The 116,236-nt window shown below is 42.3% G+C and overlaps 5 protein-coding genes across 15 annotated transcripts; 2 read left to right on the top strand and 3 right to left on the bottom strand.

Annotated features, from left to right (window-relative positions):
• Positions 1-604: 604 nt before the first annotated feature.
• On the bottom strand, positions 605-64,235 carry fryl (furry homolog, like). 8 transcript variants are annotated; one of them, XM_069150709.1, is made up of 63 exons: positions 63,772-64,235; positions 60,983-61,048; positions 46,913-47,121; positions 46,284-46,337; positions 44,902-45,041; positions 44,714-44,810; positions 43,484-43,563; positions 43,028-43,108; positions 42,739-42,907; positions 40,908-41,000; positions 40,700-40,798; positions 40,062-40,163; positions 37,508-37,552; positions 32,901-33,004; positions 32,627-32,735; positions 32,433-32,519; positions 32,184-32,355; positions 31,934-32,066; positions 31,720-31,827; positions 31,365-31,602; positions 30,586-30,762; positions 30,398-30,484; positions 30,041-30,309; positions 29,542-29,749; positions 29,159-29,283; positions 28,901-28,958; positions 28,707-28,798; positions 28,449-28,621; positions 28,179-28,339; positions 27,985-28,095; positions 26,736-26,890; positions 26,540-26,639; positions 26,264-26,432; positions 25,595-25,863; positions 25,361-25,501; positions 25,101-25,269; positions 24,908-24,992; positions 24,043-24,155; positions 23,804-23,954; positions 23,612-23,715; positions 23,296-23,478; positions 22,781-22,982; positions 22,290-22,411; positions 22,003-22,190; positions 21,048-21,142; positions 20,345-20,940; positions 19,786-20,054; positions 19,560-19,700; positions 18,254-18,454; positions 17,999-18,160; positions 17,276-17,386; positions 16,963-17,139; positions 16,021-16,221; positions 14,372-14,608; positions 11,727-12,130; positions 9,557-9,764; positions 9,251-9,400; positions 8,922-9,020; positions 8,107-8,175; positions 5,473-5,490; positions 4,549-4,659; positions 3,263-3,456; positions 605-2,637 (listed from the first exon to the last, which is right to left on the bottom strand). In XM_069150709.1, the coding sequence occupies exons 1-63, from the start codon at positions 63,998-64,000 to the stop codon at positions 2,397-2,399; spliced, it is 9,711 nt and encodes a 3,236-aa protein (XP_069006810.1). In that variant the 5' UTR covers positions 64,001-64,235; the 3' UTR covers positions 605-2,396. The 8 variants fall into 8 exon arrangements, with proteins under 8 accessions (XP_069006810.1, XP_069006812.1, XP_069006814.1 ...); XM_069150711.1 differs by having other exon boundaries at positions 17,312-17,386; positions 63,772-64,234; XM_069150713.1 differs by lacking the exon at positions 5,473-5,490 and having other exon boundaries at positions 17,312-17,386.
• A 13,585-nt stretch (positions 64,236-77,820) lies between these two features.
• ociad2 (OCIA domain containing 2) lies at positions 77,821-80,561 on the bottom strand. Its single transcript, XM_069149952.1, has 7 exons — positions 80,382-80,561; positions 80,207-80,291; positions 79,000-79,053; positions 78,830-78,877; positions 78,604-78,742; positions 78,151-78,225; positions 77,821-77,913 (listed from the first exon to the last, which is right to left on the bottom strand). Exons 1-6 carry the CDS (start codon positions 80,472-80,474, stop codon positions 78,159-78,161), a joined length of 486 nt encoding a protein of 161 aa, XP_069006053.1. The 5' UTR covers positions 80,475-80,561; the 3' UTR covers positions 77,821-77,913; positions 78,151-78,158.
• Positions 80,562-83,959: 3,398 nt separating this feature from the next.
• dcun1d4 (DCN1, defective in cullin neddylation 1, domain containing 4 (S. cerevisiae)) lies at positions 83,960-89,996 on the top strand. 4 transcript variants are annotated; one of them, XM_069150708.1, is made up of 11 exons: positions 83,960-83,993; positions 85,301-85,371; positions 85,464-85,503; positions 85,721-85,808; positions 86,028-86,116; positions 86,221-86,291; positions 86,690-86,781; positions 86,949-87,057; positions 87,485-87,589; positions 87,680-87,782; positions 87,871-89,996. In XM_069150708.1, exons 1-11 carry the CDS (start codon positions 83,975-83,977, stop codon positions 87,924-87,926), a joined length of 843 nt encoding a protein of 280 aa, XP_069006809.1. In that variant the 5' UTR covers positions 83,960-83,974; the 3' UTR covers positions 87,927-89,996. The 4 variants fall into 4 exon arrangements, 3 of the variants coding, with proteins under 3 accessions (XP_069006809.1, XP_069006807.1, XP_069006808.1); XM_069150706.1 differs by lacking the exon at positions 83,960-83,993 and adding an exon at positions 84,082-84,359; XM_069150707.1 differs by lacking the exon at positions 83,960-83,993 and adding an exon at positions 84,764-84,988.
• A 9,857-nt stretch (positions 89,997-99,853) lies between these two features.
• Positions 99,854-104,693, bottom strand: sgcb (sarcoglycan, beta (dystrophin-associated glycoprotein)). Its single transcript, XM_069150705.1, has 6 exons — positions 104,644-104,693; positions 103,709-103,918; positions 103,433-103,618; positions 103,149-103,340; positions 102,100-102,231; positions 99,854-102,018 (listed from the first exon to the last, which is right to left on the bottom strand). Exons 1-6 carry the CDS (start codon positions 104,656-104,658, stop codon positions 101,818-101,820), a joined length of 936 nt encoding a protein of 311 aa, XP_069006806.1. The 5' UTR covers positions 104,659-104,693; the 3' UTR covers positions 99,854-101,817.
• Positions 104,694-105,663: 970 nt separating this feature from the next.
• spata18 (spermatogenesis associated 18) lies at positions 105,664-111,398 on the top strand. Its single transcript, XM_069150704.1, has 12 exons — positions 105,664-105,804; positions 106,569-106,674; positions 106,784-106,899; positions 107,042-107,160; positions 107,268-107,363; positions 107,457-107,591; positions 108,733-108,994; positions 109,109-109,267; positions 109,382-109,557; positions 109,807-109,930; positions 110,057-110,131; positions 110,433-111,398. Exons 1-12 carry the CDS (start codon positions 105,718-105,720, stop codon positions 110,487-110,489), a joined length of 1,512 nt encoding a protein of 503 aa, XP_069006805.1. The 5' UTR covers positions 105,664-105,717; the 3' UTR covers positions 110,490-111,398.
• The last annotated feature ends 4,838 nt before the right edge of the window (positions 111,399-116,236 follow it).

The raw sequence follows: 116,236 nt of genomic DNA, 5'->3' as shown, positions 1-116,236 counted from the left end.
CTCTCTGTACAGTTCGGTCTAACATGAGCCGGCTCCAGGACACTGGAAGTCTAGCAGCATATATCAACCCAAACACTGTGGTTCCACAAGTTAAAGAACTATGCTGCGTTTCAGACGGCTGTAAAGTGGGAAAGTTCTTATTTGGGAACATTAAAATGATGGATTTAATGAATTACCAGCTTGTTTTTGGTTTGAATGTCCATTGCAACAAGGTAACATCCAGTTTAATGCTCTCGAATCTACTGGTATGGTTTGTCAGTAACGGTAAGTGAGCCAGAAGGCCAACATCACTTTAGACTAATTACATGAAGACAAATTTATTAAAGTAATTGCAAAGTATTGTTTAATGTTAAAATATCCTGTTCTAATTAAATTTGTAACGAATGAACTAAATTAACCATAAAGTGGCTGATTTTTGCAGAGCAAGTATCTCTTCCTTTCACCACAAAACGCTTCCGTGTTGAATGACGACAAACCTACTTCGTCTTCTGAAAACCTGACTTTCCGAGTTGGATATTCCCAGTTCGACATGCATTCGGGTGTATTTCCCCACTCTGAGGTTAAAACCTTCCCAACTGCCCATGAACGCACCACGAGACCAAGCTGATTCTGATTAGGTCTTTATTTATCCAGAGAGAAGGCTGGTATGCGAGTGAACAAGGAAAAATGTATAATGCAGCTCTACATTAAAACATCTTCCAGGTAAATAATATATTCATTAAATAAGAACAGCATTCAAATGTACCAGACAAGCAGGTGGGAGAAAAAAACAACAAAAAAAAAGCTCTCTGAGGAATGAGTACAGTGACTATTACAATGTGCCATGACAAGCTTTCCAAAAAAAAGCATTCAGGTAACAGTTCATGTCCCGCAGTCACAGCAGCAAGTAGGGCCATCCTGAAAGTATGTAGCGCAGCTTCGACGACGGCCGTTTCCCCCCTCGGAATAAAAAAAAAAAAAAAAAAGGCAGCGGAGGATGAGCGCTGCTTGGCAACGTGATCAACCAACATGGACAAACACAAACCTCAGTCTCCCCCTCGTAAGGCCGTAAGCAGAGCCTGTGCCGGGGCGCCGTGCTGACGGAAGATCACAGTGGAGAGAGGGAATGCATATGGACATGGATCGGTGGGGTCCAGCAGGAGATGGAGGCTACTTTGAATCTCCCATGCCGTCGCCATCACAAAGGCAAGACAGGTGGCGAGTCCCAAATGACCCCTCCGCTTTTTTTTCCTTTTTTTTAATGCAAGACCACGACCAACAACCAAGGCAGCCTCTGGGCAAATTAGAAGTTTGTGTGAATGGATGACAAAAAGGTGGAGGGGATCATTAATGACTCAGATCTGGTCTTGGCTTTCTCTCATCACATTAGCTTTATACAGACATCCTATTCGGATGAATAGTGCATTACACAAAAGTACAAGGGAAAAATACTGGTTTTACACTATACATTTTCTAAAATATATACAGAGTAAAATAAGTTATGTTTCCATAATGAGCTGTAGCCAGTCTGCACTCATGTGCAATTATATGCATTTGTGTGTGAGTGTATACCAGAATATCCAATATATATCACACAGTCAAAGAGTCTCTAAAGGCATCTACTTATTTGGTTAAAGAGTGAGTTTTGCGTGAAGACCTGTTGAAGGGGACTCTCCTCTCAGAGCAGATCAATAAACAGATATATTTCTCTTTTTACACTCCCTGAAGGCAAACGTTTCCCACAGGGTTACAATTACATGTTAAATATCCTAACATTTACAACCTAGGATGTTAGCTCTAATAAAAAATACATTTCTCAAAAAAATATTCTTGCAGTGCTTTTTCTCTTTCAAGCATGCGTTTGAAAACTCTTCTTTTTTTCTTTAAACAAGATTTTTCTGAGTTTGCTCATGAATCCTGACGGTGTGTCCTCACACGTACGACACCTCCTCTGGAGTGTATGACATGCTTCAACACCAAACTCCCAGCCCAGGTTCCCCCCATGAGGACCCCCATGAGGACCCCGAGGAGGACCCAGAGGAGGACCCCGCTCAGTGTGATGGGCCCTTCAGGTCAGATCCAGCAAAAAATGAAAACAAAAAAACAAAAACTAAAAAGTTGTCATCCCACAGCGCCGTCTCTGATTCTCCCCCAGGCACACCACCACATGACTTATTGCAACAGAATTTTGCAAGTTGGCTTAGTCTGGGAAAAGGTATTAGCTTTAAGCATTCATACATGTAATAATATATATTAAGAGTCACAGTTATTCCCACACATCCTTTAGCCCTTTATAGGTGGAGTCTCTCTTGTCCTCCGCCCCTCGCCGTCTACCCTCTCTCTGCAGCCGAGGCGAGGTTGGTGTAGAGCAGCGGGGTGTTTTAGTCCAGTCGAGTCCGGCCTGCAGCAGCGCAGCCTCACAGCCCGGTGCTGACCATGGTGGTGAGGGGCTGGCAGGCCTGCGCCTGACTCAGAGCCTCGCGGATCTGCAGGTTGAGCTCCATGAGGCGGGTGCTGGCCTGGGACAGGTCCCTGCTGGGGCCCACCACCGCCAGGCAGCCCGTCTGGCCCAGCGTCTGGTGACGGAAGAAGATGTGCAGCAGCGTCTGGACTGCGTTATCCGTCTCGTTGCCAAAGATGTCATTGGGCCACAGAGACCTGGAGGTGAGGAGGGTCAGAGGAGAGGAGAGAGAAGAATTTGAGGAAAAAAAAACGTGATCGTACAAAAACATATTTCAGTCCCTCTGAGGTTGTTTGGGATTGTTGCGATCAAACACACTTGATTTTGCAGCAGGTGCTCTCAAAAATTGTGATGCAAGTCTGCCAAGGCTTCAGGAACTTTTGACAGTAAAATGAATGAAATTGGCAAAAATGGCATGTAATCACTTTTTATGATAATAAGGATACTGCACATCACAAAAAGAGCTGGAAACAATCTTTCTACTTTCTGAACTGAAAGAAAAGTTGGAAAAAAAAAATGTCTGCTTCATAAAAGTAACATAGCTTTAAAAAAAAAAAACATTCAGTGACTGTAACATTGAACACAGGCTACTTTAAAAATGAGTTCAAATGCTTTTTGAATATTTAAAAAGTATTAATTCAACACGCACTGTCTGTGAAAAACCGACAAAAATTACAAAGAGAACAATAACATTTAAAAAGTTAAAAAAAAATAACATTAAATTGTCTCGATTTTTTTTTTTAAGGCGACTTAATCAATTTATTGACTCGTTCCGTCATCACAAACAGTGCTTGCTTTGTGTTTGTGCTTCGTTCATCTCACCTGAAGATTTTGACCTGCGTGAGGGCCGAGCTGAAGTCTCTGCCTCGAAGAGTTTCTATCAGTGACTGGATGGCCGTCTCCGTGTTGGTCTGGGCGTTGTCCGGCATGCACACGTCCTCCTGAGCATCGTTTCCTGTTTCTGCCTCCTTCAGGCAGCTCTCCAGGATCGTCAGCTCTTCAGACATGTTGGTCACCTTGGAAACAGACAGATAAACATTATTTTCACAGCTCTGGATAATACATGTGCAAAATCTACCCGAGAGGTCGGCAAAATAAACCTCGACTAAAAATTAAGTGGACATGCTGATCCCATCATTCTATATAGGAAATTATTTAATTCAATTAAGTACCATAATCTAATTAAAGCTCCATCGAGATGCAGCCCAGAGAGACATCGACTGCCACTCAGATTTAGACTGTTTATGTAATCAAAACCTGAACTGTATTTTACACCAACAGGCAACGGATATGTTGTTTTAATGTCAAACATTTTTTTTTAATGAAATACAACAATAGAAAGTGAAGAGACAGTGAGGCAACACTCGGTGAAACACGGTGCTGCATTTTGTCTGCTTCCGTTTCTCTAAAAGACAGACTGCAGGTGTGAGCGGACAACGTGAATGAATCCAGAAAACTTTAACTAAATGTTTTGTGATGTCAGTGTATGAAAGAAACCTAAACAACAATCTGTTACTAACTGCATGTATCTCTGCATTGCGCTCCACTATGAGCTTCAATGGGACTTTATGAACTGACTTCAAAAGCTCTAAAACACCAAAAAACATGTCATCTTTGAAGAAATTACTTTTCAATGTCAACAAGAAAACACTCCAAATGTTCTAGTGTGCTTTTATTGAAAGTGTTTTAGCCTTCTGCATCATCGGCTGGTTTGGAAAACCACTGAGACACGGAAAGAGTCAGAGGAAATGGTAACCACAGCCAGTGAGCTGCGAAGAACCCCGTTAACAGGTATGGATTGTACTGATCAACAAGGCAAACAACATTGTGGGTTACAAGAGGCACCCGCTTGTCTCTTCATTTAAACTAGACGGCGATATTGTCCCCCTTTATTGACCAAAAACAGATCAACATCTTCACTTGTCCCACAAGCCATTCAATTTCTCAACATAAAGGGCTCATAAATCAAACAGGAAGTCCAGCTGGTCTGGCCCTCCGTCCATCCTCGGTGCGAGTACGTCTACTCGTGTACATAGATTGCTGAAACTATGCGTGTAAGAGAACTATGAGTATAATGTTGATTGTGCTGCAATTCAATTTGGTCTCACCTCAGCCTCCCTCTTGATGGTGTCCACCCGGGTGATGAGCTTGCAGTAGGCCTGGAAGAGCAGCAGCAGCTGGAAGTGCAGCTTGTAGAGCCTCCGACACAACTCCAGCTCCTGCAGAGACGGAAACAGAAACGCGGGGTCACATGTCGGCGTAATGGGCTCGGCCTGCACTGCAATTACTCTGATGATCGTATGATTAGACGGATGGGTATCCTGGGTTAGAGACGGGGGGGAGGGGTGGGGGGGTGAAAAGGGTTAACGTGGGCGAGTGCAAAGTGCCGTCTGGTTTGGCTCCACGGAGCAGGAGGTGAGTCTACTGCCACTAGAATTAGTCATGAGATCTCAATTAGAAAACTATCCATCACCACCGCAGGTGACGCTCGCTGCGGAGCCACTGGGACCAGGCATGGCTGACTACATGAATGATGGGTAATAACTACTGAAAGTAAAGACCCGTATCCAGGAAAACATGGAAGGAAAAAAATGATTTGAACAGATGTGGGAAAACATGCAAAATGAGAATAAACTAGATTGAAGAACAATATGAACTCTCCGCCGTCCTTTGCTATTGATAACGCAGCCGCTCCTCTGCACTGAGGAGCTCATTTCATCTCTCTGCAGACAGAATCAGTGTGCAGTACGGACAGGCTGAGGTGCTGATTATCCAGCCGACAGGAACAAAAAGCAACAACAACAACAAAAAAAGGAGAACACATTCTGATTGGGTGGATGAGGGAGTTGAGATGGGTTACATGACCAATCAAAGCAGAGACAGAGATACAGAGGAGGGTGGGGGTGGTGGTGGTGGCGGCGGAGCGGTCTGTGGCTGTCAGCAGCGTAGGTATGTACAGAGAGATATGAGATGGTCAGTGTTTTTGTCCGGATGTCGTCATTATTAAAGTCTATAATAGGAGAACCACTTACTGCTAGATTTTCCATTTGCTAAGCAAGAAGGTGAGCAGGTCACACGCGCGCACACACACACAAACACACACAAACACACACAAAACAACAACAAACAAAACAGAAGGAGAGAAAGACCAAGAATTAGTGAGCTTTAACATGACAGCTAAGACACAGTGACCTGACGGAGCGAGGAGCGGCGCTTCACCGGCGTCCCGTCTCACAGGTCAGGAAGGCTCAAACACAAAGCAGCTCAGGTTCAGCAGTAACAGAAACTTTTATTCTGAAAAGCTGAATAACAGCGTGTGTGATGAGGCAGAGGAAAGATGTGGTAAAGTAGAGGCTACACAGAAAGAGGAGAGGTGCTTTTTTTGTTGTTGTGTGATGACAAATAGCAGCTTTAACCTGAGACAACGGTTTGTGTGGGAGGGAAACGCTGAGGGAAGCTGCAAGCGTCGAGTCCACAGATCAGCGAGAGGAAACAGAAACCTACAGTCCACCGTGTGGACAGAGACACCATGCAAAGACTGAAAAGACTGCACAACCTGCGTGTCTGTCATGAAGTCATGTAACACAAATCTTAAGAGTTAGAGTTGCATATTGTTTCCTGTACACAGCTACTCCTACTGTCCTTTTAGAGTTAGATATCCAACTGTTCTTCAGGTTTATTATTCATGTTTTATTTGATTATTAAAAGGAAGTGAAATGGTTGGAATTCTCCTTTTCTCAGACAACATGTCACATCACCGGCAGACAGTGTTGTTAGTGGTATTGAGGTCTGAGGCTGCATTCACACCAAATCAGCTGCTTTTTCTCAAAATTTGTTTTACGGGACACAGAGTGCCAAATTAATGTAGAATAACACTGGAAGGGGTTTTCTGCTATAAAATATCAGGGATTTGCAATAATTCCAAGTTGAGAAAAAAATATTGTGATGCTATTAATAAAGAAAGAGTCATGTGATCACTTTCTACAAAAATATGTATCGTGGATATCTCATCTTTTATTTCCTTAACTGAAAGGACCACGTGTTACAAAAGGGTCCCTGCATCATTAAAAGTCCTGCAGTTTAGAATATGAAGTCCGATCAAAAAGTTCTGAGACCGTTCCTGTTGTGCACAAACAGAGAGCAGCACAGCGATGTGAGCGGAGCAGGAAGTGACATCGCTTGATCAACATCTGCTCCTGTGCTACCGGTGTTTTTGTGGCCACTGGTATGTGTGCATTTGCGATGTCGCCATGGACCTGAAACTTGAGCTGAGGGCGCACATCAGATTTTTGAGTCAAACTCGTGAAATCTGCAACGGCGGAAAAGTTTAAAGTGGCATTCATGTTTCAAGAGGAGCAGAACGTCACTGTTCAAGTCCAAAGAAGGCGCGTCAGGTCACCAGCGCCACGCTGTTTGCATGCTGATGGTTTTCTTTGACATTTGTGGGGTTGCGCACCGTGAATTCATCCCTCGGGGTCAGAGAGTCAACAGTCCACCGTGACGTTCTGAGGCGTAAGAGGGGAAACATTCAGCGGAAATGATCGGCTCTGTGGCGCGATTAGAATCGGGTTCTCCAACATGACATCACGGCCAAACCCAGCACGGTTAAAACACACACGTTTCTCGCCCGCAACGACACAATCGTCGCTTCCCATCAGATTTGGCGCCCTGTGACTTCTTTCTGTTCTCCAAAATATAGTTAAAGCTTGAGTGTTGGCGTGTCGATGCTGTACTAACAGTACTCCGATCCAGCACCAATCACAGATGCTTCTTGACTTGCTTACAGAACAGGACTTCCTGGAAGTATTGGGAGCTTTGCAAGCCGTGAACAACAATAGAGACTTCTCCGCATGTTCTATTTTAGATTTACGTACAGGATGCACGTAAACAACAGTTTAAAACACATCTTACTTAAATGCAAATTGCCAAGGATCCCTATAATATAAAAAAATATAAAAGATTCTTCTCTTTTGATGTTTGATGGAGTTTGGCAAAGTGAATGGCATTTAGGTAGCGGGGTTAAAGTTCCCAACATGACATTAAACCAAGGGGCTTCGTAGTGAAACACCCACACCTCCACACCACCCTGCAGGATGCTGCAGTGATGCCTGATTTGGTGTGAATGCAGATTGAGAGGCGCAGCAGCATCTAAACAGGCCAGAGTCCCATTTGCAGGCACATCTACATGTTGTTTAATATGATGCAGCTAATTAGCTATGCGACCTGGAAACTGATGTTGGCAGTGCACTGCATCTGCTGTGCAGAACAAGATGAGTCTTCATGTCTGTAAATTTAATGAGAAGGAGACTTTAGCAGGAAAGACTGTGGCTCATAAACCAAATATGGTTAGCAGCATGGGAAGTAATTTGATTGGCTGAATGGAAACAACTTCTGTGTAAACTGAGAACTAACAGTACTCCGAAGAATAATACAAAGATAGGGGCCGCCAAAATTGGATTTTCCCCATATGGTTTCTGGTTTTTCTTCTCCAACACAGATGATGTGATGTCCACAGTATAAGTAAACTGTCGCACGAAAAACACTTACTGTATAAATCAGTTGGACTTTATCCATTCAGCTGCATCATGACAATCTTCATTCCTCAAAAGTCAGACTGATCAAAACAAACATTCCCAGCTAACAAACAAGTGAGTGTTCCCTCCTACCTCTGCGTGAGTATTGGGTCGTTGGCTGCTGTCTTTGTCTCCAAACGTTTTCCTGCAATTCTCCAGCCACTGGAGGACGAAAACGGGTGAGAGACAAGACGGGAAGAAAAAAAAAACTATAAACAAGGCTTCAGGAAAGGAGAGGAAGCATTGCAACAAAAAAACAAGAGCTTTTTTTTCTCCCATGGACGTTTGCATCTATATCTGGGTGTGTATATCATAAAGGTTGGTCAGGGAGGAGATTTAATAAGAGTGTTGTACTTAGCGAATTAAAGCAGGCCTGTTCCAGAGCACGGGATAGCATCTATCCCTCCAGGAACATTGCCGTCTCATTCAATTAGCGCCCCTGCATCCCAGAACCCTCTGCAATCTCATCTCGCTCTTCCCCTCCCCCATCCTCCCTTCTTCCACCCCTCAAAGCCTCTCCTGCCCGGCCCTCTGTAACTGATTTAGGAGCACTGAGGGTTATTTTTATCCTTTCAGCAGACTGGTGATGCAGACACTAACAGCAGCGAAGTCTACTCATACCAAACACTGATTTGATGTCTGTCCGCTCATGAGACAGACCGGCTTAATCTTGCACAGCATCAGCTGTTTGTCTTTATGTTCTCCTGGAGATAAAAGGCACTTCACATATATTTCCTAAACTCAAGAAGAGAAGCTATTGTGAGACAGTTCCTCAGAGTCTCTCTCATATCCTGACGCAGCAACTAAAAATGAAGCACAGAGGATGTGAGGTGACGTGTCCTGAGGAAAAAAAAAGCTCAAAGAGAACGTGTAAGCAGACTTGGTGGATGGTGAATGTGGTGACTTACAAGCTCTGCTGCTTCTCTCTTGGCGTTGTAGGTGTCCAAGTGTTCCTGCAACTCCAGCACACTAAACTTCAGAGTCTCCAACAGTCCACAAGAGACCAGCTACAACAGCAAGACAGGACACCACATACATTAAGCCACAACACCACCCAATACGTACACAGTACATGACACAAAAATATGTCGACAGCAGGACACACATACACATTATGGAATATGCATAACATGCAGCACTGTTTTTTATTTTTAACAAAACTGCAGCAGCATTATTGCAGTCTAGCTTTGCCGGTTTAATTAAAATGATTTTAGGGGACCAAGCAGAGGAGCCTCACCGTCTCAGCGTCCAGCAGCACAGTGGGACACTGCGAGCGAGACGTCATGACTTCCAGGGAGCTCAGGAACTGATTGCCCATTCGCTGGAGCCTTTCCCCGAGAAAGCGAACAGATGAATGTGTAATGGAGCCAAATTTCCTCTGAATACTCTGTTAAACGAGGAAAAGGAAGGGGGGGAAAAAATGAAAAAAAGGTCCCGCTAAGAAATCTCACTGGTAAACAACTCAGTTCAGGCGACGGATACGGTGCAGCCTAGTCAGGCAAAAACACAACAACACCCAAGGAAGCATGTGGCCGGTATTTACCTGAAAAAGTCGGGAAAACACGTGAAAAGTGTAAACAGCAGAGGACCCATCTGTGTCTGACAACATCTGGTTGACATGGCAACGCCAAGCGTCTTCCTCATTGTCGTAGGCAACAGGCTGGAAGGCTGCCAGGATGGCTGAGAGGAAGGGCGAAGGGGGCGGAGAGGCCTGGATCTCTGGGAAGCCGTCTGCGTCACCTTCATCTTGACTGAAACACACATGAGGGCCAATAAGCTACAATCCAACATGTTCTCCACTCCCCTCAGTCTTCACTGAAGGACAAATGTAAACACACTCGCATGCTCTTCAGCACTCGCTGCAAGTAAACAACCTCACACTGCTGTAACTCTGTCTGCCTCCCTCACTGAAAATTCTGCTGCAGTATATTGAGAGCTCTAATCTACTGCAGTGCTCCCACAATAACATGAGCTATTAGCATCATGCAAACATCTCGTGCGCGCACGCGCACACACACGCACACACACACGCGCGCACACACACACACACACACACACACACACACACACACGTACGTGCAGATACTCACAGGCCTGTAGGACCAAACAGCCTGAAGAAGCAGACAGAATACAAGTATCTAAAGCCTGCGCTGCCGAGCGCCGCAGCGGACACAGTCTCTGTCCTCATCCTCACCCCAACTACCGCTCGTCTTCCCCTTTCTCTCTCCCCTCGTCTGCAGCACGACTGTGCTGCAACTGCTAACAGCACTAGCGCACTGCACTCTCATCCCACACAGGACTGCAGAGAGCTCTGTACAAGCTATATCTACACACACACACACACACACACACACACACACACACACACACACACACACACACACATTTCTGCAAACAGAGCCAGCTCCCAGCATCACAGTGGTAGAACGCTGCTGACTTGTTTTTATCCTGCTCGCGTCCACTCACATAAATCCTCACACACTCTAAACTGGTTAGTTAGCGTCCTGCTGTTTTCAGACACTCAAGAGTCCCAGGCACGCACGCGCACACACACACACACACACACACACACACACACACACACTTGCTTGTCATCCATGTGTGGCTCAGCTAATTCAAATACCTTGCGTACAGTGATATATGCAACCAGGAGGCGAACTGAGTGATTGTGTCTGCAGGTTTTTTCAGCGCTGCTTCTTCATATTCCTTCATTGGAGTTTAAATCACTGACTTTACTAACTGTCCTCCAGCCAGATTTTGGCCCACCTTGAAAGAGGGAATATGTGAAAGTGGAGAGGAGCCAGCCAACACTGGCCCACCTTCACAGCTCCAGGAAGCCATGCCAAGAAAGAAATTACCCACAATGCATCTCAAAAGTCTTCGTCTCAGAGAAGCTAGACTAAACACATACTGTAATCCATTAACGAGTGTTTGTATCGTTACAAAAATGAAAAGGATAATGTAGGAAATGTAGACTGCTGTTTTTGAAGCACTCACTTGTAAAACCATTTAAAAAAAAATCTCACGATTCAATGTGCTGCTGTCATTAATAAAAAAAGAAAAAGAAATGTACCATGTGGTCAGTCAGTCAATCAATCAATCAATCAATCAATTATTTGTTATGCTGTATGGACAGATATTTATGTATTTCATCTTGTTATCACGTCACTGGTCAACAGTTAAAATTACCGATTCACTCAGTAAATAGCTGGGATACGCGTGAAGTAGCATTTTTTTCTGATGCTTAAAAAGCCTAATGTTTCATTAAAACTTAAGGAACTCTTCTGATGATTAATAAAACCCAATAGGAAACCTAGTTGTCCAACCTGATAAGACACATGTCCTTTCTCCTTCTCATCACAGTAAATGATGCTTCAGTACCTCTGGTAAGTTATGACATCTTTACCATTTTTCCCAACATGCAAGCTAGTTTTACAAAGTGAATCCTCAGAAATAGCTAACGATTCATAATTCACTTTGGTTAGTGTGGCTCAAAGCACTTGCATCTCGGTGGGTCACAATTTTACGTGTCCAAATGAGTCTTAAAAACACCTATTGACCAGTATCTATTTCTCTTTCGGGGGATAAAAGAAGATTTACACAAAACATTGATTGGGTAGGAAAGCATGTCATGCATCTAGCATTTTCTCTGGTCTGTAAATTTAAATGTTTGAGTTGTTGTGATCCCAAATAAAATTCTTGGACACGCTCACCTGGACATGCCAGAGAAGTCGGCCTCCTCCTCCTCACAGCGCTCATCCAGTTCCTTCAAGGCCTGCGTCACATCCTCTTCCCACATGGAGCCACAGGTGCTGTCTGGATCCGGATCTGGATCCGGCTTCGTCTCCGGTGCCGCGGGCAGACAGAGAGGCAGCACTGTTCGTGATTCTTCCTCACAGAGGGACCCCGGTGGAGTGTCTATGGCCGGCGGGGGAGGGGGGGCCGGATCCAGGTCCTCCTGAGGGTCCTGGCTCTCCTGCGGGTCATGAGGGTCCTGCGAGTACGGGAGGTCGCACAGCTCCGATGGGTCCGAGGGCAGAGGGGGGGCGCTGCAGAACCCCGTGTCCTCGCTCACGCTGCTGCTCAGCTCGTCGCCTGCCGTCATGCTAACGGCATCCTGTGAAACAAAGCCAGAGGGGGGCGCTCAGGAGCAGTGGGGCAGGTGACTTCACACAAAAAAACATACATTAACCCCCGCCTCCCCCTCCATCCTCCCACAAGTTAGAGTGGTTGTCATGACAACAATGGCTCTTAGTATCAATTCAGGAGCGCAAACTTCCTGCTGAACCTCTATTATAGCTTGAATTAAGGCTGGCATAGCCTGCAATTAAAAGCACAAATTAGCTTCTATTATACAAGTCAGCACTTTTCACAATGTTCAGCTCTGGGGAGATCGCTCTGAATGTCCCTCTGTAAGCTAACGTCTCTCTGTCTGTCTCTATCTCTGTCTCTCTCTAAAAAGAAAAAGAATCAACAAACAGGACCCAATATCAATCTATCACTGAAGTGCCATTTCAAAACTTCATGTGAGTGCTAATAAAACAGCAGCATGGCGGCGGAGCGACGGGGACGGAGAGCCGAGCGGACAGCAGATGAATGAGACGCGTCCGCTGTGACGCATGACGACTGATTTATGACTGCCTCTGCATAACTGCACAGAAATAACGGACCGTATTAGTGACATAACAAATTCAGCAGTAAAGTATTGTAGGTGCACTTCGAGTGAGGTAACCGAACAACTGGATGTATTTATAGTACTAATTTGCATAAAAAAAACAGCTACAGTGTCAGACGAGAGCAACCCCGGATTTATTTGTCGACATAAAACGCAAAGAAGGGATGCGTTACAGATGGCACAGCGGGTTCTCATTAACAAGACTTGTTTTTTTACCCGTCTTGTGTTTTTTAAATTTGTATTTAAATGTCTAATGAATTAAGAAAGCTAAGTGTGGCAGACAGCCAGTACATCACAGAGACAGCAGCTATATTACAGAAAGCTTTTAGAAGTGGTCGCGGCCATCCTGGAGCGAATGAGTAAGAGTATTGATGGTTTTATCTGGGGCTCATTACACTAAGAGCTGGGGCTGTGATGGGGGAGATGTCCTTGGGATGATATTGAGACCACTGGCTAGATCGAGTTCCTCGTAAGTTGCATTGGGCTCAGTGTGTATCGAGCACCGTCACTGGAGGGTTGGAGCGCCTGCTTGAAAACTGATTTGCACACATCCATCCATCCATCATCTATACCCGCTTTATCGTGAACAGGGTCACGGGGGGGCTGCAGCCTATCCCAGCTCACTTTTGGGCGAAGGCAGGGTACACCCTGGACAGATCGCCAGTCCATCACAGGGCCCACACTTATAGACAGACGGAAACAAAGACCATTCACGCTCTCATTCACACTTAAGGACAATTTGTAGAACTACCGGTGGGAGGAAGCCGGAGTACCTGGAGAGAACCCAAGCAGCCACTAGGAGAACATACAAACTACACACAGAAAGGGCCGGAATCGAACCCGAAACCTTTTTGCTGTGAGGCGACAATGCTAACCACTGCATGCATATGTATATTTATATATATATATATATATATATATATACACACATACACTTCATATGGATGAGCTCAGGTTGTTCATATATATATTTAAAGGTAAAAGACTGGCCCGTTAAAATTCCCACACTGTACATGTGAATACAAAACAGAACAACATGCTGCATCATTGTTAGTATAAGTGATAAATGTCAGTAGAAGTAGACAGCATAAGAAAGGCTACTGCATGTTAATGTTAGTAAAGTGAAAGGGTTTCATTGGCTGGTTTTCACTTAACTGCCCTTTTAAAGTGAACACCCCACTTGTAAAAGACTCATACTCACACATGCGTCTGCCGAGGACAAAGGAGCTGGTGTCCCATTCACAAGTTTTTAAATGGAGAATTTAGTTGGAATGGTCAGTGGCTGTGTTATTGGAGGTGAGCAGTAACAGCTGACCTGAGGTGAAATTTTCTCATCAGCTCTCCCCCAAAATCACACAATCAAGCACCCACTGCTGTAAAGGGAGCAAGAGCTAAAGAGCTTGGGCACCCGCACCCAGAGCAAAGCAATAAAGCAAGAGGTCGGAGGAGGAGTTAGAAGCAGCAAAGGCAGCACACTGTCTTCTTTACTCGACAGTAAGCAGACAGTTAAAAGAACCAGCCCTTTTACCCAATCCAGAACCCCATGAAGGTAGCTGACCATCTGTCTGAATGACAGGGCTGAGAAGTAGCGCAATAGCAGGTAAAAAAGTTGAAAGGAAAGAAACAGGCAAGCTAAAAAGCACCCGAGCACCACAGTTTATTGCTGCTCCCGATTGATCGCACCTCAGGCAGCTGGCTGCTGGTGCTGTCTGAGTGGGCCATCTCCAAAGTGGGGCTATCCAGCCGAGGGAGGGAGGACAGGGAGGACAGGGAGGGCAGGGAGGGCAGGGAGGTCAGGGAGGGCAGGGAGGGCAGGATGGTGGCCTCTTCAGTCACGGCACTGCTGGAGGATTCTTGAGACTGCTGCAGAGAGTCCACGTGGTTGGACGCAGTGTCGTCTGTGGCAGAGTCGCTGTTGAGCTGGACGAGAAAAACACAACGACTGGTTGGCTTTTCTGTTGAAGCACGCATGAACACAACACAGGTTGTTTTATACATCATCTAGTTTGATGCAAACCTTTATGAGAGGCACACTAAGGACTGAGGCCAAGTCAAAACTGAGACTGAAAAAACAGTATTTAGGAACATTTGAAGAAGTCTGACCTTTCCTAAACTATGATGCACTACATACTGCTGACACTCAACATGGCCTTACTGTGGGTACACCACAATGGATCATGATGTACTGCTCTTCATGTGTAACTACTCAATTATTATGAACCATACAAGAGTTGATCACTAGTTTAGATGTGAAATACATTCCCAATTTGAATCTTAGTAATGCAGGCACACCATGTATGAAAATTAAAAGGAGCAGAGGTACGGTGGCCACGTTCACATCTGGCATTAAAAAAGCGTCCTGGGTGATCCGATCACAAATGGACAGCTCAAAGAGCGCATCCAGGACGCATGTTAATGCCCAGTGTGAACAGGGCCTGTGACACTGAATTAACTTTAAATTTAATATACAGAACTTATTGACATTATTCAGGTTTCTGATGCAAGCAGAGCATATTTAGTCATTTTAATCCATTCAACTGATTCTGCACCTTAAAACCGCTTCAGACAAATGGTAACATCATGCTAACATCCATCATATCATTTACATTTTATGAACAGGTTATCTCAGTCAAAACTCTGAGGGGAATCTCATATCGCTGCATGCTCATTTTTCTAGTGTGTAAAACTGGATGACTACAAACTCTTTGAGGGCAAACTTTCACTAAAGGCAAAAGCTCATTCTCTCACCGTGCACTACCAAGATCAAGAAGCGCAGAAGAAGAGAGAAAGAAAACTTTAGACTGAGGTAAAGCATTTCGATTAATAGCATTATTATTTGCAGCTTTGAGTGGGGCCTTGCTTGCAAAGCAAAGGGAAACAGAGGAGTTAGAGAAAAGCAGCCAAACTGTTAAAAAAAAATGCAAAGGAACATGCTGGATTCTGAGATTTCACATATTTTATACTTGATATTAAATTACAAAAATCTGTTCTCTTCTCCTTCCGTTGATAAAAATATAAATGAGCACTGATTTCCCTTTCTTTAAATTTTCCTACACTGTACTTACCAATCCTATAATCATAAAAGAAATGATAATAGCATTAATCTAGCGGTCAGATGCAGAGGAGCTGGGCGGAGGTTTGAAGGGGGCGTCTACCACCAGCGAAGAAGCAAGCATGAAGCCCCTGTCCACACTGCCAGCAGGTCCAGCTCAGTGTACGTACACACACACACACACACACACACACACACACACACACACACACCATGCCAGCGGGCTGTGTGGGGAGCATGGTGGGTTGGGGTGGGGGACCCTGATTAGAGTGAGACTTACAAGGCCAGAGCGGATGAGAATCTGGCTAGCGCTCAGTACCTCCTCCTCAGACGATTCGTCCGTGTCCTCGTGGTTGGTGAGGTTGAGGCTTGGCGTGCTGCCGGCGTACTGGCACTCCTGCAAAGACGGCGTGTCCCCTTTGTCCATGCTCTCCAGGGAGCGACGCCGCACCCCCCAGTTGAAGTTGTCCATGCTCTCCCCCTGCAGGACGACCGAGTGGACAGCAGTGAGACACAGTGTTCAGAAAAGTAGCATCTGTGACTTTACAAAACAAGCAAACAAAGCACAAGACAAATGCAAACATTCCATAACTTAGAAAAAACACCAATATGTGAGACAATAAACATGTACTGAAGAGGTGAGATGATTTTTCTCAACTTTGTGGGATGGTAAATGATGCAAAGTTTTAAAAGTATAAAAGTAAAGGCTTCACAACCACAGGAGCAATGATTTCAAATCAAAATGTACTACTGCACTCAATCTGATGACAACACAGAGAGACACCAGGGCGCTGCAAAGCAGTAAATGGCCCACAGACTTACCTGCAACTCCTTGTGGCAAGAGAAGAGAAGGAATACGTTTGTTAGTAGACTTCAGACAGTTATGAAACACAGACAGTTTTTTCTACTACAGTAGTCAGGACAAATAAGACACAAGGTGGACAAACAAGACATCAATGGTGTTAATCTGTCATATAACTGACTACAGTATGGTTGAGAGGAGTGATGAAGAGAGAGAGACAGTGAAAACTGTAGGCATCTGGTCCCTGCACTGTAAACCATTACAAAACTGTTGTATATTTTATAGATGATTAACTTGAATAGTACTTCCCAGTGACTATTAGCTCCTGAATATTCACTTCAGTTTATCATCTTTTTATAATCAGATACGCATCATCATCATCTTTCATACATGTAGAGCTTCTTTACTGTAAATTCTCACCTCGGCATCCTCCAACTCCACATCTAAGAAGTCAAAGTCCTTAAAGACACCAAACTGCTGCTCGCTGCCCGTATCCTCTCCCTGCACCTCCTCCTCCCTGACCACCTCCTCCACTGTGGGGATCAGGCTGGTCTGCTGGTCCGCAGAGTCCAGATCCTCATTGGACGAGAACACCACCTGCGCAGAGAGGAAGGAAAACGGGTCTTTGTTGTTACATAGTAAATTAACAATTGTTGTGTATTCATTAAAAACTCTGTTTATCTCAAAACACAACAACAAGCAGCAGTATTTATAACAGTGAGTTTACAGAGACCTTGTCTGAGGCCTTAGAGTAGGAGAGGAGTCTTACAGATGGATTTTTGGGAATGCCAGATTCTGGACCACATAGAGACAGGACATTCATCAGCCTCTCTCTGGTTCTTCTCTGGAACAAGAACACATAACAAGATGAGAAAAACTAATACTAACTAACACAGGACACATTTTTATTACATACAACAACAAACATAAGTCTTTAGTCTACAAGCAATATGGAGTGAAGGAAATTTGTGAGTGAGTAAAAGAAATAAGTAAAACTTTTATTTCATGATGCTACTCTTTTATTTTGACGGGCCTAATAATTCACATGTCGGCATTGCCATGACAGTGACGAGCAAAAGTGATGTCACATCAGTAGTTAGCTTTTGGCGCGGAGCCTTTGTAACCAAGGTTAGGATTATATCAGTCTGCTTTATCATTTCATATTTCATACAACTCATAAAAAAGACTAAATCAGAAACATTGATCTCCATGGAGCAAAGGGGTGCGTTACAGTCAATGTGTTTTTATGTCTGGGTGGGTTCACAGTGCGGAGCACCAGATAAATATAAACAGTCCTGCTGGTGGTAATTTTCAGTTCAGATCAGATCCAAACCGCAGACTTTAAGACAGATCATAATCTGATGTGGTGAAGCTTCACCTGGAGTGAGTGCTGCATCACACCTTCTGATTGGTTAGTGCACAGTGTTAGATGCATTGTGTCTCTCTGAGCAGGTACCTGAGAGAGTTGAGGCCTCTTCCAGCTTACTTGCACCAGACCATTAGAGTTGGAGCCGGATGACGTAGAGGAGGTACTCCTTGTGACAGCGATCACCTGCGGCTTTCCATTCCGACCAGCTGCAGTGCGCTGATCACCATATTTGTGTCCTATGATTGGTGTCTATAAAGCCATAAAATACAGCAGAGCATTTTCTTAAGAGGAGAACAGTGACATGAGCGCACTGAGGAAAACCCGGTGTGGAATTACACTGACCTCTGAGATGTCAAAGTGAAAGTCCAGCGTCTTGCCGGGCAGCTCCTTGGAAGAGTTGTTAAAAATACGCGTGAAGGCGATTTCTGGAGAGCCGCATGACTCTGTGCTGTAAGAGCGCTGCACGTCGTCTGGAACGACAAGGCTGGCTGAACGAGACACCACCAACTTCAGAATGTTTTGGGCCTCTTTCCAATGTGGGCTCTGTAGACAATAAACAAATACAATGAGTCCAATGTGAGATCACAAGCTGCGGAGGTGTTTCTGGAGAATTTATGAATGTGAAAGGACACATTTTATTTCAGAGAGCCAAACCATCCCCAACCCACAGCAGCTATAGACTCAGCCTCTTGTATTCTGTTTGGTCCATGTTCATGTAGGAGGACCTGAAAACGAGGCCAAACAGCCCACCAGTGCACATGCAGTGGTATAATGTGTACGCACAAATACAAGGCCCTTAACAAAAGGCAACACTGACAGTGAGCCAGTGCAGAATTGCTTCAGGCAGTAATGGTGAAAGAGCAGTTGGATGCAGATGTGAGTGAGAAGCATATAGTGCCCTGGGTCAGGGGTGGTAAAAGGCTTCTATATGGAGCTGAAGTTGCATCAAAAAGGCCTCGAAACAACGAGCCTGAAAAACGTCTTATTCTTTCTTAGACTCAATTGTGCTGCAATGTATAGAACAGATCTTCCCAGTATTCATACACATTGAGGTAAAGCCCCTTTTCCACTGCCACTAGCAGCTCTACTTGCTTTTGGTATCAGGTACTTATCTGGATTTTGCTTTCAAATGCAGATAGTACCCCGAATGCAGCGTCGTTACTAAAGCGTCTTCAGCGTGACACACACATACTGGATCCTTTTATCTGCAGGCAAACAGAAACATCTGCGCCTCCTCAACAGACCACGGCATGGTTTTGTGGATTGCTATTAACCGAGTTGTCCAGTGAATACAAAACATCGCAACCACTATAATAGCTTGGATAGTTAAACAATGGCGGGCTGGTGCCATAGACTGTAATAAAAATGGACATAGCTTCTAGGTCGTAAAAGCGTCACCAATGCGGGAGTGCCTTAAAGTGTAATACCACTGAGGGTCACTAGAGGCAAAAACAAAACAGTAGAACAGGTACTGGCATTGGATCAGGGACTTGTGTGAAAACAGGCTTTGCCCAGTAAAACACACACAGCTGCTGTTAAAGATATGGCTGCACATGGGTGGTGCTTTGGTAACATTCTTGCCAACAAGAGTAAGTAATAAGAATACCGGATTAAATCTACTTTCATTCTACGTGTGGTGAAGGCTCACCTGAATATATTTGCCGATGATCTTCATGATCTCGAGGTTGAACTGTTTGACGGGGGCTGCTGATAGGTCGATATGACTCAGCAAGCTGTAGATGATCTGCAACAGGGACTGCTGCATGCCGGGAAGGCCCTTCTCCAGCAGCTGAGACAGACAAAGACCAACATATTCATGGTCAATTTTACCACGTGATTAATACAAAAAAATGTGCATTTTCACTTTTACATACCTCGGCCAAGTAAGTGACCAAGTTCAAGGTTCTCTCCGCGAAGGCATCGTGGAGGTAACGACAGACCACATTGATCCAGTTGGTACAGTCGCGGGAGTAGCTGTGTGTGCTGTACAGGCTCATCATGTGGGCCAGGTTGGACAGCGTGGCTGACTTCTCATCTGCACAGACCTTGGCTATCTTATCAGCCGTCTCCTTACAGAAAGGAGTGGGGCTGTCAAAGTGCTGGATGAGGTGTGGGAGGAGGCACAGGATATTCAGAGGGAAACCTGTAGACACAGCCCAGGGAGGAAATGAACATGTGGGAAAAAAAAGAAAGAAAAGAAAAGGTCACATAATAAGCAGTCTAATCTTGAAAATGAAAAGGTGATAACAGGAATGTATTAAAAGCAACAAACCCTGTGTTGTTTGGGGTTATTACACACGGTAACATTTCAGTTATTTTCCTGATAGATATACAGCAAAGTGGATATTTTTCTTGATTCATATTTTAAATGATATAATGACATTTATAAAAAAAAAAAAAAAAAAAAAAAAAAAAAAAAGCAGCAGTATTTACCAGCCACTTGTGTAGGGTCTACCAGCGTATGTCTGGAGACACTGATGAGCTTGCTGAGCAGGTGGATGGTGAGCTCCTGAGTAGAAGCTGAGGTGAAACCCTTCAGGAAGAGCTGAAGCAGGCCGGGGAAGTTGTACCACTTCAGCTTGGCCTGGACCGTCTCCAGACGCTCTCTGCTGTCCGCGCGGTCCAGAGGCAGCTGGCCCAGCAGCTTGTTGAGTAGCCGCAGGGCCAGCAGGTATTCAAACTCGTAGTCCGACTCGAGCAGCGAGGTGGCGATCCAGAACACCGTGGCCATCAGGTTTGCAGGGTCCACAGGGGGGATGGCGTCCCCTCCTGGACTTCCTCTCCCGCCTAGCGATGATAAGCTCCGTGTACGTGCTAGGTTTCCGTGGCTACCAGCGAGTCGGTCTGCTATGTCTAGGGTGTTACACCTGCGCCGGTCCGCTTTCCGTTCACTCATCAGGCTGGCCCGAAGAGAGTTGCTGCGAGTATGGGCGTAATGGAACAGACCGCCACTGTTCATGTTCAGCTGGCCTGTACTTTTCCTGTTGGCAGCAAACTTCGGTCCCAAAAAGTGATCTCGGGCCGAGGTCCTGGAAACAAAATGACAAATCATTTTTGAAACACGTGTCAGTATGTTACTGAAAGTAAGGAGGAGTGAAACAGCACAGAAAGGGAGGCTACCAGTGAGAGGACTTACTGTGCTAAGGCAGTGAGGAGGTCGTAGTTTTTGACGGTGTCTGCCAGCGTGTCGATGCCTGACTCCAGTGTCAGGAGCAGCTCAATGACAAAGCCCTGAGGAGAGAATACATCAGAGGTCAGCTTTAACAAGGAGTTAAAACATCATACATCGACACAGCTGCTGTGCTTCCTCAAAAATCCTTTGTAGATACAGAAGGGAGAATTACTGTGGATCCTGTGGTTTACATTGACAAAATACATTAATTCCAGTTTAACAATCAACCTTTTTCAGTTCTACCTGGCTTCAGCTAAAATTACTTCTCTGTGTTTTAGTCAATGTCAAGACTACGTCTTGTTATTCCAATATTTCTGTAGCAACTGAGCTGTACATTTCTGAGGAAAAATAAGACCTATGCACACAGGACATTGTTGCCACTAGATGAGGGGAATTCAAAACAGACACGCAATTTCTATAAAACAAGTAAAAAAAAAAAAACAATTGTAGATGTATTTACCATAAAAATAAAAAAAATAAAACAACAAATCAAAAAAACAAAATAAAGGCCTTTGTCGTCATGTACAACTAAAAGGCTTGTTCTGTACCATACAAGTAACAGAGGACTCTTGACGTATGAGTGGAATGTAGTTTTCTTTCTTGATGTTTTTTCTCTGTTGAATGTTGGTGTTGATTTGCTTTTATACTGTGTCTCCTAAACATGTGAATTGTGTGTTTTTGTTTCACCTCTGCTGTTTTAAAAGCCTCGTATTTACAGAAATTTTAATTTCAAATTAACAGTGGAACTTTTTTTTAAAGAATGTCTTGAGGAAGTTGACCTTTCAGCTGATACCGTTATCTGCACATACCTTCTAATATTATCCAAGAAGTGACACAACTGAGAATGTTTTTGATAGCTGAAAAGTAACATCAGATAACACTGCAGAGCAGGATGATGTCTTTACTGTAATGTTCTGACCTGAGCCTCCTCTCCAGGGTCTCCTACGGTCTCAACCAGCCGAGACAAGATGTCAGACAGTGTGGCAGGTGTCAGAGGTTGTTTGAGTGCTCTGAAAATCTGGAACGAACGGCCGGCGTAGTGGCGAGAAGAGCACGACAGAGCTGTTCTGAGAGCCACTTCACTCAGCAACGACTCCATTTGGAAACCTGAAGGGATGCACATGTACATGCTGGTAAATACGCTAATTCAAAACATAAGCAAAAATCAATAGAATTGCACAACAAGGAGCTGTGAACCCTACACACCAGATGGGGAATGTTTGAAGACCGTCACCACGTGTCGGACAAAAACACTCAGCTGGTCGGCACTCTTGATGTTGGGGTTCTTGGGCGACACGTCCTCATGATTCCAGAGCGGACCCCGCTTCCTACAAGGCAAGATTAAACACGCATCAGATAATGTGTACCACCATGTCTGCTCAAAACATTTGATGTTATCACACCAAGCAAAGAAGCCAATATGACACCAACTCAAAAATTAAAACCATGCAAATCAAAAATACCCATTCCTGTCAGACCGTGCTGGAAGCATGAAAGCAAATCATTGTGGAGAATGAGAAACATGGCACAAATGCGAAGGTACATGTAATTGGTTGATACCGATATGTACTAAGATACATCGACAGGTTAAGTTAATCAGAACATCAGTAGAAGTATTCGTGTAAGTGTTGACTAACATATATGTTGTATGTTCTGTTCTGGGAAAGAATCCTTTGAATGAAACACGGTCTTCTCACCTTGACGTAATGAACTCAATGAGAGCTTTGGCCTTCTCATCCTGTTCAGCAGTGGCATTGACCTCACTGAGGAGTGTGGGGGAGAGGTGGGACAGAGCAGCGCCTCCGGCTCCCAGACTGATACTGGAGGACGTGGAGCTCGAGCTCAGGCCGGAGTCTGTCATAGGTGACGGCTGACAGTCGGGCAGAATCTCCTGTACTCCTATAGGAAACATGTGACATCCACATTGTTACGTCATGCTTTGCAGGCATCTCAATAGAGCCTCCTTCTTCAGAGTACCCCAACACCAAAATCTTTTAGCAATATAAACAGATACTGGTAGTTACACCAACAACAAAACAGTGATATTCTGTCACAGGAAGATCTGACTGTCTAAGGTAGGATTGTTGCTGCCACCCGGTGATCAGCTTTGGCACTGCAACAAATAACTACTACAATTTTTCTGTTACTTTCCGTCCCGTTAAAAAATTACAAAAAGTAATCCTATAGCTGGTAGGAAATCAGTTCAACTGACCTGTGAGGTTGAAATCAGGAGCTACTGGCTTCACGGTCAGGACCCTCGGATCGTTGTAGTCTCTGTTACGTAAAAGCACCATAGCCACAGACTGAACATTGCTGTTCGCACCTTGAACAACAAGCAGGTGAAGCAGCAGGCGTTTGCAGTGCTCGTAGACCTCCGGGTGCTGGTGATCAAAGCCTGGAGGAGGACGCACAAGATAAAGAGATATTAGATCATGTTTAGAGGCAGGCGTTATGAAGTTTAAAAGGTCAATCAAACTGCCTCCTCCAGATAAAGGGATCCAAAACAGCACAAACAGAAAGCAAGTTACCTATAAAAACTGCATGTAGTAAGAGGTGTAGGTAGGCACTCCATTCTACTTTGACTCCATGGTCCACAATGAGGTCTGTCAGTAGGATCACTGCAATATTACATCTGGAAAACAGAAAATGAGTGTTGACTTCCAAATCAACAGAATACTGTTATGTTTTTCAAGAGAACAGGTGGTGGTTGGTATCTGTACCTGTGGAGCGGTACAGCCGGGGCGTTGGTCTCTGGCAAGTAATCCACAAGAGGAGACCAGCAGCCTCCTGTTGGAGGGAACGGGAGCGGCTCCGGTCGGTTGTGATCCATCACTTTCAAACGCCAGTTTGCATAAAGAGGCATGGAGTCACCTGGAGCAGGGAGAAGATTTTAAGAAATGGTGGGGGGAAATAATTTAATGTAGTGCAGGACTGGGCAGAGCAAATATGTTGTTCTTACTCTTCTCGTCTTCATAGGAGCCTCCAGAGCTGCTGCTGTAACGAGATTCCAGACGGTGGTGCTGTCGGTTCAGGTTGCTGTTCAGACCACTGTAGATATCTAGGTGGGTGTAACTGCACAACAGACACAGTTGGTTTAAAGTCTCTGCTGGCATTGATTAAACCCCGAAAAACTCAGCTCTGTTCATCAAAATTTGGTAATATTTATTTATGCTAAGACGCAAACATTGCAAGAAGGAGATGCAAGGTGTTTCCATTTTACTTACTGTATTATTGCCACAAGATGACTATAATATACAGTAGGTCTGGTCAACATATCAATATTTTATTGTGATCTGACATGAGACTACATATCGCCTTAGATTTCAGATTTTATATCGCGATATGACATTTGTAGTCTTTTCCTGGTTATATCGGCTGCAATACAGTAAACTAATGTCATTTTCTAAACTTAAGACTCTGAACTGTTATATTGTTAACCTTTATCCACATTACAGATGATTATTTATCAAAAATCTCTGTAAATTCTTTAAAAGCACCAATAGTTATGCTGACAATTTTGTTGTAACACTGATATGAAGGCATTTGGTCAAAAATATTCTGATATTTCATTTGATCATATCGCCCAGACCTCATATAAAGTCTATCTCCTAGGAGATCAGCTCATCAGTGCCAGTCAGCTGCAGACACTCCACACTCACATATTCTGATTTTAAAACTCTTTATTATTTACTGTTAAATTTCCACAACACTAAGAACGTTAATGTGCCTCTTGTGTGTAATATGACACCTGACAGTCCTGTTTATTCTTCCCTTGATTTTTGCTGTGTAACAGTAACAGGACAGTGCTGTATTTTATCTCGTACCTGTCCTCCATGTTGGAGTCTTTGATCTTGCTGTCATGATGACCGTCGTTTCCTGGCACCATGGTATTGCTGCTGGAGGTTGTTCCTGTGAGAGCAGACATGAAACATTTAACCTCTGGCAGCGGAAACGCATGACTTAGTGTCTGAGCCGTGAACTGAGCTGTGAACTCGTGAGTTCCTACTGCGCATTAACCTGAGGTGACTGAGGGGATCTTGTAACTGGAGGTGATGCGGTAATAAGGGGGGTTGTCCATGTGAGTGACAGCTGAGCTAACAGGATCAGTCAGCTCCAGCTCGCACATCAACTCCTCCAGCAGCTGCATAGTCTTATCTCTGCCCAGGTAAACCACCACTCGTTTCACCTGAGGACAGACACGCAGAGAAACACGAGGGATAAGTAACGGACGCTGCCCATGGGGATACGCAACGTGATGTGAACATGCTGTGACTCACATAGGGCAAGAGGCTGGGGTCACTGTTGACTCCCGACATACTGATGAGGAAGTGCAGAATGATTTTGAGGTTCTTTGGCCAACTGTCTGCTAATGTGGTCCAGACGTTCTCGATCTCTGACCAAGCAAACTCGTCCCCATACTGTAAAAACAAAACAATTTAATCAGCATTTCAACACATATCTTGTTCATGGAATCTAAATATGGGGATCAGATAGTCCATTAGCTGCGTCACCTTGGCGGTCATGAACATGAGGTTGTTTAGCACCATGGTTGTTGCACGAGGGGATCCCCAGCCCTCTCCCCTGAGCCAGCGCCGGCTGTTGACCATCATGATCTCCCGCTCGTGAACATCTTCCTCCTCTTCACCACTGCCGCAGTCCTCTGGCCGCCGTGGGATCGGCTTGAAGTCGACCAGCTCCACGTTGTTCATCCAAGGCAGGAGGTAGTGCAACATTACTTGACGACCGCCGGGATGTGCTGTCTGGATGCGCTGGCTCACCTCTGCGGTATGGACAGTAGAAAGTTAGATGGTAGCTGAATATATTTACTAAATAAAGAAATGCTCTGTCCATTGTCATAACAAATCATAGCACAGCCAGCCCACTTGGCTACCAGCTATCCTGCTTTAAAGTGGCAGTAAAATACTCCTACTCTTTAAGACTACTGTTGAAATTGTAAAATAAATAAAATTCCTCAGTTGTGATGATTTTCCAGACATTTTTTAAAATAAACAATTTGCGATTTGATGGTGATTATATGGCTGAATCATGCCATATAGAGCAGTGTTCTGCTCACAAAGAAAAAGCCACTACAGTAACTAATGTCACAGCCACCTTTAAGATAATGCAATAACTCCATATGCACTGCTACTCAAATAGCACCAAACATGACAGTAGCTCACCTGAGAAGATGGGCAGAGTGAGCTCTGGGTACGTCCTTGCGAGCTCCTCAGACAGCTGGTAGTAAGACACAGAGTAGAGGTGTGGCAGCGGTGAAGGAGGCGTCAGGATGCCGTCGGTTCTCTGGATCTCCAGTTTGTGGGCGTAACGGAAGAGCTTAGGTTCCAGGATCTGTTTCATACAAACAATCACAATATAGGAATTCAAGGACAGAAGCCTCGATGGTGGTGTTATGTGGTGTAGTGTAGATGTGTTGGAACTTTTCAGGTAAAACCGACCTGTAACAGCTGCATGGCTACTTCATAGATATCCCTGGAAGAGTCAGACGCCTTGAACAGGATCAGGTTCAGCAGCACCACAGTGTCAAATTGGTAATCCCTACGAAAACAATAACACAACACGTGGTGTTAAAGTCACTCATGACCAATAAACTCACAAAAATGAGATCAGGTGGAAGCTGGGAATGGGTGGTACCTGTTGTGAAAGACATTGGCGATGGCCCTAAAGCAGCCGGCAGCCACACGACGGGAGCCGGTGTAACAGCGATCCACAGCCCAAAACATGAGGTTGCTCTGGTCTGGATTCAGCTCCAGCAGCAGCATCACAGCCTCACATCCCAGCTGGTGCACCTACGGCAGACACAAAGCAACTGTTAGAAGCATGGAGTCACATCTTCACATAGTCTACACCAGTGGATCTCAACTGGTCGAGCCTCAGGACCCACGTTTTTCCTTCGTCATTAGGTGGTGACCCAAATTTTTGACATTTTTGAACATGAGCCAGTGGTCGACACAATTCTGTTCAATTTTACCAATTCATTTCTCAATATCTACTAAAATACCAATATTACTTTAAGTATGGGGACAAAATATGCTGTTAACTGTGTATTTTTAATTTTTTATTTACCTATCAAGAGGGACTGCTACTTTGGACTATACCAATATGGATGACCACCAAGTATCCTACACGTATCAGAATCACTCCAAAACAAGGGCATAATATCTAAAAAAAAAGACTGGTGTGAAGGTAAACCGTAACATTTAGTCTCTAATTATAATGTTTCAAATTGGATGATTTTAAACTTGAGTGCTTTCTGTGACTGATTTTATGGTGTAGGCCTTGAAATGAAACAGTTTGATGCTGACCTCTTGCAGTACTTCTGAACACAACTGGGTTGTGCTACTGTCAAGGTAAGTGAACCTGTGCTTCATTACTTTGACCTCAAGAAGACCTCAGTTACTTTGACTTCATCACGAGAGACAATATGATGACATGATGGCCTTGTGCTGATTGATACCGTCACATTGATCCACTGAGATTACCTGGTGTGGGACATATTTCATGACCAGGAGGATTTATGTGCTTTAATGAGGACTGTGCAGGTTGAAACATGGAGGAGTTGCCCTTTAGTGAGAGCCAGTGAAAAGAGAAGTCTATTTCTGTTTTAACTACAGCTGGTTCTAGATTGGATCAGCAGAAGAGATGTTCTGCCTATGATTGGTTGTTACGTTGTGGCAGGTTTAAGGTTAGGGTTAAGATAAGGGATAGTGACCAGATGATTGACATTTAAACAACAAATCACAGGAGTCTAGAGTTTAGAGTGTGCATCCTTCCACCTATTCCAATCTAGCACCACACACTTCTCCCTCAAACTAACATCCACATTCCCTGAGCTAACTAACAAACACCAGTTTAATCTACATTTCATCAGCATGTCTCTCACCTTCTTGTCCTGAGAATCCAGGATGTTGTCCAGCCACTTGTAGAGGTAGCCGTCGGAGGAGAGGCCAACATTGTCGGCTACAGGTCCACAACACAAGACTGCAGACATGGCCTGTAACATTAAAACGGCTGTTAGTCATTAGTAAGTGTGCAGAAAACAGATTTACGTTGTTTCTTTTGTGGCCGAGTGTGTACCTTTAATGCACAGTACTGATGGCGGTTGATCTGCATATTTCTGTCACTGTAGCGATCCAAGGGAGTGAACATGATGCTGAAAGGCCCGGCCCAGTGACTGAACAGCATGAACAAACTGTGTCTCAGTGACTGCTGGGGGAAGATGGTCCTCCTCTGGTGCACTGAGCACAACAAGTGAAGAAAATGATCCAAGAGACACATTTTTAGTACTTAAAACTTAGATGGACATTTAATACAAGTAAGATTCTGACAGATAATTACGAGCTATACCGGGGACATTCTGAATGATGTTGGCCACAAGTGCACTGAAGTGACAGCGAATGTCCTTCAGTGTTTCAGAGTCCTTATCGTTTTCAGCCTCAAGCAGCTGCCTGGTCAGATCAACATACTCGAGCAGCGTACTGTTCAGAGAGTGGCTCTCTCCATCTAACCCTCCACTGGCTCTGTGAATTGAAAAGTTTACACTGATTACTGAGCCATAATACAAAAGAATAAAACTAATTCCTGATTTCCTTGTAGATTCCATACATTTGACTGATGACACCAGCATCAGCGAGTAGCTCAAATATCCGGACCAGCTGGACTCTGAGGATGTCACGACGCCTGCGCCGCTTCATGTTCTGCAGAGTAAAGAGTGTTTCATTTTAACTCAGGAAAGTGTTCTTTGATAAACAAAGAACTATGGCAGACAGGTTTTAAAGTTATTCATGAGCAATACTTACTTCAGGCCTTCTTTCTAGGGCTTCTTTTATGATGGGATTTAGCTCCTCTATCAACTCTCTGAAGGATGAGGAAGTTACATGTAAGTAATCAAATAGATTATATAAATATGTATACCATAGTGTACAGCTACAAGATTAGAACCACTGACAGAAGGGCATAAAGTATAAATGGTAGTCCTTATGAATGGAGAATCAGTGTTTTTAATGTTGTTTCTGATGTGTATATTGAGTGAATTGGTCACTTCATATGTTGTTTACCTGAAGGCCACGGGGTTGGTCCTGCCAAGCCCCAACACAAGAGACTCCGTGATGTCCATGCACTCAGAGCGCATCATTGGAACAATGTGTTTGAACAGGGAGGAGGGGGACGGAGTGCCAACAATCTATCAACACACAGAACAGCAATGTCAAGGCCAAAGTATTAAAATAAATCAACCAAAATCCTATTACTATTTATTTTGTCTACATTTTTACGTGGTTACCATACTGTTGTGAATTTAGACTGCAGTCAAAACACACATGCAGTCATACTTGTGAAAAACCTAAGAAATAATGAATGTATATTTTTCGGGATATTTAAGCCCTTATAAATGTGGGAGGAAACATGGCATACAGTGATTGTTTATGCAGCTGCTTCTGACCTTTGAATCATAACTGTAGCCGCTGTCCGGCGTGGACGCCAGCGTCTCAGGCGGGGAGCAGCGGACGGAGCCAGAGGTGGAGGATGAGGAGCACATGGAGGGGGAGGACGAGGCAGAGCTGCAGCAGAGAATCAGGTAGTTCCTCCAAAGGCCAACGTAGGAGTCGTTGCTGTTCAGGCTGTTCACTTTCTTGGCATTGATGGGGCTGCTGCAGGTGGATGTACAGTGAAGGTGACAGAGGAATGACATGACATCAAAAGGACAGAATGACACTGAGCAGCAGGCGCAGAGAACAAAGCGGTCAGCTTCTGCCTTCTTATTTCACACAGGGGCAGCATGATTGATCAGTTTTTATCCTTCATTTGTCTTGTGTCATGCCCATCAACTGAGTATTATTATAAGTCTCCAGTCCTCAATCATACCACATAATGTCATTAGAAAAGCGTCATCACGTGTACAGATAAACACAAAAACAACAAACGTGTTTTAGGAAACATACTTGATGTCAACTTGTGGAGACAGCAGCTGCAGGCGCGTGTAGGCAAACATCCAGGCATAGTTGAGGGCAGTGGGGCAATGTTTGGGCAGGTTCTCCTGCCGCAGGTAGCTGGAGAAGCTGATGACCCAGGGGTCCTGGCCCTGAGTGACATGGGCAAACACCCAGATGTGCGAGGGGCTCACCACATCGAACTGGTGGCTGATGGGAGATGAGCTCCACTCTGCTAGCGTCTGGAGATCAATCCCACTGGGACAATACAGCAGGTTGCTCTACGGAGAAGAACAGCGGAGGGCGAGCTGAGTGTTAGAGTACTTCTGAATGTTTAAAGATGGTCAAATTAAGAAAATCCATTCCTACCTGGTCAGCTCCTGTGAGATGAATGAAGCTCTCCAACACCGATGCACTTAATCTGTCCATTACATCAATTGCCAGTTCTTCATCTCCCTGAAAGATTAACAAATGTCAGGAAACAGTACAAGCTTTTCTGCAGACTTCTACATTTTTGACTGTTATAACAATATGCACTGTGAGTCTAAAGTAATTACCTTGCCAATGCCCAACGCCGTGTGCAGCGCCCGGACCTCCTTGAGGATGTTAACAGCCAGCCTGCGGGTGGCGGGGCGGCAGCTGCAAAGCACCACCAGTGCTAAACCCTCCACCACATGCAGCACACCTAAAGGAAGCGTACGCTCCAAGGACAGAGAATGGCCGCTGCTTGAGCCCTGTTAAAAATAACATGTAAATTAAACTCACGTATTTGACACACAATTTGTCACTTAAGCCTGCCGTGTGGAACTTTTGTCTCCACCTTCTGTCACTGAGGGGAATTACAAAAACACTATGGACACGCTTATATCATGGCTGTAAATCAGTGGATAAAATGTTTTGAGCACCACAACATGGCAAAATGACTCGTTCCACAATCATAGGTTGATCCAATAACAGTGGTAAAGTCTAGATGAGCCACATGATCGAATGATTTCATCTTTGTTCAAGTTAGCATCATGCTAAACGAGGATAGCAGGCTTGGCTGCTGGAGGTCTCTGGTGTGCTGCCCACAGAGCACGCTCAGTACGCATTCATCCGACAAGCGCGGGAATGTCTTACCAGACACCAGATTTAAATACTCTATATAGACTAAAATACAGACAGATTTGCCTGGCGGTGTTAGGCTTATTCAGCATTGTGTGAATTATTTTGCAAGGGCTTGACTGTACTGAACTGAATTAATTGATGTGTAAAAGTCTCACACTATGGATTTAACTAAATATAAGAAATAAACTTAAGTAGTGTTAAAAACAAAGCTGCAACTTTCTTGACCAACCTGTGCATCATGACTCTTATTGCTGCTCTGCACTGCCTGCCTCCACTGGCTGATGAGCTGCAGTAGCATCTTTACGGCGTTGTCCAGCAGCGTGGGGTGGATGTCAGTCACCTCTCTGACTATGAAGTAAACAAAGCCTGAGAGGACATCCTCCCGCCACTCTGGGAAATCCACCATCAGTGCCTGAAGGGTGGTAAAGGCAAGGCCACGCAGCTCCTCGTCCATGTGGATGGTCAGTCTAGAGGAGGAGAGGGAGCCACGAGGCAGAGACATTTAAAGACATGAGGTGTGTCCCCGGAGCGACAGTATATTTTGTTGTTAAGTGTCTTCAGTCAGGTTAGAGAGGGTGAATTACTTGGCCAGTAGCTCTATAAGGTCTTGTCTGCTCATGCCATCTGGTATCAGTCTCGGGATGGCGGCCACGCATGTTCGGAACAGGTCGATCTTTGGCTTCCTCTCTCCCCTGCAGCACAAAAAAATGATTTAGAAGCTGTTATAGGTCAGGCATACACAGCAGTGTGAGTAGTAACAGAAAAGTAGCTCTATGGATTCAGGCTGTGGTTACATACGTGATCATGTCTTCAGGCTCCTTGTTGGACATCTGCACATTAGTCATGCTCATGGAGCGTCCCACTTCCTTGTCCAGGTGTCGCAGGATGTTATCCAAGGCCTTTCTTACCAGTGGGTAGTACAGTGACATGCCTGGAAACACCCGGCACAGTCATTACATTCAGAGCACTAAATGGAAAAGATCCTAGGACCAAAAGTTACTTTTTTTTTTTTTTTTTCAAATGTCGGTTCTTTAACAATCAAACCCACCTATGACTTTTGCTTCTTCATCAGTGAGGGTGGTGTTGAGGAAGATCTTCTTCACACGCAGGGTGTTGCCAGAGGGCATGATGATCCCTGTAGTCGGCATTGGAGGCTCCCCATCTTTCTGCTGTAGGCTGTCAGCAATCACCAAGAAGGCTCGCAAGCCGATATTCATTCTCTGGCAGAGTAGAGAGGAAGCGGATGAGAGAGAATACACCAACACTACCACAAGTTGAAGTTCTGTCTGTACTTTACCTCTGGATTGATGGTAAAGGTTTTGTGAGACTTGCCCACACACAGGAGGTCATAGATGATCTCCTTCATGGCGAAGTCCAGTCTTTCCTGTAATAACCAACAGACCAGTTATCACTAAATCACAGCTATGTGTGCCTGTAGTCTTAGCTAAGCAGTGACATTCAGGTACGTCACAGCTTGTGCTCTGGACTCACCTGAGCGATGAACTGGATGATCTTGACAAAGATGTTGAGGGGCGTGTCTCTGGGCACCACGCTGCGGGAGCCTTTGGGAAAAAGTGCTGAAACAATGCTGAGTAGTCGACTAGGAAGAAGAGAGAGAGAGAAAAAAAAGGGGGGGGGGGGGCATTGTGAAAGCAGATTTGCTAAAAAAAAAAACAAAGATGAAAAAGACTTTTACTTGATAATCACTGGTTGCAGAAGGACTGATTGAGTGTGAGCAGTTTGAGGGTTTGGCTCTGAAACTGACCTCTGTGTGACAGTGTTACTCTCGCACTTGATCCTGATGATGTAGACCCACAGCAGTCTGTAGAGCGACTCCAGTGCTACACGGGACATTTTGGGGTCTTTATTCTGGTGATGAAAAAAACAAAAGGGGTAAGATGTTTCACCTGTATGACAATTATATTACCCACCTGTCAGACTTGACAGATCAACTGGTTGTCTGGAAAATCTCGGATTACATTAAACACAACAAAAATGAAAAAAAAAAAACAACAACAAAAAACTGTTTCTGCATACAGTTGCAGTCTCTGTGCATGATTTCTAACAAGTCAGTGATTTATGTCTGTGCATTAAATTGCAGAGTTTCACACTTATAGAATTTCAAATATGAAGTCTCCAGTAAAACCTCTAAAAAAACAGTTATTATTAGCAATGAGTTGCAGACGGAAATAAGTATGAAAACAGTCATTCTCAACTGGAGGGAGTCATTTTTAGGAAAATAACCAAACCGACACTAAAAGAATCTGTCCATTTAATGTTAAATTTAATTGTACAATAATCAAATAATTATCCAGTTGATATTTCAGTTTTTTGTTCTTTTATTTTCAAGTCTACAGAATTCCTGATGCCGTGCTTATATTTGAAAGGACACGTTTACCATGACGCAGTGGGCCTATAGTAGCAGTTTGCTGCCAGCGTTGTCATGACAGCAATGACCAAAACTAACGTCATCACATCAGTGGTTTAGCTCATTTGAGCATTTGTAAAGAGGGTTCAGATCAATTGAAATCTGCTTTTTTATTTCATTGTTTTATTGTTTTTTTTGCCCATGTTGCACTCGTTTTAACAGTGCATGAAGGCATTATATATTACTGCACTATTTTTCTATGAAATATATTTCGATGACTCAAATTTGGGTCGCAACTTGACTAAGAAAAAAAGTGGGTCCTGAGGTTGGAACAGTTGGGACCACTGTCCTACATCAAATATCCATATTATTGGCATACATACATTCATAGGGTCATACAGAGAGCAACCATACTCGGAGCCTGTGATGTGATTTTCCATGTGATGGCTGTACCTTGAGGGCATGATGGTGTGTTGCATTAAGCTCTTATGGGCTGTACTTCACCACTTGGGTCTGGTTTACTGTGGCTCCATCTCCTCTTAACATTCCTCTGACACACTGATTAATGCCCATACTTGTAATGTAAAACCATTTTTAATCAATCCAGGAGGTTAAAAAAAATCAGTTAATTCATGCTGACACCATGGCTGAAGGACAGCGATCCTCCAGGTTTGGTCGTATCACCAGATTACCAAATAGCACAGACCACATGCTTATCAGTATGATGTTTTACAGCTTGAAATAAGCATCCTTTGCCATGACAGGAGAATGTAGCAGATACAGTACGTGGAAACAGATGGAAGAGGTGGAGCAGATGTGACCGTGTTATTCAGGTGAAGTGACACTTTGTGTTTTACTGGTCTGCAAACAACTATTAGTCTCTTTTGGTGCGGCAACCACGTGTTTTATGTTTCTGTTTGCAACTCAATTAATCTCACGTCCACAGACTTGTAGGTCACGGAACACACAAATGTAGTCTGACATACGTATTATTATTGTGACAACTGGCTTAGTAAATAAGAAAGTGAATTAATAATGGAGGTTTTAAAGAACTCCATTCAGTGGAAGACAACAACTTATGTTAATTTAAAAACAATAGTACTTGTGCAACCATGACCACCAACTGCAAGGGTTGACGTTTCCATCGAGGACTAAACCTCTAACACGATGACCCAATTATTGTGAACTTATCCTCTTCAATACGGTCTGCAGTAATCAACCTTCTTAAACATCCGTCACATTTGTAATATAAACAATATATAACTTAATGGCAACAGCCAATGAGGTGAGAAGTGGATTGTACGTGGAAAGATGCTACAAAGAACTGAGCAACGTGTGGCTGCTGTTAGAAAGTTTATTACCAACTCCTACAAAAAGTAAATGTAGCGCTGCTTCAAAACAACAAATCCTACAACAGCTAAAAGGATTCATGTCGTCATGCTTCTCTGACCTCCTCAGGCTCTCTGGTCATGAATAGGACGGATTCCTTACATTGACATTTTGGTAAATAAGGTGCATTAATATTAACTGTATTACAATGTGTTAATATTTTCTATTATCAATAACAAGATTTTGCATTTCACTACAACGTGTGTCAAGTCTTCTTTTGAGTGTGCGTTAACAGTTTGCTTGTTGAAGATGTGAATGACTAAAAACAGACCGTATTAGTCAGAGCTCCAACTATGGAGTTCATGTAGTAATGAACAGAGCCGAGTCATCTCCATATTAAGTATACCTGATATCAGTCCTCACACAAATAGACAACATATTTTACAGCAAGCCAATACCAGCAAGTTGCCTATTATATTGTGCATCCTCAGTGGTGATAAGTAACCAAGTATGTTTACTCAAGTACTGTGCTTCAGTTCAATTTAGAAGCACGTCTACTTAACTTGATCACTTTCATTGTTGTTACTTTGTACTTCAATTCCACTACATTTTGGAGGGAAATATTCGAATTACTGCTTCATTACTGTTATTATTAAACTGATACTCTCCAGTCGACTGCATCTCACTGGTTCGCATCCAGCGTATAAGCTTTACATTAGGTTGAATACATTGGTATCAGTATAATAGCAAAGTTTAATCAATATATCTCACTCATCAAAACTTTTGTTAATTTTAGTTACTAGTTTCTTTGCAGATTCAAATAAATTATGCTGCATGTTATAGGTAAGACTTTAGTCATCCCTTTATTGATAAAAACAACAACAAAAAAATATACAGTACCAGTCAAAAGTTTGGACACCCCTTCTCATTCAATGCTTTTTCTTTATTTTTATTTTATTTTATGTGGTAAATAAAAAAATGCTCAACAAACCAGAATATGTTTTATATTTTAGATTTTTCAAAGTAGCCACCTTTTGCTTTGATGACAGCTTTGCACACTCTTGGCATTCTTTCAATCAGCTTCATGAGGTCGTCACCTGGAATGGTTTCCCAACAGTCTTGAAGGAGTTCCCAGAGGTGCTGAGCACTTGTTGGCTGCTTTGCCTTCACTCTGCGGTCCAACTCATCCCAGACCATCTTTCTGCGTCTTACAAAGACACGGCGGGTGGAACCAAAAATCTCAAATTTGGACTCATCAGACCAACGTACAGATTTCCACTGGTTTAACGTCCATTCCTTCTGTTTCTTGGTCCAAGCAAGTCTCTTCTTCTTCTTGTTCTTCCTCAGTAGTGGCTCCTTTGCAGCAATTCGACCATGAAGGCCTGATTCACACAGTCTCCTCTTAACAGTTGATATTGAGACTTGAACTCTGCGAAGCATTTATGTGGGCTCTAATCTGAGGTGCTGTTAATTTGCGGTTTCTGAGGCCGGTAACTCTCATGAACTTATCCTCGTCAGCAGAGGTAACTCTTGGTCTTCCCGTCCTGGGGCGGTCCTCATGAAAGCCAGTTTCATCATAGTGTTTGATGGTTTTCGCGACTGCACTTGATGATACATTCAAAGTTCTTGAACTTTTCTGGATTGACTGACCTTCCTGTCTTAAAGTAATGATGGACTGTCGTTTCTCCTTACTTAGTTGCGTTGTTCTTGTCATAATATGGATTAGAACTGTAGTCGAATAGGCCTCTTCACTGTATAGAACTGTACACCAACCCTGCCTCTGCACAACACAACTGATGGTCTCAAACACATTAAGAAGGCAAGAAATTCCACAAATGAACTCTTGACAAGGCTCACCTGTTAATTGAAAACCATTCCAGGTGACGATCTCATGAAGCTGATTGAAAGAATGCCAAAGCTGTCATCAAAGCAAAAGGTGGCTACTTTGAAGAATCTAAAATATAAAGCATATGCTGGTTTGTTGAGCATTTTTTTGTTTATCACATAATTCCATATGTGTTCCTTTATAGTTTGGATGTCTTCAATATTAATCTGCAATGTAGAAAAAAATAAAAATAAATAAAAACCATTGAATGAGAAGGTGTGTCCAAACTTTTGACTGGTACTGTATAAGGCCATTCAAATTAGTCCCACATTTACCAGCATCAAAGTGCACATTAATGCATCATTAATTAGAATCAATATCATAATATATTTTATTCCGAAATGTGCATATTGACTTTATGAGTATAGCATAGTTCGATTAAATTTCAATTTTTGTACTCAAATACAAAATGCAGGATTTGTACTTGTTACAGTCGGTGTACACTGTGACCACACTTTTTGTACTCAAGTAGTTCTTCCACCACATAAATAAACATATATGTACAGTAAAATTCTAAATACATAAGACATCAGACAACAAGTCAACACTGCTCATACACGCAAACCAGCTCGACCACAAAGCCTAAAGCAACATCACAAGTTCCAAGTAGTTCATGTGGTCGTCTTCGCTACTTCCACTGAGCAACACACCTAAGTCACGACAGAGCACAGTTCACCCCTTTAAGCCAAGCAAGCAGAACTGAACTGTACTACCCTACGTCCTGACCAGGACCTGGACCGTTAAAGAGGAAGGGAGCAGCAGGCTACGTCACTGACACCACATCACTCACCTGCAGCGTCTCAATCTGCTTTCGGATGCTGTTGTTAGACGGCATCTGGAGCGAGTCGGTGTGAGAAAAAGATCAAATGACAGGAGACAAAGAATGAAGGGTTTGGGGAGGGACACATGCAAGTTACAGGCAACAAAACAAAAACATAGCCTAAACAAATATGACAAGAGTAGCCTGAGCAAGCTTCACTCTTGTCAGTGTGACCGTGCATAAAATCCACACTATCGAAATGATATGAAACATAATGAACTGTTCAACATGCCACTTGTAGATTAAAGTCGCATGCTAGAAATATAAAGCAACAGTCCATTTGTTTTTGATGTGCTATTACATGTTTTAACATAGTGAGCAAAATACTAATTTAAAAGTGCAAAAGTAAACTAAGGTGTGCTGTGGTTTGGAAATCAGACAGTGAGACAGAGACGATGCACAGAGGAGAATGGATGTAAGAGGAAGAGAAGGATGACATGAAACAAACAAAAATAACAAAACAATAAGGCCAGTTTCACCTACAAAGACGAGAAAGCAGCGGCACCCAACTCGGCAGTCCATTCAAATCCATGTCAAGCACACGCATATTTTAACCGTGAGGATCACACTTTAAAACAGGCCAGCATGATTATGGCATAAATTAGAATCGCTGTTAGACTGTAATCACCAATACTGATCAGGTTTCAGGAAACACTATTATGCATTCGTTTCATTTGACAGAACCATTATTACATGCATGAAGACAAGTAATCATCTGTGAGTTAAAGACTTTGCTTCTTGCCTTTTTCCCCAAAAATGTTTTACGAACCGTCTCAATTCAGAGAGAGATAACTAGAGTCCGATCGATATACCGGCCGATATTCACCGGTTGCAGATATATCGGTATCGGCCTATATGTTGGCCAATCTGTGTGTACATGAAAACTATTTTTTTTACAGAATATAATGCAGAAAAAGATGCTTAGGTTGAATTAGAAATTGTTCTGTTATTGTTTTTTCCCCTTTTATTTTTTGTTGCTGTCCAGCCAAAAATATTGTATTGATGCTATTTGTTTTTGGGATGTTATTGTCTACTTGTTAATCGATCATGTTGATAGCGTCGGTCGTTCTCTCGGATAAATAGAAAAAAATAAATGAATAAAAAATGCTGAAATGGGTTGCCAAATACAGTAGGTGGCCATCAATATACCTGGGTGCCCCCCCAAGAAAAGTCTGAGGGAAACACTGCTGTATATAGAATACATATATGAAGAATATCAGTTGATATATATAAATCGACATCAGAACTTTTTTACTCCCCAATATCGGAATCGCCCCCAAAAATCTATTATAGGTCGGACTCCATAGAGAAGTAGCTCTTCCTCCTGACTTGAATTTGCATGAATTTTTGTATTCAAATAATCAAACTTGTTTAAGTGTAGTGAAGCAAAGCCCTGACATGAACGATTCTTAAGGTTAAAAGCACTGGTTGGACAAGAAGCCAGAAAACACTCAAATCATCACTGCACTCGAGCGATCACACAAACCTGTCAAATCATCTCAATCAAAGAATCAACAACAGGAAACTGACTGATTGCACTTCTCAAATGAAGGAAATCTCAAACAATTACTGTGAAAGAGAATGCTGGAATGAGATCACTGAAAAGAGAGACGGCCATTCAAAACCAGTCGGGGATCACCATCACAAAGACGCAAACGGATCCACCACAAGATCACACAGGCTGCACAAAGAGGAATCAAGGTGGGATGGAAGAGAGTCATTGAGTCGGTCAGGGATTCGGTCAATCAGCGTTTTGCTCAAGAATCGAAGGAAAACGGGTTTGATCTGTTTGTAATTGGTCTTTGAAGGAGTCATTAATAGACCTGAGTTAAAACAGCACTTGAGATAACATGACATGGACAGTCTATTGTAACTAGGTAATTTCATATGGGGGATATTTATGATATTGATAGGAGAGTTTTATCTCTGAAGTTAGCTGTTGTTACACCAGTAAATATCAGTGACACCTAAAAATCTTTTCTAAGAGGTTTAATTTTTTCCATTTTAAGCACAATTCCTAGATTTTTTTTTTCTGAAAACAACAGCTCCATTATTGCTTGATCAAATCAAGTGCTATTTGTGTCCAGATCTCGTTTGTTGATAATGGAGGGGAAAGTACATCATGGTAATCAGACAGAACCACAGAGCACACCCTTCATAACCAAGACAACTTCTTCAGGCAGTGGGATGAAGCATGTACTAAGCATAGAGTGTCATAATGCTAATAATTAATTTCCCTTTGACAGATAGAAATGCTGATGCCTTCACACTGTACATTTTTATGAAAAAGTACTGAAGTTATGAGCTGGAGTTTAAGGGCACTGAGGTCACTTCATACCAAACACCACAATGTCATTTTAGGTTTCATAACATGAGTCATAAGACTTGAACTGAATTAGGCATTGTCCTGCCAAGTGTGGTGCGTCCTTAAATTACTTTAATCTGAAGAATACAGTCATTGTGCTGCGCTGTAGAGCTGCAGAACACAACCTTTCTGAAATGGATTGGCTGAGGCTGGCTGTACCTTCAGGTGCGAGAGGCAGTTCTGGAGGAAGATGTGCCAGTTGTTGAGGAAGAACTGCTTCTGACTGACACACAGCAAGCATGTCACCAGGGGATACAGCGCCTGGGGAGGAAAAACAGTGTCAGCATCAGAAGAAAAAGCAAAGGGTGAAGTAGTTTGCTCACAAGGTCTGAATTTGTTCTATGCATGTCTTAGAAATGATCATCTGAAAACAAAATAGCCCTGCAGAAAAAGCCTCCCATGCTACAGATAGGCCAAGAGGAACAACAGCATCAAGAGTGGAGACCAGAGCTACAATACAGTTTTAAAATCTATTTAATTAAGTCAGGATCCCAGATAAAATACATCAACTTAATATGTTACATAGAGAAATGAAAAAAAAAAAAAAGAAAAGAAAATCAAGACGCTTTAGCCTTCAGAGTAGTTGGTCTGTAAACAAAATGGACTAAAAGAAAGGATGTATTTATTTATTTAAAGACGAAAATTTCTGGATGATAATATTAGATGGTGTGCCCTGAGGCCAACAGTCATGTTGACAAAATACAGGAAGAGTGAAAGAAGAAGTATGAGAGATGCAGAGTAAGTAGTGATCGGGCTTGAGAGGAAGAGATGTGAAACAAGGATGGTAGAATTATTACCAATGAGTGCTTCTTTCTGGAACTAAGGTCAAATGTCGTCTGGTAGAGCATCTCCACGAAGGTTTTCAGGCATGGCACATTGACTTCATTTTTCACCGCCTGAGGATGGATGAAACACTAATATGGATCTCATGTTGACACAATAACATGAATACTTTAGTGCACACGGAAAAGTAGAAGGGCGAGAATTGTTTTTCGTGTTACTCACAGCTGCGACGGGAATGAGGATTTCAACAAAAAGGCCGGCTAGAGCGTGCTTTATGTCTTTATCCTTGACTTCCAGGAAATACTGTGCACACTCCTATGAAAGGATATCAAAGGCAAACATGTGAAGAAGATCACAAAGGGAACATGCATAAACATAGCTGGTCTGGCCTGAGAAGACATATGAAGTTCCTGTTGAACGAGAATGGAGCGCAGCAATGAGCAGGGGGAAGATATAACTGTGGTGAGGATGTATTCCAAGTCACATCTCTTGATCAACATCAGCACCTGAGTTATAGGCATTTTTGTGACCATTTCTATGTGTGCATTTGTCAATCCATCAAGGACCTGAAACTCGAGCAGACCACATCAAATTTTGTTTCAAACTATAAATTGACAATGGAGACCCTTGAAATGCTTCAGAAAGTCCACGTTAACGAAGCACTGAGCCGGGCGAGGTATTCGAATGGCATTTGCATTTCAAGGTAGATCGTCACTGGCCAAGACAGAAGTATTTGCATCAGATCAGCTGTGTTTTCTTTGACATGAGCGTGGTCGGGCATCGTGAATAAGTCCCCCAGAAGCAGACTGTCAACACTGAGTTCGACTGTGATATTATGAGTCATCTGAGGGAAAACATTCACCGCAACTGACCTGAACTGAACTGTTGGCCACTGGGTTTTCCAACATGAACTAACAACACAATCATTACTCCTATTCGCCGTACTTGGTTTGCGACTTCTTTCTGTTCCCCAAAACCAAGGTCAGAGGAAAGGGTTCACGGCCTGTGGAGGAGATCCAGTGGGAACCGCAGACGGTGCTTGACGCGCTTTCTGAAACTGACTTCCAGGGTGTGGGAGGAGCACTAGAAGCAGTATATCACTGGACTAGGGGACTACTTTTCAAGGGGATGGCTGCCAGATTTAAATCGGGTAGCTCTTGGTTGTTGTAGGCACAGTCTCAGAGCTTTTTGATCACACCTTGTATATAGAGTGTGTATGACAATAATATTGCTGACCCTGACCCGGGTTTATGTTACAAATTCTGATTAGGATTTTTTTTATCACAATTGCAGCAGCGTCATTTTTGCAGCTCGACACTTCTCTGTGTCATTTGCTTTTGTAGTGAAGCACTTTGTAGCTTCACCACCAAATATCCGTACAAGCAAACATCCGCAGAACAGCAGATGACAGATTTCCTGATGGGACGTACTGTATTGGGATACTGATGTAGAATCAAAGCCTACTGCTCACCTAACAAGAAGACATCCATCATAGACTCCTGTTATTATTAGTTTTTCCTCATAAGCTGAGCCACTGAGGCAGAGAAACATTGTTTTACTGTATATTGGACTCTATTGGTAGACAGACATGATTATAATGGTTTCTGCAGTAAGTATCAATACAAAATGTAAATATCCTATATTAGACAGGCTCTAAAAGATCATACAGGGATTGTATGATGGAGTGATTGATTGATTGATACAGGGAGAAATTAAGATATGTGCTGAAACAGAGTAATGGACATAAAACACACCGTGTTCCATTAACACAGTAAGAAATGATGATAACGTTAAGAGAGAACAGTGAGTCATCTTTTTTTCAACCACTGTATAGAGATTAATGAAAAAGCCACTGTTCCATTCACAGCTCTTAGCAACGCCAGAGACTCGCACACACTCTCTTCTTGGCAAACTCCACCTTTGATCGTTACTCATCGAGCTTTATGAGCCACTGCTACAGGGAGCTGCTGAGCTTGAACAAAGGGCCAATAAAAAAAAAATAAAAAAAAACACATCTGGTGCAATTTACCAAATACCTAACCGCTATATTTACCTGCATGAACTGAAAAGAAGCCTCGAAATCCTCCACAGGATACATTTTAACCCGGAAGAACTTCATGCCCATGATGAGACTGATGATGCTCTGCACGATGTAAGGACTCTGCTCTTTTTGTCTGAGCTCCTTCAGCTCTGTGATGAACTTCTTCCTCACTGCCTGAAACCTGAGCACACACACGAGAGATACAGGCATCTACACTTGAAAAAAAACTCCAAGAAAGCAAAGAGAGGTTGCAAACAAGTTAGCAAGTATTATGCTAAAAGGCACCCTTAAACTCACTCACTTTGACTGTGTCAGAACCCCTATGACCTCAGCATACAGGTCCGCGATGATGTGCACATTGCCAGTGTTAGGGCCGCAGTACCTGTGAAATGATAAAGGATGTGCCATTAAGTCTTTGACAAGTCCTGCACTGCTTCCCATACATCAAAACAACAACACACTCAACAGCAGAAGCACTTTGAAAGTGTGCTTACTTGAGGCTGACTCAAGTTGCTCAATAAGAGGCAACTGTGCCTCGTTTAAATGTAAATAATGATGTGACACAATGACCGTGGAGCCAGTCTATTCAAACAGACATAAATAAATGACTGACTCCCGACTGCAAAGCCAAACCCACAAGTGAGGGTGCCACAGTGGAGAGTATATCCATCAGCACTTTTTTCAGTCATGTGATATTCATCTGTTTCACTGGTCTGTGTTTGTGTGTGTGTGTGTGTGTGTGCTGATGGTCACTTACCCCTCTTTGTGTTTAAAGTGCTTGAAGGCCAGGTTTAGAACTTCATGGACTAAAACATCTGGCACTGGATGAAGAGGAATCTGTGACGTAAACATGGAATCATTAGTCTTATTAGAAGTATTGATAGGCCCCATTCCTACTCTTTGCTACCATTCATTACCCTCCCTACAGGAGCGAAGCCAAGGACAAGTCAGCTTTGGTCTCCGGGGATTGGCTTTTGGTTCTGAATGGTACTTGGGTTTGGACAGTCTACTTTAGAAACACACTCAGCTGGGAGTTGGTGGGTTGCCATTGCATTTATTTACTTTGTTCTTCCTGTGGCGAAAGACCTTACTAACAAGACTGTAGTTCATTTCTGTACCAAAGAAGATCAAAAGTACAAGCTTATTAAATAGTACCCTTGTCGCAGTCAAATCAGAGAAAAGATAAGTAATCCCAACTGTCCTATCAGTGGGATAATGCTGCACTGGAAGTCGAGGAGATTTGATCATTTGAAAGACTAGTGGCAATAAAAAGGTGGACAAAGACGTCAACTATTTATAAACTGAACTATTAACTAAAACTATGCCACAGAAATCAAATATGGGGAGAAGTCTTTATCTGCATTGCAAGAGGAAAGGAAAAGCTGCAGCAGTGGTGTGTACAGTGCACAGGTACTCGTCAATGACATTTCAGAGCGTGTTTCCCACAGGTTGAGAATATATTTGTGGCGGTGTGGCATGTGACTGATGTGCATGCAGAACCTCATGCACTTTAGAGGGGGAGAGTGTAATGGAGGTTATTTTCCTTAGCGACAATTTACAATTGTTACCTCGCCAAACTATTTGTATGGTGTTGCTATCTCAGAGAGACGAAAACATAAGAGATCAAAAATGCTAAAATGGGTTGTAAAAAAATACTTGAGTGGCCGTGAATAAAGCCGGGCAGCCAAACCACGTAAAGTCTAAGTGTGGGAAACACTGATATCAAAACAAAAAAGTTAATCAATTATAACTCAGACCTAAAACAGCAGTTCTGCCTTGAGAAATGAGCAGTATTATTACTGTAGCAGAACTAACACATTCACAACTTGGGACTTGGAAAATATATTATCAGCATCAGGTCAAACAGGTATACTGCATTTCCCCCACCATGTGTAAACATTCAGCCATCCAGATGGCAAATACTTTTTACAGGCAGTGTAAATCATTCTACAAAAGCAGTGAGAACAGTGGGTGTCAGATCGCTCACCTGTTTTAGAACTTCCACTGAAACTAAACAAAAAATGAAATCTATGGCTAAGTCCCGCCGTTCCAGAAGGTAATCTTTATCCCGGTGCTGTTCATCTCTACAAAGAAAGAGAAAATACATGGAGATAAGGTTCGTCCAAATTAATTTGCTCAAGAAGAAATTGAAGGTACCAAAGAAGAGCATCTCACCCCTTAGACTTGGTACTGGAGCGAGGCCTGTACTCGTAAGACTCGTCTTCAGTGCCGCTCTGCCGCCGGTACCAGTCAAACAGTGTGCGCAGTAAGGAGGGCAAACAGTGTTCTGCTATTGAGCTCATAGAGCTTATTAACTGGAAAACGACAACAACATGTGTGTTAAAATACTCAATTATTAGAGCTGGAGTACAACTACATAACATATTCAGCATTTTTCTAACAAACTTTAGGTTTGTTTACTTGGTTATTTTGATAAGGAAAAAACAACCAAGGAAAATAGTGTTAAGTGGAATTGTGAGTATACAAAATTTTCACTATATTTTTGGTAAAAAAAAAACAAAATTAAAAAAAAAACATTCAAGCACAGCATGGACAGAGACTATTTTTCCTAATGCATTAGAGACCTTTTCAGATGTCAAGTATATACATTGGTTTGATTCTAATCATTTGCTGTCTCGCACGTACTGATATAAATCTGGATATTTAACAATAGAGAAGCATAAATGGTGAAAAAAAACAGTAGCTACTAATTAGTACTGAGATGACATGTTGAGCATGTTGTGCAGCTGAGCAGCTCTACAACACTTATATGAGACCACAGTAATAAGAAGCTGTCCTACAAACACCTCATCAGCACTTTGACTGCGTCAGTGATCATGTCAGCGTCAGCATTAACAAACTTCACAAATCCACATTAAGAAATGATAAGTAATAAAGGTGTTTGTTACTTCATAGTAACTGCTGTATTTTTGTGAGAAAACAGTAAATCCTATTACAAACAAGTATCAGTACTTGCAAGTCAAGACTAAAGTGGATAGTTTTTAGCCTATACATAAAACATGAGATGAGGTGGTCAGTGTGCATAACCGATTTAGGTGTACGTGAGTGTTTGTGTGTTTAAGGGCCAGCGCAGCGGGATGAGGGAGGTGGATGATGGATGCGAGGCAGCAGAGTTATGCAATTGCTCCCTCTGCCCTTATGGCGCCAAGCAGATACACTCCAGCACCCAATGCTGATTTACTGCTGAGGATGACACAGCGATTCTACACTCTCACTTTTGCGCTCCCCATACCCATTTTCTCCCCCTCACTCACAATAGGGACAGCTGGATCTATACCACCAGATCCTCATTGGCTTTGTGTTGTGCTGAACAAAGCATTCTGCAGCAGGCAGGCCCATTGTATAGAGTTCTGCAGCAGCTACAGATGAGGGACAGACGGGCCATTGAGTGGGGGATTGATTGGGTGGAGCTGGGGATTCAAACACTGCGTACAGGAGTGGGGGAGGGCTGTTGTCTGTCCAGTGGAAATGAGAGTGTCGCATTTACACACCTGATGTAATTTCTACCTTGCGGTCATTATTATGGGAGTACTGACCTGGTCAAATTGTGCATCTTCCCCTCTCTGGAGGGATCGGGACAGGGGTTTCTCCTGTTGGAAATGTGGGAGAGAAAGAAAAAGAACAAGAATAAGTGCGTCACTAACCCAGCAGGGACACTCATAGATTCCACAACAGTAGATTGCAGTCAGTCAAACGGCAGGCTGATGATGAGAAACATGTCAGAGAAGAATAGAACCCGACCAATATTTAACTATCATTTATATATTGGTATCAGCACATGGTACCAACATAATGCAACAGAACATAATGCAGAAAAAGACACTTGGGATAAATAAGAAACTGTTACATTGTCATTTATATTTATTATATTCAGTATGAACCTGCCAGGAGCCCCCATCGAAAGGAAAGAGGCTGAATACAAGGGAATAACTGGAGGAAAAGCCAAACCAGTCCGTTAACAATTCACCGTTTTATCACTCGTGCAACATGATGATGCCAGTTTCCTCAGACATCTTTCACTTGTTCCTGAAGTGGCTGAAGGCTTGGCAGTTGGTTGCAACAGAGAGGAGGTTATCTCAGCATTGTGCGCCACATCCCGTGTTGTGTATTGAATTTCATTTCCTGTGTTTCTCTCGACTCGAGCTTTCACCCCCTTTGGACTCACCAGCGGTTCTGCCATCACCATCTCGATCTTCTTCTCAGCCAGCACAGCAAACTCAGCAAATAGACTCTTGATGACAAACTCCCCGGGCTTGAGCTCGGGGTCGATGGTGATGCTCGACATGGCGGCGATGTTATGTTTTTCCCACGAGAGGGGAGTCACCGAGGACGGGGCACGGCGTCTACTCACACTGCTGCTGACTGGTGCAGAAGCTGCAGGGAGGCCAGAGGGTAGAGGTTAGGAAATGATACAGGGAGAGTCACAGCAGGACGGTCAGACTAAGAACAACACTCTTGTAAGGTATATGAGGTCATGCGCTAGTTCCAATCCAAACAGGAGCGCAGACATTTCCTGAAGAGGAAAAGTGACTGAATTGATGAAAGAGCAAAAGAGAGATATTGTAGTGCTGACTAGAGAAAACATACAATTCCCATTTGATTCCTGTAAACTCATTTTGTACATAATGGTCTGAAATCATCTGAAAAACAAACACTGGCAAGATAATAATTCCTATTAGAGCCATGTCATTACTTATCAAAATCTAAACTATTGTTTATACATCTAAATCGAGAATAAGTAAATATTACACACCAGCTCTTTCTGCAATGTTTGTGATTTATTTTTTCAAAGCAGATTTACACGACATAAAAATATTTCAGCGAATACCCTTATTTGCTTTATGCTGAAATTTTAGAAAAAGGTAACAAAGTCCACCTGTCAGCACTTGTAAGGCTGACAAATGATCTCAACCATCTCATTTGTTTAATCCACACACAAACCAAAGCGTAAAAAAAACAATATGCTGTGATTGTACAGGGAGTTATATGTGAGGCCAGCTTCAGCTTGACTCTTTGCACAGAGAAAGGCTTGTCGTTTCCAGCTCTTGATCTGAGCTAACAGAAGGGAACGGTATACATTTTTACTGCTAACGTAGAAAGTGAATCAGTGCGTCTTCAAAACTGTTGAACTATTCCTTTAATGAGATTCATAACACTCATTATTAAACCTACTAAAAACTAAAGCATCGTTAAAAACAAACCTAAAGCTGGGCTAATACAACATACCAGACAATATGAATCTACCATACTGTACCATACCACCATATCATACCATACCACACTACACCCTTTCTGGTTGGACGATTCAAGTGCAAGTTTCTAGTATGTAACTTTTAATATCATAGCAAAACTGATCTGTTAAAATAAGTTGATTGATGGGTTAAGAAATGCGTCTATCAAAAAAGACTTGATTCTATATATTACAGATATCTATCGCCACTGAGATTACAATAGTTAAAGGCAAACACTGAAAATATAATAAAGCATGAAAGAACAATAACAAAAAGTTGTTTCTTATTATTGATTTGCACACATCTAAATTTCTCAGATACTTGAAGATAGTTGTTTTTCCAAGTAAAGTTTTCAGTTAAAAATGCGTCTGTTTTTCTTTGCATCTGCACTGAGAACTCAACCTTGCTTAGCCAGACATGCTGTGTGTTTCATCTTTAGTCCTAGGCTCAAAACACTAATTAAATCACAGTTATTGTTTGTAAAAAGGACTACTAAATGTTCAGGAGACAAAACTCTGTAAAACTGAATCTCCAGACGGCTCCTTCAGCAGCTTCCTGAAGAACATTTCTCTTGGGTTACTGGGAGAACCCAGATCTCTCTGCACATTTGCATGTGGCAGGTACAGATCATTTGGTCCTCCTATTCAAACAGTATAAGCAAATCTGAAGAGTTTTGGTTCGGATCTCTACAGAGCTGGCTGCAAAGTGAGAGCATAGGTGAACCAACACGTTTGGTCATGTAGAGTAAATACATCCAAATGTTATTTAAAAGATCTGAACGATTAAATAAACAAAAACTTCAAAACAATGAATACCACATCACGTCAACAGAAGTTTGGGACCATCTTAATAGAAATACATGGACCTTAAATACAAGCTCTACTTGATTTGCTATTTACTGATCAAATGAAATGCATGAAAAGGCCTTAATCATGCAACACATGTTTAGGTTGAAGACAGCTGTCTATTCAAAAGTCATATTGCTTCATAACATTCAATAGTGTTCCTAAGATGTATGCTACAGCTGGGTCACAACTTCCAGTCGAGCCCTCAATAGCCTCAGTCCAGCCAATAGTACACTGACCCTTTACCTCATTCCCTCCCTGGAAAAGCCTTGCACTGTTTCTTCCTGGTTGTCACAGAAACTCTAATGCAGTCTGAATAGTCTGAATACCAGCAAGGAGCAGAAGTGCAGTCAAAAGTTGTTCAGCTAAGGAACAACATTCCTACCAAGTGTATGAAAGTTTTGTACAGTAAAAATATGCTAAATACAGTCAAGTGGTGACATAGACAAACATGTCAACTGATCAAAAAGCCAAGTCCCTTTAGACTGATTCAGGAGATAGGATACTGGTTCAGCCTCTCAAACACTCCAAACCAACTCAGGCAACCATAATGTTTGAGATAAGATGTTATGTCGTACATTGTTACAAGAGGTACTCTGTTCATTACACCTTTGATGGCAATATTAGATCAAATTAAGTTAAATAAGGTCATTGCAAAATGTATGTTCTTTTGAATGGATATTTGCAAAGTTTCTATAGCTGCCAAAAACAGCATTTTTAATTCACAGTTATAAATATCAGTTATTACCCAAGTCAAGTTAATCTACCACTTAATAAAGAAATAAATATATGTACTCACTTCCTGTGATAATAAGCATACTGCATCATAAAATAGCCCAAAAATATTCATGTTCTGTTATTTTTTCATTTTGTGAACTTAAAGAACAATGGGCTCAAAGTTATAAAACAATTTCACAGTAAAAAAAAAAAAAAAAAAAAAAAAAAAAGTGACAGTTATAAAGACCATTTTACAATGGACAATGAATAGACTACAGTACCTCTTCATTAAAAGTAAGTTATTTTTTTAATGCTTTTTAAATAATTAGCTAAAAACTGCTTTTGGTATGCAAATATTATGGAGATTGGTTGAATTTGCATTCATTTTCTGGAGGGACTGCTTAATGTACTCGATATGTTTGTTAGATCTTAACTTTTGTTTGTTCACAAGAAAACGCTGCAGGTCTCTTTTGAATATTATGTACTCTAACATTAAAAACCTAGGACTGTGTCTAAAGTTAGCTTCATTAAAATGATTTTCACCCGCCTTAAAATGTCTAAATAAAACTAAACCACTAACAAAAAAAGAAATCTAAAATGTAATTGAATTGTTATAATCAAATCAGGAAGCAAATGAAAGCAGGGAAGTGGCAGGAGCAGCGGAGTAGCAAGTGTGTGTTGTGTTGTGGTCATGTTGTCCAGCAGCACAGAGAGCCTTTCAAGCATTTCCCTCTTTGTTTGCTGTGCTTCACCAACACCCCAATGATGTCACATAGCCAGCTCCTAATGTCCAATCAGCGTCGTGTCCATTACCCCCTCCATCCTTCTTCTCTCTCTCCCACCCTGGGCCAACTGGATTGTTGACTGGTTCACACAAGTAAAAAGCCCGACACTGTACTTTTGCAGTCAACGGCAAAATGAGAAAAACAAAGCAAGGCATCCTTTTCTGGGCCAAGTGTCTGCACTGCCCCTCCATCCATCTCTCTCTCCCTGTGTGTCCCTGTGTCATGCCAAGCTGTGATTCCCTTCCAAAACTGACCCCTCTACACAATCAGAGCAAATAATCAAAAATATCTGTCAGTTTACAAACACCTGCAGGTTTGAAGCAAAGGAAATGCTCTGACTGAAACTTTTGTGGCTCACTCATGACCCAAAGTCTTGTTTCAGTTCTCATTCAAATCTAAATGCAAAAGTTCAAGCACGCTTTGCTAATAAAAGCACTTAAAGGGCTTCAAGTAAAGCCAAGTACACTCCAGTAATTGGGAGGATTACATCCCTAATTTACAGTTGGAAAAAAAATGTTAGTTTGTGGCCAGATCGACTGTGAGATGTTGTCAGTGCTGAATTAACAATATTCACAATGGAAAAAATGCGCAGCATCATAGTTCTCGAGCAGAGCAGCCTAATGTGGGACCTGTGGGCCAAGTTTGGCCCCCAGCTTCTTTCATTTTGCATTTGACAAGCTCATGCTTATTCATCTTATTCTTAAGTGCTGTAAAATCCTAACCATAATGGCTACAAACTGTACATTTTGTGCAGCTAAAAAGTACATTGTATTTTTTACAGCAATGTGCAGGACAGTGCTGTTAAGCTTCCATATTAAATTACGTTGGCCTACGTCTTATCTATGAAGAATGATAGTGTTCTCTCTCTCTCTCTCCTGCTGATGCTCGTGTGCTGTTAGCGTGTCTGACGTCACTGACTTTGAGCTGCCAGTCGAGACGAGAGATGGAGGCAGTGACACACTGACAAAAGAAAATTAAGAATTGACTGTTTTTGACAGTAATTTCTGCAAAATGATAAAAATTACTATTAGAAAGATTAAAGAGTGTTTTAACCATGCTGAATGTTATTTTAGATTCAGTTAATTTTCTGTGAAATACATTTCTTTTTTATGTACATTCAAATAACAAATATTTATTTTTGGTCCACGGCCCTCTATCTACATTCATTTTTGTCCCTTCATTGATAAGAATTTCATAGGAAATAATTCTAGAAGTTCTCAGGTCACTGCTGTCTGAGTCAGCATTTGTTCACAGGTATTCGACCTTCTCTCATCTGCCAAATACAGTTTATCTGAGGTGCGTCTTAGCCTGAAGAATTTTACACCTGCCGCCCAGGAGAGCGCCGTTATCTAAGGTTTTCAGAACATCTTGAGCTTAAAGATGGATGGTACTGCAGCTGCAGTTCTGATGGAAAGAACTGACATGCTGCATAAATGATGCTCATCGTGTTTTGATGCGGGAGGCCAAGCCTACTGTATAAGCCGCCCTGCCAGGCTTCCACGGCTGTGCATAAGAAATAGAGCACCCAGCAGGATGACACAACTATTACAGCAGCGACTCCACCTTGTCACAGTTCAAATAAAAGCCCTCCCAAACGCCTGCTCACTTCCCCTGGCAGGACAACCAGAAACAACAGCCCAAACACACACATACTGCTGGAATGCAGGGCTGAGAGTGTGTCCTTTTTTTTTTTTAGAGAGTGAGAGCAAGAGCAAGAGCGAGAGAGAGAGAGAGAGAGAGAGAGAGAGAGAGAGAGAGAGAGAGAGAGAGAGAGACAAAAGAGTCACTGCCAGTGTTTATGTGGTGCTCTGCTATTATGTCTCAACATGCTCAGTGTCTGATGAGTCATTACTGGTTTACTCCTCACTATTACTAAGTCCAAATTAAAGAGAATCTAAATGATACAGGACAAAACTAACTTATTACCAGAGGCTGACAAGACCCGAGTCCAAAACACGGATAACTGAGAAACCAATTTACTCTAAAGACATGCCCTATCTGACAATAAGGGGCCAAACTGATCCACGGTATGTGTTCATGACTGAAAGTATTAACATTTTCTGTATTCACAAGAATCACAGAGAGAGGACACATGGATGGACGTCATAGCAGCACACCATGGAGGGGGTTCTGAAATCAGGCCGTGTGGGGAGGGAATGAGAGGGCTAGAGGGGTAAACGGAAGAAAACTCAACAGGTGGATGCTTCACTGCTCAGCCATGTAATGATAAGGGCTCACACCGATTTAAAACACTTCCGGAAATGTTTTCAGAGCAATAAAATATAAGTAAAATATGGTTTAAAACAATCCCAGTCACCCTGAAATTAGGTACAGGGAAAATAAACTTAACGTCATGTGGTATACCGTCTACCACCATTTCCAAGGCTACACAGCAAACATTTTAGGCATCCAACAATTATTTACAATCAAGCATATATATTACTTTTATTTCTCAACTATTTGTTACCTTGAGGGAGAGAATAGAGACTTCCTACAATACGTTCAGGAATGCTCCACATTCCTCTATGTTTTAGGGAGGACAACAGGGGCGAAGTTCAAGCAAAGGTTTCTGTGTTTATATGAAAAATATGTGTTATTACTAGAAATCGAAGATTTACTGTAACAGTATTGTCCACAATCAGAAAAACTGTTCTGGGTCATGCGATTCCAGCATGTCCCAGCACATACTGGGTGAGGAGCAGGGTAAACACTGGGCAGGTCACCAAAATATAGACCTTCACACTGAGAGGAAATTAAGAGGTTCCCTTTTGGTTATCATTTTTTGGACTGCGTGAGTAACCCAGAGCGCCTGCAGTAAAACTGACGCAGAAACGGGCCAAACATGTCAACTCCACTAAAGAAATGTTCCAGGCCAGTGACCCTGCTGTGTGAAACAAGGGGTTTCATTTTTCTTTTCAAAGCTGTTACCAAACATTCGATTTCTGCATACTATGCCTTACTGTTAAAATGCAAACCTTTCTCCAGGTACCAAAGGCCCCTGAACTCTAGCAGTGAATTTGATTCACTTTCCGAAAACAACGTTGAAAAGCACAAACATTGATGGTAAATATAATCCCTGTGTCATCTCCACAGTCAACTGTAAATAACCTTATTCATACCGTCTAATGTAGGGAATGTCCAGGCAACCACATTACTGAGGCTGACCTTAAAGTATTAATTCTGCACACTTACGTAAGGTACGGATCGCCTAGTGTGAGTCCACCCTGGACATCCAAAGTCCACGTAGTTTGACTAGTGTGACCGCTCCATACAGTCCCCAAGCATGCAACTCAGATATTACATCGATTCTTGTTCTCATTTTATTGATTTATGTGAATTGTAGTAAATTCCTTCATGAACATCAGCTGCGTCTGTAAAACTGTTCTCATAAGTGCAGCATGAGTAAATGAAAATTGGTGCAATGCATAGTGAATAAATCTATAAGGCATGTGAGTAAACCTGGTGTCACCGCGCACTAAATACTGCAAATAACACAAATACAGTCAAATGGTAAATGGTCTGCAGTTGTCTTGTGTCTTTTTACCAAAGCGGTCTACAAAGTGCTTTACAATGTTTGCCTGCCACTCACCCGTTCGCACACACACACACAACAATAGCGACAGAGCTGCCGGGGATTGAATTGCCAACCTTACGATCAGTGTTCTGTACGAGAGCGCTTTTCTTCTACACAAAAAGTCACATCGTGATGATGTAAGCGTGCTCAGGCCAGAACTGTTAAGGGCAATGTGGGGGAGTGGGAACAAGCGTGCTGAGACACAGTTTAAGGCAACTAGGCCTAAGGTGAATGCACCTTTAAACAGCAAGATTTTACCAACTGGACTTCAGTAGTGCATTTACTTTGTTGTCAGACATTAGGAAACTGGGGTCAACTTTTGGGACAGTCCTAAAGTGTCTTACTGACCAAACAGAGACTACTCTTGTGGTCATGTAGGTCCCCAAGATCAGCCATACCGCTACATCCCATAAGCTCAAAGGATGCAAAACAACATCATGTCTTAGAGAACTGAAATTTTGGTCTTTTTAAAGATGATAGTCTAATTATTTGACTCACTTCTCAAAGATGTGGTCTTTGCTGTGTAATGTTACACCTCTGCTTGTGTTCACTGAAACTAAATATGTAAAAATTCCTTCAGACGTTAGCAGAGGTGCTCTTTGTCTCAGACAACCTGCCTTTGCGGCAAACCCTGATCGTTAACATCACAATTAGTTAAATCAAAATTTAAGACCGTTACATTTTGATTCATCAACAAATGGTTACAATTTAACCAAATCTCTAATGTAAGCTTCTCCGATTAGCACTCGTGTTTTGATTGTTTTACGATTAAAATCCAAACACTAAAGTCACTTTTGCTCCCATGTCACATATAACTAGAATAAACTGTAAAACTTCCATATCTAAAACAAATGTAATTGTAATATTTGACTATGTGTGTCTTTAGTTAGAAAAGGGGGACAGTTATGTGAAGCTCTCATCAGGATATATAACACAAAATAGGTCGTAAACCTGTGATCGATCAGTCAGTCTGATCTGTAGTCTGACAGCCTTTCCCTTGCTTGAACCCAACACTGATGATGATGATGATGGTCTATACTGTTAAACATTTCTACGTGTACCAGGTAACTGTAAGTAATATTTTAAGTAACATGAATAACACTATTTCATGCCAATATTGTGGTGAAGTATCTGGACCAGGTATAAAAGTATAATTGTTATCGTCCATTAGCAGCAAAATCACGGCATAATATTGTGACACAAAATCACAGTATAAACCGTGATGGAGGATTTCTATCCATATTGCTTAAACCTGCTTGGTTCTGTGGTCATAATAAAAGAAGCCAATCCCAAACATAGATTCCCTTTTGAATCTGAACCCAAGCAGAACAAGTCAGGTGAGAAGGGACCAGCAGGTGATCCCCTTGAAAAGGTCAAACTCTCTTTCAGACAAAAGGAATGCTACGTTGGAATTTCTGTGGCAGAGGTACTGCAATCACAGCAAAGCTACGTATTGTACGCTGCATATGTGCATTCTTCTGTGTGCTCAAAGTGGTGCGTCACATTGGACACAAACGCGCAGAAAAACATGAAGCATCATTGAAGTCGCACAAGAAACTAAGTCACGTCTGTGTGTAAGTATTAACGCAGGTATCGATAGGGGTGATAAATCAGCAGGAGCAGCCGGGCCGGTCAGACAGCTGCTTTCCGTCCACCTTTGTCTATCACTACATTTCAATGAGACGGACGAGGCTGCGCCTTCTTGATTCCTAATGTATTATGGGCTGCACGGGAAGCTAATAATAGGAAGACAGATCAATAGTAGGGAAACATTAGCTGACCCAGAGGAAAAGAAGAGGAGGGTTATAAGTAGGAGGATGAGGATGAGGATGAGGGATGAAGAGTATGTTGAGTGCTGCTTAGGAAGACTAAAAAGAGTGATTTGAAGGTTAAAACAAAAGTTGATAAAGATGAAAAAAATGAGATGTTGGAAGTAGCCAACATCTCCAGAGTGACAGAGCGAGTCCTTGAAGTCCACCTGCGTTACGTATCAGTATGTTCATCAATAGAGGCTTTATCTATGGGACACACAGGAGGCAGTACAACGACCATGAGGGGGGGGGGGGCACTGAAGGGAAGAATCGAATTGCTGCCACCTGCGTCCACATCAAACAAGTCTGACTAAACCTGGACTAAACACAATCAGTCATCCTGACAACTCTATTAACGGCCACTTTTCTTTATCAGAGAACTCGGAGCACGGATTGCATGCAAGCAATGCCGCACAGCGTCTGCTGGCTGCGTGCAGTAGACAAGTCTGGTGGCAGTACGTCTGGTATGTAAACATGTGTGCATGCTTGGCAAGGTACTCACAACTGCTACTCCAGGACTTGAGGAGAGATTTGATGCTGATCTCAAAGAAGACCGAGTCCTGCAGGCTCAGCATGGTGGCTCTCGGAAAGTTAAGCTTCAGCAGAAGGCACAAAGTTTTACAGGGTTCCCGTCACTTTCATTTCACAAAACCCCAAACATTCCACTCTTCTTCACACCTATCACACTTGCTGCTCTTCTCCCCTGACCGGAGTGGACCACTACCCTCCACAGGTGCAAGTTAAAGGCAGCATCCTGAACAACAGTGTGAGCAGCTGCTGAGGAAAGAGACCCAAGAAGTGCAACCAGATTTGTTTTTCCCCCGTTGCAACTGAGTTCAGTAAAACTGCGCTGGAGGAGGAGGAGGAGAGCCGACTAGTTAGAGAAGTATTCCACCCCAGCGCCTGCTGCCCACTTGCCAGTCCACAGAGTCCCTCATCCCCATCTCAGCACAGAAAGATCCAGAAAGGCGAAGGACAAAAGTGCATGAGAACTTTTGCTCCTGATAGACGCAGCAGAGACATGTACTGTAGAAAGTCTTGACAATGTAAGGCAATATTCCTTCTCCTCTTCCCTTCCTGTGTAAGTGTGTGCCAGTCCTAGCCCTCTAGCACCGTCAGCCACCCTGCACCTCCCCCGAAAGCTCTCTCTCTCACCATTTGCTCATGACAAGCCCCTCCTCTTCCGAGCCAGCTCTTGTTCTTTTACTGATGCCTGCTCAGTAAAAAAAAAAAAACAGAGAGCGAGCAAGCGCTTGTTTCAACTGCAAAAAGAGGGAGGTGGGAGCCGAGGGTGGGGGTGGGTGATGTCATCAAAATGCTGCGAGTGTTCCCTGGCTGTGGTTCAGCGATGCATACGCATGTCAGAGCTGCTACTGTGCTGCCTCTCTCCGCCGGCCTATCAAAGCGACACTTCCTGTAAGCTCCACAGCAATACTGATGCGTCATTCCTGACTGCAGTAGGAGGGAGAGGAAAGAATGGGAGGATGGAAGAGAGAAAGAAAAGAAAAGGGAGGACAAACTAAACACAACCAGAACTAGTAGTCCTACTCCTATTCAATGCTTTGCTCCAAAATAATACAAATATTGTATTCTTATATTGTGTCTATTATGTATTTCAATATTCAAAACAAAGTAAAGTGTACTCTAGCTGCACTCAAGACAGAACAGGAGGTAATATGAGGACATGGATACCCGATTGCCTTACTGGGACTTTCTACCTATTTCTAATATCACATCATGACATGATAGTGATGATGCACATCTATTTGCTAGGCTAACTGTTCACACCCATTGGAGTCATAGGCATTGCATCACTGGTCTGTCCAACAGCTACCAAGCATAGTAACACACGGGATGATACAAAAACTCACAACACACTGCATTAGTAAGAAAACAGCCCACTGTGTGAATGTGAAACACACACTCCTGATATTTTAATCTTATGTTGATGGTCGTTGTTCCTTCTCTCGCAGAGACTTAAAACCAGATCCACATGACATCAAGCAATTTGTAGTCAAGGGCAGGATTAAGTTTGTTAACAAAATATTGTGAGGGGAGCAGCAGTGGGGAAGGCTGCGGAAGACAAATGCCCTTTGTCTTCTTTTGGTTTAGTCCTCATTTCTCTCTCGCCCTCGGTCTCTCCCTCTGTCACATGTCCTCCACTACACAAGTTATGCAAAATGAGGCAGAGCTCATTGCAAACAAACACAACACAAGCAGATGCTTTGTCAAGCCCTGGCTGGTGCTGCCCTGATGCAGGCTTCCACTGTGGAACTTGTGATACACGAGCACAGATTCTTCACAGTGCCACTGCTTATTTGCAGTATTTACATAATGCTTCATTTCATATAAAATTGGTATTAAGTTTGCAATTTTGGAATATGCTTGTTCTTTAAATGAGACGGTTAATACCACTTTTATGACTGTCCAGACGTGACTAAGTGTATTTCCCAAAATGTCAAATTATTACTTGAAGTCTATTTTAAACATATGCCACATTTCATTCAGCAAAAGTCCCCCAGATATTCTTACGCAGTTTTACTGTGAGTAATGTCTGCAGCTGGAAATGTAAAGCCATATATAGCCGTCTATTAACCAGAGTCTGATCCTGAATGGGAAGGGGAAGTATGGGCTGTTGTACAGTTCAGACTTCAGCAGGACTTTTTAGTATAACAGAGTGTCGAGTTAACTAAAAAAGTAAAAAAAACATTTTTTTTCCCCCCAACTTGATCAGAGGTTGTTAGGTTAGCTTTAGCACCCCTTAATAATAGTGGGAAGAGTGTCCCAAACAATGACAACATAAATTCTCATCATTTAAAAGGCTATGTAAAGACTTTTTAAGATGCTGAGCAAAAGCTCACTTCGAATCCATCCCAAAGTTCATTTTTCTTGTTTTCCCCAGTTCCAGAATTTTTAAACTATAGATGGGTCATGTTTTTTTAAGAACCATTAAAAAATAAATAAAATCGTATTAGCTCATGCGACTACTGTTTTGTCTTCTTTACCATGATTTTTGGTGACAATTCATTACTAATGCCAAAAGGTGGCAGTAATACACCTAAAGGTTGTTTGGCAACCGTTATTAAACAAAAGGAGGAGAAGAACAGTTACTACTGGGCTTCGATCAAACATGCGTGGCCCTGTGAGTTTAGCTGCTTTGGTTCAAGCAGCAGAAACATGAAACGATTACTAGAACTTTCAAAAAGGTTTGAGTGGTGGCATCAAATAATCCAACAGCAACATAGTCCAACAGTTCCCAGCAAATATTGAATAGTGTTTTTGCTTCAAATACTCATCTCAGATCCTGTGGTTGACACCAAAATCACAGTTTTAGTTTGAAACTCCTTTGTACATTTTTGTTTCTTTCACATTGTGTAATTTTTTGTTTCTTTAAATAGTCTAATGTGTGAGTTTTTCTATGAAATATATTGCTTTTAGCTTAGCTAGAAACTGTGTTAAAAGATTGTTGAATAGCTTTAGGTCTGAGTCAGGTTTGGTTATTGCGGAAAAAAAAAAGTTCCCCTTTTCATGCCTCAAATCTCTGCCAGTAAATGCAACCAACACTCACTAAAGGCTTCAGTATAACCAAAACAAGCTCATAGACATAGAACAACTTTAGCTGAAGCTCAAGGGCAGTAGAAGGAAAGCAGAAGTATGCGGTCGAAGTTTGTTTAAAAAACAAAATTCCTATTATCAGAATTATCAGCGAACCAGTCAACATACAACATGCAGAGCCCTCTCCAGCCATTGTTTTCTGGAAACCCGGCTTTATTGTTTCAGGAATGCAGACAACATCATCTCTCTGGGAACATTAAAGCTGAGAGCTACTGTGCAACAGAGCTGACGTAAGTGGAGGACTTCAAATAAACAACATTATAACCGACTTCCTGGAAAGAAGAGCTCACTGATCAAATAATCTCCACTAAATGCACAACCATGGCAGGTTACAGGCGGTCCATTCACAAAGTGAGAGCAAGTGAGTGACAGCTAGCCATCCTCACTGCAGACAGTACAGAGGAGTTGTTCCTCCCAGGAGCCCACAGGGTGGAGGATGCATTTCCTGTCCTGGCCTCTCTGAAGGGCAGTGGTAGGAACCATAATCGATATGAGTTGTAATTCAATCCCTGACCTCCCCAGTGATGCCTGGGCTGCAGAGGACACGCCATTTAGCTCCATCACAGCAACATCTGAGTGTGCAGCACAACTCTGCAACCTGCACAGCGCCTCACCTCCACACGCTCCCATGAGTCAGGAGGCGGCTACTTCCCCGTAACAATCATCAAGACACACAAACCCTGCACATTTAGAGCAAAGTTTCAGCCCTTTTCACACAAAATTCATTAGGCTGGATTTCTCCCGGGAAGCTACCACAGTATAATGCTCTGTAGCTGTATGATTTAGAGTCATCTAAACTGTCCTTATTAATTAAATGCTTGCACAAACCGCAGACACATTCAAACCCGGTGACAGAACCTCTCTCCTCAGGCTGAGAATAAGCAAACTCATTCCTTTGATTTGCCTACCAAATCAAGGGAGGCTAATTTCAGCAAAGAGTCGTTCTTAGGTCAGAAGCATATCGTCTCTATGGAACGACAGCAGAACACCAGGCGAATGGGAATTAAAACACATCGTAAAACAGGTGCAAAAAGGTCAGTTCATCACTTATGGCACTTCATCAAATTAGCTGTCTTCAAGTTGTTCACTATGGAGGAGCATTTACTGGGAGAGGAGCACAAACAATGATTCACAGCATTTGTGTTCCCCGCTATGACACCATATTCCCACTAAGTGCAGAGTCTGCATTGAGCTGCACCATTATGGGGTTTGTTACACTGTAGTTGGCTAATGACTACTGAAGAAATTCAATGAATAAGTTTGACCAGCCTGTCTGGATACACACCCTGTGGACTGACACGCACACGCACGCGCACACGCGCACACACGCACACACACACTTCATTGCAGAAGCACAATCCACCAGCGCACACTCATGTTCGGTCACATGCTCCAAACACTCCCTTAATCACAAACAGGAAACCTGCTGCACCCATTAACCAAATACTGTCCCGATCAAACACTTCCCAAAACCTCAGCTGTACATCGCGTAGCGGAGTGATGTCATCGTGTGCAAAGACAAACGACAGGAGGAAAAGACTAGCACCACCTAAAAGGCCAACTCAGGCTATGCCAGTTCTGCAACAAGGGAGTGGCCCTCAGCTCTGATTTACCTCGGCTACTGTAGTCATCACATCACTTCTTTTACAGAACTCACCATTGCGACCCCTGCTGCCACAAGCATGATGTAAAAAGGAGACTTTTCTAATCTGACGGCTGTTTCCTGATTGAAAAGAAAGGAAAGATATGAAAACAATTTGTCCTCTCCAGTTAGTAGAAAATTAATGAATGTCAACTGGCAGCACAAACACAAACAACAGTTAGCCGAGTCAAGCTAACAAAACTCCAATCCAAAGTGAAGCCTATGGTTGTTATTGTGAGTCAGTTTGGCCAGCTAACTAGTCTGATTCTTAGAAGCTAATAGGATAGGTGAGTACAGCAGAAGGGAGAGAGCTGAGTCATGCTTTAGCCGGGAGCAAACAGCGAGCAAGCATGCTCTGACAGGTAGCACTGCAAAAAAAAAAAAAAAAAAAAGTCAGACTGAGATACTGATAAAAAGTCATCACTACACCGCTGACGCAAACTGCCTGAACTGCACGCACACACAGTGTGTGTGTACACACATCCACTAAACTTTTAACTGCTGTATCCATAAAAATGATAGTAGGCTGGTCCCCATAGTAGTCCTCTAATACTAAGTGTTCTCTAATATTCATTTAAATGTAATTCTTGTGATATTTATACAACTATATCCAGCATACGTGACCAGTAGGATTGCTCGGCATGACGACACATAACCTGCATTAAAGCTCTCCTTTGATGGTTTCCCAAAATGCTACAAATCACAAAATACTTACACACAAGCAGCAAGTACACTCTCAGCAGCCAGCATGAAGTCAGACTAAGTTGAGATTTACACCAGTCGTGATAATGGTCTTCCTTGCGTGACACGAGTTGCTAAATGTGAAATAAGTCCCGTCAAAATAACACCCTTTTTTTTTTACCAATTAAAAATTAATGTGTGACAAGATGACACACGAGGCAAGACACATGCTGTGTGTAACTAGGTCAAAACCTGGTAAATAGCTGGGCAACGGATGAAGCGATAAAGGGGCTTTTAATATGAAACTGATAGAAGTCAGAAAATTTGGCTGACGATTAGTGCAACTCGCTCAGTGACAAATATTGGTGTTTGTAGGGCTGGCCACACTGCCGCAGTTGGATTGGCCAAAAAGAACCTTTAAAAGAGACACAGCTTCAAGCAATCTGGCAAACACCCAGTTCTGACATTACCACCACACAAAGTTATCATGTTCGGGGGGTAAAATGCCTGTTCACAGTACATATCCAGCAGACAGAGAGCAACTTTAGCATTTATTTGGAGTTTTCTGGCCACCTGATACCTGCAAAACGCTCCCATCATTTGAACTGTGTTTTGGTCACTAAAAACTACTAAACAGCTTCAATTCTTGCAGTTCGCTTGATAATAGCAAACTTTATCTGTAGATTGGTGCTGAGCACGTTGCATAAAGTCATATGAGCTGAGCAGCTGCTTGCTGACAATCGGGTTAATTTGAGCAGTAAATGTGAACAACGCAAAAAAAAAACTGCAGGCCATGAAAAACAAAACAAAGCTCTGAAAGAGGTTTAAAAGCCCCACAGAGTTTCAGTGTGTACAGCTCTATTAAGCACATTCTTGTGTGTGCGTTTATTTTATTTTTTAAGGTTATGCTGTTGGCATTTTGCTTTTATTAAAAAGGTGCAGTATAGGCAGGAACTGTGGGAAACAGAGGAGGGAATGACATGCAGTAAAAGTCCAGCTGGCTGAGATTTGAACCGAGGACTCACTGCACCCGTGTAGCATGCACACGAACCAAATTGTCCGTCTTTGTGGGTTGATCACTGCAAGCACTGCCTTTGCACTCAACAGGTAGTTATGCATTTATTATCAAAATCAATTTTGGGGAAAAATGTATTCATGAGTTGTATAACAATCTGCTGTGGTAATGCATGTGAATTTACAACAATATGATAGGCTATAATCTAAACTATGCTTCCTTCAGATAGTGTAGTGTATCGGTACGTTCATACATCTTCGAGGGCTCCTGCAACACCAGCTGCCACTCAGTTCAGTCTGGTTGCCGTTTCTGCTCAATCCTGATGCAAGGTCACATTTTGAGGAGGGAGTCGCTAACTAGTTCAAAAAAACATACTAAACATGATGTTTATCACTACATACCACTCCACTTCTAGATTCTGTTTGATGACCTGATAGAGATGTTGCTGCTTCTCCTGATAGAAGCATCTCTCTGTACCCTGCAAGGATATTTCAAATGTTGTGGAAATGGTTAAATTCTAATGTTTAAAAAGTGTTAAGCGTATTGAGTAGATTAATTCTCAGTTGCTGATTATGTTGATACCTTGTCATTTACATGCAAGAACATTTAATTTCATCTCTCCTTACTTTCAGTGGATGATAATGGGGCTTTTTATTGAATTAGTTCAATCAAACTGAGCCTGTTGAGTCATCTACAGGCTGTACTGTAGTCAGTCTGTGTGGCACTGCATCTATTTAATTGGTGTGCTTGCAGAGTGCAGCACATGTGCCCCTCTGACAGATTGACAGCTTTGGTGGTGAACTGAGAGATCTGCATTGTACCAACCAATGATATCAGAATCTGATCAATGATGATCAGAAAATATAGGCAAGCTAGCCCGAGTGTGTATAAACTAGTGTATGTGGATGTGTGTGCGTGTCAGCACATGTGCATTAAGGGGGCGGGATGAAGTGGGTGTAAAGCCAATCTTTGATTACATGTTAATAAAGCTCAACAAACACTTATTCCAAGTTGTAAATAATAAATAGCGACCAATTTTACGAGCAGAAAATCAAAACAGTACAGTACAAGTAACTACTGCATTAATATGCATTTGAGTCAGTTGTACCTTTGAGGCGGGTTTGGTTACTGCGGGCAGGTCTGGAGAAGCCCATTCCTGGATCTACCCTTGAACCTGGATCCACCAGATCTTCCTCAATGGTTTGTCCCATGGCTAGCAGGCCCAGTCTTTTCATGCGAAGGAGCCGTGGAACTGGCTCCTTTGGTAAGGTTCCCCCATGATCAACGGGGCCTTCCCCTGAGATGACAGCGGGGACCAGGCTCTTTAGAAAATCCATGCTCGACGAGACTTTTCACTCTGGTGCGTAGTCCAGCAGCCTGTGCCATTCCATTCCCTCAAACAAACTACCCGTCTGCCTCATCTGCCACATTTACAGACAAGCAGGCAGAAGGGCAGAGTCCCTGTGCTGAGCTGCTACCTATGTGTAGTAACTACACATTCACTGGCTGTCAGGGCCTATATCTGAGGGCCCTCACAGACCAAAACAAACACTACCTCTCTGAAGTTGATTGGAGAGCTGTAACTGGAGCTAGCAAACATGACAGAGTGAGAAACTTCCTCCGCTGCAACATTACCTGTCTGTTCGCAGTGTAAAGAGAAAGCAAAGAGACATGGCTTTTGTCATTGGTCGTGATGTAATTGTAAGTGGGCAGGGCTATGTTTGAGTGCCAGGCACTATCTGGGGTGGGACTAGAACATGTTCCACAGGAGATAACACGAGCCTGGGCCACCAGCCAATCACAACAGCAACGACACCAGGCACACCCTGCTGGCCTGCGTTGCTCCCCAGTGAAGGAGACCAAAGAGAGGAAGAAGATTGACAGACACTAGAAGAAGTCGGAAAGCTCCGTGCAGCTGGCTACACTCGCCCGCCTGCATTTCCTGATAGCTCTTATCAGAGTCCAAATGGTGGCACTTGTTAGCATTCACACACAAACGCAATGCTTGTTTGCTTTTCTCCAATAAAAAGTGAAACTCCTCCCCCTTTGCTTTCACTTCTGCTTGACTGTGCTGAGCTATTATGAAGAGTAACAGAAAGACCAAAGTGATGGTGTCGGTGAAACGGGGTGTTGACAGACTGCTGCGCTCTGCTTGGCTGCACAGCTTGTACCTGCAGCAAACTCAAACCCTTCCAAATATCCCGAGCTGCGGAGTAAGAGGGACTACGCTGTGCTGACTCTCATAACTGCTCACTGCCTAAAGAAATCATCAATTTGCTGTTCTCTGGGACTCTGAGACAAAATGAATAAGCCTTCCTAGCACAAACACGGCCGGTCCTCAACGGCAATAGAAAGCTGGAACACTCCACCAAAAAAATCTAAATGACCTCAGCACTAGTGTGCAAGAAACTATTAAAACACTTTTAAGATAAGTATTTCCTGCTGTTTCATCATTAGCTAAGCACCACAATAAATGGGCAGCATAAAAAAAAAAACGAGCACAACACCTACTTTATCTTGCTCTAACTGAGACTCCATTGAGCATTTTGATATTCATATTGAATTAAGGAAATTGTAATGTAGAGGAGCTGTGACTAATTAGTTGGCTATTTCCTAGCAGGACAAACTGTGTGCAATGGTGCATTCATGAGCAACTGGGAAGTAGAAAAGCACCGACCTCAGAGTGAGAAAATAAACCTGAACACCTGATGACCTGGGAATATCCTTCAAGGAAAGGGAGGGTTTTTTGAGCACTCCAAGAAGTTGTTTGACGTCACGAGATATGGCAGCATTTGTGGAAGAAATGTACTTGCTCCAAAAATAAGGTGAGATAGCCAGACTTGGTTAGCTTAGCCTATCTAGTTTGCAAGCTGTGTTAAACTTGTAGAAATGCAGTGTACAAATAATATTGACCTCCTGAACTGCATTTCTTCCCCATGTTGGATGGATAAGGATGATGATGACGAGGTTGTTTAGTCCCTTTTCTGTATTGACAGCAAAACTACAGCATATCACCTGGGCACTGCCATGTTGTCTGTTTGTGAAGACTTTCGCCTCACAAGTGGGACGTTCTAAAATGGGAACTTTCCCATTTCCCAGCTGCCTGAACGCACGATAAGCTACCTGGCCGGCACAAAACAGAGGAGATCCAAAGTAAACAAGATGCTGGTCAAGAAAAGTTGAGTGTCCAAAATGTTTCAAAGTAAAGCTTTTACACCAGGGTTGATGAATAAGAAATTAATCTTGGAATGACATGTGATAGGAGTCCAGAAACACAACATCACTGAGATACAAGTTGCTCACTGTTTGGTTGCCAGCAGGTGGTAAATCATTACAACATGAAAACCCAGTAGTTGCATGGATGTCTCTGCATTGGTTGGATTTTAAGATTATGTGATAACACAAAGTCTCTGTGTCAATAGGTGCCAACTGACTTATCAAATGCAACTTAGACAGCATGCAACATATTGAGCTACAGCTGCAACACAACACCCACTTCCAAGAGACAACATGAAAGAGAACTTCATAAAGAGATGCAGCCACTCCACTGTAATGGAGTATTCATGAGCAAACCTTTCATTATGAGATGTGTAATTCCTAAATAGATATTACATGTATTCCAGTTATTATTAGCCTTTTGAAATGGATAATATTATGCTGTAAAACATAAGTGTTAACTCTATTCAAAGACCTCAAAGAACTACATTCATTTTATAAGGTGTGCATGTCCTCATGCTCAAGTAATCACTTCCGTGACAGAAAATTATTTCTTGGGGTAACGTACCTCAGGAAAAAATGAGTAAGTGTGGTCAGAAACTTATTAAGGAAGTGCTTACACCCTCTACTGCAGTGTGTGAAAATGTCACCAGATGATGTAATAGTTTCAGTATACAAACCATGTAAAAAGTCTGTGATGGGAAGTACAAGCACAAAAATACCACTCTCTTCCTGTTTCTTTCACTGTGTTTGCTGAAAATACTGTGAAAAAAGCAGGAGAGTTATCTACTCATATCAACTATGCTTTTTATTACATTTATCCAGCTCTATACCAAGCCTGAGTAAGCACAAACTGAATTTTTTTTATAGCTGAAAAAGTGGGAGGGACTGCTGGTCCTGAAAGTGTTTTTTCCTGTTCTGTAGTCCCATCGCAATTTTTTCTTTAAAGGTCACATATTCAAAAAAAAAGAAAAAAAAAAAAAGGTGTTATATTTGCAGTTTTGATATCCAGGGGAAGACATTTTTTGTGGTTTTAAGTACCAATATAGTTTTACATCTATATCTCTCTCTTAAGCATCTCTCTAAAGTTCTACCAAGAACAGGTTGTTTGTGTGTCTGTTGTTTTAATAAAGCAGTGATACCAGTGATGCTCTCTTCTCATTGGCTGACTCTTTTCTAAATGACGGAAGCTCAGGCCGTTCACCTTGCTAGTTGCTAGTGTTTTCTTTTGTGCTGAGGGCGGACATTTGTCACGAGTGTCAGTTGTGACATTACAAACTTATAGAAGTCCAAACGGCACAGACTGCTGAATACAGACAGTGTGCTTTTCTCTGTGGACTGAGTGCAGTAGTTATATAGCACCTAGATCGGCATTATAATCAAAAAAGCAATAAAAATCTGGATTTATTAAAAATGGGACCTTTAAACGATATGTATATGGTTACTTAACACAGAAACACTGGAATCTCCTGGATTATGTAATGACCATATAGGTTTAAATTATGGCCTCCAGTTTTAAACATTTCAACTTCATTTCCGAGCAATATTCTTTTTTTTCCATCATTTTGGCGTGGTCTAATATTATAATACTCCCGAACCTCAGCCAATCTTGTTTTGGTGAAGAAGCCAATGCGATTTGATGGCAAACAACCAAGAAATCTGTTGGAGCCAAACCAACCTGGCTGACCAACACTTTTAGAGAAAACTGTTCAACAAAGCCCCTACATTTTTTTCCTAGCTGTCAAAATTTTGAAAAATGGAAAGTATTTATTCTTCTTCTCATAAAATTGAATACCTTTACTGTTAAATCTGTTTTACACCCTCACAATACAGACAAAGTAGCATAAAACTTGTTGGTACCATTGGATACGAAGAGCGTTAGGCCTCTTCTGTTACTGTCTCCATGTGACTCTATTCAGTTGTAGTTGTAGTGGATTTAGACCTTCGAGTATTCAAGTACTTGCACAACAGCATTGTAAATAGATGTGTCATATAGTGCCAACATATTGTCAAAATCATACAATGAATGTTTGACTTTCTGACCTCTCATGTTACTTGCCCTACTGGCTGTGCTAGTTATGACAAGTCAGAACTTTAATGAGTGGATAAGTAAAACCACCAAGATGAGCGATATGGAGTGAAGGCAGGGCGACACAACAGGGGAAATTATCACAATTATTGGGATGAAATTAAACAGACTGTTTTGGCCAAAGTCATAAAAAATCTAAACCAGGCATAAGACAAAAACAAGCTTTAAGTTGCAAGCAGGGACATTTGGTGGATAGTCCAAGACTGAGGCCTAAGCAAAGATGCACAGAGGCTGAAGCAGTCGATCCTGGTAAGAATCGCTAAATGAGTCAGAGAGAGAGGGATGACTGATGAGGCAAAGATATTCATCACTGAGCACCACAATGGTCAGTGGAGGCAGCTGTGGTTTGCTGGGGCCAGGTCTGTGGTGCTGCTGAGTTAGAACAATACCCCTGCACAGGAGGCCCAGATCCCAATCAGCCCAGGAATGTGGAAGAGGAAGCTCTGGGAACAATGTACAGCGTTCCTAGGGCCATTCTGGGTCCCACCCATTTCTGCCTAGTTCTGCTTTCAAGCCGGAGAAAACAGGAAAACTAGTGGGCCAGGGCCCAGGAGTCAGTTCTGCAGTCAGCTGAGGGGGCTGCACAGTACACTGTCAGCACTAAATCTACTACAGTCATTGTGATTGCTCTGGGCCTACAGAAAACTGCTGCTCCACTTTTGGCAGCGAGTAAACAGTCTGAGGTCCATGTCAGGTAAGATGAATGTCAAAATAACGTTGCACTGCCCCCTAACGGTGCAAATAGCAAACGCACTTTCAAGCTCCAATTCTGCCTTTCTGTGCAGGCCTGAAATGGTGCAGCCATATAATTATTTGCTTCCATATATGTCTATGTAATTGGCTTTGTGCAACTTATCGTACATTAATAATGTCTTTTGTGTTGACATGGCAATACCAACTTCATTTAACTGTTCTCTTGCTAAAAGACCTCCCGAAGTGACAGTCTTGTCCGTGAACTAGAACTCAACTGATATATCAGCCAGTCGATTTTATTGGCAGATGTTGGTCTGTCATTGATATTAAAAAAAAAAGTTTGTTTTTTTACATTTTATTTATAATGATTAAATTTCCAATTAGGTTTACCGTTTCAGCGCACTGATGTCAGTGTGGACAATAATATATATATAAAGAATATAAAGTATCACCTACATTGATTCATGCAATGAAAATTAAAATTGTTAAGATATTTGAAAGTGTGCATGTACAGAATGAAACACATGCCTGCATGTGCAATGTGCAAATATGGAAACAATGCCACAGACTTGTACACTATGCCACTAACAGGCTGATGTATTCTGTCAAGACTTTTATATACTTATCACTTTTTTTTTTTTCTTAGTAGAGTCTGACCAATTTTTTGGCTGGCCAACTTTAATCAGCCAATATTGGCCAATCATAGATACATCAGTATCATAGAATGTTTTTGACAGAACATGATGCAGAAAAAGATTGTTATTGTATTTTTATTTATATTAATCAAATTACCAGAGACACTCACCTTTTCAAAGCACTGATGTTTTTTTGGACACTAATGTTTATCTTTAAACTGTAAAATAACCTGATATATTATATGTCTTTGTCACAAGTGATTAATGACCACGTTTTGGTTGATATATTGATATCGGCCCAAAAATTCCAGTATCAGTCAGTCTCTATTTCTGTGCTACTACTGTAAGTTTTATAGATTTATGTAAGAGATCACCAAATCTTTCTCCTGCTCCTTCAGGACACATTTTCTACTTCTGTTCTTGCCAATAATACACCGTCTCCTTCTCACAGCATCAGTTTCATTAGTGCACATCACTACTTTGTCCCTCCGCTCTTTGACTTTTTAGATCTGGGTACCTACAGGTTAAATTTATTTTTCCATCTGCAAATAGTAACAAGAGACACAACGTTTACCATTCAGACAGTCAGACAAAGAGATCAAGCTGGTTCTGCCGAATCCTGAATGACAGTTGTGAGGCATCCCACAGAGAGTTTGGTTGTCACTGCTGAAGAATGTGAGAATGTGAGAATGTGACCTAACCAGACCCAGCATCAAAATTATCCTCTTTTTGTTTTTTTTTGTCCCTGAACAATTATGAGATGCCACTCGTCTCACAGAGGCCACAATAATAAGCAGAAAACTGGATTTCAAAACAGTATTTAGTGGAAAACACCAGTACGGTTCAACTTCATAACATTTAGAGTTCCTCGCTGAAGTGACAACTTTAACCAGACATTCTGACCTTTTTCTTTACTCAAGGATTATTTTAATAATATTAATCTATTGGTTATTCTGGACGTATTTGATGATGTGCCCTGCACACCCAAAAGCAGAGAGTAACACTGAACATGGGTTCAACCTGTGTTGGACCATTTAACCAAACTATAGTTATCCACATGCTACTTACTTTCCCTTTTTACAACCTCTACAAACTTCTCTCTGTCCTGTCCTCTGTGCTCCTGTAGTTCAGTCAAAACTTTGGAGATATTTTTGTCACATGACAAAAGCTTCCCAGTTGTGCTGATGAGAGCAGAATTTTGGTTGTTGTTGTAATTTAACAAAATCTGGATCGTACAAACAGTTTATTTTTTTGAAAAAACTTAAATGAGACGTGATTTTGCTGGATGTCAGTATTTTAAGTTTAGATTTGGTTAATTTTCCTGATAAAGGTGTTTGGTGAGCATGATTAGTTTGAGAACCATGGGAAATTTGAAAACCTGATAGCAATTTCTATTTTTACAGTTTCTGGCTATGATAAATGGTATAATTTTGCCAATTAAAGTTGAATCAAGTTAAATAGATTTAGCTTTGGCTACTTAAAATTGCAAAAACGTATAGATATCAAGACCTCAAATAAAACTTTTAGTCTATATTGAGATACTGTACAACAGCAGACAGGGCAAAATGAGGCCTTCTTCTCCGTATAAATGCAGCACGGACATTTGACCAAACACACACCCGAGAGAAAGCAAAAGAAAAATCTAAAAACTCTACTTTGCCACTTTCAGAATTCAGCAAAACAAACATTAATCCAACACGTTGTTCATTCCCACAGTACTTAGCTTACGGTTGCAGCAAAACCTAAACCGCAGCACGCAGTGGTACTCAACCTGGTTAACCCATGCAACGTACCTTAAGGCCATAGAGCAGGGGCTGGAACTGGAGAGACAGGAGGGCCACTAAAGATTCACTGCACAAAAATCTGAAACAAAACACAGAAATGGCAATGTAGAAAACTGACATGAAAATTGAGACACAAACCACCAATGTCATTCAACGTTGCCAAAGATAACCTATATTCTTTAAACCTAAACATTTAAGTAGATCCAATTACCTTCGACTGGTTCGGAAAACCTTAGCATGTTAACATTAGCATGAGGAGCTATGAGATATGAGACTGTATCTTTTAGTACTGCATCTTGGAGCTTTCTAAAAGTCTTGGATACGTTTTTGAGATTTGACTATACATTCAGTGATACTTTGCGTTGACCCAGAAAAACTTCCAGTACAACTATAGTGTTGTGAACGCAGAGTGCTGTTGGACGGTCCAGTGTTGGTCAGCCGACTGTTGGCTTCAGCCTAGTTTGCTCTGTATTGGGACAGGATTAAAACCTCTTCCTGAGCGGAGTAATAATCTGAAGATTACCCACTACATCCAAGAGGCAGCCAGTTACAGAAGCATTCAGAGCCTCCAAAACTCTACTTTCCTTCCAACCTTGTAGTGGCAAAAAAGGGCTCCTTTTATAGTCACGTAATCTCATAACTAATCATACATTCATTGGCCCTGGCTGACTCAGAGCAGAGTATAGCATGTTTCTAAGTACACATAATTGGTAAACAAAATTTAGAACTCAGGCTGACGTGAATACAGAGAAGTACAGAAGGCTAAAATTTTTAACATGATCAAACTGTAGTCAAAGAAAGGAAGGAAGAACAAGCCACAGTAGCCAGACAGAGAAGTTGAGGTGTGTGAAGAGAGCTTCCACTCTCAACCATGGTGAGAACAGATCAGCGGCAATAGCAAGTCAAAACAAAATAAAAACCTTCACAGCCCAAAAGTCACATCGCAGTGACATACTTTCACACATACCTTATCCCACCCACCACAGACACAGCTCAAACAAACTCTCAGGCACCATCGCTCGCTTCTCAAACTGACGAACCTGTGAATAATACATCTGACTTCCTGTTTCAACTCAGCGACTCCAAAAAACAAAAACATGCGACCACAGAAAAAGGCTAAGCCAAACCCTGCGCATGTCCTGAATGCTGTAGAAAAAAAGCTAAAAAAAAAAAATCAAGCCACAGACTGAGCTCTTGCTCTATATTTAAACCATCGAACATTTTCTCTGGCAGTGCGAAAACACCTCAACACAAGTCACTAATTCCTCTAACAAACAAGTGCATTTCCAGATCTATGTACATTCAAGGTGTTTAAACATTGGACATTTTGATGATCCTGCAACTTGTGAGAAGAGTTACAGGTCAGCTGAGCTCAACAGATCTGAGCAATGGTTAACTATACTTCATCTATTGATATAGCACAGCAATTTTCTGAGTCCAGCACACAGCAAGGATGCTGCAAACAGGAGGGTGACGGTCCATTCAGGAAATAGGAGATAAAACTGACAAAGACAAGCTTGCGTTTCCTCCTCCTTTCTGCCACATTTTAACTTCCAACAGCCTTAAACAGCTCTGTACAGGTTGCTTCAAGTGCAACATATAAAGGAATTAGTTGCACAAGCACTATCCGAATTTAGAACGCAAACTCAAGAATGTCTAATGTAATCTGTTTAGTTTCTTTAAAAAAAAAAATGGGAAAGCTCATAGTCACAAAGAGGCCGTGTACTACAGTAAAGTGGGAAAATGCTATATCTGGCTCCCTTCAACACTAAATGACAGGCCTCGCCTGTTGTAATCACTACCTCTTCCACAAAAGCATTACAGGCTTCTTCCGACTAAGAAGGGAAGTGCAGAAAAACGAACACTTTTTTGTACTTTTCAACGGATATTCCTTTTATCTTCATCTCGCTCTGAAGGACATATATAGCCAGAATATGAGGCACGGATGTACCGTCACTGGATCTAAACATGGCACATACACTGGCAACTCTGCTGAGGCCATCTTGAGGGCAAAGACGGGGTGGTTACTTTGGCAAAAGAAGACCCAAACATCAATTATGCTCCAAGCCCTATTTCCCAAAGCCAAGGATAATCTCCCTCAGCAGGGCTCAATTATAGGTTATTTCTAGCTAGACTCAGTCCTCATCGTGCACTACATTATGCCAAGTCTTCCAATGCAATCAATGAAAAGAATGCCGAACTCAAGAGTCGGTAATGTTGTGCGTGAATTCACATTGCACTTGGGAAGAAGAGGAGTCTTGAGGAAGTTAGCTTTGGGAAGGTCATAGATGGTGCTAATTTCCAAAACAATACACAACCATCATTCGTGACTTGTATATAAAGAAATACACATTACGAACCCACCCTATTCATTTTAATGTTTGTTAAATGACGCATTATGGAACAACATCACCACATTCAAACAGTGGGCCCTCCAAACTTTTAATGAGTCATGCATATTCTTATCTTCACTGTTTCACAGGAAGCCTTCGTTATAGCGTGTGATTTTCCCACAAACAGAATGAAAGTAAACAGCAATCCTGTTCAATGTTAGTGCTCTACATTGGGTTCAAGGCTCAATGTGGGACATTGTGACCACAAAGATGGTTGCTGGCATACATAATGGAGACAATATTGAACTGAATTGCAAGGTATTAAGCCATATTTTATGCGCAATTCCTCTGTGTATTATTTGTTCAGTTGTCTAGTTAATAATTTAGCCATGTGCAAACACACACAGACACATGGTCAACTGCAGTAATCGGGCCAATCAAATGACATCCGGTACTGTATGACATGGGCGTGTCACAGGTTTTGGAGAAGCTCTGTCAGGATTTTGTATCAGAGCTGCAAATATGGAACCAGGTGAACTGCTGAGAGGTCAGAGGGCATCGAAGCAGGTGTTTCAGGAAATCAGCTAGCCATGATATTTTATGAAGTTTAAAGCTCAATCTAAACCACAAGTCATTAGAAGGAAAGTATAGATCACTATATGTTACAAAAAGGAAAATAAGCTTTAGGGGGGAAAAAAGCTGCTGTCATGCAAACAACTAGTAATATGACACCAAAAAACAGTGTTGCAACTGAGCAGTGCTGCAGAGTTCAAACATCCACTAAGAGCTAGAAAAGCAATTTTTTTGGATCAATAGGATCGCTACGTGAAAAGATCAGAAACTGAGTTGTGATTTTTGTCGTTCATATTATTTTTGTAGTCTGAGTTAACAATAAATCCTTGGAGGGTGGGGGGGGGCAGTTTAGTGAGAGGCCGCCATGGGGGCGTTTTACAGAGCTTGGTTGTTCCCTCTCTGCGCACTTCAATGCCATTAATGTCTTACCAGATTAAAGCAAACACACTAATTCACTGGAATTATGCCCCAGATAATCACAGATAGATGTCTATCTGCAATCTGGGGGGATTCCCTCGAGTTGGTGCGTGTACAAGAGAATAGATGGCACATCTGTACTGCCATCAGAGGCTTATCCTGGCAGGGATGAGGAGGAGGAGGAGGAGGAGGAGATGGGGGGTGGGGGGAGGGGGGTCAGGCCAGTTGCAAAGACCAACAGTCTGCTAGGCCATTGTTAATACAGCCCTGCTAAGTCGTGTGTATAAAATGCTTAAACTACGTGGTGTCACTTCATTGCAAGTTCACACTAGCACCATCAAACTGCACATATCATACATCATCTAACTTTGACAACCAAATGTGCCCCCATCACTCCGAGCATCGTCTACCCATGTGGGCTTCACAGTGAACACAAACCGGCTTGTCTTCCATCTCCAGCCACACAGCAGACTGACCAGATCCCTCCTCTCTGTCTCTCTGTCTGTCTCTGTCTCTGTCCAGCTTTGGGTCTCCGACAAGAACACGAACAAACGCTTCATTGTCCGTCTGATGCAGTCTGAACAAGGGGGATGAAGTCCTCTGATTCAAAGCTGACAGCTCTCTCACTGTTACGGCGACGCATGTTAAGAGCCACCATGCGTGGACACGTTACAGTCTGGTCCCTCGAAAACACGCCAACATCATTTAAAAAAAAAAGAAAAGTGAACCTCTCACAGACGATACGACAGAAATAAGAGCTTTATTTAGCTGCTGAAAGAAAAAAACACTGGTTAAACTCGCGTGCGTAGGTATCGTGATCCCTGCAGGTAGACGTGGTGTTGTTGTCTGACACGAATACTGTTCTTCACCGAGACTAAAGTGTGATTAAAGAAGAAGAAGAGGACTTCTGGCACAACAAGCTTCCCGGTAGCCTCCAGTTAGCAACTAGCCTGGTGTTTATACTGATGAAAGCTGCTAATGGCTAGCTAGCAAAACAGCAACTTGCTTTAAGCCGACCAGCCCGGTTGTCAACTATAAAGTGAACATGCTCGTACCACAGCGATAAAAAAAAAAAAAAGATAATAAAATAAATAAAATAAAAAGTAATGACAACAGGTAACGTGGTCTGTGCTTTACGAGTTAACTCCTTTAGCATGCTACGGGTGGTCAGTGTTTGGTAGCACAGTTGGAAAGCTAACGGGAACCTCAACGACAAAGTTAATGACGGAACTTATATTATAAATATTATTATTAGATATCAAACATACTGACGTCGTTTTACTTCACTCGGCGTCAAAACTGACGTTACTCACAACTTCTGCTTCTTCTCCCTTTTTTTTTTTGTAGCTGAGCTAAGGTAGCTTAGCTTAGCAGACGTTCTCCTCATCCGCCGAGCAGGCTTCAACGTCCCGGCCCTCCTCCATCCGAAGGGTTTGCGTGGTGGTGATTTCTTTTTCTTTTTTCTTTTTCTTTTTTTATATCCTCGGTCCGTTTCAGCGTTGAGGGGAAAAAAAAAAAAAAAAAAAAAAAAAAAGGTCCACTGTCAGAACAGACGGTGGCCTGTTGGTCCCGCCTCCGTCCGCCGCGGGATTGGCTGTTTCACGGTGACGTCAAATGCAGCTTTCTATTTCTCGAAGCACGTGGCAATCCTGAGAAAACGACCTGTTGATTGGATGACGTGTTTTACGGGGGATGGGGGGGGGGGGGGGGGAGGGGGGGCGGTAACTCAAACGGTGTACACCGATATTTGCACGGAGGGGCGGGTACTGGGAGGATATGCAGTGTCAGGTAGTTCAGGATTATGTATAGAAAAAAAAAAAAGTTATTGAATTCTTGGCCACAATTCCCGATTTTTATTTTTTTTATTTTTTTTTTTACCCCCAATAAATACCGCCTGAAAGGATTTATTTAATAATATGATGATTGTTTGCTGGGATCCAGAACACGTCTCTGATCTGCTCATGCTACAGACTCTCAAAATTGGGACTATAGTTTTCTTTACTATTTCAAATATAAAAACAAAACATGAAATAGCTTTTTGCCTCTGTAGGCACCAAATCTTTAAAACTGTTGTACAGACCGAGAATCACTAAATAGTTGAACACACTGTTAAGTAGGCTCATTGTAAGCAATATTATTTTTTTGTAGGTATATTTATGTGTTTGTTAACAACTGTGCCAATTCATATGAAGCATTCACATCATATATCTATAAATGTGAGAATAGCTGCTTTGAACAATTAAACATCTGCTTATACAGTTTTAAAATGCTTATAAAATGAGCTATCGTCTACAAGAAAGCTTAGATTCACACGGCTGTTTGAAAAGACCATGAAATTTCCATTTCCGTGGGCGAAAAGTCAGAAATCATGGTGAATACATTCATTTTGAACATCTATTTAGAGGAAGTTGGGCTGCTTGTGTTGGACTCGACTGACACATCAGCTCCAGAGAACTCTCTCGAAGACAAGAAGGCTGAGAACTTCAATCCAGTTCTCACATCACTGTCCTGGTAAAAAGCCATGTCCTCAACCTCAGCCCGCCTGAAAGGATTTATTTAAGAATATGATGATTGTTTGCTGGGATCCAGAACATGTCTCTGATCTGCTCATGCTACAGACTCTCAAAATTGGGACTATCGTTTTCTTTACTATTTCAAATATAAAAACAAAACATGAAGTAGCTTTTTGCCTCTGTAGGCACCAAATCTTTAAATCTGTTGTACAGACCGTAGCTGATGTAACTCATTGTAGAGAAATTATCTATCCATCCCACATTAAAACATTTTATTTGGTGGACAATAGAAGATGACCATTACCACATGTGTATGGTACTTAATGAATTAGATGTGTTGAGCTATGGCTCTGTGATGTACACTTTTAGGGTTAATAAAACCCATTGTTGGAGTATTTGGATGATTAGACACCTTAAAGGGACAGTTATCTTCCAAGAGGACATTAAACTTCCTGGTTATAGAGAAGAAAGTACATCCTAAATCCTTTGTACAAAAAAAAAAAAAAAAAAAAAAAAAAAAAAAGGTTTAAGATTTATGTCCGAAATGGTGATGATATTTTTCTTTAGATGATATAGTCACATATGATGTATGGAATGATTGTAAAAATCTGCTCTGGCAGTAACACTGTAAGTGATACATACTTGTTTTTTTTATTATAGGCATTATTCTTTCCTATTGATAATTAAACCAAAAGACCTTAGTTGTACTCCCAAGATGGATTTTGTACTCCAGCACATAAAGTGGTGCTCATTCTAATAAAACTTGAAACACTATCCTTCCTATCCTATAACTGATGATAGTGGCTCCCCCTAGTGGAAATTTGATGAGATAGATACTTTATTAATCCCCAAGGGGAATTTTTTTTTAAATGTAACATAAAAAGATACTCCAGACAAATTAGTGTATCGTATGCAATGTTTATGGCATTTATATAATAGAAATGCTGAAAGTGATCGATCCATGCAGGCAGTCACTGCTTCAGTGTTTTCGATGAGGCTGAAAAATCAAAAGGGAAAACATGAGCAGTGCATTCAGGCTATTTTAACATGCGTGTCAATGTGCAGCAACACTCACAATTACTCGTGTAACAGACATTACATTTAACTGTGATTTCTTTATGATTAACTGTTTTACATGTTTGTAAGAAGTAGTTTTACACTAAATGTGTTTAAAATGACTTCAGACTTGTGCACACTATGTTTTCATAGCTCTGTCAACGTATGATCTATTTACCTGTGGCTTTAAACTTGTTCTGCAGGTGCTGCTTGAGCTTTTTTCTTACATTCTTCACACACATGGTGGCAGGATCTGTAGGGATAACATTCAGGTAAGTGACATGCAGCAGCAGGAGAAAATTCATCATCCAAAGAGTAGAAAAAAATGACGTATGGCATGCATGAGGGTGGTGTTTTTAATGCAGCATTTTAGTTTTATTTGATTAGAAGTGGTGCAGCACTAAGATATCTCACGGTTTCAATGGCTTGTGGTGTAAAACTGGTAGAAAATTAATTCAAGTTGAAATTAAACTAAGTTAAAGGAAGAACTGTTTGGCCATTTGTTGTTAAATATCAACATAAAGTAAGTTGTATAAAAAATGATAAGGTCAGTCTTCATAGAATCTGTGCACATTTGTATTTATAATATTTATATGATAATATTATAATATAAATTCAGCATTTTCCCCACCTGTGTCCCGGACCATGGGGACCTCCTTTAGACCAGGGTCCAAATCCAGGTCCATCCTGAAGGCCGAGCTCCTGGAACTTGCTTCGACAAGTTCTAACATAGGATGCTTTCCCCACTGCATAACCAAGGACACCCGCAACTGAAGCAAAGAAAAAAATCTCAGTCAACAACCAGTGATTTCATTGCTACTTCTAAACTGAAGTCAAATTTACTGAATGTTACAAACCTGCTAGTTTCGGAAAGGGACCAAATCGCTGCGATGATTTCCAAACACCTGCATGGGGTAAAAACAAACATTAATTTAAATGAAATGGGATAATTACAGCAGAAACGACTGCTCTACTTGTGTCATTATGATATTATGGAAGAATAGGGCTTTGAATGTCAGTGCTTTACCGTTGTAGACGAGACCCCCGGTGACGGCCATGCTGCCCAGAGAGAAGGGAAGAGCTACACATAGAAATAAAACACATGAGGGTCTGGAGCTGATCAAAGTCAGACAGTGATGGAGACTTATTGTAATACAATCAGGAGTAAGTTACTTCCTCTGCTCAACATTCTTTCTCCAAAATCAAAGGCAGGTAATTGACGAAAAAGATCCCATGATACAGGACAAAAGAAACATAACTATTCACTGTAAAACAAATAGATGAAAGGTGTTTTCAGTTGTGTTTTTTTTTGGCTGATTTAACACAGACTGTTATTTCCCCTGACAAGACAGTCACTTCCTGTCATGGATTAATCCTGTTCTGAATTTTGACCTGTGAAGTAGGCAAGACTAAATCTCGCCACTTAATTCGAGGAAGTGTATGGATACAGGAAGTAGCGATTGTTGCCTTTTCACGTTTACATAACTGCGTGATGAGAGAACACTGGGAGCAGCTGCATGGCGGTTCAAAGAGTGGAAGGAGTGGGACAAAGGCTAAAGATAGTGAAGTGTTGTCACATAAAACATGCATCATTTGCATTTAGTGGAATCTTAATCTGAGATGAACGGTATTTTTCTGTCATGCGCGCTATTTACATGAGCTTGTGAGAGACTTTCACTTTAGCTGTGGTGACTCTTTTCCTACAGTGCGGCTGTGCACAACTGATATATCCCCAAATCCCTTGTTAGTTTAGTTCCACTTGTTGGAGCAGGTCATTTTGTGATTGGTTTGTAGTTTTGGGTCCCTCCCAGTCAAGTTGAACTAAACCTGAAACAAGGTCTGATCAGTCAGACCTGGTTCTGACGTTTCACTGAATTCAAATCAAAAAAGGAAAAACAAGCACAGAAAAGGACAGAGCATAAATGCTTGAACCACAATCATGATGTGATATAGTGTCATTAATAATGCCCTTTTTAATGTGCCCACATATGGGAGTGTTTTTCAGGGCCCTACACTGAATTTCTCAGAGAACAATGTAAGCAACACACAGCATTTAGTGAATGAGGGCTTGATAGATGAGCCCAACCCCACCCCTGCCACTACAAATAATTTGCGCAATATAGAAGCCATGTCAGGTCGCTCACCTGCAGTCATTTACCAGATTTGTTGGCTTCCTGAGGTTGCTACAGTTACAAACTTTTGTGAGAAGTGTACAGGTGTCTGTTGGACTTTACCTCTGTACCAGAAGCTCTCCTCTTGGCACTCTTTCCAAACCTTTCTCACATCTTCTCTGTGAATGTGAGGACCAGTCAGTGGACACTGTAAGAGACACAAAGGACAGGTCATATCATATCTGGCCCACAGTTGCCCATGCAGTCCAGTAGAAATCCTTTGTTGCCCCCCTCTTACCTTCCTGCCCTCTTTGCCTGCAGCTGAACCAGGAGCAGCAGTCGTCTCCTCCGTCTTCACTGCTGCAGTTTGTCCACTTGTTTCAGAAGTCATCGTGCGGGAGGTTGGAGCTGTACTGGGCAGCTTTCTGAGTTGTGCTTACTACTTCCCCTCTCTTTAGTACCTCTGATCCAAGTAGCTCTACTGGCTCCGCCCCAGACTATTGATGTAACCACGCCCTCCTTGAAGCCCCGTCCATTTTGGGCTGCTTCAATATGAAACACACTAGGTATATAAAATGACTCTTAAGATATAGAATTGTGTCATAAACATAAATGTGTAGCCATTTGTAACACGAGGTGACACATTCTGGCCTGCAGAGTTACAGGTTAAGTTCACCTCTGTACACCAATCTGCACCTCTGAGAGCAACACACCTTTATTTATAGTAGTCATTGTTTCTTTAATCTCACGATATGGCAGAAACTAATGTGGGCAAGAGGTAACACATCAATCAATCTCTCCTTTAGTTGAAATGGTTTCATAATAACCTTCTAATTTTCTTTTTTTTTCTTATACAAATCATGTCACACACTGTACAACACACATGTCACCTAAGGTTTCCCTAAATGCTCATTCACATAGGCTGGCTTTAATCATCCTCAGTGAACACAAAGTTGATCCTATATTCCTTAAACCTGAAATAGTTATTGTACTACAAAAATATTCTCTCTTCTTCACATGCATCTAATGGTCCTGAAAAATTATCCTAAATGTTATAAACACTGATTCAGTATAATTTGCTTTATTCAGCAGAGAAATAAAACGTTAGCTCATAGGATGTACACACCCATAGCCAAAGGTTGGGGTCTGGGTTCTTTATTAGGGCATATCTACACCGTGATTAGACGTGGAACAAAAGAATGTTTCATTACCACTAATACAAATGCAGTAAAGGGAACACTTAAACAACACAATGTAACTCCAAGTCAATCACACTTCTGGGAAATCAACCTGTCCAGTTAGGAAGCAACGCTGATTGTGAATCAATTTCACCTGCTGTTGTGCAAATGGAACAAACAACAGGTGGAAATTAGAAGCAATTATCAAGACAACCCTATAAAGGAACGATTCTGCAGGTGGTGACCACAGACCATTTCTCTGTCTTCATCCTTTCTGGATGATTTTTGGTCACTTTTGCATTTTACCAGTGTCCTCACCACTAGAGGTAGCATGAGGTGTCTACAACCCACAGAAGCTGCTCAGGTAGTGCAGCTCATCCAGGATGACACATCAATGCACGCTGTGGCAAGAAGGTTTGCTGTGTCTGTCAGCACAGTGTCAAGAGCACGGAGGAGATACCGGGAGACAGGCCGGTCCACCAGGAGACGTGGAGGGGGCCGTAGGAGGACAACAACCCAGCAGCAGGCCCGCTATCTGCTCCTTTGTGCACGGAGGAACAGGAGGAGCGCTGCCAGAGCCCTACAAAATGACCTCCAGCGGGCCACTAATGTGCATGTTTCTTCTCAAACTGTCAGAAACAGACTCCATGAGGGTGGTACGAGGGCCCGACGTCCACAAGTGGGACCTGTGCTTACAGCCCAACACCGTGCAGGGCGATCGGCATTTGCCAGAGAACACCAAGATTGGCAGCTTCTCCATCGGCGTTCTGTGCTCTTCACGGATGAGAGCAGGTTCACACTGAGCAGACGTGACAGACGTGACGGAGTCTGGAGACGCCGTGGAGAACGTTCTGCTGCCTGCAACATCCTCCAGCAGGACCGGTTTGGCGGTGGGTCAGCGATGGTCTGGGGAGGCGTTTCTTTGGAGGGCCACACAGCCCTCCATGTGCTAGCCAGAGGTACCCTGACTGCCATTAGGTACCGGGATGAGATCCTCAGACCCATTGAAGACCAGATGCTGGTGCAGTGGGCCCTGGGTTCCTTCTGATGCAGGACAATGCTCGGCCTCATGTGACTGGAGTGTGTCAGCAGTTCCTGCATGATGAAGGCATCGATGCTACGGACCGGCCTGCCTGTTCCCCAGACCTGAATCCAATCCAGCACATCTGGGACATCGTGTCTCGTTCCGTCCACCGACACCACGTCCACCACAGACTGTCCAGGAGTGGACTGATGCTTTGATCCAGGTCTGGGAGGAGATCCCTCAGGAGAACATCCGTGGTCTCATCAGGAGCATGCCCAGGCGTTGTAGAGAGTGATACAGGCACGTGGAGGCCACACACACTACTGAGACTCATTTTGACTTGTCTTGAGGAATCTCCACAGAAGTTGGATCAGCCTGTGATCTGATTTTTCCACTTTTATTTTGAGTATGATTCTGAATCCAGACCTCCGTGGGATAATGATTTTGATTTCCATTGATCATTCTTGTTATTTTGTTCTCAACACATTCCACTAAGTAATGAATAAAGATTTTCAACTAGAATATTTAATTCATTAAGATCTAGGATGTGTTGTTTAAGTGTTCCCTTTTATTTTTGAGCAGTGTATATAGTGAAAGACAAATATTGTTAAAAGTACATTTCCCTCCGAAATAAATTGCAAGTATCAAATGTCAAATAAAGTACCTATACATTTTACAAAAGTAGAGTATAGACCTTTTTCAGATCAGACTTTTTGACTTTATTTTAGGGGAAGCACAGGTGTATTAATGATGGCTCCATTTCACAACTTCGCAGTTTAAATGTCTGCCGTGAAAATGACCTATTTGAGTAAACGCACTAATTTCCTACCACTGTAAACTCCTGCTGACAAGTGTTGACTCAGTTTTTACTCCTGCTGGCTCCAACAGGTACAGCTTAATTTGTGACCTGCTTGCACTCGGGAGACGCGGACACAGCTGTGTCGGAGCCACTGCAGAGCTCAGCCCATCAGGCAGGCTGCGGAGCTTCATCTCGAAGGTAACATGAATTTACCATCAAATGTTTTTAAGTTGTCTGCACACAGTTTACTGGTTAATAAAGTCACATAACTTCTCACACTGTTGCTGTTATTTTAAAATAATAATTCTGAATCTGTTCGTTTTGTTTAATAACTAGGATTTCCAGTCACCGGACCACCACGGGTTCACGGTTGATGCATTTACTGAAACAATACTTTGGGCAGGACACCTTTGAACATCCGGGCTTTCCGCAGACAACAGAAGTCAGTCCTGTCCGCCGGTACGACATTCCCGTCGGAATGTGGAGCTCACGTGACTAAACGCACGTCCACTTACCTCCACCTGCCCGCGTTGACATTAAACGAACCCATGCAGCGATTATATTGGGAGGTCATGTTATAACTAAAGCAACCAATCACATTTCATCGTGGGCTGGTTTTAGGCTTGCACGAGGAAATTCCCGCTGATTGACAAGCTCACGGCACGGCCTGTTTGGGAACCTTGACCAATCACATTTGTGCATGGGAGGAGTCTATTTTTTCCCCCGCCTTCTCGTGACATGACGCATCGAATGACCAATAGATAGCGAGAAAAGGCGGAGACTAAACACGCTGACTTCCAATCATCGTCTTGGGGCGTGGTTTACGTTGACAAGGCCCGCCTATTGGCCGGTCTGCGGACTTCCCACAGGCAGTTGTATGTTTCATAAAAATGCACTCTGATGCGGCAAGTAAGTAGTAACGTTACAGAGGCTTTTCTGCATCAATTTACGACCTTTCACGGATGCTGCAGCGTGTGCCGGAGGGACTCAAACAGACCCCTTGTGTTTCTGCGTCTACTTTTGTCCCGTGGTTCAGTAGGATTTGATGAGAACGCATGAATTCCGTGCTATTTGCAGGTCTCTTTGTATTTGCCAGTGTTGTTTTGGGCGACAACAAAGGAAGGGTAGCTGGTGTAATTTCAGTTGTTTTGGATATTTAGGGCGTTACTTTGGACACGGCAGCTTTTCTGAAGTTAATTTTTCGTGTTGCGTGAGCGGTGCTCGGGTAAATGTAGCCGGTCTTACTTAAATTCAGAAGGTTTTCGATGGTAATCGGTGAGTTGTGGTCTACATATTTATCATTACTGATCAGGTACTGCGCGTTTCAGCTCCAACTTGGTATCAGCGTATTGCCATTGTAAATCGGCCAATTTTCTGGTCAGCTGCGGAATGTTACAGAGAATGAAAATTGTGACGCAGTTGTCTAAAACATTTTTCATTGCCTGCTGCAGCAGCGCTGTCAGGTTTTGCGGCAACTACATCAGCTGCTGCAAAACGTCTGCGCAATGCATCTGTGCCAGGAGACATGTAATGTCAGATTTCTTTAAAAACAATGTCAAATGCATTCAATCAGTTGGTGTAAATGTTGGGGGGTAGAAGGGTCTGAAAGAAATAGTTGTTTTGTTAAATCATGGGAATTGTAGTTTAGTATCCCAAACGGAGCGAAGCCTTCAATGGCCTCTTTAGAGGAAATGGACTACAACGCCCATGCGCCCAACTCTCTAGATACTTTGTAAACTCTGTGCAAGTTGCGCGTCTGCACTGCTATTTTAGGTATGCAGCTAGGGCTATCTGCTCGGCTCTGTGTCGGTTCGACTGGTTTTGGCCTCTAGAAATAAACCCAAAGCATCGCTGTTTGGTGACACCTTCTGGACGGGAACGCGTAAATGACGTTTGGCGACAAGGTAGCATGCATGATCGAAAATTTCCGAGTTTACACGTCTTTCGAGGAATGCAGGGAGTCACTCCCTCAGTCGTGTGAGATATTTTCTGAAACGCAAACCCCCTGACCTGGAAATCAGGCGAAAGTAATGAGTGCACTATGGAGTCTGTGTTGATTGCCGACCGACAATTACATGGAATTTAAGGTTCATGTTGCTGCCATGATGATGTCACCTTCTCGTACCCTTGTCCTTCTACCAAGCATGATTAGGAAGCAGAGGATCTGTGCTTCAGTTTACATTTGTGATATTATCCTTATGTTTTTGTGGAAATAGATTTTCAACTGACTTCCCACTTGACTACACTGGCCAGCATCCATAAGATCCATCACACCTTGCACAGGCTGGTAAATACATAAAAGCTGTGTGTGTGTGTGTGTTTTTATTTCATGTGTGTGTGACACATTTGTGTCCTCATCACAAGCATCTGTTTTGACAGAACCTGACAGAAGACGTTGGACAGGATAGCCACCCATCAGGTAACCATGCAGATAGTCCTTGTGTTTTTTTTTAATTTTTTTTTATAGTCATCAGAGTTATTAGCAGTACAGCCTTGCCTACTGCCTTCTGAAATATACTGCCAGCTCTTGGATACTAATGAACGTTTTGCTTGAGAAAATCTGCATAATCTACTTTGTGTTTCTTATAAGCGCCCCCCCCCCCCCCTCACATTCTGTCTCCCACTTCCTGCCCCAGCCTGCTGCTCCAGAGCCATGCCTCCCAGGAAAAAGAGGAGACCCTCTGCTGGAGACGACATGTCGGCCAAGAAAAGTCGCCAAGAGAGGTGGGACATCCCCTTTGCTAAAGATTCAATAAATGTAGTTTCTAATTTAAGCATGCGCCCCTGATTATTGTGGCTGATAAAAGATGAAAGTGTGTATAAAGATAAGTTATTTTGACAATAGGAAAAGATCATTTAAAATCCCTACTACTCATGCAGCTGTGCTCTATGCGTGTCATAATGCTGCCGAGCAAATGACTAAAACCTCCTCTTCGTCCGCAGTGTTTTCAGAAAACACGAGACATCACAGATCCGAGAGGAGGAGACCTTTTCTAGTAAAAGATGCTTGGAGTGGTTCTATGAATACGCAGGTGAGCAGTCATCGCATTCACATTGAACCACTGATCAGTGCCGTATTGTTTTGTCGATCCACATGTGGATTCGAAGCTACGTCTCATTTGTCTGTCTCAAACAGGCTATGACGACGTGGTGGGTCCAGAAGGCATGGAGAAGTTCTGTGAGGACATTGGAGTGGAGCCAGAGAATGTAAGCAGGTTTTGTTTTCGTTTTTTCATGTTTAGAAAAGTCTTGCAGTTCGGTTCCGACTGTGTGGCCTCACTTTGCTGGTTTTTCACACTTTTTCTCTCTGACTGTCAGTCAAACTAGTTTTCAGACTCTCTTTTGGCTGTGGTGACACATGATCAACATTTCTCATCATTTTTGAAGCTGTACAAAAATCTACCTCAGCAGATCAGCATTATGAAAAGGGAAAAAAAAAATCTGTAATTACTAACCACAGTTTTGCAGTCCCAGTTTTATCTCAAGCTCACTATTTGTTTACAGTTGATCTTTGTGTTGGTGGTTGTTTTTTTGTCTGTTTGATATAGAAAAGATTGATGGTCTGGACTGACACGCCTCCTATTTATTTTGTGGTTTGTGTCCAGGTAGTGATGCTGGTTCTTGCTTGGAAGCTCGATGCCCAGAGTATGGGATATTTCACCCTTCAGGAGTGGCTGAGGGGCATGGGCTCACTGCAGTATGTTGCTCACCTACTTTTTTTTTTTTTTAAATGTCATCTTCAAAATCGATTAGTACCTTGTTGTGTTTTGTCTGTCTCGGGGCCGTGTGTCCTTCATTCTCAGCTGTGCATGTGGTGAAGTGTTGAGCTTGTTCTTAGGCATTTTTCTTCTCTGCTGTTGACAGGTGCGATTCCACAGAGAGGCTGAGGAATTCGCTCGACTACCTGAGATCTGTCCTAAATGACAGCACCAGTTTTAAGCTCATTTATAGATATGCCTTTGATTTTGCTCGGGTGAGTTTTGTTTTTGGTTTTACACACAGACACACGGAGCAATCTTAAGATCAGTTTTAACTCATCTCAACTGAGTAGAAGAATCCCTGTAATATACAGATACACCAGATTGATAATCTGGTATTGTTGGTAAACTTGATATTTTAAGTAGGTCAAGATCACTTTCCAGGTTGACTTGGCGTGGTAAAGCACTTATCAAGTGTTGAACCTATTTGCATAGCAGCTTTGATTCAATAGAGACATTGAGCCATGACTCGAGGCATTCAACTCACTTTTATATGGTGGTTTAAAGAACAAATACATGATGAAGTTGGTTCGGGAATTCATGCTGTTTTTTGTATTGGGGTTAGTTTTGCTGATAATGATGTGGCTCCACTGCTTTGTTGCATTGATTTCACGATGTCTCTCGCCTGTTTTGATTGGACAGGAAAAGGATCAGAGGAGTTTGGACTTGAACACAGCCAAGTGCATGTTGGGGCTTCTTCTGGGGAAGACGTGGCCTCTGTTTCCTGTGTTTAATCAGTTTCTAGAGGTAAGTTTGTGGCAAATCACATGTTCTTTACAGTAGCTTGCATAGGGCTGTTGTGGCGTATTAATCTGAGGTATTGATGTTATTCCTCAGCAATCCAAGTACAAAGTCATCAACAAAGACCAATGGTGCAATGTTTTAGAGTTCAGCAGGACAATCAACCTGGACCTCAGTAACTATGATGAGGACGGCGCCTGTGAGTGACCATGTAGAGCTTCAACCAAGTGTTACACCGATAACAAGTTTTTGGGTTTATTCTAATCTCTGTCTCGCCCTTTCATCAGGGCCGGTTTTGTTGGACGAGTTCGTGGAATGGTACAAGGAGCGACAGATGTCATAACTGCAGAGGAAAAATTGGGGGAAAATTACAACTGTGACAACGACGACTCTTGAGAATCTACAACCAATAAGTAAACAATACAAAAAGCAGCAACAAGTGTGTGCTTCCTGGTGAAGGAGGGGTTGGGGTTGTGGGTGGGCTTAGGGTGGGGGGCTCTGGGTTTTGCAGCCCTGCGGCGCGAAAGGGGGGGGGAGGGGTGCGGCTGCTGTCATCGTGGAGTTCCCTACGGAAAGTTGCATAGTGGGCAAGCTTGCAGCAATCCCCAGTGGCATTGCTCTCTCTCACTGTGACATGTCATATTGCTGTCTCTGTTAGGATAACATGGTATCATACATGGAGGACGGAAGCAGAGCGGTATCGTGTGGGAGAGCCACTCGTCATCCCTCGTCTTCAGCACAGAGAAACCAACGGAAGTGACCATTCATAATTTTGTGTCTGAGTCTTAAACAGGGTCACTTTGACCCGGGCACATTCAAGTATTATACTGTATATCTGTGCAATGAACTTGAGCTTTTCTGGACAGATGGCACTAACTATTGTTTGTCACATCTTCAGTTTGATAAGAGCACTTCAAGAAGCACACTGTGTCAAATGGTTGATTGCAGGTTTCTGATGCCTGTGCTGTTTACTGTTGATTTGTGCCAGTTATTTCTTTTCCCCTCAAGTTCCCCCCCTCCCCCGCTCCAGCTAATGCTACCCCCCCTCCCCCTCTGCAAAGGCTTCAGACCTCATAACACCAAACAAATCAGCATTGCTGCTTACTAACTCTTATTACAGTACAGCGGTGAGCCACTAGTGCTCTGATCAGCATTTATTGGTCTGATGACCAATTTATGTATCTACGTTGTGTAGGTAAGAGTATTATTGTGCCTCAAAACATGGAAGTCACTTTGTGTGTACCACACACATACCAACAAACCCAAATGTATATACACGTGAGAATACATACAACACACACATGCACACACAGACACACTGAGTGGTCAGGGATTATTTCAGGATGAATTCAGACTGTTTGGGCTGTGTTATAAGTTGACATAGAGCTAGTTGGTGTCCATTTTGTCTTGCTATGTGGCATCTGTTTGTCTTCCTTAGTCCACTGATAGTTTCAGGTCTCCTCTTGCCAGTAGCATCTCTCCCAACACTAACAGTGTTAATGGAACTGCAGTGGAAGACCAGTGACCCTCTCAGGATGAGCTCCTGTAGGCTTCGGTAGGGAACTAGGTTTGCTGAAAGCATTGCTTTGTTCCACCCATACAGTAGGATGTAATCAAAACTGTGGACACTGACAGTTTGGAACTATGTGATGATGCTATGCTGTTCTTTTCGCCTAGTATAATGTTCTCGTAACACATGTATAAATTTTTGTCTCTGGCTGTGATGTGATGCTGAATTGTCAGAAGATTTAATATTTGCATGCATGCTCCCAACAGAGCCTTTTGTGAATGGATGAGATTTTTTGAAAACATTTTTCAAACATGTTTTTGTTTTGTACAGAAATTAGTGCAAGTGTTTTGTGCTTAATTTGATAGACACAGTCATGTTATTTGAACTGAGATGTAAAAACATGATTGTGTCTATTAAGACCTGGAACACACCTGTAACCTCACGGTGGAACAGGGGTTCCCTCCTGCATTTTAGCCCATCGTACACCTCCTTACACTCGCTGTGAAGCTCCAGCAGGCTGTGGCCCGTGTACAGGATCCTTTACATTGGAAGTGACACTTGTTTTGCAACTTTTGCACCACACTGTCATGATACGCACAACATACAGATTGAAATAGGTTGTGAAGATTATACACATCAGCTTCTTGGAAATCCACTGCAACTGAAAGCTATGTGAAAACCCCTGTTGTCTCGATCATCAGCATAAACAAAGATTGAAGTAGTAGTTGGATTGCTTACCAAATACTGTGTAGAGATCGGTGTTTTAGTATTTTCCCATTACAATGCAGGAGGATGAACAGCCTTGTCCCAACTGTATATATGTATGTAAACTATGTAAGTGTCTATATGTCTGTTTTCACTATAACCTATGTCTATACACAAATAAAAAGGTTTATTAACTTATTGGCTTATATTTGGACTCTTTAGTTATCAGTTTGTCCAAAACAAACCATTGGTACCAAACACTGACATCCCTCTTCCTATTTCTACAATTGAAGAGTTGCATTAAATTGTTAACACTGTTTTATTAAGGTCTCCATCAAGTGCATTATTAATTTGGGACCATTACAGTAAGGCATGATGAGGGGGTTAAATGAAGCGATTTACACCAACAAAACAAATATGGAAGATAAGGACAAACAGCAATAAATCTTTAGCATTTACATTTCATTTCAAGTTTAGTACATATAATTTACAATATTTGTGTCCTTCACTGGCTAGTTTAAGATCAAACAATAATATCAATCATTTGCTATATAGGAGGCACTGACTTGATTAAACGTCACTGACGTTTGGGTTTGAGGGGTCAAAATAGGTGGCCAGATTTTCTGACATAAGTGAAGACTCCATTCCTGACATGTTTGTTCTCTGATAGGATCTGTTCCTCTCCCACTCTTGTTTCTTGCTGCTCTGTGGAGATCTCCATGTTAGCTCCTCTGCTTCAGCTGGTGGTGGTGTTGCGGGGACAGGAGGTGGAGCCTCCTGCAGTGGTTCCATCTCTTTAATGTCATGTCTTTTGTACATGGGTACGCCATACAACAACTCCATGGTTCTTCCCCCACCTACTGAAGCGGAGGAAAGATTTAATTGTGTTAGTGGCTGTTTAGACAGGGGTTTGATGTCCGCCTCAGACTTGTGATAACTCAAACTGGTGTATTTTTGAGTGCCGCGGTCATCAAATAAAGGAGATGCACCCGCATCTAAATTTGTGTCCCACCTTCGTCTTTCCGATGACATGGCTTTAAGAGCGCTAAGGCCTTTCCTTTCCCTCCTGTTGTCAGATACAGCCCTCAAAGTCTCATCTGTGCTGCTGAGTGAATTATCAAGAGCACCACTGGATGCAGGAGAGGCTCTATTGGGACTCAGAGATGAGTATTTATGCATTAGTGTCACATCTGATTTACAGCTGTCTTGCTTTACCCTAATGTCAATTGTACTGCTGGAGGAGTTGGGGGAGTTGAGTGAGGGGAGTTTGGGCTCTGCAGGTGGAGTCTGCTCCAGAGATGTTAAGGCAGCATTCAGACTTCTCCTCGGAGTGGAGATTGACAGGTCAGCCAGACGATGACCAACACCTGTCCACCTCATCTCGGGTGGAAGGTCAGCCTCTGTGTTGCTGCTGGACTGTTCCATCCTTTTCTTTGCTATATCACCAAAGCTCATTCTGGGAACTCTCTGTGGGGAAAGAGATGCATTTCCATCTCCCTCATCTTCTTGTGCAACGGTTACAATTTCTGCCTCTGTATATCTTTGTTTTGTGTAGTCTACTGTTTGATTCTTGTCACTAAGGGAGAGAGAGTTCCCAGGTGGTGATGAAGCTTTCATAATCATACGATTATAAGTGATTACAGAGTCAATATCTATCATTCCTGACTTGTTTGGTGCATGTCTGCTTTGTTTTACAGTGTATTCTTTCACCTCATTTTCACTCTCACTTTCAGAAGATGGGGAATTACTTGGAATACCAAGGCTCAGGTCAGGAACCCTGTGGTCCGTCTCGTCCTCACTGCTGCTGGAGGAAAAATCAGGCAGTTGCAAGTTGATTGACTTTTCTTGAGTTGTGGAGAGGCTGTAGTTGTCTCTTAGTCTCTCTTTAACCTCTACTGAGTGGATGGACTTATCATCTTGATCCTTCAATGTGGGACCAACATTCACTGGTTTGTTTTCAAGGATCAGAGATGACTCTGGGCTTATGACTTCTTGCATGCCTACTACCCTTCTCCTTGGTATTGTTCTGTTGGTTTTACGAACAGTTCCACTTTGACCGCTGGAAGAGGAGGGGGAGTCAGGTGGAGGTGATGAGGGCAGATTGGGTGGTTCTTGTGTACCGGATGAGAGGCGCCTTCTGGAGCGGGAGATGCCAAGACTCATTGTGGCCCACCTGGACTGAAGATCTGAGTTTATCTCTGGCATTGTGTAGGTGTTGTCATTTGTTGGTTTGTTCCCCAAGTCATCTGAAACAACTGCATACTTTTGTAATTTGACGTTGTGGTCTGTCTTTGGACTGTGAGAAATATTTATCACTGGGGCTGTAGGAGATCTTACAAACTCCTTTTCTGAGGCCTTTGATGTGGTAGATAGTCCCATTTCTACTTCAGTTTTGTGGTCTCGTTTCTCATCCTCACTCTCACTTGTTGAAGAGTTTGACTCAGACTGTCGAAAGCCCAAAGACATGCTGCTGACACTCCGATCTGGCTGCAGTGATGGTGCTTTGATGTGAGGAACGTGTTGAAGATCTCGGGTTAACCACTGTGTTTCTTGGTCATGTTTCACGGTGTCCAATAATGTATTTGGAGGCTTTGCCATGTGTGTCATTCCTTGCCCTTTTGCCTTTGTGTGGTTTGTCATTTCATCCTCACTGTCACTGTAGGAAGATGTACGAGAGGCTGGTGATGGTGCTTTAATATCTAGTCGCCTCTTGATCCAAGGAATATGTTGAAGATCTACAGCAGGCCACTTTGTATCTGGATCTTGACTAACTCTTTGAGATTCTTGAAATGGGAGCACTCCAGTGTCCAACTTCCCTGGCCTCTGCCCCACTGTGTGATCTGTTGCTTCACCTTCACTGCCATTGCTACAAGATGAACCAGAAGCTGGTGATGGTGCTTTGATATCTAGACGTCTCTTGATTTGAGGAATACGCTGAAGATCCAGGGTTGGCCATCCTGCATCTTGTTCTTGACTCACTGTTTGAGATACTTTACTTAGAAGCCTTGACTCCTCATGCTGTTGTTTCTTGATGTGTTTGGTTGTGTCATCATCACTGTCACTACTAGAAGATGAATCAGAAGCTGGTGTTGGTGCTTTGATATCCAGATGTCTCTTGATGCGTGTAGTATGCTCAAGATCAAGGAGAGGCCACCTTTGTTCTGGATCATGACTTATGGTCGGAGATACTTTAATTGGAGGCCTTGACACGTGTAACTCTTCAAGCTCTTGTTTCTTTATGTGTTTTGTTGTCTCATCCTCACTGTCATTGCTACAAGATGAACCAGAAGCTGGTGATGGTGCTTTGATATCTAGACGTCTCTTGATTCGAGGAATATGTTGAAGATCTACAGCAGGCCACTTTGTATCTGGATCTTGACTAACTCTTTGAGATTCTTGAAATGGGAGCACTCCAGTGTCCAACTTCCCTGGCCTCTGCCCCACTGTGTGATCTGTTGCTTCACCTTCACTGTCACTGTTAGAAGATGAACCAGAAGCTGGTGATGGTGCTTTGATATCTAGACGTCTCTTGATTTGAGGAATACGCTGAAGATCCAGGGTTGGCCATCTTGCATCTTGTTCTTGACTCACTGTTCGGGATACTTTACTTAGAAGCCTTGACTCCTCATGCTGTTGTTTCTTGATGTGTTTGGTTGTGTCATCATCACTGTCACTACTAGAAGATGAATCAGAAGCTGGTGTTGGTGCTTTGATATCCAGATGTCTCTTGATGCGTGTAGTATGCTCAAGATCAGGGAGAGGCCATCTTTGTTCTGGATCATGACTTATGGTTGGAGATACTTTAATTGGAGGCCTTGACATATGTAACTCCTCTTGTTCATTTTTCTTCATGTATTTTTTTGGCTCATCATCACTGTTCCAGGGTGAATCAGAAGCTGGTGTTGGCGCTTTGATATCTAGACGTCTCTTGATGCGAGGAATATGCTGAAGATCTATGGCAGGCCACCCTCTATCTGGTTCTTGACTTACTGTTGGAGATATTTTATTTGGAAGCCTTGACATGTGTAACTCCTCTTCTTCCTGTTTGTTTGTGCGTTTTGTTGTGTCATCCTCACTGTCACTGCTAGAAGATGAATCAGAGGGTGGTGATGATGCCTTTATATCTAGACGTCTCTTGATGTGAGGAGTTTGCCGAAGCTCCAGAGTTGGTGACCGTGTTTCTGGTTCTTGACTCATTGTTTGAGATACTTTACTTGGAAATCTTGTCGTGTGTAACCCCCCTCGTTCATTTTTCTTTGTGTGTTTTGTTGTCTCATCCTCACTGTCACTACTAGAAGATGAGTCAGAAGCTGGTGATGGTGCTTTGATATCTAGACGTCTCTTGATCCGAGGAATATGTTGAAGATCTACAGCAGGCCACCCTGCATCTGGATCAAGCCCTGCCATGACCACCTCTCTGTTCTCTTGCCTGTTTGTATGTTTTGTTGTATCATCCATTCTTTCATCACCAGAAGATGAATCAGAATATGGTAATGAAGCATTGATATCCAACTGTTTCTTGATTTGGCCTTTTCTGTCCCGAATGCGTTCCACTTTGAGGTTTGTGATTTCTGCATCACTCTCACTGCTGCAAGAAGATGAATATGCTGCGGGTGGTGAAGTTGCATTGGTGTTCAGACTTTTACCATGAGTGGCAACAACCAAACTGACACCACGCCACTTTGTCTGTGGCTTAGGTGTAAATTTCTCTCTGGTCTCCTTCTCTGCTGTAACTATCCTGCTTGACTCATCGTATTCATGAATGGATTTTTCCTTCTCCTCATCATCAGTGTCTTGTTTAATTGTGCACTGCACTGTCTCCGCATCACTGTCGCTGGATCCAGACGAAGAGGAGTGATCTGGTCTCACCACAGGCCTTTTTGTGCCACCTCTATAATCACCCTGATTAGACTTCACTGACAGCCTTTCTAGATCTCCACTGTGGATTTGAAGTCCAAAACTAACATCCCGGTTAATGTCCTGGTCAGAGTTCACAGTGTATTGTGTAGGCTCATCCTCACTCATATATGAGCTGGAGCTGGACGTATCATCCCTCTTCTGTTTGTCTGAAATGTAGGGCACAGTTCGTTTGGGATCATTAAAAGAACCAAACACAGTGCTGGATCGGGCAGATGAGCTTCGGACAGAATCGCTAAATTCAAATAGTTCCTCATTCTCCTCCAAAAGATCAGGGTCTGTTGGGTTTCTGGTTTCTGTGTGTGGTGACCAGTCTGCAAAGGGTTTAGAAGAAAATCCAGGAATTGGATTAGATGTGGAGAAGTCTGCTGTTTGCTGAACAGAGTCTTTTACCAGCTGAGGAGACTTGGGTCTTGTGTGGTCTCTTTGGATCAATTGGTCTTCTTTTAATGCTTTTTCAGATAGTGAAGAATCTGAGCGTGACGACAGGCTTCCTCTCTCCTCCAGCTCAACAGGATCTGGGATGTGTTCAAACTCCATGTTGTGTGTGTGGCCTGTACGACAGTCAGCTGACAGATCTCTGCCATCGTCCTGTTCATCCTCTGGACTGCTCTGTTTTGAGCTGTTTTTACTTCCTGAGTCTCCATCAGTATTCCTACTTTTGAAAGCCTCAGCTGCTTGCCTTTCAATATCTTCAATATCTGCCATATTGGTGCTTTCCTGATTACCACTGGCCACAGTGTCATAATACTGTACATTGTGGTCGTTTCTATATTCTACGGTGCTAAATGTGACTCTCCTTTCCCTGCAAGCTCCTATTTCTTCTGGTTCCTCACTGTTGGAGAAGGCCTCATTGTCATATTGTCTTTGTTCAACAGATGGCACAGAGTTGGTTGCAGGAGAGGTTTTCTTTTTGGTGACCTTTTTCCAAAGAACATCAATACAAGGTCTTGCGAGGACGCCAAGGATAAATGCAATCAAAAATGTGATGAAAACAGACAGACAAACAGCCAGAGTCAAGTCAGACTGTGTAGCCCTCTGATTTCTCTCTTCTCCTGCCTTGTTTGGGACTATTTGTCGAATGGTTCTGGGTAAACTTCTTGGTTTTCTTCCTCCACCTCTTAATTTACTGATTTGGAGGTTATAAATGGACACAACTTGTTGCTCTTCAGACACACACACATACAGTCCTGCGTCTCTCTCTGTGATGTCACGGATGAGCAGATCAGTCTGGCTCACAGATGCTTGACCGTTGGGCGTCCACCACATTGGGTCTGGAAAAAAAAATACAATATTGACATGCAGTTGAACTGACCTACATTGTTAATTATGTATTGAGCTCTTCTACATAATTTTGACTGTGTTACCTTGTGCAGAGCAAGACAGCAGTATTTTAGAGCCACTATAGACCGTCACATCCTGGTGGAGCTCTGGGCTGTTTTCAGTACCGACACAGTTTAGGTCATCGTCCTCCAACTGTAGCAGGTCTCTGCCTGAGAGGATAGACGGGGAAGCACACACCATGCTCCAGGCCTGCAGGCCTCTGCTGCTGTCATAGGCCATCCTCCTCCTTATACTGCGCATGGTGCAGTCACACTGCCACTTGTTTCCTTCCAGCCTCACATCCGACCCAATGTTAAGCAGAGTGAGGTGCATCAAAGGATGAAGGCTGGTTAACATGTTGAAGCTCAGATCCAGGACCTTTGAGGGGGAAACAAGAATAACATACAGCTGATGTTGCAACATATAATTTGATTGCTAAAAAAAAAACCAAACAATTAACTTCCATTTCCTTTTGATTAGAGAATATTTCCCTAAAAATGATACATGAACAAAAAACAGTCTTACCCTGAGCTGCACTAAATCCTGGAACATCTGAGGATGGAGACTCGAGATGAGGTTGTGTTTTAAGTCTAGCTCTTTTAGCAGTCGAAGGCCGTTGAGGTCTCCTGGTTGCAGAGTCGAGATCCTGTTGAAGGAGAGCTGCAGAACCTGTAAGGACTCAACACCTTCCAGGCCTGGATGACAGAAAATAAGAGCTGTAATTAGGACTCAGAAATAACCATGGAGGAGCAAGGAATGCATTGTATGTTGCAGGTTTTCTGTTATAATAACAGGTCGGTCTTTGTCTTGTCCTCTTGGGCCTGCACTTCTGCTCATTGTTCACTGTGATTTGCAAGGTGAAAAACTGCTTATTTTTAGCTATGAAGTCAATTTGTTTGCCGGCCTGTGGTATTTTCAGTGCTGAGATGATATAATATGAACTACAGTCATGTCTCTGAGATAGTAAATCAATGTGCACCTCATCCCTGGAATACGAATCCAGATTATCGCGTCTTATTTCCACAGTGAACACTCTCACAATCTGACTAATTAGGGGCAGAGAATTTTCCTGCTGTCTCCTCCTTTTCAGAAGACAATCTCCCCAAGACTGCCGGGCTAAAGCGAGGCACTGTGGGTCCGTGCTTCATTAGAGAGGCACTGCAGGTTCTGTGATCTGAATACCAAACAGGACCAAGTCTATGAGTGTCAACATAGCTCTCGCTAAGTAAATGGGCAGTTTGCGCATGCCTTTTAAAAGAACCATAGTGAATGCTTTTCTCTGTAACACGCACACGTTCAGCCGAGCGGAGGGAGTTCTGTGAAACACAGTGATACAGGGGAAAAGGAGGATTGCATGTTTACACCTTTTCTCTGAGCCACTGGAATGTCAATAAAAAGTGTGACTGGCTAAAGGCTTGTACAGTGTCATTATCTGGAGAGGCTCAATCATGTCTGCATGGAGCAAAGTACAAAAGATGAAGGATATCAGTGGCAGGGTTTGTTTATGAGAATCATATATTGTTTTATTCCACTAAGGAGAAAAGACCTCAGGCTGCCTTTTTACGGAGAATTTGGAAAACAGTAAGACCATGAGGTGGATCTCGTTAAAAAAAAAAAAAAAAACACGAGCACATGTTGCAACATATGATAAACATGGGAAAAATACATTTTCACATGGGAATCCACAAGCTTCACACTTTACACCAAGAAAATGTTCCAAAACCACGTTTTCCCATGGGCAACACACGTTTCACGTGCGCAATCACGTCAAGACAACATCAAGTCTGATTTAATTCAACTTTACTTTGTTTCTAAGATGGAACATGCTCAGAGCATTATAGTACTAACTGTATGGTTCAACTCCATATGTAATTTTGTGTCACTCACTTTGTACACTCCACAGAGATACTACAGTACATCATGGGTGTGTGGCCAATAGCAGACATGTCCAGTAACTATTTAACTTTAAAACATACTGGGTGTGGTAATATTGTGAACTCTGTGCTGCACATAATTCATGTGTGTAGTATGAGTTCCTTCTCGTGGGGAATGTTATCAGCGATAATGACTGATGTCTAAGATTTTGCGATTATGATGTGTGGAGTTATTTAATTTAGCTGCTTTTTATACCATACATATGGGTTGTCAACAGTGCTGGAAAGTTAATTTACTCAAATACAGTACTGTTCAGAAGTACAGTTTCAAAATACTTTGCTTAAGTATTTCCATTTTAATTCACTTCATTCATAGATTGCACCACATTTCTGAGGGAAATATTGTATTTTTTTACATCACTACATCTGTTTAATGGCAACAGTTACCTTTCAGATAACAATTTTTCTCCATCTCCATCTTGAGCAGCTACAGCAATAAAGTACTTCTTCTATGTAAATGTATCAGTAATCATGATCCAAATTTACTGTATAATAATAAAACATTGACAAGAGCCATTCTGATGAATGTTTACTTTTTCTTTTTATACTTAAAGTACTTTAAAAAAAATACTGATGTACTTTTTACCTTAGTAAATCATCTGAAATCTTCCACCACTGATTGATAAGAACTTAGTATAAATCAAAACATTTAAATAAATATGATTACTGAGTTTATCAGTGGACACTCTTGATGTATTGAGTATGTAGATAAAAGCAACTGATGTGAAAATGTTTGGGAATGATATGGTTTGTTTACATATGTACAATAGAAGCTCCTGACAGTGAACAGGTATAATGATGCTGTCAGATTTTTATGGAAGCAGTGGTTACTCATGTGTTGAACATGTGTGTCCATGTGCTTCCACAGTGTTTTATATATGACTTTATGACTATATTACACTGACTCACCATCTGGGAGTTGCTCGAGTTGATTCCTCTCAACAGATAGCAGCTGCAGGGTGGGGGCCCAAGATACGCACCCCCGTCGGCTCCACGGCTTCAAGCGATGCCTGCCTCTGAGATATCGACCTTCAGGGCTTCTCCCGATGCACAGAGACAACTGTGTGATACTGTTGTTTCCCAGCCGTACATTCCTGAGGTTACGATGTGGCTGCTGGAGTCTTACAGAGCTGAGGAGGTTATGAGACAAGTCTAGCTCAGTGAAAGAGTCTTGGATGAGTTGCGGCACCGAGGAGAGGCCAGATGAGGAACAGTTCAGCAGGGAGGCTCTCTGACAGGTGCAGGGCTGCGGGCAGGCAGGTGAGGAAGAGGAGAAAGGGAGACTCCAGGACACGAAGAGCAGCACAGCAGCCAAAACTGTCCCCTGTGGTACTGCCATCACAACCTGTCCTGAGAGCACAGATTGAGCCCAAATGACAGTTAACAGATCAAGTAAAATATAAGAAAATAAGATCATTTAAATCACCATTCAGATCAGTAAACCCTGTCCGAAAAGATGAAGTTTAAAACTTTTCACATAAAAGATCCAGTAAATGAACTGAAAACATTAAACTCACCTGTGTATCCAGACAGGAAGACTTGTGGCTCTTCTCTCACCCGGAGTGCATTCAGTGTATCAACTCTGTCCAACCCCAGCAACTTCTGATCAAAGTCTGAAAAGGATTTTTGCTGCGTCTGGCTTAACAACCACCAGCCCAAAGATGCCATTCTGTTATTCATTCAATCATTTACAAGTCTGGTTAATGTCTCACTGTCATTGTTTTCCTCCTCGTGCAGACCAACAACTGATCCTGAACGTTTATGGTGGGGAGAGTCACATTGCATTAGGTAATAAAGCTGCATAATGAGGTGCAGTATTCTTTTATGATTTCAAATGACCATGTAAACACTCGTGAGATTTACTGAGACGATGATAAGAAGTTTCACATAGCAACCTGTTTATTTATTGAAACAAACATACCGATGAAATGCTGGAGACATTTTCGAACGAGGCTGGTTGACTTTTTTTTTTAAATGTATTTCTGTTTTCCATTGAAGTGATCAAAAACACTGTTCTTTCACAACAGGCATCAAGTCTGTGCTCTGAGAACAACATCAGTACTGTTAAACAACAGACAAGACAATCCAAAGCAAAGTAAAAGTCAAATCTTTTATACGATATTGCACAAAATTCAAACCACTCACTATAGACTGTAGGCTTCACCTCAAGTCACTGATAAACTCTCAACATTTAAAGAGGTTCGCATTAATCTGTAGCACACTCATTCTGGTTTTCTATATTTTTTTGCTGTAAAAAAAACTTTTGCAACAAAATTAGAATATTACATATATATTATATCATATATCATCCCTTGTAACTCCGTTGGCACGTGCATGATAGGCCGTCCGAGATGTGCAGAAAGAGGACCGCTCTTGTTTTAGCGTCACTGGATGGTTTAACATGGATTTTACATGTTACAGTTCATTGCAAATTCTGCTCATTCCACCTGCAAGTTTTACATATAATCACGTAGTGTCTCAAACATGTCAGTTAATATGATAGAAAATATCAAACAGGAAGCTGCCGGGAAGAATGAACGGCAAAATAAAATCTCACACGAGCCCTCTGCAGGGTTCATGTATTAGTAATACTGGACGGTAAGGCAAAAAATAAACACTGTAGCTTCTAACTGCTGCCAACAGGCTGTGTGAAGCACAGTATCATTCCTCTGCACAGAAGTCATATGCACTGATACGGTCTTATGAATTTGAGATAAAGTTGGCATATCTGCAGAACAATAAAAATACTCCAACATTTACAGTTCATATCTTTGGCCAAGTGGCGATGATCTGTGATGCAGTCTGTGTTTGGCAAACATAATACTCAATTTGACAGGTGAACTGCGGAGGTATTATTATGTGCAAAGGCAAAGCACTGCAGGCAAAAACACTATTTTCATGCACAGCTCAGTTTTCACACTTTGAGTTATTATCTTCATGTCTTGTTTCAAACTAGTAGAAAGAAAACGTCTTAAAATACACACCTAGGTGTTTATTTTACTACAATTTGTCTTTTTGTGTCTAGATTTTTCCTATAATTTGTATGTGCAAACAAAAAGTTAGCATTATCGTATGAATAAGCCTACGAATGATACATGAACAAACCCCTTTGTAAAAACCTTCAGAATATAAACAGGAATAAAACTGTTTTGTGTATGCAAGTGCTGCTCAAGTGGACATTTCTGGCTCACAGCATTAAAAAAAGCAGATTTGGAGAAAATCATTTTTACTTTTACAATACATCTTTAAAGACCGTTTAAAAAAAAAAAAAAAAAAAAAAGATTCTCTCAAATTCGGAGCCAGAAATCTCTTCAGGAGCAACGACATTCGCCAAACTGTTCATTTTTTTCTACAATTTATATTCTGAAGGTTTTTACAAAGAGGTTTGTTTCGATATCATTCATAGCCTGACTAATAGAACATTTTGCTCCTAAAAACATGGCAAAACTGACTTTTTTATGTATGTATGCTGATTTCTAGAGTGATATCCAGAAACTCATCAGTAAAGACCTTTGACTGTAATATGTCAACAACATGGAACAAAAATGGATCCAATGTTCAGATTTCCGTCTTGGACATTTCCAGTAAAATGTTCAGTAAAATAATGCCTCATTTCACATCAAAACATACCATTTCAGAAGACATGTTATACAAACACTAATTGTCTTAATATAAGTAATCAACTGGGGAAGTTTCGTGGTTATCTATTAGTTAAATTTTGTACCCTGTCCACCTGCCGTGTTTTGCCTTAATAGTGTCCTATATTTTACAGCTATCCAAAAGAAAGTGGTTTGTCTGATTTCAGTGGTGACAGATTGTTGTGAGATGTCAGAGCAGATTCAGTCCTAGTGAGCTTTTCTACAGGGGTTATCTGACGTCTGGCAGCCCATGTTGGTGAACTTCACCAGCACACGGAACAGCGTCCCGTCTTCACACATGCAGAGCTTGTACCTCTCCAGACCGTCATTGAAGTACACATCTCCTGCAGAGTTAGGGATGCGTGTCGCATTGAACATGACTGACCCGTTGAGAACGATGCTGTTCTCCTGCACAGAGGAAAAAAACCTCATCAATCATCTTCTTCGTCTCGTTTTGATCAGCTTTACACTGACACGTTCCATACTTACAGCCCTGAGCTCGATGTCTCCGCCCATTTTGAACTCGACAGTGCGGCCCATGATGTTGACCCCCTCGTTACCACGGATGATGGCCTTGCTGTCTCCTTTAATGTTCAGGTCGGATGCAGCACTACTGGTGATCTAAAGATCAGAGACAAACTATGAGATTTGTCAACACTATACAGAGCACACACACAGGATTTGCAAAGAAATGGCTGTAACAAAAAGTTATTTTATGGTAATCACACATTATGCTCCATAATGATAGTGTGAAAGCAGGTTTTGAGAATTATTTTCTTTTTAAAAGCTTTGAATTTTGGATGCCACCATCTTGGACTTTTGGAGCTAGAAGTGGCCATATTTGGATGAGCTGGGGAGGAGTGAGTGAGTGGTGGATCTGACTGAGAACCCGAGGACACTACGCCTGCCCACCTATGCTGGCAACCTGATTGCAACCCAGGCATGTCAATCAAACCAGACACGCCTGCTGAAATACCTCTCTTTGAGGCCAAATATGGAATTGATTATGGAATTACTTCCAGAAGGACCACCAGGACACTGATCAGAAGGAGGGTATTTATCTAATGACACCATAATGACTTGTACAAAAAAATGTATTGACTTTATATTTGATGAGAGAAGTTGAAGCTTTTTGAATTTGAGTCTATTGCAGCCAGAGTTTTTTTTTTTTTTTTTTTTTAAAGCTAGCCCCTAGTGGCCGTCGGTGGTATTGTACTTTAAGGTACTAGAACATTGGATTTACTTTGCAGACCCAAAGAACACGTCCATTTTTATACACAGTCTCTGCAGTGTTGAAAACTGAAATCCTACCTGAGTCTAAACTTTCTCCTCTTTACTCTGATACAGCTCAGTCTGTTAACAAGGACTTTTTTTTTTGTTTTTTAAATGATTTTAAACTCATTTACAACTAAAAATATTGTTTAACTTTACCTTTTTAGGTTGTTGTGTGATAGTACCTTGTGCACAGACTGTGAAACACTGATTAATGAAAGACTTTGTTGCTGCAGCCACCAGTCAGTCATTAGTTTTACGCTCACCCGTTCTGTGGAGGCCTTTTTAACACTGAGGACTTTGACTCCTTTGGGCAGATGGAACTCGTGGTTGTCAAAGTCTGTACTGAAGTACGTGTTCTGTGTCCGGGGGTCTGTGAAGGATATGCCGACATCGCTGACGACTGAGGTCTTGTCCTTCTCGACACTCAGCTTGGTGGTGCCTTGCTGCAACACTACCTGGAGCGACACAGTAAATAAAAGAGAAGATGATGCACACAGTGTGTCGTTGTCTTTCTAAAATGCTCTGTAACGTACTCTACGTTTCTCACCGGGTTGTTGTTGCCCACGATGACCAGGTCCTGGTCTTTGCGGCCCCCTATTGTGCTCTTGTGCAGTGGGTGAATGACGCCCATGTCTGCCTTCTGCTTGAAGCGCAGCAGGCCCGTCTCGTGGAACTCCATACTGTCGCACCCATTCGGACCGATGCGGATCACCGTCCATATCACCAGTGTGATCTGAGCGTCAGCAGATCACACACGTAGTGAACAACTACTCCTTTTCAGGTTCGCTGTAATAATGGGGACATTATGGTTCGAAGTACTCACAATGAGGTTGATTAAGGCGAGGAGGAAGAGGAGGACGATGATGCAGACAGCCATGTTTCCCTTGCGTCCTCTCAGCCCTGTCTTATGAAGGCGCTCTTCTTCTATGGGGACATAACCTGCTTTGAAGTTGCTGTTGTGTTCCTTGTTGATGTTGCGTCTCTCAATGGCCTTCTCTCGCATGGACTTCTTCACTGGTCCATTGGAGCTCTCCTAGAAGACAAAACAGTCTCTGAGGCTTAACACTTAAATCTGTACTTTTAGCAGCAAAGAGTACCATCAGGAAGCAGTAATTTACTTTGATTACACATTAAAAAAATGAACTATTTACTTACATATACTTATTTCTATGGCCTTGAATCTCACATTTCTACACGCAGCGGTGCTGTTTTTATGCTGTTCTCTCTCAGTGTAGTAGACTGTGATTTCTCTTTGTGTGAATTACTCCACCTAACTCCATTTAGTGGCCATAGCCATAACAAACTTTTTTTTTTTCCCAGCAAAAAGTTTTAGCAGCTACTTATTTGACAGTATGCTGTGCATCTTGTTAAATGCCCCGCGACAGCCTGTCTGTGGCCATAACTAAAAATAAACTGCACTTCGTTTTAGCAGCTATACGGAAAACAAACCCCGTTATCTCATTATTATACAGTTTTTATGCAATTTATATTAGCGAAATGACTTCGTTGTCAAACAGCAGGTCTGTTAAAACTAATGGCATTTTTTTATATTCACATATGACGCTGACGAAACGGAGGCCACTATCGTTATTTATTGCACTGATTATTACCGCAAAGCCACGAACGTTCATTTTATTCATTGTAGTTTATTATGTTATATTACTCAGGGACATACGTCTGTGCTCTCTTAACAAAAAAAAAAATAGCAAGAAACGGAGTAAAACGGGAGAATAATAACCAATACAGAAGATAACGGACCTGTTCAGACGCCATGTTGACCCTCCCTCCTCTGCTCGCAGTGACAGGAACGTACCACTTTTCGCAGAGGAAGGGGACAGCCTGGTTGTTTTTAAAGATGTTGTCTGGATGATACTTGGTTATGAATAAAAACAGGCCGTGGCGAGATGAACGACAACAACCCTCTTGCATATTAATCGCACTCTGCGCGCACAAAAAAAGGCGATGATGTGATGACAACAAAAGATGGTCTAATCCAAGTTCAACCAGCCAATGACAGAGTGATCCTAAAATAGAAAAACATGTCCATTCATATTTTCCATATATAAACTGCCAAACCGACCATAACGTGAGCCCCTTTTCTTAATCAATGCTTGTATAAATAATCGGAAAAAAAATTCTCCCCCCCCAAAAAAAAATCCCAACATTAACTAGGAAAAAAAAAAATCCCAAATCTAAATTAATAAACAGGTGGTCTCACAGTTAGTTAGCAGTCAGAAAATAGCAATAATAATAATAATAATAATAATAATAATAATGTGCGTCTATTAAATGTCCATATATAAATATGAGGTGAATGCATTCACTTAATCATACATGTATGCATCCATCTGGATGCACAGTTTGATGGACAGGTCTGTACCTGTCCATCAAACTGTGCAGGTAGCCCACGTGCTCTATTGCACAGCTCTGCAGGAGGTGAGTTGCTGTTATATTGTTTTTTCTTTGCATGCAAACATATTTGTGACTGTGGAGCTGCACGTTGTGGTTGTAGATGTAGTCGTGATCTGACAACGTTGACCGAACATTTTATTTAATTTAATTTATTATTCAGTGTCATACGGTTAATCTAATCGGATTGCGTGTGTGTGTGTGTGTGTGTGTGTGTGTGTGTGTGTGTGTGTGTGTGTGGTTATAACCGCTCGTCTCCTCCTCTCGGTTACCACAACTGAGGCGGTGCTCGGCCATCGGTGTGTCGTAGGTGGAGAAAGCTGCCAGGACAGATCAAACCTCCCCTCCACCTCCTCTTCCTCCTCCACCTCCTCCTCCACCTCCTCCTCCTCCTCGGACACCTCCGAGGATTACTTCTTGGACATGGCCGACACTTTAAGGAGATTGACCGGCACTTCTTCCTTCAGCGTCCTGCAGGACAAGATTGAGAGCTGGCACCGAGACTACCATGTAAGTTCATCAATAAGTCATGATCGACCTAAATCTGCCGCTTCATTAGCCGCCCTGACGTCTCTTCCATGATTGTTGTCCCATTAATTAGTTGGTTAAAAGTATTCACCTACAAGTTTTAGTCAGGCTCGGTTTGCAGCGAACACCTTCCTCTTCATCTAAACAATTATACATTATTTGTTTACGCTGTTTTTTTTGGTTTTTTTTTCTCCCATAAAAGCGAGATCTTTTTCAACACCTTTATTAATGCAGTAATGGATCAAATAAATTGAAATATATAAAATAATTTAAAACATTACAGCAAAGGAATGCACATGTTTTAGATTACATTGATTTTCCGGTAAAGTTTGGTTGCTATGGACGCCAGTCGCCATGGCTACGGTTGGACTGTTCCAAAGATCTCTGCCTCACTGTTGAGATGGTTCACTTCCTATCACTTCCGGTAAAAAAAAAAAAAATCAGCTGGGTGGCTACACCGGAACAGTACCGGAAGTAATCTGTCTGAACTTCAAACGTGATCGTTTCTTGCAGGTTATACAACCGTTTAATATGAAAACCTTTAACATACAGATAATAAAACAAGTGTCCCTGTAACATTTACACACCGTGGGACTGTGAGAAACCAGAAACGATACAGGCCGTAACATTTCACATGTTTTTATGCGTTATGGTATTGAATGTGTAAACTGACCGACACCTCATCACGGCAAAAGTTTGTGTTGTTTTGTTGACTTTTTGTTGTTGTTGTTGTCTTCCCTTCGCAGGTGATTTCCTGCGATCAGAATCTAAACAGATGTTGTGAACTGATTGAACTCACTGCCAAGATCCAGGGCCAGCTGTTTGCCATCCTTAACCTCACGGCTGCTGAAGGTCAGCTTTACATTTACATCTACGCAACGTTGATCTCTTTAAAAAAAAAAAAAAAAAAAAAAAGCAAACTGTAGCACACATGCTCTCAATATCGTTTGTCGTGAATCAGGTGGACACTACGCCGGAGTGGACACTCTCAAAACACGCCTGCTGCCGTGGCTTGGAACCTGTTTCTCAATGTCCAGACCATCTGTGACCGATGACACCAGTCTGCAGCTCATCCAGGTGACGTCATCTGTTACGTATTCATTTCATCCAGTGTAGCACTACAGAAAACATGAACATAAAACACATGAAAAGCACTTCAGCTCATCTGAATTTGGTCATCTGATGTCGTTTACACCGTTTCATCGATCGTTATTTTCAGGATTCAGTGGAAAAGGACAGAAAGATCAGGAATCTGTCAGCGTCCCATGAGAGCGACATGCAGATGATGGAGACTCAGCTGAGCTCGACTCGCCTGCAGTTGGACTCAGTCAGAGCAGAGTGAGTTGAACACACGAGACGTTTCTTACCTCAGCTCGCACTGCTCATGTTTGAATGTGACACTTTGATTACCGAATATCGATACAACTACTGGTTTGTGTTAACAGACTGATTGGTGCTCAGAACGAGCTGGACGAGACAAAGAGCAAATCAGCAGCCACCCGGCTGGCCACCGCAGACGAAATATTACAACTGAAAGCAGAGTGGGCGATATTGTAAAATATTGTCATTTAATTTCAATCCCGTAAATGTCCTTTTTTTTTTTGTTGTTGACGTGAAGCGTGCCTGTGTTTCAGTTTGCGATCGGCACACGAGCAGGTGGAGATTTATCAGAGGAATCTGAACGCTCTGCATGACTACGAGCGTCAGATTCGCTTGCTGAGAGACGAAGTGTCCTATCTGAGCACAGAGAAAGCCATGCTGAAGGAGAGGTACTCGCATGTACCCAACACACACACACACACACGAACACACGTATACTCGCACACTGACGCCCTGCAGCGTCTTCAATAATGTACGCAGGCTTTTGGTTTTGTGCCTCTTTGCCTGCCGCGGCCGGAGGCGTTCGGTTTTCGGGTCGTCCGTCTGTTCATTCAAAAGTTCTGACTGCAATAACTCAGGAACGCCTTCAGGGAACTTCTTCAAATTTGGCACAAAATTTCACTTGGTCCCAAAGGTGAATTGAATTGATTTTGGTGGTCAAAGGTCAAAGGTCAAAGGTTACTGTTCTTACCTCACGTCCGTTTCCTTGTTTTTTTCTTTTTTTTTTTGAGGCTATATCTGAAGACCTGCTTGAGGAAATGTATTCAAATTCACCACAAACAATTATTTGGATTCAAGGATGAATTGATTGGATTTTGGTGGTCAAAGGTCAAAGGTCAAAGCTAGTGTAACCTTCATTCTGTCCCATGATGGTCTTAATGTGTTATCTCAGGAACACCCTTGTGGGAATTTCTTCAACTGAGGCCCAAATATTCAGTTGGGCTCAAGTATGAACAGATTCAAATTTGGTGGTCAAAGGTCAAAGTTCACTGTGACCTCATAAAACCCATTTGTGGCCATAACTCGAACATTCATGACCTAATTTCACACAAATGTCTTAATAGTATAAAATAATGAAGTGATGATGTCTTATATCCAGAAGGTCAAAGGTCAAGTTCAGTGGGACATCATAATGTTCTGCAAAAACAGTTTTCTGGCCATTAGCCAACTCAGGAACAAAAAGAGAGTTTTTTTTTTTTTTTTTACCATATTTCACATTTGGTCAAATAGCAATATTTAGGGTACCTGTCCAGAAACTGCTATGATTGTGTAGATATTCCGAGCTGCAGGGTTTAAGATGTGTGAAGCATCCATGTTTAAGAATCTGAAGGTTCTCTGCAGCAACATCTATATTTGAAGCATTGTTTGTCAAGGCCACAACTTTGTGTTCCACCAGAATCACATTTGCCAGCCAAATTCCTTTAAAGTTGCCACTACATACATCATCTGAGTCTGGACAGACATGGATGTAAACGCCAACTTGTCTGGTTGACAGTCCCGAGGAGGTAATTCTACTTTTGCCTGCTTCAGGTTGGTGAGAAGTCGTTCTCCGAGCCCGTTGCCCAGACACAGCCGCAGCCGCAGCCGCAGCCGCAGCCGCAGCCGCTCCTCCAGCCCGGTGAGGAACGAGTCTCCCACCAGGGCAAAACTCACCAACTCCTCCCGCCACGCGCGCCTCGTGTCACGCTTCAGTGACCTGTATGCTGTGGAGCGTCTGGAGGCCCAGACCCTGCTTCGATGCTACATTGCTGACTTGGAGATGGTGCAGAAAATCATCTTCATCGCTGTTGTGGTATGATTGTAATTATGTTAACGTTGCCTGTAATGAGTAACAAAGCTGTTTATAGAGGCTGGAGTAAGGAAACAACTTTTATTTGTCTTTTCTCTTCCTCTTTCCATGTCTTAGGAATCCTTCAGGACAGCAAAACTGGCTTACCGTCAGTTCAGGATGCGAGTGAGGAAGACGTTGTCCATATCTCACTTTGGTCCAGAGAGTTTAGAGGATGCACGTCTGGACTACATTGTCAGAAACCTGGATCTCTATGATGTTCAGGCCAGCGTCAATGTGAGACTTCTCTGATGTGTCCTGTGCAATATTTATGAACAAACTGCCGGAGTTTGACACTTTGGGCTGCTATTATCTGAACAATATATCTGACTTTGTCCTTCATGTCCGCAGGACGTGATCAGCGCCATGAATGTGAACCCTCGGATCTCCTTCCCACCAGAAGTGAACTTTGGCCTCATCAGTAATTTGATGAGGGAGACATGCAAGGTGGCCTTCGCCATGCAGACGCTGGACCCGCCGCTCGACTTGGCCTTTGCAAGTGATGGAGAACTTTACAATGACAACAGGTCAGTCCTGTTCACAGTGCTGTGTGAGAATCCCCTCTGTATCAGGGCTGCCCAGGAGTTTGTTTTAATCCATATGTAATTATAGAGTTTAAAGTTCCACATGTTACATGCTACATCATTGAACAATCAGTGCAAGACTTCACTGCAGCCTATCACTCTGTTATTTGATGCCTCTGCCAGTAGAGGTCACCTTCAACATTCAGATGTACAGTTCTGACCCCCCCCTCCCTTCCTCCCGTTCCCCTCCAGGTACCGCCATAGCTACGACTCTGAGTTCACTGCTCCTCTGGTGATGTACCACGTGTGGCCAGCCTTGGTGGAAGGAAACATTGTGATAGTGAAGGGTGAGGCGGTGACCAGAAGAGGTGCTCCGGTACGGATTTTATAGTATGTCAGAAAATATCATCATTTATCCAGATGTTGGTCTGTAGAGTATGAAGGTGCATGAAAATACAAACAAAGCTCGTGTGAGTAATTAGTATGTGTGTGTTTTTCCCAGTGGAGCAGAAGCCGAAGCAGGAGCAGGAGTTCCAGCCCTGTGCGCTCTCGCTCTCTCAGCCCAACTCGCAGTCTTGTAAGTCTCTATAATATTTGATCGTCCAACAAACCACACAGACAGAAAGTTACAATCTGGGGTTTGGGTCCCAAAAGAGATATTACTTCTTTTTTTTTTTTTTTTGGGGGGGGGGGGGGGGGGGGTTTAACATTACTCTGCTACTAATGAAACTCAGATTCATTTCACCCTTTCCACTTAACAACATGCATGCACAACCATGGCCCTAAGGGTACGTGATTTAAAATTCATGTTTTATTTAACTGGAGCTTTAATTTATTTCAAAACCTGATAACATAATCACAATCATCATGCTTTTTAGGCATTTAACAGCAAAAGAACCCTGTCTCCTGACCGTCTGACAGCGAGCCGACTGTGAACTCTAACCTCATTGTCACTGGGACAACAATCTCCACTTGTACCTCACAGAAAATGTCTAATGTATTATATCTGTATATTTACTCTTACGCTTCCACCAAATAAAGCAATGATATCCTTAATTATTTTACCAACCAAAGGGTTCAGAGTTTAATTGTTGGAGGGCTGTTGTAGAGGACATTTACTGTTTACATAGGACACCATAGATGGAGCAGAAATAGTCTGGCTAATAGTTTTTAGTTTACTTCATTTACTCTGTGTTTTTGATAGATTCTAACAGTATTTTAGTTTAGAAACTTAAAATACACTTTTCAGGGGAAAACTAGACCTGCACACTAGTACTTTGTTACATAGCTAAAATTAGGAACCATATTAAACATGAAGCCCTCCTTATGTTCTTCACCAATAAGTCTGTGTAGCAGGTTGTAATGCAGGCGTGCTGTATGGTGCTAATGATCAGTGCTAACTTCACATCCTCCAGTACTTGACTGACTGATATTGGTCAATATTTTCAGTGTTGTAGTGTGTAGTGCTGTGTTATTGTTGGTAAAATTTTGTTTGTGACCTGAAGTTTGTCATAAGTGTGAAGTCTGCTGAGTTTTTTGTTTTAATTAGACCTTTTAAAAAATAGTGTTTGTGTGAACAAGAAAAGCACCAGTAGCTGGTTATTCAGCAACAATAGGATGCATTCAACATGACAGTTCCATTTATTTTTTTTCTCAATTACAATTCATGTAGTGTATGTTACTACTGACTTTGTATGCAGTAAACTGTAGTTAAATTACCTCTTTAATGGCTTGAAGGATGAATAGTATAAAAAACATGTTGATGTCGATATGATTTGATTTGTGATAATTATATACTCTAACTTGCCTGTTATGATTGATTTTTTTTAAGATTAAATGCCTGTGGTTTCCTGCAAATCCAAGATGTTTGATGTTTTTTGTTGTATATTTTATATATATATTTTATTGTTAATTTCATTTTCAATATTTATTTCTTCTCTAGCCTTACATTTACTATAACAATAGTGAGTGTCAGTTTGTACCATAAAGACATATCCTTGTTTTCATCCATTGAAATTGAATGATAATGTAATTACATCAATTATAAATTATATATAATTATATATAGAAGTTCCATCCATGTTTAGATTTCCTGACTCCAGTTGTACTACTTCCCAGTTTTAACAATAGAGGGCGCTGCTACTCCATCATAAGAGTGAGCACAAGAGGTCGAAACACTTCGGTGGTTGCAGTGCAACTTGAATCTCTGTCAAACACTGACCCATCACACCAGACGCCACTTCATATGAAACCTTAAACATTTATTACGATTTAATTTCTGTCAGACACTTGGAAAAATAGAATGAAAAGCATTGGTTATTGGTTATTTGTACTTCTGTGATCTTTCAAATAGCCTGCATTTATGTGCAGGATTTTAAATATCCTGTGCATTAAATCTTTTTTAATAAACAGTAACTTTATCCTGATACAAGTTTTAAAAAAAAAAAGTAAATAGTATAGTCGAACAGTAGCATTGTGCATCATCCATGTGTGTGTGTGTCCAACATTATTTTTACATTTGAATGAGTTTCTCGGGGGAATCCCAGCAGCAACATCCCAGCCGTGACTGTTTGAGCGTTTCTGTCATCTAATTAGATCTCCGTATCTGCCGGCCTCGCCTGCACCAGACTGCCTCACCAGCTTCACCAATTATACTGTCGGCGCTCTTCGAGTCACATCTGAAATCAGGTGTTTGCTCTGCTGAGCAGAAACTGAGCAGGCCTCTATAAACTCTGAGGCCTCTCAAAGATTAAGACAAGAATCACTCACTGACAGCTGCACCATAGTTGTGTTCTATTTAAATGTACTCATAGCCAGAGTTTCTGATGAGGATTAAAAAGAGCATTTGTTGTTTTGATTAGATGTAAATCATATTCATGCACTGGTGATTCCACTCAGCTGTTTCCGGCGTGACCACGGTATTTGTCTGTGCTGATTCTGATTAAAGATTACATGTTTTCCTTCCTGATTAACATCCCACATCAGAGGATGCTGTTTGCTGTTCGTCTCAAGAACTGAATTTTACGAATGCTAAGAATTTCAAAACTTGCATAATATCATCTCATGGTTTCACCCACAGAAATTAGGACAAAATGCTGTATGTGTTCTCACGCTCGCATATATGTAATTTCTCCAGAGGCAGACATCCAGATTCAAGTGTGTCCTCACAAAGGATTACAAAATATCCTTTGTTAACCCTTCCTTTAGCAGTACTGGGAGACTTGGAGAATATATATTGGAAAGACATGTCATGGAAACTTCCTCCACGCCTCCTCATCATATTGCCACACAATGAGCGTCTTGTCAGATCTGCGAGGGAAGCCTGTGGACTGTCTCAGCTCAGGGTAGCGGGGGGGTTGTTGTTTACTCAGGTGTGCTGTGGTCAAGTGTGGTCAGGGCGACCGCAGACTGTGGGCAGATGGAGATGAGAAAGAAGATCGCTAACTGTTTTGCCCTGTCTGTTACACAGCAGAGATTGAAAGCATCATGCCTGCTGTCACGGGCCTCACACTTCATTTGACAGAATACACTGCGAGCCTCTATATCTGCTGGTTCCTTTGTGACCAGACTAGAAAGATTTCAGCAGGTGAAATCTGCCTACATGACCCACATTGGTGAGACAGTAGTAGGCGGAGCTCCTTCAACAGACAGAGAGTTTCAAATCCAGCTGAAGTTTCCAGTTTTGTGGCCTGACTCAATGCTGCTGGACCATGTGATGTTTCCTCTGGCTCTTCTTAATGTGCTCTGTTCTGGCAGGAGTTGAGTTTCTGGAGCTTGATGAGTACCCACCCTGAGCCTCGCAGGCAGCCCAGAAGAAGGGAACGTTAATGGGGCTATATATCACAGCACATGATGACATGGTTATGGGTAACCATGCACACTGCAGTGTGTAAATCAAAAGCAATATTAAAATAGAGAGAGGGGAGAAGGAATGAAGGAAATCAAAGCAGCAATTACTAAATATGAAGCAGACGATCTTTCCTATGTGATGGAGTCACCCTTCAGCAGGGGAGTCAATGAGCAACTGCAGGTCGACCTCTGTATTTCCATGAGAGGGAGAGCTATCTGTGGCCCGGAGAGGAAGTGAAACACATCTGGAACGAAGCAGGATGCTGGATCTGCACAGGAGGACTCCGCAATTTATGACAAGAGGGACAAAACAGAGATGGAGAAGAAGACAGAGCGCTGATAGCCGTGGCTTCATGCCTCAGTGTAATGTTGTGTGTGAATAAGTGCACATGCACAACCAAACCCCCTCCCTCACTGTTCCTGCCGCGATGCAACACCCAAAGGCGATCTCCTTGGCACCGAGCAGCGGGTGAGGTCATCGCGCCTGGCTTACTGCTGCTGCAGGCTTCAGCCTCATGGATGCTAAGGAGCAAAACAAGGCGTGACTGTGGATCTGAGTCCCAGTGAGAGCAGACATCAAGTGACCAGAATACACTGCCAGAGATACCACGGATAAACACTTCCTTCCTCTCTCTATGACAACTAGCATATCAAATAAAGACAAATTACTTCAAACTTGATATGTTCTTTTCCCAGTGCACACATTTGTCCAGACTGCTTCCTCTTCCTGCTCTGTCATCCTTTTGCACATCTGGACTCTCACAAGCAAACAGGAATATTTGGAAGTCAAATGATTTTCATTAAAACTGTGTCAAATAGTTTCTGACAAATGTTGACGCCTGCGTTGATGAGCTTGTAGTTTCCTGACATCGGCAGTCATTGGGGGAAGATAAAGATGTATCAATGTTCAGTTTAAATGGAGAAAACAGCCAAATCTATTCAAACACACATTTTTCTAATGAAAGCAGCTGTTCTGTCTGTGCCTGGACTTTCATGATTTTAAAAGAGCAGCAACACAAAAACCAGAACCCAGAGTGAACTGGTCTGCTACATGATTTTCCACAGAGCAGCTTTTAACACATCATTATAGCCTCCGAGGCTGCCGTGACCTTTTCTCTTTCTTCAGGATGGAGGATAAATCTAAAGATGTCAATGTGTGCTGTAATTACATGGCCTGCTTTGTCAAGAGGTACACTGTGGTGAACTCAACCTGCTCCTTGTCGTCCAAAATGAGCCCTATCCTGGATGCCGGACTGCTCCCATATAAAAACACATCTGGATGCAGTGATTAATGGGAATAACAGCCATCCATTTACATTACAGAGCAGCGCTGGCAGGGTCGAATTGCATGGATGCAGGTGTGAGTTTAGGGAGGTTACTGCTCCGCTGGGGCTTGTTACACTTAGATTTGATACTCTCACGGAAACCCACGATCAAACCTGGCGCCAATCTTAGTATCCGACTGGCCTCTGCACCAAACACCCCCACCCTGAACAGTGATGGAGGAGAGGGACATTAACGAGAGGGAGAGAAGAGGAAGGAAGAAAAGATGTGAGAACTGCAATATATGGATACTTTCTGCTGACTTTGGTCTTTACAGCTTCATTTGTACTGACTGAACCTACGTCATGTCTCTGGATGTGTCTGTTTCTGCCTCTCATCTGTTACGTCTGTCACACACGGACACGGACAGGAGGTGAAACTGTCATTGAGAAAAAGCAGACAGACATGAAAACTGCACAATGAAAAAAAAAAAAAAGTGTTCAAATAAGATGGGACAGATTAATTAGAACACTAAAGTAAGTTTTTAATAAGAAGTTATTGTGTTTCATTTGTTTGTGTTTAATTGTGGATGACTAAATATGAGAAGTGATTGGTATGAAGTCATGTTTCTACCTCCTCACTGATTGACATCTGTCTTATAATGTATTCATTACCAACTGTATTGCAGGTTCACCACTAGATGGCAGTTCAAGACTGTGATTTACTTTAGTGAATCAGAGTTTGTCAGTGAAAATCACACCGCTGGAAGAAGCATTCAGATCTTTTACTAAGATAACAGTCGTAATATAGCGGCAAGCAGTAGAAGACAAGAAGCACATCACAGTAAACCACAAGTCTACAGAGACGGTGACTTACAGACTGCACCACCGGGGAGTCATTCATTATCACAACCATCTCGTACCTTGAGGCAAAGATATTTTATGTGCGACAAAAATCACGTGGTGTTTTGTGGTGAAGTTGCCAGCATGGTGGTGCAGTGGTTAGCACTGTTACCATATAGGCAAATGGTTAAGGGATTGATCCCTGCCTGAGGCTTAAATAGGTGAAGATTAATATACATAATAAAGTACAATTATATAATATAAAATGTTTTGCTTATAGTACAAATAACAGGGAGATATTGACTATCACTGCGGACTCACCGTTTTACTAAACAAAGCCCCTTTGAAAACATGGGATATCTTGTCTCCAAAGAACATCTGCATCAATTTTGGTAGCATTTGAATGAATATTTGTGGATTTATAGGTTGCAGTGAGTCTGTAGCCCATAGCGGTGATTTATTGTAATTTTTGTAGAAGTGTGGAATGTGAGATGGCTCGAGATTAAAATTGTAATATAAGTTTATGGGACAATGTCTGCAGTCTAAGCAGAGTGGCGGTGCAGTGGATAACTCTGTCGCCTCTCAGCGGGACGGTTAAAAGTTCGTGTCCTGCCTGGGGTTTGCGTTGAACTCCAACTGGTTTGGGGTCTTTGATTCTAAATTGCCCAAAGATGATGGAAGGAAGAAGTTTGGGGGAAACTTCAAACCTGGTGTAGTTTATTTGTCCA

Source organism: Embiotoca jacksoni, unplaced genomic scaffold (genome assembly GCF_022577435.1).
Source record: "Embiotoca jacksoni isolate LCO1_2020_lvr unplaced genomic scaffold, fEmbJac1.0.p SCAF_16, whole genome shotgun sequence".
In the NCBI taxonomy this organism is placed as follows: domain Eukaryota; kingdom Metazoa; phylum Chordata; class Actinopteri; family Embiotocidae; genus Embiotoca; species Embiotoca jacksoni.
Note: the sequence above shows the minus strand (reverse complement) of the source record. Positions and strands in the feature narration are given on the sequence as shown.

Bases quoted from the DNA above. Each gene is read 5' to 3' on its own strand.
- fryl (XM_069150709.1), bottom strand. From the start codon at position 64,000: ATGGATTTTCTAAAGAGCCTGGTCCCCGCTGTCATCTCAGGGGAAGGC. The intron at 37,553-40,061 runs GTACAGCCAGCC...GACTCGCTCCAG, and splicing joins ACTGCCTCTCGCACCTGAAG to ATGCCGTCTAACAACAGCAT. The intron at 31,828-31,933 runs GTATGTAACCAC...TTTGTGCTGCAG, and splicing joins GAGCCTGAAGACATGATCAC to GGGAGAGAGGAAGCCAAAGA.
- ociad2 (XM_069149952.1), bottom strand. From the start codon at position 80,474: ATGACTTCTGAAACAAGTGGACAAACTGCAGCAGTGAAGACGGAGGAG. The intron at 78,878-78,999 runs GTAAAGCACTGA...TACCCCATGCAG, and splicing joins CGGGGGTCTCGTCTACAACG to GTGTTTGGAAATCATCGCAG. The intron at 78,226-78,603 runs GTGGGGAAAATG...TTATCCCTACAG, and splicing joins CCCCATGGTCCGGGACACAG to ATCCTGCCACCATGTGTGTG.
- dcun1d4 (XM_069150708.1), top strand. The intron at 85,372-85,463 runs GTAAATACATAA...CTGTTTTGACAG, and splicing joins ATCACACCTTGCACAGGCTG to AACCTGACAGAAGACGTTGG. The intron at 86,782-86,948 runs GTATGTTGCTCA...TGCTGTTGACAG, and splicing joins AGGGGCATGGGCTCACTGCA to GTGCGATTCCACAGAGAGGC.
- sgcb (XM_069150705.1), bottom strand. The intron at 103,619-103,708 runs GTGAGTACTTCG...GCTGACGCTCAG, and splicing joins TCGCCTTAATCAACCTCATT to ATCACACTGGTGATATGGAC. The intron at 102,232-103,148 runs GTGAGCGTAAAA...TCTGATCTTTAG, and splicing joins AAAAGGCCTCCACAGAACGG to ATCACCAGTAGTGCTGCATC.
- spata18 (XM_069150704.1), top strand. From the start codon at position 105,718: ATGGCCGACACTTTAAGGAGATTGACCGGCACTTCTTCCTTCAGCGTC. The intron at 105,805-106,568 runs GTAAGTTCATCA...TTCCCTTCGCAG, and splicing joins GCTGGCACCGAGACTACCAT to GTGATTTCCTGCGATCAGAA. The intron at 106,675-106,783 runs GTCAGCTTTACA...GTCGTGAATCAG, and splicing joins TAACCTCACGGCTGCTGAAG to GTGGACACTACGCCGGAGTG.